This window comes from Lasioglossum baleicum, chromosome 1, assembly GCF_051020765.1.
Source record: "Lasioglossum baleicum chromosome 1, iyLasBale1, whole genome shotgun sequence".
Taxonomy (NCBI): domain Eukaryota; kingdom Metazoa; phylum Arthropoda; class Insecta; order Hymenoptera; family Halictidae; genus Lasioglossum; species Lasioglossum baleicum.
This window is the reverse complement of record NC_134929.1, coordinates 5,979,556-6,122,298: the sequence shown is the minus strand read 5'-3', so window position 1 is coordinate 6,122,298 and position 142,743 is coordinate 5,979,556. Positions and strand designations below refer to the sequence as shown.

The 142,743-nt window shown below is 41.6% G+C and overlaps 10 protein-coding genes and 4 long non-coding RNA genes across 35 annotated transcripts in view; 7 read left to right on the top strand and 7 right to left on the bottom strand.

Moving 5' to 3' along the window:
- Ubr3 (Ubr3 ubiquitin ligase) overlaps window positions 1–3,176 on the top strand; it is a 21,380-nt gene extending 18,204 nt beyond the window's left edge. The window contains exon 30 of the transcript XR_013009500.1: window positions 509–3,176. The gene's annotated coding sequence lies outside the window, so the exon portion shown is untranslated. The remainder of the gene's footprint in view (window positions 1–508) is intronic.
- LOC143211780 (small ubiquitin-related modifier) lies at window positions 2,374–7,598 on the bottom strand. 3 transcript variants are annotated; one of them, XM_076429746.1, is made up of 6 exons: window positions 4,754–4,783; window positions 4,577–4,688; window positions 4,388–4,456; window positions 4,207–4,284; window positions 3,559–3,630; window positions 2,374–3,435 (listed from the first exon to the last, which is right to left on the bottom strand). In XM_076429746.1, the coding sequence occupies exons 2-6, from the start codon at window positions 4,589–4,591 to the stop codon at window positions 3,373–3,375; spliced, it is 297 nt and encodes a 98-aa protein (XP_076285861.1). In that variant the 5' UTR covers window positions 4,592–4,688; window positions 4,754–4,783; the 3' UTR covers window positions 2,374–3,372. The 3 variants fall into 3 exon arrangements, with proteins under 3 accessions (XP_076285861.1, XP_076285869.1, XP_076285880.1); XM_076429754.1 differs by lacking the exon at window positions 4,754–4,783 and having other exon boundaries at window positions 4,577–4,705; XM_076429765.1 differs by lacking the exons at window positions 2,374–3,435; window positions 3,559–3,630; window positions 4,207–4,284; window positions 4,388–4,456 and adding an exon at window positions 7,394–7,598 and having other exon boundaries at window positions 4,602–4,688; window positions 4,754–4,803.
- A 62-nt stretch (window positions 7,599–7,660) lies between these two features.
- Window positions 7,661–23,078, top strand: Mettl14 (methyltransferase like 14). Its single transcript, XM_076429651.1, has 6 exons — window positions 7,661–7,803; window positions 7,934–8,110; window positions 8,356–8,673; window positions 8,755–9,137; window positions 9,218–9,538; window positions 9,640–23,078. The coding sequence occupies exons 1-5, from the start codon at window positions 7,747–7,749 to the stop codon at window positions 9,453–9,455; spliced, it is 1,173 nt and encodes a 390-aa protein (XP_076285766.1). The 5' UTR covers window positions 7,661–7,746; the 3' UTR covers window positions 9,456–9,538; window positions 9,640–23,078.
- Window positions 10,638–23,826, bottom strand: Pten (phosphatase and tensin-like protein). Of its 6 annotated transcripts, none has more exons than XM_076429626.1 (9): window positions 21,257–21,430; window positions 20,955–21,183; window positions 20,725–20,854; window positions 20,346–20,624; window positions 19,999–20,144; window positions 19,585–19,748; window positions 19,156–19,437; window positions 18,722–18,908; window positions 10,638–10,989 (listed from the first exon to the last, which is right to left on the bottom strand). In XM_076429626.1, exons 1-9 carry the CDS (start codon window positions 21,428–21,430, stop codon window positions 10,970–10,972), a joined length of 1,611 nt encoding a protein of 536 aa, XP_076285741.1. In that variant the 3' UTR covers window positions 10,638–10,969. The 6 variants fall into 6 exon arrangements, with proteins under 6 accessions (XP_076285741.1, XP_076285733.1, XP_076285729.1 ...); XM_076429618.1 differs by lacking the exon at window positions 10,638–10,989 and adding an exon at window positions 13,394–14,588; XM_076429614.1 differs by lacking the exon at window positions 10,638–10,989 and adding an exon at window positions 23,190–23,826 and having other exon boundaries at window positions 15,888–18,908; window positions 21,257–21,392.
- Window positions 23,827–25,211: 1,385 nt separating this feature from the next.
- On the bottom strand, window positions 25,212–28,116 carry LOC143211732 (outer mitochondrial transmembrane helix translocase). Its single transcript, XM_076429660.1, has 6 exons — window positions 27,773–28,116; window positions 27,369–27,611; window positions 27,008–27,209; window positions 26,724–26,920; window positions 26,416–26,594; window positions 25,212–26,306 (listed from the first exon to the last, which is right to left on the bottom strand). Exons 1-6 carry the CDS (start codon window positions 27,926–27,928, stop codon window positions 26,159–26,161), a joined length of 1,125 nt encoding a protein of 374 aa, XP_076285775.1. The 5' UTR covers window positions 27,929–28,116; the 3' UTR covers window positions 25,212–26,158.
- Window positions 28,117–28,483: 367 nt separating this feature from the next.
- Window positions 28,484–29,705, bottom strand: LOC143211765 (UPAR/Ly6 domain-containing protein crok). The gene is made up of 3 exons (XM_076429721.1): window positions 29,564–29,705; window positions 29,014–29,199; window positions 28,484–28,851 (listed from the first exon to the last, which is right to left on the bottom strand). The coding sequence occupies exons 1-3, from the start codon at window positions 29,619–29,621 to the stop codon at window positions 28,634–28,636; spliced, it is 462 nt and encodes a 153-aa protein (XP_076285836.1). The 5' UTR covers window positions 29,622–29,705; the 3' UTR covers window positions 28,484–28,633.
- A 20,092-nt stretch (window positions 29,706–49,797) lies between these two features.
- Window positions 49,798–69,277, top strand: LOC143211740 (uncharacterized). Of its 6 annotated transcripts, none has more exons than XM_076429682.1 (6): window positions 49,972–50,431; window positions 52,078–52,152; window positions 54,584–55,222; window positions 63,282–63,400; window positions 66,107–66,200; window positions 67,305–69,277. In XM_076429682.1, the coding sequence occupies exons 2-6, from the start codon at window positions 52,138–52,140 to the stop codon at window positions 67,470–67,472; spliced, it is 1,035 nt and encodes a 344-aa protein (XP_076285797.1). In that variant the 5' UTR covers window positions 49,972–50,431; window positions 52,078–52,137; the 3' UTR covers window positions 67,473–69,277. The 6 variants fall into 6 exon arrangements, 5 of the variants coding, with proteins under 5 accessions (XP_076285815.1, XP_076285797.1, XP_076285788.1 ...); XM_076429673.1 differs by having other exon boundaries at window positions 49,972–50,519; XR_013009526.1 differs by lacking the exon at window positions 49,972–50,431 and adding an exon at window positions 50,582–51,689 and having other exon boundaries at window positions 63,282–63,410; window positions 67,305–67,352.
- Window positions 69,278–69,427: 150 nt separating this feature from the next.
- On the top strand, window positions 69,428–87,165 carry LOC143211713 (synaptic vesicle glycoprotein 2B). Of its 2 annotated transcripts, none has more exons than XM_076429640.1 (10): window positions 69,428–81,585; window positions 81,887–82,246; window positions 82,344–82,412; window positions 82,653–82,814; window positions 82,931–83,093; window positions 83,311–83,432; window positions 83,509–83,747; window positions 84,073–84,245; window positions 84,356–84,530; window positions 84,644–87,165. In XM_076429640.1, the coding sequence occupies exons 2-10, from the start codon at window positions 82,195–82,197 to the stop codon at window positions 85,127–85,129; spliced, it is 1,641 nt and encodes a 546-aa protein (XP_076285755.1). In that variant the 5' UTR covers window positions 69,428–81,585; window positions 81,887–82,194; the 3' UTR covers window positions 85,130–87,165. The 2 variants fall into 2 exon arrangements, with proteins under 2 accessions (XP_076285755.1, XP_076285748.1); XM_076429633.1 differs by having other exon boundaries at window positions 83,275–83,432.
- Window positions 87,010–89,897, bottom strand: LOC143211791 (uncharacterized). Of its 7 annotated transcripts, none has more exons than XR_013009536.1 (5): window positions 89,397–89,895; window positions 89,100–89,292; window positions 88,580–88,979; window positions 88,305–88,397; window positions 87,010–87,165 (listed from the first exon to the last, which is right to left on the bottom strand). It is a non-coding gene; the product is annotated as an uncharacterized LOC143211791 (long non-coding RNA). The 7 variants fall into 7 exon arrangements; XR_013009543.1 differs by having other exon boundaries at window positions 88,580–88,948; XR_013009544.1 differs by having other exon boundaries at window positions 88,580–88,896.
- An 854-nt stretch (window positions 89,898–90,751) lies between these two features.
- Window positions 90,752–92,239, top strand: LOC143208825 (uncharacterized). Its single transcript, XR_013008987.1, has 3 exons — window positions 90,752–91,038; window positions 91,150–91,246; window positions 91,739–92,239. It is a non-coding gene; the product is annotated as an uncharacterized LOC143208825 (long non-coding RNA).
- A 5,538-nt stretch (window positions 92,240–97,777) lies between these two features.
- Window positions 97,778–99,771, top strand: LOC143208817 (uncharacterized). Its single transcript, XM_076423663.1, has 2 exons — window positions 97,778–98,732; window positions 98,792–99,771. Exons 1-2 carry the CDS (start codon window positions 98,703–98,705, stop codon window positions 99,164–99,166), a joined length of 405 nt encoding a protein of 134 aa, XP_076279778.1. The 5' UTR covers window positions 97,778–98,702; the 3' UTR covers window positions 99,167–99,771.
- LOC143208837 (uncharacterized) lies at window positions 99,569–102,015 on the bottom strand. The gene is made up of 3 exons (XR_013008990.1): window positions 101,670–102,015; window positions 100,952–101,042; window positions 99,569–100,877 (listed from the first exon to the last, which is right to left on the bottom strand). It is a non-coding gene; the product is annotated as an uncharacterized LOC143208837 (long non-coding RNA).
- An 11,360-nt stretch (window positions 102,016–113,375) lies between these two features.
- On the bottom strand, window positions 113,376–123,470 carry LOC143207521 (uncharacterized). Of its 2 annotated transcripts, none has more exons than XR_013008680.1 (3): window positions 123,326–123,470; window positions 116,506–116,568; window positions 113,376–116,387 (listed from the first exon to the last, which is right to left on the bottom strand). It is a non-coding gene; the product is annotated as an uncharacterized LOC143207521 (long non-coding RNA). The 2 variants fall into 2 exon arrangements; XR_013008681.1 differs by having other exon boundaries at window positions 113,376–116,361.
- Window positions 123,471–129,536: 6,066 nt separating this feature from the next.
- Window positions 129,537–131,883, top strand: LOC143207512 (uncharacterized). Of its 2 annotated transcripts, none has more exons than XM_076421080.1 (3): window positions 129,537–129,733; window positions 129,842–130,290; window positions 130,361–131,883. In XM_076421080.1, exons 1-3 carry the CDS (start codon window positions 129,671–129,673, stop codon window positions 131,208–131,210), a joined length of 1,362 nt encoding a protein of 453 aa, XP_076277195.1. In that variant the 5' UTR covers window positions 129,537–129,670; the 3' UTR covers window positions 131,211–131,883. The 2 variants fall into 2 exon arrangements, with proteins under 2 accessions (XP_076277195.1, XP_076277204.1); XM_076421089.1 differs by having other exon boundaries at window positions 129,950–130,290; window positions 130,361–131,882.
- The last annotated feature ends 10,860 nt before the right edge of the window (window positions 131,884–142,743 follow it).

Below are 142,743 nucleotides of genomic sequence, written 5' to 3'. Positions count from 1 at the left end.
CCGCTGTAATTTTTGTAAATGGAAAAAAGTGTATTGCGCTAAACTTGTATACACTATACACACGACGAAATCGAAGACTGGAGTCTTTCATATCGGAACATTCGGAACTTTGTTTCGGAGTTAAGTTCGCGATAATGTATCGAGCTTAATACCGAATCTGAAACCGATCGTTTATTAATGTAATTATATTAACGGTTAGTCGGTTACTAAAAAGATCGTTACTTACAATTAGTTACTTTGATGTTCGAGGTTTATTCGGATTATTCAGAAACAGAATTTACTGGACCGCTATAACTTTTGTAAATCGGAAGAAAAAGTATACCGTGCTAGATTTATAAAACATGACAAAACAAAAGACTGACGTGTCTTTACTATGGAAACTCTGTTTCTGAATCAAGTTTTTATAACGAGTTGAACTTGATACACACCGCGCGAATCTCCGTATTATTTATTCTTGTATCTCGTTGTATGATTCTGTTTTACTTTGATTGATTCTCGGAACGCTCAGGAGAAGCAAAACGGTTGAATGCAACGCGTGCACGGTTCTCCTTTAAACCCAAGGTGAAGGGAAATTTTTCTGTATGCGTTCAATCGGTGGGAAAGAAACGTTCTAACACGAAGCAATTCTGTATAGCGACACTTTAGCGAAGAAAACGACGTGGAAATTCTATTGCAGAATATGAAATTAACAACACTTTAATCTACAAAAGAGAATGACCAGAGTCTGTGGTATATATATATAGTGATAAGCGAATTTATTGTTATAATTATAAACACCTGATATATACGAGATTGTCAAATCTTCTCGCTCCCTGTAAAAAACAAAAACTTTCGTTCGCGCGATTCTCCCCCGCAAAGATTTGTAAGAAACTATATAACGAATCTGTCACGGATCAGCTGGATCCGTGATTCGGACAATATCCGATGCATTATTTTTCTGTATGCATACTACGAGCTGTGTATATTAAAACTATATAAATTCATGTTTTTTTTTTGTCGAACAAACTATTTATCTACTTGCTGACACTTCTTTTCGAACCAGTGCATAAAATAACGATTAAGCGATTCAACTGTGGCAAGTAAGTTTTTATTGCTTCAGAAGAAGCAATTTATGCGATGTGTACAATTCTCACGATTAAGAACAGTAGTAGGAACGCTCTAAAAGTTTTACGCTCTACACTCTACATAGGAAAAAAAATCCTCCTCTTGAAGATTTCGAGTTTTGTGATACTACAATTATCGAGGCAGAAAATTGCTTCTTCTAGAATGTAGTTTTTTGTAAATATGTAATAATGTTAGGACGCCACACATTAGGATTATTAGAGGACGCAAGATAATTTCTGTATAGCTAAAATATTTTTAGGCATACTCGTTTATAACATTTAAGGATTTTCGCGAGTATCACCGCGCGCGCGTCGTTGAAACGAAGTGCTAAAAAGTAAATAATTCATAGCAACTATCAACTCTGTTCAATGTATAAAGAAAAGCTATACTACTAAATAAAAAGCTTTCCTTTTGACGTATAGATTTCGTACCGTTTCATTTCTCCGCTGTCCGCTGTCTTTTATACGCACGTGTATAAATATGAAATAACCAGAAAAAAATGAAGGATTATTGTTATTTTGTTGTTGTAGGTAATTATTACAGGTATTTTATTACTATTGCCAGATGTAAACATGATTGTGACACTGATGAAATTTAATGATTATTACAATGCTGTTTATATCAAAATCATTATATCTGCTTTTCTTACGGAATTCAAAAATTTCTTCGCGCGAATGCAATTTTATCGTTCACGATAATATTTTACGAGAGAATACTATTAATGTGTTATCGTTATACTTTACTTACAATTTCTAACTATATAAACATGTTTACCACGTACAGTGGTTCTAGAAAGTTTGTGTACACCATTGTTTTCTATTCTTCAAAATAACTTCTCTAATAATAATAGTAATAATAATAATAATAATAATAAAAAATAGTTTTAGGATCCTTCTCTACGCAAGGAACGTAAAAAAAAAGTACGTGTTAATAACTGTAATTATTTCTATAATTTTGTAGTCTACATACCATTAATTATTCGTACGCTAAAGTAGTAAGCGATTGTAAGCGATAAAGCATTCGATCGAATTTTTATAATAAGAATCATATTAATCTATTTATATATCTTCTCTAATATCGTCGTCGCATCAAACAATAGAAAAGTTCGATCATATATGGTATAGAGAAACTTTTTGGAACCACAGTAAATTAATTTAATTTCAAAGAAAATTTATAGTATTGTTCGAAGAATAAAACTGCTTATAATAGTAGAGAACGAAATTCCGAACAACTTTTACACGTGTTAGTATAATAAAAACAAAAACTATATTACTTATTTGTACAAGAATAAATTTTATTACAATTTGTTGAAATTTTGTCCTGCTAAACTGCTAAACCATTGAGTAAGTGTTTTGTAATGAGGATGCCCATGGAACTTTGAATAGATTCTTGACGGAGAAAGAAATGAAGCGCCCAACGTTAACAGATCGACGAGTCTTTGGTCCAGCTTCTGCATCTCAAACTCCGATTCTCATTGTCAGAGTAACGAGAATCTATCAACAACGTACTCGTACTGTCCATTTCGATGGAACATAGTTATTCCGGATAAACCTGTTTGATGGCAACGAATTTGTAGGAAGCATCCGCATTACTTACATCGAATCAACTACTCCATGATTTTATCATAAGAAAAAGGAAAACAACCAATCCTTTGTATATTTTTATGTGTATATATATATATCGTTGACATCGAAATTTCAGAAATAAAAAATTGTTACTATTGCGATCGTTATTAAAAAGCAAAGGCAAAGGAGAAAATATTACAATTATTTCTTTTTTTTTTATTATCATATATAGATGCAACTTGAAAGCAACAATTTTTTAAAAATCATGTTCACATTGTATAGAATATTTATGTGCTTGAATAATGAGAAACTAACATTCTTTTCTTTTCTTCTTTTGAAACTTTTGTAATACTAAAACTAGCGAAAATTCAGAAATCTATGAAATACGAATACATTGCCGGATGCCAGATTTTAGTAAAGGACAAAACTTATGACATTAAGGCATGATTCTTGTGTTTCTTGTTGTTACTGTTTTGTTTTTGGTGGATGAGTGTGTATGTTGTATGAAATATGGCTATCGATGGTCCTTAATCTTGCTTCGTTACAGGAATGTAGAATAGCACATCAAAATATTACGTAAAAAAACCAAATTACATAATGCTTTTTAACATACATATACATACTGATGAACTTGTCCATTTCTTTACGATAGTCACTTTTTCACTTTAAAAGATATTAAAACTGAATAATAGGTTTAATTTCCTTAGTAGCGACCACCTGTTTGTTCTTGATACACCTCGATAACATCGTCATTTTCCATTTCCAGCTACAATAATAAATCGTTAAGTGCATCTCGCATTGTCGTATGGTAAATGAAATTCTTAACCGAAACTGATATTTTCGGAATTAATATTAACGGAGCAATGTTACACGGTTCTAATTTATTTACCTGTTTCGGTGTCTCGTCGTCGTTAATCCTTTTACCATCAAAAAGAAACCTGAGCGATGTCATAGGAACACCCTGCATCAAATTTGTTACGTTCAACGTACCATTACCGATGGAGTTGGAAACATATTCGAAAATGAGTTATATACGTATGACAAGTAATTTCCAAATACCTTAACACTTTACCTACCGGGAGCGTATATTAATAGGATTTTCAATCGCTTCTGCTGTACCAAAAGAAAGCATAGAAACTTTCTTTTACATTGCAATCTTACAATTAAATGAAACTATTAGATGACGTTAGGTAGTCGAGGCTGACATGTTTGTTCAAAATGAAAATTGCTGTTGCAGGTTTAAAGGTACCATTAAAAAGTGTTCAAAATTATGTGATAATCACTGGTACGCGGTAATCAGTTAACACTAGTATCGCATTGGTACTCCTAGTTACGACGTGACTAAAATCATTATAGGAAAGCAAGTGCTAAAGAATTTTGTTAATTACTGATCATACGGTTTCGAAATAATTAGAGACTTGCTCTACTAGAAAATTCGTTGGATCTTTCGAGTTGCACGAAATAGCGTATTTGTCATGGAAAACACTATCAGCATGATACAACTCGAGTCTGTTTAAACAACGGAGAAAAAACTAACCACACGATCGCTATATGACTTCTTGAGTTTACCCATTTGAGTAGTCATCTTTACCCTAAAGTGAATTTCATTGCTGTCCTAAAAAAAAAAGAAGAAAAAGAGTGAAACATTAAATGTGAACGGTAGGATATCGTCGATGGGTAATTGCGAGCGAGAGAAATAAATTTGTGTCATCTCTTACGTTTCCGACGACTTTGAGCTTGATGTATTCGGAATTCGCGTCACCTGGGCCGGCTTCGGGTTTTTGCTCCTAATACGCAAGGTTAGACCGATTAGACTCGACGTATGAACGAACATATCGATGTTACATTGTATTTATATCGTAAGATACTGCTACTAGCTGCCGGTTTATCGGAACTAGTCGACTCACCTGGTTATCAGACATGATAATTAATTAAATATAACAATTCTCGACCACGCGCCAGAACAGTAACCAAACACACGCACGCAATATGGCGCCGCGCTTTTGTCAGTTCAGTCTTCTAAAAATAAAAATTTTTAACGTTTACTAGAACGCTCGTTCAGAAACGCATCACCGTTCTACCACCTTCCGTCAGTTCCAGTCAGTTCTGTCTGGTTCGGTTCCGTTCGATTCCGCTGGAAATTGAAAATATATACTTATTCGCGCGATCTCGTTGCGACTATGTATTTACCGGTTCTAAATATTAAATATATGCGTATACATATATATATACATATAGTTTACTTTTGTAAATACGGAAATATGGATATGATATCGTTAGTTTACGATTTAGGATTTATATTAGCTGAAATTGTCATGTTCAATTTGATAAATATTATCATCTATATAAGAGATAATATTTAGATTATAAAAGATAATATTAGATTATATAAGAGATAATAGTTATAATATTTACATATTGCTTAAACATAATTATAACAACGAATTGTGTATTTTGACATAATTTTCTATGAAAAAAGCGATAATTATAATCCCAAGCACAAGACTCCCATTATTGAAAATAGGACTTCCGAAGACTCCCGATCTGTAAACACAGCGGTGTGCGGTGTTGCCACGTTGTTCAGCACGGACAGGCTAGTACACACAGGCTAGTACTAATGTGTAAGACAAGGAGAGGTTTAGTGCGGGAAAAGGACAGAGCGAGACTCATTCGTGCCACCTACTTTCAAGGCGCTGCTAATCTGCTAATCCCCTGATATTTACTCCTGATACAATGAAACTGTTGGAAAATTCATTAATAAGTCGCTTTCCGATAATAATTTATAACATTTTTGTTTTTTTAATTGGTTTATAATGAAACAGTTATTGACGATTCTTCGAACTTTTGTCCCGACATAACCTCAAATTATTCCGAACACTCCACAAATAATTAATTTTCCAATTCCAGCGACATCATTTATCTACGATCTCGTTAAACGAATCTAGAATGAAGTCTTAACAAAATTCCCGATCTAATTTTGTAAAGATTTGTTGCCTAATTATCGAGTTATTAGCGATTTATGAGCTGCCGGATATGACTGTCCTTGTCGCACACTACATGACTCTCCTTGCCTAACACATTACTCTATTACTCATTACAGACATAGGAGAAACAAGTACTCTGTGCAAAAATTGTTAATAACTAATTAAATACGAGCTCGATTTACAAAAAATTGCTACTGGATTATTGCTAGAGGTCTATTCTAAATTCTAGCTTCTTCGATCATACATCTTCACAAATTATGTGTCTGGAAAGTTAGAAAACAAATTATTTATAAGATGGTATCAATATTTTTCAGCTCACTTAAGTGGACAGAGGTTCGGAAAATTGTTAATAATTATTCAACATCTATCAAAATCGAATAAAAAACTATACGTGAAAGTAGCTGCGGAGGCCCGCCTCGTATTCTCCATTTATAAATTGTTGCTGTGAAGCGAGTAATTAATGAATCATCGTTTGTTTTGATGGATGAGTGAGATCGGCTATTGCTGCCGTTGTCGGATACCTCCTGATCTCCACCTTGCATATCATATACTCCTGGTAATATCAGGAGATTCGAAGCGCCGCAGAGGCGTTTTACACGGAAAATTATTTCACAATTTCGCCCCATAAATGGCGACACTGTCGCGCCACGGAGATAATGCTGACAAACGTCGATAATGTAAATTCTTATTGAAATATTGATTCATTGTAAATTTTGTAAAATAATTTATCAACTACGACGAAATCTAACCTCTATCTATCACAAAATGTCAACCTTACAGAGGTGCTTAGTCATAACCAGTCATAACACCTCTATATGTAATTCTATAATATACACCGTGATTGGATTGAGCTCAACTTTTCTCGCGCATGCGCGGCGATTTTAGCTTCGGTAACGTAAGCTTCTCGATAAAATGGGGTCCCTTGAGCACCCCGCAGAATTTAAAAAGATTTATATGATTTGATTCTAAAAAATGAATGTATAACAAGTGCATTTGTGTATATTTTGTAACTCGTAGTTACAATCATAGTTAGTCCGGTAAGATTATTTCGGTTCATTCCCGCCAATATAACTGCGCCTCAGGGCTTTGGCCGCTCTGCTACCATCTGCTACCATCTGCTACCATCTGCTACCAGAATAGTAGATACGTTACTGTTTTCTCGCGCCTGGGAGAATGGTTACGTGGATGGTTAAATATTCAATGAAATTGTTATTCAAGCGCTAAAAAAATTGGTGGGTGTGTACTGGAGAATCCTCTGTGTCTGTATTGTACAATAAAGATAATTTTTATTCATGCAAAATGGAAAATCTGGCGCTGTTACCGGCCTGACTTGCTCTGTCGGTAACATTTGGCTAACAGTTTGAGCGTTTTGCCGCTAGATGGCGCTGTAAGTACGTATACGAAGCGCAAATAATTCGTGCCGGAATTAACATTACGTCTTATGGGAAAAGCGGCACGAATCATTTGCTGCTGTAATGAATATCCAATATTTTTCATTTTGCATGAATAAATTATCTTTATTGTACAATACAGACACAGAGGATTCTCCAGTATACACCCACCAATTTTTTTAGCCCTTGAATAACAATTTCATTGAATATTTAACCATTTACGGTCCTGTGAGTGTAGCGCGCGAGCGCGTTGGAAAGGAACGTAGGGGCAATAGTAGGCTATGGTGGGGATATGGTTTTGTTTAGTACCACTTGTACTGAGTGACTGAGTTGTACCACTACCACGTACCTGCACGTACCACGTCTACCACTACCACTGCAGTGGTATTGGTTGGTATTGGTATTGTCTGCGCCGAAACCACAGGCCACAGGATCGATGACCGAGGCGAGGATGCAACCAGGTAAGTCCTTTGCCCTGCGTATGTTGTTGCCATTCCGATTGTTAGAGAAATAATCTTGTACTGGTAAAACTGTTGAAACAGAGGTTGGTGCATAACGAGGAACTTGCGAATTCAGAATACAGGACCGTGCTTATCCATCGATTCGAATCGCGAGTCGCGAGCTGCGTCTGGGTTATCCCAACAGCAATGAACCTGTTACGATAACTGAGATTCCGTCAGCTGTTCCTTCTATAGAAAGACTATGCTTCAGACTCTTCGCGAACGATCTCAGAAACGCAAGAAACTTCTGGCGCAAACGGTGAGAAAAGATTCGCTGCGACATTCTCGAGGTTATGGTTGGTGCTGCGATCCAAACGGAGCAACAGCATACGACATCAGGGCATACGGTATAAGTAAATTAGAAAATGATCGAACGTTTATCGTTGTAGCTTGGCGTTTCGAGCGTGGACGAGTTGCGACACATTTTGGGCACGGATGTTGACGATTCGCAACGAAAACGTGTGAAATCGGTGTCCGAGAGGTCTGTGAATGGCGCGAAAGATTCGAAGAATGACGCGGGCCCGACGGATGAGATCGTTTACAAAGACTCTTCAACGTTCCTCAAGGTACAGTGTACAGTGTATATGGCCACTAATTATTTCACAAACGAATATTAATTTTAAATAATTCATCGAATCCGTTCGGTATGTAATTCAATGTAATTTACTTACCTTTGTCGTTAAGACGAAACAGCTTCTTGTTTTATATGGCTGACAATGACAAAAAATTGTTTGATCAAAATAGTAAAATGACAAGTAAATTTACTTGGACTTGGATTTGATTGTAAAGAGATTGAAATGAAATTGTGTAGGGCACGCAATCGTCGAATCCTCACAACGATTATTGCCAGCACTTTATCGACACGGGTCAGCGACCTCAGAATTTCATCAGAGACGTGGGCCTCGCGGACAGGTTCGAGGAGTACCCGAAATTGCGAGAGCTAATCAAACTGAAGGATGACCTGATAGCAGAGACCGCGACTCCGCCAATGTACCTGAAAACGGATTTGCTCGCGTACAATTTAAAGGAGCTTAATTGCAAATTCGATGTAATACTAATCGAACCCCCGCTGGAGGAGTATCAGCGTACGTGCGGGGCGACCAACGTGCAACTGTGGAATTGGGATCAGGTAGAAATAGAAATAGAAATACAGCCTATGTTACTGGAAAAACAGTGGTGGCGCGGGGCACTAGTTAAAGTCGTTTTGTAGATAATGGAGCTGGATATCGGCGAAGTGGCAGCGAATAGAAGCTTCGTGTTCCTCTGGTGCGGCAGCAGCGACGGCCTCGACATGGGACGCTTCTGTCTTCGCAAATGGGGTTTCAGACGATGCGAAGATATCTGCTGGATCCGCACCAACATCGATAACCCGGGCCACAGCAAGAACTTGGACAGCAAAGCCGTGCTACAGAGGACCAAGGAGCATTGCCTGATGGGAATCAAGGGGACCGTCAGACGATCCACCGACGGGGACTTTATTCACGCGAACGTGGATATAGACTTGATCATATCGGAGGAGCCCGAGTACGGTTCCATAGAGAAACCCGTTGAAATCTTTCACATAATCGAGCACTTTTGCCTTGGCAGACGACGGTGAGCTTCTTATCGCGGGTTCTGGGGGCTCGAATTTTTCCACCGACCGACGAATTTCTAATGCGTACACCGTTGCCTAGGTTGCACCTGTTTGGCCGCGACACCACCATTCGGCCCGGCTGGCTTACCGTTGGACCCGAGTTGACCAACACGAACTTCAACGCTGATCTCTACACCAGCTACTTCGCAAACGGTCAGATCACAACAGGGTGCACCGAGCGGATCGAGGCTCTCAGACCGAAGTCTCCGCCGCCGAAGGGCAAGGTAACCGGTCGAGGAAGAGGAGGGTTCAGCAGAGGACGGGGCAGAGGAAGGTAAAACGGCGCCGCACATCGGTTATATGTATAATGTATACCGTACATCGCAGCCCGGGACACCGACTAGACCCTTTCTCGATCGAGGTGCGAAAAGAAACGGCTCTCCCGTTGCTTCTTGGTTCGATTCTACCGTAAAAAGAACTTGTACTTTTCTTGTATTGTACGATATATCTCTTACTTTACAGGTTGTGTAACGTCGCTTCCTTTTGAGGATACCGGTGCGCTCCATCGATTCCATTCGAGTATTCGAGGATACGGGATTGTCCGATACGCCGCGCCATCGCATCGAATATTCGTCGCCATTCGCAAACCGGGGAAAAAAGAAGCGAACGCAACGACGCAACGCAAGATCTTCCAACACCGCGGATTGCAATCCTCGTTCTCAGTGTATCGACAGGTCGACAGGTATACGATACGAGTCCGTACGTGTTTGTCCGTAATATTTTGTAACGCAAAAACCATACAAAGTGTTTCCAATAAACCAGTCGAAGAAACGAAGAATCCATTCTCGTCCCGGTGCGGTGCGGCGCGGCGCGGCGACGACCACTATCGAACGGGGCGTACCGCGGAACACCTCGTAAGCCCAACCGATCTCTCTCGACATCGATCGTACAAAACACATCTTAAATATACTTCTTCCTATACTCTTCTTATAAAAAAGGCAAACGCTTGAGATCCGTTCGTGCTGCTTTGTACTTTGTTCGTTGAGAAGATTGAAATTTCCATAAATAACAATGTCGAGAATCTTACACCGAATGACAAGCAGAGCGCGAGACAAACTTAAAAGAGAAACAAGCGGATTCGATTCCCGGTGGTCTCGGTGCGAAGTTTCTGGACGCGCGAAATATATCGCTTCGACGACCGAACGTTTTTTACCGACGTGTTAACAATCGGAATTATCGAAAGAAATCAGTGTCCCGTTAAAACGAATAAAACGATCGATTTCTCGACGCGAACACGGAACGAGCATCGAAAGCAGACGTTGTTGGATCGGAGTCGGTCGCGACGCGATCGCCGCGCCGTTCGTCGTATAAAATCGTCCAACGAATGTCGCGTATTCGGAGTCACGTTTAATTAAAATAAATCGACAACGCGCTCACGCGGTACATTGATCGTCGAGAGCGAAAAAGTTCGTTTGGAGGGGGGCCGATCGAAAATCGGCAAACCTATGTATAATCGAATCGGCGCGGTACATTTGATCATCGAGAGGTCGACAAGGTCGATCGAGGATGTTCAGTTCGGGGCCGGGGTGTGTTACAAACGATAAGCATAATTTGAAAAAGGAGATAAGATGGAGCGCAGCGCGAGAATGTTCGAAACTGTCCCGGCGATTAGCGGCAACGGCAACGGAGAGGGAAACGCAGCGGTTAAGAAGGTGCGTAGCGATGGACTGGCAGAGACGCAGGCTGAATTTGTTGGCTACCGATCAATATCGTGTGTATCACGTGCTGTCAGGTGGACGGTTTCTGAAAGGAGTTTAGCTCGGACCGGTCCCCGCCGGAGCTAGTTTCAAAGTCACAAATACGTCGACTCCCCTGTAAGCAGAGCCAGCGTGTCAGTAACTCGTGAAAATTCCATCCGCAATTAAATAGGTACAATAAGGAAGAGAGCTCGATTGCGAACGCGCAAACGATCGCGAGGGTGGGGAAGAGAGTGTGAGCGAGCGAGCGTGCGATATATGTATGTATATGTAGATGGGTAATTAGTCGATGGAAAGGTGCCCCCCCCCCTCTCCGCGCATTTCTCGCGTTCTCACCTTTCCTTCTCCCCTGTACGTTCGCGACGACGGAAACCAACAACAAATCCACAGCCGAAAGTTCTCCGATGCTCGACGTTCGAAAACAGAGACAAAAAACGGTAAACAGTCGGGTGAGGAACAAAAATCTGGAAGAGTTCTGCTCTCGCATACAATATCACAGAGAAAATAATGCATCTTATTTATATTTTTGAACATTCCGCATGAAACATATAAAAGTTAATCTTAAAAGGTGTTGTTGCTGTTGTTGTTGTCACTTATAAAACGGTATTCGTGAACTCTGTACGAGGAAAAAATACGTTCCAGGAGAGAGAGAGAGAGGGGGGGGGGAGAGGGATGCGTATAAATACATGTCGCGCCGGCACGCGCACGCATGCTATTATTCGTTTGACACGGGTGGGTGGGGTGAGTGGATTGAAAAGAAACGTGTATTAGTAAGTTTACCTTGCGTTTAAGTGTCACAGCAGATAAAAGAAGAACGAGGGAGGACCGCGACGCGATCGCTAGGCGGATCACGACGCTAATTCGATGAATAAAAAACTGTTTCAAACGAGGTAAATTTACTAATCCGTTCTCGGGTGATTCGCGATTCGCTGCCCCATCCTATATATATATACGCGAAACTTATCGCTCGCCTCGCGATCATTCTCCGTTTTCTCTACTTTCCCCTAAACCGAATCGAGCCCGGGGTTCGATACGATTCTTCGTCCCGTGTGTTCTTCCCCGTTGCTTTTCTCTTCGATGTTCGCCGATCTTGTTCGGCTTTTCTCCTTCGTCTCGATGATATATATGTACACATACATATACAGATATATCTCGTTGCGACAACAGAAAAATCGAACGTACGAATACTGAATACGATCACGTGGTTCATCCAACAGAACCTCGAATCTCGATGAGAATGCGTTCCTCGCGTCGAATCGTATCGTTGGCGCCTTTACGCGACGCAACGATCGTGTACTAACGTATTTATCGTACCGTGAAACTAATTCTAACGAAATTCATACAATTGCGCTGGGAAGATTACGCTTGTGAGCGACGAGGCACGCCCGGAAAAGTCGCTCGAGCGAACAAACACCGTTCGTCGTGAAGCGAATAACACGTTCGACTCGTTTCCGTTCTTCGTGGGAGGATGATCCTCTCTATATTTTTTGTCGGCAGAATTTAGTATTGCGGGGCAGAGCGAGGCGAGGCGAGGCAAAGCAAAGCGATAAAGCGATATAGGCGAAGCGAGCGGGACGGGACGGGATGGGACATGACGTGCTGGTAAAATACAGTTTCTTTGCAGTCATAGTCGGTTTTGCTGGACTATCCTGGCTAAACTTCTCGTTCGCGAAAACACTTTCTCCGATCGATCGCGCGATCGTTGATCGTTCGGGACGCGCGCGCGTGCGGATCCTTAGAAAAAATAAGCTTTCGCTCTATCCCTTGGTCGAAGATTACGTGAACTAGGAAGGCCGCATTCTCGCAGAGGAACGTTTCTCGCCGTCCTCTCGAAACGCGACTCGCGACTCGGCTTTGCTCGCTCGCTTCGCGATACATCCCGCGCGTCACGTTCATTTTACATACATATGTTACAACTCGCTCTCGCTTCGATATACATATACATATGTGTATACATAACACTGTATGTACATAACCACTCGCGCGTTCATATTTCATATTTTTAACTAGCTTAAGTAGCTTTTAAGTAGCTTACATATTTTTAAAATTTTCGATATGAAAAAAAAATTCTTCAACTAATTGTTTCAACTTGTGGAAAAATCCAAGTATGTAGTATGGTCATGGTCCGATGTTGAGAAAGTTATCGTCTTTTTAAGATTGTCCGAATATTGATGCGATACATACATACATACATGCATATTTATGTATATCGGTTCGACGAGCACTCTTCCCACAATCTCGCTCTCATTTTCGATCATTCTAGGAACTTTGCGCACTTTCGTACGCTTTCGAGTTGGCGTTCGCTATTCGACTTGCGGTCGAGTTTCGCGAAAACGGTCCAGAGGTGTTCCCGCCGTGCATCCTTCGAGACGCTTCGTCCCGATTCCACATCGGGAAAGATCGGCCGTTCTTCGAAAGGGTGCAAACGTTCCTGCGAAAATCAGACAAGCGCGTCCCGTCACAGCGAGACAATTTTTCTATTCGTTCGACGAACGGGGGGATACTTAAATTGTTTACAATGAGTACAGAATTTTCTAACAACAGATATTATCGTCGCCACCGTCGATTTACAATTTTCTTAACACGTAACCTACCGGCGGCTACTTAACCCTTTAGGTGGACTTCGGAGTTCGGAATGGCGCTACTCGATCACGAATACATTAGGTTCACCAGAAAATCTCGACTCTCGACGCGTGTTTTCGCATTTACAAGCTTGAACCGATCGATCCACTCGAAGGGTTAATCGTAGATTGTACAAATCCTCTCTATGATTCGCGATCTCTCTTGATCATGTTTCGTTATCGATCACAGACGCGCGAACCAACCAGTCACCCCCGGTAACGTGATCCATCAATTTCCAATTCCAAAAGATCTTTAAGTTACTTCCTCGATATACCTACACCTATATCGTAGCACAGTCACCGAGGAGGAACGTATAGCGTATATGTATACATATACAACGTATGTAATTGACAGGCCTCCGGTAGGTAAAGCGTTAACGTTACGAAAATACCTTTTCTTCTTCCGGAACATCGATAAAAACTGATTCCTCGTCGTCGCCAGAAAACAGAAGAAACGTTACATCGACAACGCGTCGACGGTACTCGAGTGATTTTCTCTTTCGAGGGAGAACCAGCGAGACCAATGGCGGATTTATCGATCGCCTATCACCGGGGGCCTGTGACGGCAAATATTCTAGAAATTGCTTCGGACCGAGTTTTCAGGTTTTCGAGCGCGAGTAGCTTCGAGAGCAACAAGAGTTTGCACGAGAATAGCAAAAATCCGCCACTGTCGGAGAAAGACGCGCGCGCGCGCGCGTGCGTGTGTGGGATTGCAGCTTTGCAGCGTGCCAGGGCTAGGGACGAAGGAGTAATGTAGGAGGAGTAGGAAACGGAAAGGAAAGGAAACGCGCGGCACGGGGTTACCGGGCCCGTGCATCGCATCGTTACAAAAAAAAAGAGTGTTCGAACCCCGAGACGATTGGTTGGTTCGTGGCAGGCCCCGTTGCTCTCCGGGACCGACGTTCTATTGTATGTATCGTTCAGCCGAACATACTCCGATCGAACGACGGGCTTGGAAAATGAAAATTCCCGCGGTACCAACGTAGAAAGGTGGTATTCCCATGAATGGATGACTGCCGATGAACTCACAAAACATCTATCGATCCTCCGTTCGAGAGAAGGCGGTACCGGCCGACTCGTTGGTCCATGTCCACTAGGGGTGAACAGACAGACACACAGACACAAAATTGGTCAGTTATCGGTACAGGTTTGTTTGGTCGGGTACTCGAGTGCGCTACGTCTACGGAGGTGTAACTTGTGTGTTTGCGGTGGAGGACGAAGCGAGGTTTCTGCGGACCTTCCTTTTCGTTTCCGATCTCCCGTATCTCTCCGTATCTCTCTCCTAGTTTGCGAATTCACGATTTTCTCTGTCCAGTTCTGTCTCGCGAGTTGCGCTAAAACGCCAATCCATTTCAACAACCGAACCGTTCAATTTTACCACTCCCGTTCTAGCTGACAAACGCACGTTTTCGTTTTCGACACAGGAATTACAAACTACGCGAACAGCACCCCTACCTCCACCGTGTATGTACTATGTACAGTCGACAAACGAGCATACATTGGCAGCCATATATATCCATACTCGCTTACACTTCCTATCTCTTAAGACTTACTTCGGAAAAGATTTCACAATACAATCAAATAAAACCGATTGATTTCTGTCTAACTATATAGTTTATGCATCGTCGAAGCGCGTCGCCAACAAAAGTTTCATTCTGCCGAGTTTACCTGCTACGGCCGCCACTGTACGTTCGCGTTGACGCGTGTCGGTTGCAGTTTACATTACGCCGATGCAGTCCCGCATGCAAGACGACAGGAAAAGAAGAATGCATACACCTCCACCCGGTCCGCGAAAGAATGTCGCGCGACTGTCCCGGATCGGAAAAGTCGACCGTAAGCTCCTGGAAAGCTGACGAACCGAGCAGAAACGTTTTCCTGGTGGTACTCTCGATTCCTCGGTTCGCGGTGTGTTTACTACAAAAGTTTCTTTGCTAAAATCGTCGACTCCAGAATGCCACGCGAGAGAAACTTATCCTTTACACTTTTACACTTTACAGAGAATCGAGACACGCGAATAGAATTATACCACGAATGTGCATCTTTACTGTCATAACGTGTATGTATTAAAATCTATGTTACAGGAATATGTTCATAACATAAAGCTACGTTTAGAAACCGCTAACATTTTATTAGCGAATAAGAATAATAATTATAGTAATAATAATAATAAGAATATGATAATAATAATAATAATAATAATAATAATGCAGATGATGACGATAATAATAATAATAATGATGCTGATGATGATGATGATGACGACGACAACGATAATACCGAAAATGTCTCTATAAGCGGTACTGTTGTTGCAACGACAGCAGCAGCGTTTGCAATAACGAACATGTCGACAGTAGCGGTAATAGTAATGGTGGTGGTGGTGGTGGTGTTGGTGTTGGTGGTAATAGTAATGTGATAATGGTAGTAGCGATAGTAGTAGCGCTAATAGTAATAATAATAATAATAATAATAATAATAACAACAACAATAATAATAATTAATAAGAATAAATGTATAACAACGGTACAATTAATAATGAGAAGTATAATAGTATCACAAAGTAATCATTACACAATACAAGATAGAGATGGTGTGCGTATCAATTTTACATATTTCAGACGTTATAAAAACTTGCAAAACTACGAGTATCAACTATTAACATGCAACGATACGAGTACTCAGAATAAAATGAAAAACATGTACAGGCGTTGAAATATCCGTTCGACGTACATTCCTAAGGGGGACGAAAAGTGAAAAGTTAACGACGGATACAGAGCGGTGTGTTCGAATTGTCTTTCTCATGGACCAGAACGCGTGCGCGTGCGGTGGGGTTATATGTATAATGTATAACATAGTACGCTTTGCGGTGTATCTCCATACTCATGCACCGTTCCGTTGTGGAAACGAGGATTGAAAATGATTACGCGTGTTCAAGCGCTGCGATCTAAAAAGGAGAGGGGTAAAAGATTCGAGAGAAGGAACTACAGACGCGCGACACAGTTTTCGGACGAGTACGCAAAAAAAAAAAGCGAGGCTAACGTTTCGAACACAGCCGCCCAAGAAACCTCGAAGCGTTTGTAATTCTTTCGCATCGTGTTCCCGGCGAGTTCGCTGCTTACCGCCGAAACCTCGAGAGACCGCGTCGTCGTTTCGACGGTTTCTGAAATCTCCTTTCTAGTCTCACATCAGCGGGAACACGCCGAAATTTTGAAAACGTTGCTGGAAAGTCGGACAAAGAAAAATTCAGATCAACGCGCGTCTTCTTAAATCGGGACGCGAGAAAACAATTCCGATTGCGATTTGACGAAAGATTTCCTACTCGACCGCGTGCCAATATATAATAAATACAAACCGAAAAACTCGTACTGTTTCGTTATACACGTTTTATAATAAGAATGATCAATTTCCACGGGTGCGTATAGACGACCGTTCCGATGATCGTTGTCATCCGCAAAATGTCAGTTTTAAGACCGCTTCTTTAAAACTGAATTTTACGGCGTCGATCGCGATCCGATTGTCTGCGTGGGCTGCAGTCCGTGAAAACGATCGACCAACGGAAAAAAGAACGTAGATGTCTATGCATGTTACGTTCGGTCGCGTGACTTCCGAATTTTCGATCATTTTACGCGACGCTACACGGTTTATTAGTCGAAACGGACCGTGCCTCGACGACGATACAAAAATCACAATCGAACAGACATTGAGGAATAAAAGGTTTCGACAATTGCACAGCCTGCTAATGTTTCGCGCGATTCCATTGAGAAGATGACATTTCGTTGCGCATTCGCGAACGCTATGTTACATGGTCCGACGACGACCGTCCGCACACATCAAACAACTATGGAAATCAGCTCCGGCGTTTTCCCAATCAACGGATAGACGAATCAACGAATGAACGAGTGAAAATGATCACGTGGAATACAGCGATCGGAACGTGTACTATAGTACAAACGATCGCGTCGGTTTCCGCAAACTGGTTTCTCCCCGCACAACTTCCAAACCGAATACTAGTTTCGTACATAGTACGTCATTATTGTATAAAATTGCGCGTACGTAAAAAACTCTCGCCTTCGATCACGACGGTGAATAACTTCCCTTATCTAAATATCGCGTGCGTGCGTGCGCGCGCGCGCGCATGTGTAAGTGTGTAACATTCGACTACACTGTCACGGACAGTAACGCTGAACGATCAACGATGCGAAATACTTGGAAGATTGTATGAGAGAAGTAGATGAACCATAAAAGTAAGATTACGTGTCTAAATGGGTTACCGTTATGAATAACTCCCGCTCGAAACTCGCAACCAGTCGAATTCTAGAGTACTTATCGTTTAGCAAAGAATAAATAATAGTTTCTGGCAAACACGCTACTAAAGAAACATGCAATGTCTCGGCTACCGGTCGTCTTTCGTTCAGAACATTGTATGGAATCTTTAATCGCGAGATATGACGCGTCAATACAAAAATGTGGACCGTGCGAGCCTTCGGGTCGACGCTCCAAACAAACAATCGACCGATGTCGACTGCGTATTCTGAAAATCTATTGAACAGAGAAATCTCTCTCTCTCTCTCTCTCACTCTCTTTCTCTCTCGCGCACTACAATATATACAATTTGAGAAATCTCGGAAGGTGTGAGTTTTCTCCGAAAGATTCGGTCCGATCGACGCGCAGCGACGACGTGTCACTGTAATTTTGTTTGAATTAAAAAAAGAGCTAGTTTCTGAAGCGACATAAGACTCCCTCGCATCGGATCCACGGGCTATAAACATTGCTTGGTGCCGAACGACAAAAAGTGTGAAACCAATGCGTCCTCGAGTGGTCGAATACTTGGGGCATTTCATGCTGGCAGAAACGAAAAGCTAATAGTAGTACAAAGTGGGTTGATCCATCCTTTGCCGTGAACTTGTAAAGCTTGAATGCCAGTTCAGAGAACTGTAAAGTAACTTTTAAGTACAAAGCTTTCAACGAAACGTGTGTGTGTATATACATACATACATACATACATAGTTGCTAGTCACTATGTGTCCAAGGTAGCTGAACGTACGAGTGCCGAAGAACATTTGACGTTACTACTGCTCTGTCGATGACTACTTCTACTCTTTTCCCCTCGCGGAAGTAAACCTTTTGCAGTTTCTCTGAGACTAGCTCTTTGGTGGGTACTAACGTGTGTACGGCTACTGCTATGTGTAAGGGGATGGTGATTCATCACCAGAGATGCAGAGGACTCACCAGATTCCCCATCTTCATCTCCGGTCGTATCTCCAGTCGTATCGCATTCGCTGCTGTCCGCTTCGCTCGACTCGCTGGGAGTTTCTTGTCCTCCCATCCCTATTTGAATTCCCTCCCCGGTTCTGTTTGCCGTGACTGGCACAGTTTGCGACATACTACCGCCCACTCGGTGCATAAATAAGCTAACCTGCAACAGATTCGAATCCCTCAAAGATAAAACCGTGATCGAATGATTAGCTACCCTCCGATTTCGATGATTCTGACAATGAGATACGTCGTGGAAATTACTATTTTCAAAGAAAAGTTTTGTCCGAATACTGAAACTTGCAACATATCTAAATATCATCGAAATTTCAAGGTAGTTGAAACCGCGTGTCCTGTAGGTGTTCGTCGTCGGGTCGCTTATTGTTAGTCGTGTCGACGACGACGCCTACCTTAAAGTCCGCACTGTACGCTTTGTGATGTTTGTCCTTGTGTGCATCGTCCAAGCCCCATTTGTCTATACTTAAGACCAACGTAGGTGGCATAGGTCCGAGGCTAGCCAACGATCCTGCCCTAGGCTTCATCTGTGACATCACCATCGGCAACTCCATAGTTGTACCGTCGCAACTCAATGCCCTTGTCGATCGATCGATCGGTAACTCTCCGTTATCGTATTCTGGCGTGAAGTAGTCCCGCACAAAGAACGTATTGAACCAGAAATGAAACAATTTCTCCTGCGGGTTGGACAATACGATTGGTCGATCGTGGATTTTCAATAGATAGATAGATAGATAGATAGATAGAGAGAGAGAGAGAGAGAGAGAGAGAGAGAGAGAGAGAGAGAACGCACGTAGTTCGACGAATAAAACTGTCGAGATTACCTTTCGCTTCATTTTTGGCCTATTAAAAAAATCTACTCGTATATCCCCGGTCAGCGCGACGCTATGCTTCAAGGGGATGCAGACGGTCGCTATTCCTTTTCGTACTTCTACTATATCGGAACTAAATATCCTCTTCTTCGACTCGGATATTACGCAATGCAAATCTGAAATACAAGGCTGTATATTATTATCCTGCATCATCTTGCGTCGTTCTTTTCGTTCACTGCTAAATAAACTGCGAATATTTTATGCATTTCGTTATGAATTTCTACCATACACAGACCATACATATACATACACATACCACACAAACAAATTTCGAGTTTTATCAAATGATTTATGATGAAATCAGGGAGTTTGCATAAAAATTTCGCAGCTTACTTATATAGGTAACCTTAGGCTGTCTTTGCTTACATCCTTGACCTCCGTGAAATATAGGCGCTGGATCCAGTTCTATTTTCCGCAACAACAATTTAACCGGTTGATAATTCAATCCCTCCTTAACAAGAGTTGCATAATAATCGACGTACCTTCTCTGAGAAGGTATCGTTACCCCCTTCCTGTACGAATAACGAGGAACAAACAACGAAATGAAACGATAGCCTACGTACTTATGGTCTATGTACTACATATGTAGCCGACAAAGGCAGAGCAGAGTTAACGATTCATGCGGTTATCGAGAGTCCGAATGCCCAATTCTGTCCAAGACAACGCTCGCAAAATATTGTTCATACTATAGGTAGAGTTAGTTAGTTAGTTACCTATCGTGCGTCCTTTCAGTTCCATAATAGTTAAGAGCTTCTGTGGCTGTGGGAAATTGTTTGGTGTGGAGAAGGTAACAACAAACCATCACGCCTGTTCGACCTTTGCCCGCTTTACAGTGAACTACAGCTACGTTTTCTTGGTGCTCGGAAAGCCATTGGTGCACATCTTCGCAGAACGGTTTTATTTGATCCAACATCGGCGGATTGTGATCGTCGAACGCATAAGTAGCTACCCGTTGTTTGAACTTCTTAAAGTCGTACGACCTCTCCGAACAGCTGAAAATTATTTTTCAATCGTTTTCAAGCGTTTCTTGTCAATACAGAGTAAAAAAAAACAGGCAAACGAACGAGCGCGTTCGCGTACACCGACACTTACAGATTGTAAATTTTATAATGATCTTTGTGTCTATACTCCAGCAATTTAACAACATCGTCGATGTGATTCCTATAGACTCCTTCCAGCTTTTCAGCGGGGAAACCCATCGCTATCAAGTTATCCCTGATATCTGTCGTCAATAGAAATTAATGGAATTAAGGAATACATAAACGAAACAGGTTATGCTACACGTTCGGTGTAGTCGACGATATTTGCCGATAAAAGGATACATGTGAGATCAAGATCAAAACCATCTTCCATAAACCGTTTACGACGTTTGCTCACCAGTCCCTTGAGGCGGTTGGTCACCTTCTGGTTCATCTTCATATTACTGATAGTATTGGCCATGCTCGAATGACTCTGTTTCAAATCTTCTGCCTCGAGTCTAAACAATTCTGTCTCCGCTTCTTCTTCGCTACACCTTTCCTGTGTTTTCTGCTTTTCAAAGAATTTCTTAGCCTGGAAAGCACAAGACTTGGTTCGCGTATCCAGTATTTTATGTTACACGTACAGGTGGAACGATCAAGTTTACCTGTGGCTTACGAGCCGAGGCGTCGCGAGAGCCCAGTTCTGGTCCTCTTTGTTCCTCCAGACAAACATGGAGGGGTGTTACCGGTGCTGAGATATGCTCTGAGATTTTATTATTTAGCCTGCTGCCTATAGGTCTCCTGCAGGAAAAGCATACACCCATCAATTCCCAGAGCATGCGTGCCTTATATCATCCATTTCATCCAGCCATTATTTTTTCTGTTCGATAGTTTCCCACTAGATTATAGTTTGGCATTACTATCACCATGGCAGTCACCAGTTCCACGTAACTACCGATGTGTACGGCGTGCACAAAAATCGACTGCAAAGGATCTGAACACACTACGCGTCGCAACGTACGAACCAATGTTATATATATATATTCTTGCGTTTAACGACGGATCGTTAGAATCTTTCGCAGAGATCGTAGAAACATTAGGCAAGGTATAACGTACCCCTATGTCGTTTAATTCGGTCGCTTGAAAAGACTGCGTTGATTACTAAATAGCAAAACTGCCTGTTACCTATGCTAAACTAAAACAAGAGGACAACCAATGGTGCTCCTGATAAAATGCTGATCATGAACAACGATAGACTCTATTTACATGCGTGTCTACAACGAAGGAATCGAAGTATCGTAGAGAGATACTGGCAGCAGGTGGCAAGAAAACGATGATCAAGGTGAAGGAGGAAAAAAAATGAAAATAAATCTATAAGATTTAGATCTCTGAACGTAAGCGACGAACGGCGACGCCGTTAAAAATGCGTTCGTGGAAATATCGCGAGGACGATCGGTTCTGTCGTTCATCGCCGAAATTCGACCGAGAAGAGTGCCAGTATCGCGTTCACTGTTTCACAAAAGGTGGCTCGGTGCTCTATCGTACTCGGGAGCTTTCGACACTGATAAAAAAACATGTATTACAGCGGTAAGAAAACGTTGCGGTAAACACGTGAGAGAGGAAAAACAGTGGGGAAAAGTGGACGACAAGTTTCCCCGTTCAGCGTTCTTTCGGTTACGAGCGTGTGTCTCGTCGAGAGAACGTTACTCGAGAGAAAACGCCGCGCCGTGTATGTACTTATTTATGTATGTATTTAGAAGCGTCGAAGTCGAAGGAGAAGTTAGGTTAAGCACCGTTAGCAGTACACCACAGAGGACACTTATTTAACACCACATTTTCATGCCAGTTCCACTGGTACACCGTCCACGGCCTTCCGAATCGCGGGCTCGTCTGACATCCTCGGTGAATTCCCACGAACCATTCAAACTCAAACCAATCGTTCAAGACACCATATTACATTCGTAACGTAAAGGAGCCACCGTTCCTTGCGTGTAATGTAAAATTCCGAGCAGCAGTTTCGGAGCATGTTCAACTTGTGCAGAGTTCGGCGGCACTCCCAGTTTTACAGTGAATTTCTACGAAACAATAATAATAACATCCAGAAGGAGAGGATAATCTCTTGTGAGAGTTCCGTCGAGTCGTTCGTTCATTCCGTTCAGCCCTGTGCCCTGTCTCTTGCTCGGCTCGTCGTCGTCGTCGTTGTCGTCGGCTAACTTTCAAACACTTTGGGTCGAGTGCCCGTGTAAACTCGACAGCGGACTGAGCGGACCTCCATTCACAGTACGATCACGTTCCCCGTGGTACAATCGTGTCATCGTGTCAAAGCAATAACTCGCGGCAGCTTGTCCCCGTGTTTCTATCGCGCGCGGCAAGCAAAAGAACAGTTTTTCACGTACGCGCTCAAACGAGAGGAGAGGAGAGGAGAGGAGAGGAAAAAAGAGAAGAGGAGAGAGAGAGAGAGAGAGAGAGAGAACAAAAAAAACAACAGTGATCCCTACGTTACTCCCTTGGTCTGATAACGTATAGGTATTTAGAAGCGTAGCACGCCAGGTATACATATAGGTAGGTGTATACGCGTACGCGGATACGCACACTCACCAACAATGCATGGAATCATGCACCGCAGGTGTTGCAGAGAACAGTCCACTCTGCGCGAACGAACGCCACGATGCTCTCTATGCAGGATTTTACGGATGATCGTACCGGAATCCGGCTGCTGCCGTCGTTCTTCTTTTCGTGTTTGCTCGCATTTCTTCGTCGGATAGCCGACACGGAACGAGCACCGATCGGTAAAATCGGTAAAAGCCGCACCGCGTTAGATCAACGGACGGTGGTACTCATTGTAACATTCATTTCAAGCACAATTTCCATCTGATACGAAATCGAAAGTGTTCCGCAGCCACCTTTATCACTAGGAGCGCCATTCACAATGACGCGTTCGTACCGCTCTGTTTCTCTCTCTCTCTCTTTCTCTCGTTCGTTCGTTCGTTCGTTCGTTAGCTCGCTCGCTCTCCTGATTGCGCTTCTGTTCTGTCCGTAGTCGTTCGGTCGACGACGTTCACCTCAGTTCACCTCCGCTACCCCGGAAAATATATTCTTCTGTTATTCCCTCGAACCGTTCACGGTGTGCCTCCGACTTTATGGCCGTAGCTCACCGGTGAAAAGAAGGAAGAGGGGAACCGACAGAGGCTCGCGGAGGCTTTGTCCTCTTAGAAGTTTCATTCCCGGAAACTTTCGTTGCTACTGATTGTGAGACGCTCCATCAGTATCCTCTTTGCGCATGCGTTCTCTCGTTTTCCCCCATATTTTTCCGCTGTTTCTTTTTCCTACTTACCGATTGTTCGCGCCGAATCGTAAGGAGTCCGAGTCAAAGTTTCGAAGGAGTTTCTGATCACTGGAGGAGTCCAAGTCCGAGTTGGAAGAAAATTCGCCGAATCCGACTGCATGTTAGTCGATTTTACGAAAATCGAAAATCTGCTGAAAATAATTGCAAGTTGTAATAAAGCTATCTATTTATTAAAAATAGTACATTCCTACAAGTAAGTACAAGTAATCATATCGAACTTGACTGTTTTCCTTTTCGTATTAGAGGAAGAAAACGAGTAGAAGTACTTCGTATTCGATCCATCTCGGGTAGGAGTAGGGTCAGGTAGGGTTGCCATTTTGCCATCCGTTAAGATATGCCTGTGCTGGTATACGCAAGATTGAATATTTCTTTATTAATCATTTGGAAACTGAAAATTTTTAGTTACGTCGTTATCGCAGTAAACGAGCGTCACGCGTTCGTGAAATCATTGTGAATCATTCCTTCCATATTTTATAAATTCAAAACCGTTTCCCGCTGTCTACATTTTGCCGCGAATCGAGCTAACATTTCAAAGTGTACATTACGAAAAGAACCGTTATTTTCTGTTAAATGATTATTTCAATCATCGATCCAATTAATTTCAACAGAATCTAGTAAATGAAATAACACTTACATATATATTTATTTTGTCATTTTGATAGGTTTGTCAAGCAACTTTCGCAGTGAATTTGACTAGCGTTGTCAACGGTTGCAGAATTTTGACTGGTGACACTGGTGACCACAGTTACGGTAAACGTACAGAGGTACAGGTACAGAGACTGTTTAGCACTGTTTAGTGAAACCGTAGTGTGATATATAATAAAAAAAAAAACAGTGAAATATTACTCACAGTCGATGCCACGTTCCTGCGACTACCGCCAAATTGAATTATACAGTCGAACACGAGCATGTTCCGCGATCCTGTCAGAAAATATAGTCTCATCAGGGACTCGGTAAGTTTCTTGCAAAACTATACCTTCGGTTTTTATTAACACGAGGATTGCATTTACTACTTCGTATCGTATGTACAAGATATTTATTATTTTTTTGTTATATTGAACAACAGTAAAATTTTTATAGTACTCGGAACTATACATTATTACATACATAGATCTTATACCTTGTGTGTAATACTTATGTATATACTTATATATATATATATATATATATATATCTTCTTTCCACGTTCCGCATTGACAGCTTACAAGTCGCGCCCGCGAGCGCATCGTTATAATTCTAATTACATAAGGTTATCAAAATTATTTACACAACCATCAGTTTCCAACGGTTACATATTGTAACAATTTAATTCCATTATTTCACAAACGAACATCTTGTTAATTTGTTGTACTACTCTCGTTTCGGTGTTAATTAGTTTAAGCGTTCGATTCGATTAGTTGTCCTGTGACGTTGCCGTCCCTGTAATTGCCAAGTTTAAATAAATCACATGGCAAATCTTCAAAATAAATAGTCTTCTATTATCCGTTCAATTTTGCTTATTCGATAGAAAGTTGCGAGGAAAATGCTGAACTGTTTTCTGTCTTATCAACATTCGAAACAACTACCCATTATTTATGAAATACGATTACGGTTTAATTCTGTACATACACAAACACGGATGCTTATAACACACCGATGTAACAATGGCATATGATAGAATTTAAACGATACTAAACAAGATGTATATCGATAATCTCCCGTTATTTCGAAGGACGTATTATACACACGCACATTGACTTGCGCACAAGTGTACTTGGAAAAAATTCGATTCGCACGTGACGTCTACTATTTCCAGCGTAAAAAATTTAATCTAAAATACAAATCCGCTAATTTAAAGTAGTAAAAATAATGCATCAAGTTACGATCACGAAATGAAACGAAATTCATGGAAGCGATCGTTTGATTCCAATCAAAACGAAAGATTTCATAAAAGTTTCTTAAAATTCTTTGTAGTCTGTGTAATATTATGACGAATCATCTTTGCCTATTCGACAAAATTTCCAATTATAATGAACGCATTTCGCTTGAACTGGCTTCGACTAAATTATTTCATTTGCATTGCTGGTATAACCGAAATATAATTTCACTTGATTCTGATTCGATAAAAATAAAGGTATAAACGCTGCATGCGGAGAATCTTATTACAAAATCATATTTTCCTAGTTCTTCCTTTAGAAAATGTAAAAGTTCAATGTGAACAGGTAAACGGTACTTTTGGTTTTTAATCTAACTCTAGTTTGACTGAGCCGAGGGCGCCCGTATGGAGTTTCGACGTTTTCATCTTTTTATACGACGCGGAAAGATCCTCCATTGTAATAGGTCGCACAGCGTCGTGATATTCCTCGTCATCGGTGCCGGTGCTTGTTTCTCTGAAATAAAAACAAGAAGAAAAAAAGGAATTAATCAAAACTGTCTGTCCAGCGAAGATTTATTACGATTGATAATTGATCGTAAATCGTAAAAAGAGCAAGTATTAACTGCTGATGAGCGCGCAGATAGTCTCGAACGCGGTACACGGATGCGTTCCTGCAAAGTTCTTGCAAATCAGATCCAGAGAAACCGTCTGTCCTTTTTGCCAACAGTGGAATATTCACGTTACTGTCTATCGGCTCGTGTTCCAATATCAATTCCATTACTTTCATTCGTTGCATTTCATTCTGAAAGACACGTATAATTATTGTTATAGAGCTACTACCACCTACCATCCTTGAATCTCATTGTTAGCAAAACGATAGTAGTTTATTATTTAATTAAGACGTAAATCGCGACGTATTCATTTGACTTACCGGTAAGGGAATATGGAAAGTAGCAGGCATACGCCTGAGTATCGCTCTGTCCAAATCTTGAGGTCTGTTGGTTGCACCCATTATTATTACGGTGCAAGACGGGTCTGTGATCAATCCGTCCCACAAAGACATAAACTGTGCCTTCATCATTGCGGTTGCTTCGTGATCTTGCGAATTACGTGCTCTTAAAAACGAGTCTGGTAAACAGAACAAGACAAACGTGACGAACCGTTGCCAGAAACGTACGCGTTGCAAGCGTTTAGTAGGATATCAATCGAACAAACCTATCTCGTCGATAAAGATGATGCACGGCTGAAGTTTCACAGCCAAAGAGAAAACTGCTGCGGTCAATTTTTGGCTCTCGCCGTACCATTTATCGGTTAGAATGCTTACATCTAAATTAATGAAGCATGTTCTTGTTTCTTTGGCGGTTGCTTTAGCTATCATTGTCTTGCCGCAACCAGGGGGTCCGTGTAACAATACTCCCTAGAAATACAATTGTTATTAGCCTTTTCACGGTTCATATCGATCCACTCACCACTCACGGTTTTGTACTAGCCAGACCACGCGCATTCGACGTAGGACCGCAAAGGGTCGAGCAAAAAACAGAGTCATTTTCTCCATAGAACATTACTAAACGTATACCTTTGGCGCTTGAGTTAATTGAGAGTTTTCAAACAATTCTTTCCGTTGTATAGGCAATATAACTGTCTCTTTAAGTTCTTGAATGACATGCTCGAGACCTGCGATATTTTTCCAGGAAACTCGAATATCCTCAGGATCCACTATGTGATTGGCAATCATCATTTCGTAATCTGTTAATTGATCCATGTCCACGGACCATAATAAATTGTCCGTTTTGGCCAACTTCCGCAACTGTTCGCGCGCCTAGAGAATGTCCAACATCGTGTGTTCGTTTAACGTTAACGGTTTCACGAATAAACGCAAAAAGTTAGGTTATCATTTTGCACCGTTTTCGTTTTCGGGAAAACGGTGCATAGGTTATGTAAGAAAAAACCTGGTAAAACAGAAATCAATGAACGCTTCACCTTTTTTCTGGCCTTCTTTTTCGCATTGTTCGTCGGATCGAGGTGATTCATTATCCATTTCATGCTAAAAAAGCCAACGGCAGCAACAAAAGATACCCTCGCCACAAGTACGAATACCTCTGTTCTCGAATAGCCGATTCCATCCGCAACATTCATCGTTCGATTCGGATGGATTTATTCTAGCGTTCAGTTAAAAGCGAACTCGCAACGATCTCGACAAACAGGGATTAATGTGTTTCGCGAATTTAACATGCCACTCAACACTTCCACTTCCTTCAAACTTTTAACATGATCGCTACCCCGAGCCCCGAACCCAATGGAACCGGAACCACACGGAACGGAACAGTCGCGGTCAGTTGCGGTAGATCAAGAGAGAAGGAAAATCAGGAGTTTGCGCAGTTTGCTCGCAATACGGAAGCCATAAACAATGGATTCCCCGCGATTATTCAAATCGAACAGGATCGAATTCTAATGAAAATCTAATGTCAATCTAGCCAATCTAGCCTAACAATTTCACGTGCTAAGATATAAACACATAGCGAAAAATATTTCAAGTAGGAGATCACGAATTCCTTACTTGATTCGTTTCTCATCAAAAGTCCAAAGATCAGTTGGTACATATACCGTGGTGGTGGAACCTCTTGAAAATACGATTTCTATTTACTATTTACTATACATACAAGGATACAGGTAAACGCAGAGAACTTGAAATTCTATATTGTATAAAAAATTATTTATTTACAGATAAAAAGAATATAAAATCGACGGAAATTTGTGGACGGATTTCGTTTTTTTCTCAAGGTTCTCTATACTCTATACTCGAATAAGCGCTATTCGAAATTCTTTGAACACGAACAACGGTTATGTTATAGAGAATTTATAGATCGAGACGCCGAGTAGCAGCGAAAATAAGATCGAGAGCGACGATAATGTGGTAGCTCCGTTGCAAGAATCTTCTGAACACGAACATTCTTCCCAGTACACGCCATTGTCGTAAACTCCCCAATTGCAAACGCCAGTGACTCCGGTACTGGCGACAGACGCGCATTTCCGGATCACTTGCCGCCATCTACCGTCCCCTTTGAAAATCACACAGTAAATACAATAATAATCGACCAAGTCCCACTTAGTCCCAGTGATACAGAATACAGAAACGAAATAACATAACCTATTTACGTTCGAGGTTAATAGAAAGGAAGAAGGAAACAGTCGTGGAGATATGTATTAACACGTCGACTTACAGATAAAGCCACGGGGACTCTGATGCGTTATTTTTACGCAGAACGTGCCGGGCATGTGAGACTCTTCGCTGTTGCATTCGATAGCAATGTTCTTTTCTTTGTCGAACTTTTCGTACGCTCCGCATAAATCTTCGCCCTTGGCGTCGGTGTCGCTGCTGCATTGATAGCAGCGGATTGCTCCGGTTCCTAAAAGCGAAAACGTTTATTCTCATAGTCGTGTCCATAACCTAAAACTGTATATATATATATATATATATATATATATATATATGTATGTAGAACAGCGTTGGAGCGGCTCGCGTTCGCTCCAACAGTTTGATCAAAGTACGATTGATCAGCCAAACTCTCTAATCGGATCGATAGTACGGTATCCGTTAGATGGGTCGTGGCCGAAGGATTTCAACATGCGCGATTTGTTTACAAGGCGGTGCTCTCTCTCTCTCTCTCTCTCTCTCTCTCTCTCTCTCTCTCTCTCTCTCTCTCTCTCTCTCTCTCTCTCTCTCTCATTCTCTTTACGTTCTATTCTACAGTTCGAAAAAAACTTGCTTACCTGTCACCGTAAACATAAACAGTAACGACAAAATAGTCACACTCGCGACCGCGTTCATGACTACTATATTAAATGAAATTCGAAACTGTTCGAAACGACACGATCACCGCGTTTATTCTGCTTCTGTCCGCCTGTTAGCGTTGCTTGGCGTAGCGCGTAACGTCATTCGTAGGGCGTTGGTGAAGTTGACTCGAAATTCCCCTACCTCTACCCGCTTCTATCTATATACTTGGTCCTTGTCCTCTTGTTCCTTCTTTTCTCGCGTTCTCGCGTGCTCTCTCCACAGGGCCGTACACGCGAATCGGGAAACCCGTGTTTCAAAGCGTTACGGTACGGTAAAATTTGTAAAGAAAATAGAATATTTTTTTTATCTGTTTCAATCTCGATTTGGAACCTTGAAGAAATAGAAAAAGTGTAACTGTTTTTTTTTAGGTTTTTCCGCGGCCGTATCTTTCAGAATTTTCAGTACTTTATTCGCATCATAAATCATAGGGTTTTGAGAATTTGTTTCGTTTTACCGATTAATCCAATGGCTTCTGAAATTTCTGAACGGTTATTATAAAATCTATGTATAATAAGCAGGTGTAGGATCCTTCTCGAAATTCAGTGTGGTGAATGTAACATTTGTAATTCGCTGAATTTTTCTATATGTTATGGTAAATATAATAAACTGTTGATTATGTATAATATTACAATATTACATATAATAACCGGCAATTGGCAATTATACATAATCACCGGATTAATCACCTTTACCGTAACATACATATACACAAAAATTCGGGAACGGAAAAAGGAACAGTGTTTCCTCTTCGTAAGAGCGCTCGATTTCTTCGGTAACGTGGGAGTTCGAGCCGGTGTAAAAGTCTACTACGTACTACATATTACGTTGGTTCGCGTAGGGCGCGTTCACGGCTTCAAAGTTCCACCATATTTTAGATCTTTTAAGAACAGAGCGGAACAAGGAGAAAGAAGACGAGTAAAAGGAAACGGGGCTCTGGCTTAGAGCCGCATCTTTAAACTTCGTTACTGGAAAGTCCCCGTAGACTACCGTCGCCGGTCCTTCTTTGTCGCGTCTTTCAAAGTATATGGTAAAGAGAGATCGCTAGAATAAATGAATCTAATAAACTTTGCTAGGTCCGATTCAATCTGCCTCTCGTACATGTATACGCGGTTTTAACATTCGAACGACGGATCCATATCGCGCGCCGCGACCCGTTAACATATTACAATACATATGTATATTATGTATACATAATACATACCTATATTATATTATTACCACGTTTTTATTAGCTCGCTTTCTTGTCTGTCTGTCTGTCTGTCCGTCCGTCTGTCCGTCTACTTGTCTGTCTGTTTGTTCGGTACAAATTTTGCAATTGATTTTAAACTAACTTCCCGTTGAGGTACAGACTTGAAATTTTAAACATAGCGCAGAACTGGATGACAATGCAATATTTAAAATTAAAAAAAAAAAAGTATTTTATATAATACTATAACTATTATATAGTATAACTATTAAAAATTTAACCGTTACACCTCCCCGCGCGACAATCGGTAGTACCCACTCGGGGTAAAACGAAAAACGTGGGGCGCATGCAATAGATAATTGATGCATGAATAGTTCACCTAAATCGCTAACAATTTGATTGCACCGCAAATGATATGAACTGTTGTGCGAGTTTTCTCAACGGCAGCTACTCTCTCTACACTCCTTACTATGTATTATCTTGCGTATGGTGTTTCGTGCTTCATAGTTGTTAACCACTTTGTTCTCGCTTGGACGTGTCATGTCGCGGCGGCGTCGATACTGTCTGTAAAGTATGTGGTATTGTATATGTATAAGGTCACGGATCAAGTATCTCGCGATGCAATGCCGCTTGCACCAGCCTGCACGATGCCACCGGACGTGTTATCCTTCGTGCGAACCGTATTGCAACGCGGGATAACTCGTCTGCGACCTTATACAAACAGTATCGGTGTCGCGACATAACACGTTCAGAAGAGAACAAAGTGGTTAAGACGTATTCGCGTAAATGTCAATCAATGTCCTGCTGTGGATCCGACGCGGGACGGAGGAACAGAAGATCCTGAAAAACTTCCAAGTACTTACACCTACCTATACTTTACATTAGTATTTTATAATACTAATAGGATTAGTGTACTTATGTGTAAACAATGGATATAAGGTTTTCCTTCGTATTTTGCAACTTAAAATTTGTGATTTGAATGGGCAGGGGGACGATGCGCGATGGCGCGGCGTGGTGGTACAGGACTAGCGACGAATATTCCTTTAGTCGGGACTAGTCGACTAGCCGACCAGCCGACTATACATATAGCCGACTAGCCGATTAAGATGGTCAAAACAGCCATTAAAGGTTTTTCAATTTCAAAGACCATTCGAAAGCTGACCCACGAGGGTAGTTATAGGGCAAATCAAATTTCGCTCCTTTTCCGCGCATTTTTCGGTCTCCGATGCGTTCTAAAATTCCGGAAAAAAATGTAACATATGTACTTGTATTTTGGGTCCTAAGGCGTAGTTTACAGAATTTTTTCAGATTTTTTTCTTGCAAACTGTGCTCGTAAAAAATTAGACTACATATCTACTAATCAAATCTAACTACCCTCGCGAGAAAGCAAGAGGGCTGAAATTTTACACGGAGGGGTTTCTATTGGTCAGCTTTCGAATGGTTCCATAGCCATTGAAAAACCTCTAAATAAGTGTAGTTTTGGCCATCTTAATCGGCTAGTCCCTTTCCCTTGTTTCGCGACACGCATACGATTAACTGCTGTTGTCTCATCGTCACGGTCAGGTGGACTGTTGAAGGTTGAAGAAAATACAAACTTTAACACTTGACCAAGAAAAATACTTTTCCCTTTCTAGTGCACGCACCGTTCAAGCACCGATTCCCTCGGAGAAAATAACTCACGGGGTTCGGAAAATTTGGGGAGTATCGCGCCAATATTTGAATAATTCCGTGAACGAGTTGTGTAAGTGGATTTCTGGTCGGGCCGGGCCGGGCCGGATCGGACCGGTAGAGATAGTCTGTGTAATAGCGTCGCGAATTCGAGGCAAGTTTCACGGTCGGCCGGGCGACTCATAAATATTCGTAGGCGAAGATCGGGTCGATAAATTCGCAAAGACTCTGTTGGTTGGCAGGGTTTTAATGGAAACGCGCGGACGAGGGGAGACGAGACGAGACGAGACGAAACGAGAAATCTCGCTATGGCTGCGGTATGGTATGCCAAGGCATAGCGGAGCGGAGCATGGCATCGCGTGGCATGGCAATGGCACGGCATTACAGAGCGTCGGCTTCAGTTTCGGAATCGACGTCGACGTCGACATCGGCATTGGTATCGGTATTGGTATCGGCATAGGCATCGACGTCGACATCGGTATCGATATCGGGATCGGAACACCAGGCGCGGAGCTGAGCCGAGCCGAGCCGAGCCGAGTCAGCAAGAAGGGCTTGGTTCGATGTCGAGACACGGGAACGCTTTCCCGGCGACACGTAAATAAGAGTCCGGAGGTAAAGCGGTTGGAAATAAAAGTACTGCCTCGACTCGTCAGAGAGAAAGAGAGAGAGAGAGAGAGGGAGAGGGTGAAAGAGAAAAGTCGATGTGTATCGGAGGAAACTGGTATGTACGCAAAAGGTTCCCGTGTCGAGATGCACTTCGCTTTTACACGGGCTTCATTCGTGTTTCCGGGCTGACAGAAAAGTATTCTTAGTTATCGAGCGCGCCTTACGACGCCTCCGACTTTTGGAAACAGCGATTCTCGTACGCGACTCGGAACTTACGGTGGACAAACGGGACGTTACACGTTACACGGTACTAGAACAAGAACAGAGACGATATACAGGCGACGATATCCGCGCGGACAATAAGAGAAAATGGGAAGCGACTATACAGGAGGGAGATAAAGAGAAAGACGAAGCCCGTCAGAGGTGGCGACGGTGGAGAGTCTCAAGAGGAAACCTAGCTTCTCTCTCGTCCCCGTACGAAACAGACCGAGCACGTATCTCGTTAGCGAATCATTAGCAACTCTTCTCGTACTGCGACTACTTTCGCAGCGAACGCTCGCCACTCATTTTATTCTTATCGTCGTTTCCCTCTGACTTTACTCGGCTTTGCTTCGCCCTAATCCTTCCGGCGCGGCGCGGCGCTAACATTAGACAGTAATTCTCGTAATTTCTGCTAATCGGGTTCCGAAGGGTTCTAGAGGTGCACGCTTAAACGTCTGCCCATGTCCTCACCCAATTCCACAAAAATCAGATCGGGTTCCGAGTTTTCATTGGGCCAATTCAAGCTGAATTTTTTGAAAATCAGAAACCAGAATAGCCCCTTAAGCGTGCACTATCGTAGTATAGCTCCGAAAACGGAACAGCTCGCGATCGCGAGGGGAATGACTTTTTCGGTGGATTTGGCTATGAAACGCGATAACTGACGATACATAGTATGTAGTATGTACACATATACCGATCGGTTATGATCGTTTTCAACGTCGCGTCGGGCATTCGGTAGTGAGCCGCCCCCTACCTGCGCCCGCGGGCAACGTTCAAACATTTTCGAATCTATTGACCCGGCCGAGTAGAATGCGGCGGTCCTTTGCGGCGAATAGAATTACAAAACTACAGGGAACCGCGTTCGCTTCGTTCGTGTTCTCGGTCGAAAACGCGGAGCCGGTCTTTACGATCTTGGCTTCGGTTCCGCAGGCTCGTTTGTCCTCCTCGAACGCCTCTGGCGAAAACCCGGGCTCTCCGCGTCGCGACGACTCCTCGGCAAACAACGAGACGATAACTCAGCGCTGACATTGGCACCGATACACGGAGCTGTTATCGCACGCGACCGCCGCAGGTGACGTCTATCCGCGAACTGCAGCAGGTCTCCTACCTGTATTCTTCGCACCTATTCAAGGCAAACGCGCGCACGATAATCGCGATCCCTTCCGTACGCTTTCTTCGCGATACACTCTTGCAACGCTGCGCATAAATTGCGGCATTCTTACAACCCCTTTTCGACACGTAGAAGAGTGTGAAAAAATTTCTAAATAAATCAAAATACATCTGAAATGTATAGTGTATGTATAGTGAAACAGCTAAAACGGAATTAAATTGTACATCGTGAACAGTTGATGAAGATTACGAGTGCACGAGGAACGGTTGTTAGTATTCCTTTGTGGACCGGCAAATTACTGTGTTTCAGGTGTGCTAAGGTTGCAGATCTTGAACCATTTATGTCATGTAGAAAATGTTGAAGAAGGAAACGCGTGCACGAACTTAGGAGGCAAATAATCCAAGAATTTCAATGAAGATCCACACAGTGCCCATTATTCTCTCTCCTCGAAATGCATCTTGAACTTTTCCATTTGCTTGAAAGTTACTTCAGTTGCTTCAGGTGCTGTTAAGGATAGAGCATCCTTGAGCAAGCCGAGCAGAGATGCCCACGATTCGATAAGGAACTGCAACGTGTTACTTCGCACGTGTGCATACGCAGTAACACGCAGACATCTCCAGCGAAAAGTCTCGCTTCACGAATAGTAGACGCGAAGACTTTGCAACTCGATGGACAGTTTAACCAGGGTGTTGGGTACCCCTTCGTCATTCGCGATACATATCTATATTCTACATATAGTAGCTCGTATATCGTATAGCAACAACAATTACTGCTTTAACCGTGCATTTTTCGTTCGGAGCTTACTAAAACGACAGACAAATTTACAGATAAACCGTTGAGTTTGAATTTGTAGCATTTTCGCATGTTCGCAGTCACTGCTGTATGCGCGAATGGAATATCCATACGTCTGTGCGTGGGTGTTGGTTCGAGACACGGCGCGTGCTTTCCATTTGGTCGACGACGTTGCATGGTGTCCCATTAGGAACGCGGGGGTGGAAAAGGCGAACCGAGAGAAGACGAGCTCCCCCGGCTGAAAGTCGGCTGAAAGAAATTCGAATTTATAGAGCCGACGATCAGCTTTCCGTAAATAGAATAAATTCCGAAAGTTTCGGCATCGGCCGAGTCGATTTTATTCGAGAAGACGCATAATACGATCGCGTCTCGGAGAACGGCAACGCGAAAGTTCGGAGGGTGGGTCGAACTGAATGAAATTTGAATAAAAATACCGTCTCTGTTCGGTTGGGTTCCCCGAGAGGGAAAATAAAGCTCGGCCTTAGCCTCCGTAGGGGTCAACCGACGTCGATCCTCGAGACCGATCTCCCTCCCTCCCTCCCTCTCCCTCTCTCTCCCCCTCTCTCTCTCTCTCTCTCTGACTAGACTAGATTCCCGGTTAGACGGGATCATGTTTTTATTTTTCATAAAATAACAAGTTTTATCCAGGGGGAGAAGGAACTGACGTTGAAATGATCGAAGCAAAGGGCCGGAAGACGAGCAGGAGAAGGTCTTCCTAGCCGAGTCTCCGCCTCCGTCGAACGAGACGGAAGGAGGAAATTGGTTTTGCATTACAAAGCCGGTGGCCCGTGATAATAGGGCGTCTCATAGGCGCAAGTACGGCCGCTTAGCTTCCACGAATCGTCCAATTATATTATTATCCGTAACGAGGTCCGGCCTAGCCGGCCTTAAAAGCCTAGACTCCTGCGGGGATCCCATAGGAGGGTGGGGCATATCTCATACAATTCCCGTATGCGCATCAAAAATTACTAAATATAATATTATACGATGTTGATTGGTCAAGTTCGCTATTCTCAGAGTCCTCGAGATGCTGGGTGTCGATTGCAGAACTAAAGATTTTTATGCAAGATAAAAATTAATTTTTTTTTTCCCTCGTAAATTGAATAGGTGTATATGTAATAAGATATGTATTGGATACCTGCAGATTTCTTTTGTAACCGCACCGCTGTCGATTGAAATATCTTGTCGTTTTATGATAAACGCGTTTTATCGAATTGAGATTTCCTGTAGTCTATGTGGTAGACTCGAAACTATCGCCGCAGCGAGAAAAAGAATTTTTAGTTATTTTGCAGTGGTGGAGCTGTAACCCTCAAAGGAAGGTGCATCGAGAAGCTTCCGATAGGATTTCTATCGGACCAGAAGCGATATCCCCTCTATTTTCGTTCTAGCCGAGAGGCCGATGTATCGCGAAATTCGAGAGAACGATTTACCTTTTTTCCCCCGAACGCGTTCGCCGATAAAGATTCGCGTTTCTCATAGGATTCGCGGTGGGTAGTTGATTTGTTGCAACGCGGACGGAACGAGGTTCGAAACGAAAATCCGCGGGGTTCCGTTCGATCTCTGTCTCGCGCGGGAAAAAGCGTCGTTACTCCTCGTTTCGCGCTAACAAGATTCATCCAAGACGAATCTTTTCACACCTTCTATGTACCGTGTCGTTCGAGAAACAGAACGAAGAGAAAAAATCTTCCAAGGACGCGAACTACTTTCGTACACGAGGAAAAATATTGTACTTTTGTACTTGGAAACGAGGAAGAAGGGGATGTCGAAGAGAAAAGCATGGGTAAGAGGAAAAAGAATTGGGACTTTTCAATATCGAGCAAAGCGGGGGCGCGTTCGCTGGACCGTGATAGACATTGTCGAAGGCATAATAGACCCTGGATAAGCGAAGAACAACGCCTTTGTTTAGCGGCGGATCGAAAGTTTTCGAGGTTTATACGGTTTTTCCCGTTCCTTCTGGGGATGGATACGGGAATCGCTAATGAAAAACACGTTTCGACCGTTTCGTACCAGACTTGAAAACTGCTATAATATCGATTTCGGTTATCGAAACAACCCGTCTATTCAGTTTTACTGTTGTGCACGTAGAATAGTTGGAATTTCATTTATATTCTCCTATTCTTCAATTCTTCTAGACTCTAGAATTTCATTTCTTCTCTTCTCTTCTCTTCTCTTCTCATCTCTTATATTCATCTGGAATTTCATTTCTACTGTTCCAGCCTTGATCCCCGTGGTTTTTCTTCAAAGAACATTTTCATCAAATGCCTCGCCGATAATCGGTTGCTAATCCTTGAAATCGTCCAATACCCATTCAAGCGTTACGTACTTCCGTGAACAGGGACCCGGTGGTATCGATGGTACACAGGGTGTATGAAAAGTAATGGTCATCCGTTGTTCTAGGGGTGAACAACTACACCTCTAGATCGGTGGACATTTGTGAGAGAAACTTGCCGCAAAATTCTTTATAACACAGAAAATAGTTTTGTTAAATTGTTATTTACACCAACACCTTCCACTCATCCAGAAGAGAAAAAGTTTGAAAGAAGCGAAACATGTCGCAATCTCTCTCCGCAAACAAATAGTTATTGAGATATAAGCTGTCGTTTGTCTCGAGGCGGGCACACTATCATGTTCTATCTGATCGACACGGGGTCGTCGTGTGGACTGTAGTACATACATATGACATTTTGCAAGAACGTCAACAGCTTATACATATATGTTGTATCTTAATAACTATTTCTCTTCTCGATGAGTAGAAGGTTGATTGATGTAATTGTAACGGTTACATCCTTCCTGGCGCGAAACTATCCCCACCAATACAGCACCGTCGGAACTCCGCGCCTACGAGCCGGCCGCGAGACCGCGACCGCGAGAGTTTCTCGCGAGTAAAGACGAACGCGTCCGCGGATAAATACCCCGGACAAACGTCAATTCAGGGTCGTCTTCGGTCCCCGGTTCCCGGTCCTCCGTCCACGACCGACCGACCATTCCCTCCACCTCAGTGGCGAAACGCCGAGCAGGAACCAACCCGGCCCCAGTGGCGAAATACCGACGGGAGTCCCTCCACCTCAGTGGCGAAACGCCGAGCAGGTACCAATCCAGCCCCAGTGGTGAAAGCCGAGTGGGAATCCGCCCCTACGCCGCGAACGCCGAGCTACACCGAGCGTCCGCTAAACCGAGCAAGCGCTATTACCGGCCGTAAACCGCGACGTAGGTCCACCTTAGCTCTTCGAGGTTCCGCGACCTTGGACAGCCGACTGACGCGGCAACACCTTCCAACGCACCGAGTAACCGTCACATAATAAAGAAACGTTAACAACAATTCTTTTTGTTATAAACAATTTTGCGGCAAGTGTCTCTTATAAACGGTCACCGATCCGGAGGCGTAGATTCACCCCTACTACGGATGACCATTACTTTTTTTACACCCTGTACGATCGTAGGGAGGGTGGATCTACATGAGAAATTATGTCGGAAATATAGAGAATAAATTTTTTTCTTTTCGACGCCTCGCTTTCGATATACAGGTGACAGGTATACATATACTATGTAATCGAGTTTTAAAATTCGGGCGCACACGCCTCCTATTGAATAGGAATCGTCCGATGCGCCTGTGCACGACCTACCCATTCTATTTCATAGAAATGCTGGCCACGCGGACTTGACGGATTATGGAAGTCGATTTTCTTGGGAACAAAGCCTCAAATGAAAAAAGTTTAATCCGTATTTTCGACTTATTTTCTCACGTAGAATCACCCCGTACACGGTTCTACCATCGATCCTGGGACAACTTGTATCGTTGATTGCGTAATACAAACACGTTCGCTACCACTGTGCCACAGATAGGCTTGACGACCACAATCTTACAAGTTTCTCTAAATATGTACGGTGAAATTAATTTTATACAGTTTCTTGTCCAAAGTCATAGTAGGGGAGACCGGGGCTAAAAGTTATTCCGATTTTCGAGAATATTCTCCTCTATTCCGATATACCGAAGAAAATTCTAATCTTAAAATTAAAATATTGGGCAGCGTGTTTAGCATAGTGACAACGCCTGCGGTGGGGGGTGTTCATTTTGCGCAAATGAACGGTTACCGAGATATTCGCAAAAAACTGTAATTATTTCAAAAGATTTACTCCTCTCCGATTGCGATGAAATTTAATTATATGTTATATAGCTACACATTTTGAACAACTTTTTCCCTTGTTTCAAGTGTTACGTAGGGACAAGAAAAGAATTTACAAAATGCTTTTTATTCCATTAAATGTATTGTTTAGTTTTATAGTTACCCATAGAGTACGCACTTACCCCACCGCACCGTGATAGTATGCACTTGCCCCGTGTAGTAATATTTACGGGGCAAGTGCATCTTGGTGCTTTTCTGAATAAATTTTTGAAAAATACAATAGAAACGGTTTGTTTAATGTAAACCTACATCAACATTTGTTGTACTTACCTAAAATAACAACACAGAATATATTAATAACTTGTAAACTATTGCACGTTCAGGGTAACCTCAAAGTTGCAAATTTAAGCGAGGAAAACACCTTTATTCTTGGGCGACATCTATGTCGAATAGTTTATACTAACTTATGTATACTACATTAATAAATTTCGAACATTAAGAAATTTCGTTGATATTATAATAAAAATAACCAATTAACGGACTTGCCCCGTTGACGTACTTACCCCACTCCGTCTTAATGTTGAAAATCTGTACTTGCCCGGTTGTTGCGTTAATTGCAAGATCCTAGAACGCTGGAAACGGGGGTTAATCAGGGTCTAGCGTGTCCTGTTGAATTCGTGGTCGATCTCGATGCGGAGCGTGTGTACCGAAAATTTCGAACCCGTCCCGGACGAGTCCCATTCGTCCATCATCGTTCCGACTGAACGTCGTCGATCGCTATCGAAGGGAGGCAGACCCCTGTCTATCCACATCCCTCTTATCCAGTATCGGCGCGAATAACGCTCGGCATCGTTTCGCTTCCCTTCTTTATCGTTCTCGGTCGCGTTCCATCCTCCTCCGCAGGGTACGTACACACGTAGAAATACGTACGCGTACACGTCTAACGACCCCGTTTCCGTATCCCGTTCCCGTTCCCGTTTAGGGACCGATCGCATCGACAACGTCAGCGAAACGAAATTGCTCGGCATCCGGCGCGGCGAGCAAAATATCTTCCGTTCGGTTGCCTCCGTATCGATGGGAATTACGTCTTATCGGCAATGCGACAAACGAGATCGAGGAACGACGGGGTCATCCTTTCGCCGAGACGTACTCTCCCGGTAAATGAAACTGGACAGAGTTGCACTCGGTCGCTTGAAACGGTCAGAAAGTTTCATTTCACTGCACTGTTGTGGCTGGACTGCAGATGCGACAAATGCACTTGTCACAGGAACGAGTAGGTGAAACACAGAATAGCCAGAAAGTATCAGAGAATTATGGTATTGTCCGTAACTCTTATTCAAATTATTATCTACGCGAACGCGCGCGAATTGCATCGTATTGTTGGTATGTCCGACAAGTTTTTCATATCATCTCCCGTGATTCGGTAATCAATGTTATTTCAGTCATGCTGTTTCCGCATCGAACTGCACGAATAAAGCAGCTTTCTTATATATTCATATATATATACGAATCATATACATAGCGTATGTATGCGAGCAGACTATATAAATAGCAAAACACCCTGTATAAAATATTAATATTTTATTTCCTGAATATTTGATTTCCATGGGAATCGTTCCAGCACGTATATTCGCACTAGATTATACTACTTTGGTTCCCGCGAAGGTGCCCACCAAAACATATCCGCCGATCGCGATGGTAGAAAACATGTATTTTTCTACGCAATTTATTAGAAACGAATTTCATGTTTAATGAAACTTTTACAGCGACAGTACGTAGAATACATATACATATTTACTATCCGCGCGACGATGGATAACGTTGCCTATTGTGTCATGAAACGTATATGTATTTGCTATTTAACGCTCCATAAAGTAGTTTATAAAAGTTTGATGAATTCATGCAGTGTAGCTACACGCGCGTATTAAAATTGATCGTTTTAACCCGTGCTGATCGATGCGAGTCTTTAATCATTTCTTATCATCCTCTGCGTATTCAATTATGTATTATATATTAGTAATTCTGAAAATTCTCCGAAAAGAATAATCTTACTATGAAAATGTTATTTTTCACAGAAATGATCTTTTATATGATCATGGGAGAAGAAAATATTAAAATGGCTACCTTAAGGGCTAAAAGATAATGTTGGCATGAAAATGTTGTTTGCAATTCCGCCACTGCAGCACTACTTGCGCAAATCTGTTTTCTATCTATCGCGAGCGGAGGAGATATATTAAAACAACTACGTTTAGTTGGACCACCCTGTACATATCGAATTGGAACGAGCACTCGTCTGCCTTGCTACGACCGTCTCGATTCCCTTCGGCTGACTGCCGCGCGCCGGCGAAAAAAAAAGAGTCGAGAAACATGCGGAACGAGAGGAGGAAAGGAATAGAACAGGATACGAACAGGAACCGTTAACGCGCACGGCGCGGCGCCCAGGAACGGTTCGTCCGATGCAGCGTCGAGTGTACTACTGGAAACGCGGTGGAAGCGAAAATTAGCTATGGTTTCGCCGCGATTCGCAGATTTCTAAAGGCCTGCCTTTAATCGCGGTGCATACGTAACTATACAAACAGCTCGGCAAAAGAAAAAAATTGAACAACTATTGAAAGTCCAGGCGGTAAGGAGGAATGGGAGAAATGGGATAAACGGGAAGAAGAAAAATTCCCTTTCTCTTTCTCTCTCTCTCTCTCTCTCCTCTCCGCGAGGCGGAAAGGGATAAATAAATAAAAGTAACGCCACATCGGGTCCGGAAACCGAAGAAACATTGCCGTTTACAGAACCGACCGATACATCGTATATCCCAACGTATCCAGGCTTTGGCAGAAACTCGTTCCGCGTGTAGGTTGATGCGATTTTCGAGCGTGGGAGAATGGAGTGTGTCCGGACCGATTTTGCGGCCCTCCGAGTCGTTATTGTCCACATCCGTTACCATTCCGGATGTAACGCGGGGCGAGATTAACGATTCGTCAATTAGCGAGACTAATGTATTTATGGGCTGTCGGCTCGTGTTCAGGCTCGTGATCTCCCCGGACCGCGTTTCTTTCGAAGAAAACCGACCGACGATCCATTCGCCTGACAATTGATTCGTTGCTTCCCAACCGGAAACTGCTTAGTACCGAGCTCATTTTAAAGCGTCTCGTCGACGATTAAATGTCGTTGAATTCGTTCTCGAGGCCGACGATGGAATCATCTCGAGAACATGCTCGGGGAGTTTGCAAGTGCAGAGTAGTCCTCCTTCGTTCTGCCGCCGCGCCGCGCCGCGCCGTTAACTTTGATCCAACATTCGAAATGCAACGAAAGGAGGCGATGGACGGAGGGTTTCTCGCGGGAACCGCCGCGAGCAAGGTCCAAGTTGGGCGCTGCGCCGGGCCACGCCGCCCGCGCCCGGGCCAGCCGATATTCCAAAGCCCAGTTTCCAGGCTTTTCAGATTCCATTACGGCCGCCAGCGGCGAGAATCAATATTTAAATTCGTAATGGGCACGGCTGGCTGCAATTATGGAACGTGGTCTGCCTCATAAAATCCTCGAATTTCCCACCGTTCTCTTTTGCCGCGGTTTTCATGGGTTTCGCCGGGCCGAGAGTTCGAGCTTCTTCGCCGTATATCGCCGGTGATCGCCGGTGATCGCTGGATACGAATTTGCTTCTCGATCCCATTTCCCCGAGGCTATAACGTTCCGACCACTTCCGGCAGAGGATTGTTTTAGAATATTGTTTTATAACGGAAACGCGGGAGAACAACGTTTACCGGATCAACTGGCGTTTAACGTTCAGCAGAGTCGTACATGATTTTCGTTTTAGTACGGCCACTTTATTTGCCGAGAAAATTAGCAAGTGTTGCGGTCTGAACGTGTGTAACGTACTCGTGATTATACGTATTATCTTGTTAGCACTTGTCGGACATTTTTATGTATTCATGACCAAAGCGAGCAGGTAGAGCTTGGAACGGTAAAACAAATCAAAGAATTTCAGAATTTTATTTATCGAAACTATCGAAACTATCGAAAGAGGAGAGACATTTTTGCAGCGAGAAAATTGTTGTTTCGCGTAAAGATCGTTTCGTAATTATTCTCGTTGCCCTTAGCGTCGACAAGCACAGTGAGAAATGAACAAACGAACCTGTAGTAGGTACTACTATTACCGCTTCGCTAACGCGAGTACTAAACTGTCGCGCGAGTCCTGAAAGACGAATTTCAGAAGTGGCTCTGCACAAGTGGAAGGGTCGCTGGAAGAAGGTTGCGCGAATGGGAGGGCATCGTTGTCGTAGACGAAAATTAACCCTTTCGCTTGCGGCGCGGCGGCAGAAAAAATGATAGTTGACGGGGGGACAGGGCTCGAGCGGCCGATAGGAGGATAGATGAAACGAGACTGGCGAACTATGATGGGGGAAGATGAAAATAGTGTTTAGCTGAGCGCCACTGTTCGAGCCGAGTTTGAGTTGGTCGTCGAGGTAGAATTGTGCGTGGATCAATAAATCGCGCGTGGAATGGAACGGTTCACGGACGGAGACACGGGCCAGGGAATAAAGGAAGCTTACGGAGCTTCGCTGCGGGAATTTCGGAGCGTGGTCGACCGATTGTAGGTGACTTCCCGAACTTTCGTTATCCGGAGTCCGGAGTCCGGAGCCCGTCGCATGGACGCGCGACGCTATCGGGACGCTGTTCGAAAGGATTCGTGCCGATTCGAAGCGCGCCTCGATCACCGCGACTTCGAAGTCGAACCGTCAAACGTCCCTTGGTTCTCAATTGAAGTCCGAGAAACGGGCCACAAAAACGTAGAATCGAGGTTCTGGCTGAATAGAGGAGAAAACCACGCGTATCCTTTATCCCGTGGCATTCGAGCGATCGATGAAACAAGGAAGACCTTCTTTTTGCGGATCGTGCTCGTGTCTCTCGACCGGATAATTCGAAACCGGAAGACCCGGTGACCGATCGAACCGGTGAAATTCGATTACTAGCAACACAGCTGAGCTTCACTGCGAGAAATAGGAGCTGTGCTCTGTTTGCCGCAAGAAGAAGCCTCTATACCGGGTGTTTCGCCTGTAAAAATACGTCGGAAATGTATTACAGAATACAATGTTTTTTGGTTTGAGCTTCTGGTGTCGACGAAATCAGGTTTCAAGATTCATCGAGTACAATACGAGCGCCATTGGATTCGAATAGGCTGGCGCGTCTGATCCTGATCCGCCGATTCTACTTGGTGCGAATACAGTAGACTTCCGTACGGAGTGTATACTGTATACTGTATACTATACATATATACTGTGTACCTACACTCTGGATCGGTGGACATTTGTACATGAAACATGCCGCAAGGTCTCGTTACAGAGATCTTTTATTCTTATAATTATTCTTATAATTATCAAATACATCACACATTCGAGAAACAGGAATCGCAGTACCCGAACAATCTTGTACGAGTTTTCCTCGAGAGATCGTATCGTTACCAGAGAATCAGAGGGAGGGAGATTGATTGATCGTTAAATTTCGTAGTTTATCATCAATAATTACGCCTAGATATGCTTGATCATTTCCACCCGTTCTGTTTCAGTTTTATCCAAGCATTTCAAAGCCATACTACATACTTTGTAACTCCTTTCTTATACTTCTAACTATCATATGTATATTTCGTTTTCCCTGCGTTCATCTTCAGTCTGTTAATATTCATCCATTCCTCCACTACATTAAAAAAAAGGGAGGGTGAGAGGGACGGAGAGAGGGGGCAAGAGGAAGAGAGATTAGCAGCAGCGAACGAGGACTGCCTCGGAGAGCCTATTTTATTAATCGGCATGGGCACGGGGCGCGGGTTACGTCCGGTCTATCGGGCAGCCAAATTGCTATCGCTGGAGCGCGATGTACGCGCTCCCTCTGCTAGAAATTGAAACAATGCTCGAAATTGCAGACACCATTATACCGTCCGTTTATCCATTAACGGCGGCCGGTTTTTCGCGCCGAGCCTACACCGCCAGACTGTTTACAAAAAAGCCGAGGGATAGAGTGGAAGGGAGAGAGTGAGAGAGAGAGAGAGAGAGAGAGAGAGAGAGAGATGCCGATGAAAGGTGCCGGAGATAAAGCGGTCTCGAAAGGCCAAGGAACAATGAGCGCGTTTCAATTATCCCGCGTGTAAAAAAATCCGCTTATGTCCTCGACGAACAGCCCGGTATCGACCCCGCGGCCCAGGCCAGAACTTGGACAAATAGCGTTCCGCGGGGATTTTAGGGAAATCTGGAACGGTGCCAATACCGTTCTCTACCAACGCCGGAGTAACATCGGCCCCTCAAGACTCCCTCTCGCTCGATCGCTCGCTCGCTCGCTCTCTCTCTCTCTCTCTCTCTCTCTCTCTCTCTCTCTCTCTCTCTCGCGGTGAGTTTATATTCGCAGTCGTTTTTCTCGACCAGAGTATTTTCAGGTTTATTCGGTCGCCAATGGGACGAGTTACGCGTGGACGCCAGGCGGCGTATCTCGTGCGCTTCCTTCCACTCCGAGCGACATTCCCCGGGTTTATCGTAGCTGGCGAAACTCAAGTTTCGCGTTCGGTCCGGTCCCGGGCCGCGAAAAAGCCCGACGAATCGCGAAATTGCTCAAAGCGGGTGAAAACCGTTCCTGATCACCGAAAACCGCGGTTGGTCCGACGATCCAAACTCCATTAGCTCAATATTAACGCGTAACACGTTCAGTGCCAAGCCAACAGACTAAAAAATTCCATACAATCACAGTAATTTATTAAATGAAATGAAAATTACTTACCGGCGATTATTTCATGATTTTCACGGTCCACGACTAAAAGACTCTTTAATGAATCCTTCAACAGCAATAGCAATTTCAATCACGATCCGTCATCTCCAGTGACGCGATCTAAGAATTTCGCGTTCCAGATTATAATGCAAGAGAAAATTTCTGAACTCCTTTTGGCATTCCTTCCACGAGACTTCTTGCGAGTCGACAACTTTTAGTATTTTCTCTGTAATTCTGACTAATTGAAATTTTTTTTACAAAATTTTTTTCGAATGTTGAAAAAGTAATCGTCCTTTTGTAATAGTATTCTCTAATAGCAATCATAGCGTTAAGCTTTCTCTGGGCGAGTTGTGCGTTTTTGTCGAGAATTGGCGGGACCGCCGCGCCGCACCGCGCCGCACCGGGTTCGCGAATATAAAAAAAAAGAAATAAAAATTGGGCGACTATTCGCGACCTTTCGGACAGCATGGAATCCCTGGATTCTCGCCGCGACAGCCAGACAGCCGAGGGGAAGTCAGTTTGCACAATGCCGCTCGTATTTCGTGCGCGCCAAAGGGTCAAAGGGTTCTGACTCACGCCGTCTATTCAAACCTCTGCAAGACCGTGCTACGAGGCGAGGGATTTAAAGTTGCATCGCGATCGAGATTGCCGATGAACGAACTTTCGCTTAGGGTTGCAGATTTCGTTTGACGTGGCGCGCTTACGCTCTCTCTCATTGTCAGTCAGTCCGCTCTCGTTTAATCATCGAACGGAAATGGTTCCGTTTAGGCGACGCGTTTTTGGCTGATTATATTGTAGATACACATGGACGCGCGAATATAGCGAATATGGATTGACTTGAGCGACGCGTTTCCGGCTGATTGTAGAAACACGAATCTACTCGCTGTTCTTCTTTCTCGATGGGAACGGGAGGAGTGTTCGTTGCCGCGGACGGTTAACCGCGAAAATCGCTGATTTTACTGGAGAATCGTAACTCGTTGCGAGCCAAAACGATCTCGCGTCCGTTGCGGTGAACCGATTGGCTAAATGCCTGCGTGCGGCAACAGGTAGATTTACAATGACGATTTAACGAACGAAACAATTTCGCTGGTTCCGGGGGAGTCGATCGATACGTGCGCGTCCGCGAATGCGGGCTATAGAAATAGAAACCGATCGTATTTCCAGCGAGGAAGCGACGGATTTCTATTCGAAGACACTGCCAGAGGACCAACGCGTGCAATGGGACCGTTGGTCGTTCGTCATCGGCGATGGATCGGTCTGTTGTATCGTGAAACTCGATCGACCTTCAACGCGGAGCGTGGTTCCATCGATTCTATCGCTCGGCAGCATCTTCGCGCTTCGTTAGCCATGCTAATAGTTTGAAACTCGATGGAGCTCGTCCGAAAGAGCTTCCCGTTGCGCTAACGTGTGTGTCGGGACTCCGCGACTCCGCGACTCCGCGACTCCGCGATTCGATTCGATTTCGTATTTACGTAGAATTCGAAACCGCCAAGGCTGCGGGAAGTTGTCGGGGACGAGCGATTTCGTGTTTTGAAGCGGCTTTGGCATCGAGTTGAACGAGCGGCACGAGTTTGCGAAAAAGTCGGCTGTAGCGGAGCACGGCTGCAGCTAGGTAATTAAAAGCTCGACTCGGGTTCGCGTCGGCCAGGCAAATTTCCATATAAACGACGTCGCGCGACACGCGTGTCTCCATCCTCGACAATCTAAAGATAGTGATCCAACGAAACGGGACGGGACGGGACGGGACGGGACGAGTTTGTGCAGACGAGCTCTCTCGTCGTTTTCTACGTGAATGTACTCTCGAAACAGCCAGCAAAACTCTGTCGAACAAGTCCGATACACTTTTTCTGAATTTGACGCCGCTCCTGCACAGTTTCTCATGAGAAAAATGAGTAGGAGGTATTTCAAACGGTAGAAAGGTTACAGAATTGGAGGCTATCGATATTTCTTCGAGTCATTTTCAAATCCGCTGAGGAATGTATTCCTTAATGTATTCATCGATTTCAAACCAAGTTGACATTTTCACGATTTCGGACTTCCGTCTGTGTTTCACGAGTCGAAGCGAGAGAACACGAACGCGGTCGAGTTTTCAGTTTCGATCTAGGGATATTCGCGAGCACGGCAATTGGCTTTTACTGAAAACGAATAAAGGCGGAACGGCGACAATGGAATCCATCGTCGTCGTCGCGGGGGCACAGACGGGCCTGGAGAAGGAACGAACGAGCGACGGATAGATATCGAACAAAAGACTTCTCATTGCCGGCTACGGAGGCGGAATCCTTTCTCTGCAAAAGCGAACGGGGAAAGAGGGAACCGGGAACAAGAGGAAGAACGGAGAACGGAAGGAATCGAGACGAGAGAGGAGGGCCACTCGTTTTCCTGTCTCCGGTTCGAGATTTTGCGTCCCGTCCCGTCGCGTCGCGTCGCGTATTTTCATGTCCCCCGCAAGAAAAATTTAGCGAATCGGGAACACAGAAAGAGCTACCGCGCCGCGCCACCTTCGGCTTTCTATTCGAAGAGAATCGCCTACATTGCTCGCTCCATTGAAATGGACCTCGTAATGAATCGTATGTCTGTATAGTATGTATTTGATTGGCTTGCGAAGCGTTGCAGGTCGAAGGAACAACCTAAAAGAAAGACCGAAGGAAGCTGAATCTTCGGGTACGACAAATTCGCGTGGCACACTTTCGACTAGACTCTCGCAGTTCGCGAAACGTGGAGAGATTTAGTATCGTGCGGGACGCGTGCGCTCCTGCGACCGCGAACGGAACCATCCTCTCGTGTTTTGCGGCTTACCGTCTCGCAAAAGCGTTCTTCCGTGTCCCCACGTTCGAGAGCGTCGCACACTGGCTTAATATGCGATTCCACGCGGGTAATATCAATTTTATTTCCACTTACATGTACGTCGGTATTCGCTTCTTCTTGCGTAGCTATCAGCGAGAACGAAGAGAATTACACTTGCAATTTTTCGTCAACTACTCTCCCAGGAATGTTTTCATAATATTTCTGACAACTATATTGTTTTCTGCTATACTCGAATCGATCCTTGCAATTAAAGCGTAGCTAAGGCTGTATCGTATACTGTTTTGTTGTGATCGTTGTACCGTTGTACCGTTGTACCGGACGTGTCGTTGGGTTCGTTGGAGCAAATTCCTCCTGCACTCGATCCAACGAGACGAATCAAGGCAGATAAACAAAGCAGCAATCTCCTTTGTTAGCTATCTGAGAAACGTAACCCTAACGCACTCGAGTAGCCACCAGGTGTACGCATTACGTTTGCCGACTCGTTGCCTGGGATGCAGCATCTTTGGCAGCAAATTACCGCGTTTACAAATTCCTTATTTCCTGCTGCACCTCATCCGGGAGTGCATTTCAAACCGATCCGCGTCCCGCTGGGGGAGACCGCGCTGCCTCACCGAGAGTAAAGGGTGCGGGCCGGAGTAGGAAGAGGGGGTCGCGGGAGCAGTAGAAAGAAGCGTGAGCGCGGGCGAGCTCGAATCGAGAGAAATCGAGCGGTCGCTGCTAATTCAAGAGGGTCTCTCGAACGGAGCGCGAGACGGAGGAACGTGTCATGTCGGCGAGATAGAATGCCAGAGCGCAGAGCGGAAGGAAAGCGCGCGTGCTACTCGCTGGTGGAGCGGCGCGGCGCGGCGTGGCGAAGAGAGGGAGAGAGAGAGAGATGGGGAGGAAGGAGGAGAAATGGGAAGGGAAAGCTCGGAGAGTGGGCGGGGGGTTGAGCGCTCGGAGCTCGAAGCTCGAAGCTGGGGGCTGAGAGTTGGTGGCTCGGGGGTGTTGGATCGGGGGGTCGGGGCACCAGGTTCGGCGGTCGACGGGTCGACGTCGAGCTCTCAGTCTGTCCTGCGCCGTCGAAACGAGGGTAGCGTCGTTCGACGTCGACGCGACGTCGAGCGCGACGAGTCGACGAGCCGACGAGCCGACGAGTCGTGCGCCTCAGTTCGCGTTCGCTCGCCGTCTCGAGCGCGACATTTTTTCGCTTGGAGTCGCGCGATCGCGCGTGCCTTGCCTTTCTCGCTTCTTTACTCTTTGCTCTTCTCCTATCATCCTCCCTCTGCTTCTCTTCCAGCTTTTCACCTACCTTTCTCTTCTCTTTTCTTCTCTTCTCTCCGCTTCGCTTCGTTGTCCTGTCGCGTTCGCATCGAGTTTCCGCGTGATCTTCCGAATTTCGAGTTCGCTCTCGCTGATCCTGGTTATCATATCGTGCTGGTTTCGTTTAACTGGCGGCGCGTCATCCAAAGGATCAGACGTCAGCTTCCGCTCACGGATTTAGAAGCTGCGTGGTCGTCGGGAACCGATCAAGGTACGTCCTTTCTTCTCACTGTCAGCAAGTGCAACATCCCGAGAAAACAGACAGGACAGATCCTTCCGCCCCGGACAGAAACGAGGAGGTGCGTAGAGTGATCTGTGCAAATTATCTCGCTCTCTCTCTCTCTCTCTCTCTCTCTCTCTCTCTCTCTCTCTCTCTCTCTCTCTCTCTCTCTCTCTCCTGTAGCGAATCGTGACGGCAGATGCTGCTCCGTAATCGGTTTAATTAACGGGGACATTGTTCCGTGCAGCGGCGGGCGTAGTGTCGCCCTTGGGCTGGATGGCTCCAGTCGTGATTCTCCGTTCGCGCGATTAATCCGTCTCTTCGATGCATCGTTGACGCCGAGAGGGAAGTCCGAGTGACCTTAATTCGTCGCGAGATACACAGATCGTACCAGAGCGTAAAGAAAAATGGTGCCACCGTATGCCACGCGAGTACAAGGTCCGCTGGATCACGCGCGCCAATCCTCGCCGCGATTCAACGTTTTCGCGAACAGTGACGTCATCGGCTTCTCGCCGATCCACGGACACATATCGATTTCCAGACTTCGCGCTTCGATCGATCGAGAAAGTTCCTCGCGCGCTGCTCTAACAACGTGGGACCCGTTGACAGCTCGGGTCGCGAGATAAGGACGGTTTGACATTGCGAGGCAACTCCGCGAGGTAGCTTCCCGAAGTTGGCCCGTAGCTTTAAAGCTACGGTTAAATTGATGACTGTGCTGTGCTGGGTTCTCGATAGATCAGAGGTGCCCGTGCAGGAACACCGCCGTTAGCATAAAGTACCACGATTAGATTGCGGATCTTTAGGCAAATTATTCATTTGATGGCGTATTTTATAATAAACCAGGAACATGTTGAACTTGTCGACTAGAAAAGAGCATATAGCATAGCATATGTGGTAGTTTACGCTGCCTCGCATACTCGTCACGCAAATACGTCTCGCAGCGTCTGGATGCCGTTTCGAAATCGTGATTGATCGATCGAAACAGTTCCGCGGACGGTTCCGTGTCCCCAAAGTGTTGACCAACGCGGAAGTTATTTCCTTGGGTGCATCCATGTGTGCGGAGAGTTTTTGCGAGTTCCCGGCACTTTGGGACTCGAGTTTGTAGAACTTGGCGTCTCAACGTGCGACGGTTCAGTTATTGAGTTCGGGAACGAATTTACGGAGCCGTGTGCTCGTTCGATGTTTCGTAACAGGAGTGTACAGTAGAGCACCGATCTTAGGACAGACTGCGAAGAAGCTTGCGAAAACCGTAATTTATTTCGCGTGAATGAAACCTCGCTGTCTGTGTTTCTCTTCAGGGAAATGAATAGTTGATTTGCGTATGGAGAATCGCGGTTGATGGATCTCTTACTGTTTTAGAGTGGCACAATTTTCTAGCCTATTTCCATGGAACTTGATACGAAAAATATCAAAGTTGCAGGCGAGCTTTCTTAATCATTTTGATAGGTCTGAAATAACGACGCGGTATTTCTAAATTCCTGGAATGTCTCTAGAATTTTCTATTTCGCTTATTCATTCATATTAGAAATTACAAATGCATGAAATCCGCTGTCACGCTGTGTTACGCGATGCACGGTACTCCAGAAGGTGTATGACATTTATTAGATAATATTATATTTCTTCCCATATTTTACAAGGTGATGTACGCTGCATCTAATAAAAAGTTATGATTATGGAGACTGCTATCGGGACAAACTATGATTGCGAAAGTGGTAAGTGGACGACAAATTCTCTTTGGATAGGATATGATATTTTCAAGGTAGAATTACTATTTGAAAAAATAATTCGTTCATCTTCCATCCCAGGCTTTACGAACGTAAAACGAAAGATAGAATAGTACTACATACATACATATATACACCCGGTCCCACGAGATCTCGATTTCGAGATCTGGATCTCGATTTCGTTGTTCTGCAGGCCGGAGATTGGAAACTGTAGAGTGTAGAGTGTAGAGGATGGGGTCAAGAATGTCGAACGATGGACATTGCGGGTGGTTGGCGCGCATTTACGTCGGTAATCCGAGCCAGGTCGCCGCGCTGCGCCGCGCCGCACCGGCAAAATTTAAAGGGGCAGTCTCATGTAAACGCTGCAAAATTTCACTATTTTCAGGAATTTTTACAAAATTCTACACGTCTCACGCGGTGTCACGCTATAATTTTCTTTTGTGTTTGATTTAGCTACTACATAAATTGTACTGTTTTTGGTGTCGAGTATATCAGTGTGATCCTCTACTAATTCAATTACAAAATTTGTTTACTTTTCATTATTTCTTTATGGGATTTTCACCAACTTGTTTATAGCATTTTTCTGATTCAAATGTTCTTTGCAATTTTTTCAAAATTTCTTTCTCCCGTCATATACATATGTGTGTACGTGTGTACGTGTGTGCGTGTGCGTGTGCGTGTGTGTAGTAAATTAATCGTTCTAGCTTCTCAAAAAATTCAAGTCGTATGCTCTGATATTGAAAATGTTATCGTCCTTTTAAGAGTGTTCGAACTGTGGTTACTGTGGTTCACTGTATGTATTTAAAGAGAAACCAGAATATCCGTTTTAAGGGGTAGGCCGGGCCTACGGGTCTCATCTATCCGCGAACCCCGCGTTGCACCGGATGCAGGATGCTCTCCGGTCCATCGTCGAATAAAACCGCACAGCTCGATAGCAGTTTGCCGTTTCTGGCAGAGTCCGGTGCATACAGGTCGATTAGAAACAAGGACATCCGTCTGATTTTCCGAGAGTTCGTCGAACCTGCGGTTTCCATTAGCCGCATCCATCGTGTTCCCTGTACGTCCCTTCGACGCATCGTCGAACGAGATCGTTCCCCGTCGACGACGACGGGAGGCGGTTTTCAATAGCCCTGAAAAATCCCCTCGGCAGTTTTCCGCGTCTAACCGTTCGAGTTGTCGTCGAATAACACCGTCGCGTCGCACCGCGCCGCTTTTTGTTTCGAAAGCGCGCGTTCGCTCGCGCCGCGTCGATGGAACTCCATCGATCGAATATGGAAATCGATTTCCAATTCGCGAAATGCAAAGTCGTCTTTTCGGTCTCGTTCTCGCCCTCGCCCTTGCCGTTCGATTAACCATTGACAATCCAAGGCGCCACTAAAAACTGCCATACTATTATACATATAACCCTCCAACTGCAACCTGGGGTCGTTTATACCCAGAGCGAAATTTCTTGAATTGCTCTCTCTCTCTCTCTCTCTCTCTCTCTCTCTCTCTCTCTCTCTCTCTCCAATGTTAATTTCATCGATCAAAATAAGTTTGCAGACGAACGGTTAAAACAATTTTCACATCGCTATGTTTGTATCTAAAAAATTGATAGTGTTGAAACTACGAGCAATAGTAATAAAAGATCATCTTTCTCTCTCTCTCTCTCTCCCTCTCTCTCCCTCTCTCTCTCTCGTTCCCGCGATCTCGTTATCTCGCGGACCAAACTGTTTGTTGTGCAGTTCTTTGACCGATGTCGTTTCTTCCTTGATTCTTCTCGTATCGTTTAATTTCATTGCACCCTCGATGCCGGAAACGATCCAGGCTTCGCGAAAACATCGAGGAATAGAAAGTTCGCGGGGTGTCGTAGGTGATATAGTACTCGTAAAGTCGGTAAAGACTATCGCTGGAAATAACTCGTTGTCTACTGGCGCTTAAGTTGCTTTAGATATTGAAAGTTACTTGGAGTGAATCTCGGTGTTTAAGCTTTTTAGCAGCGAATGAAAATTGACCGAAGTTTAGCTTGAAGTTAACTATGTCAAGATAATCGTTGGACTGCGGATCTTTGTGCAAAATGAACTTGCAAGAAACACCGTCGAGTACTTGATCGAGGCAAACCTTCATCGTAATCCATGTCCTCGATAAGGTGTTGTTAGCAAAGAATAATGAACTCACAAGATAAACGGATCGAATGGGTTCGCTTCGTCAAAGTCCTGAAATAGATTAAATAGATGTATAGCGCTGAATAGGTGATATAATAGTAAACTTGCAATAGAGTATAAATTTCAACAGCTAGATAATAATGTTCGTTGAGTGGGCAGCTGTTGCTCGATTGGGCAGGTGACACTACTTAATCGAACCGGTCGGTCGGTCGCTTCGATCGTAATCGAGATTTGCGAATGATCCTAACACGCCTCGCACCGTTGACTTTTTCCAGATCTCGTCGGCGCAATTCCTCGTCGATAATTACGGAGAGACGTCGCAAAGGCGACGAGAACCACAACGAGAACGAGAACGAGAACGAGAACGACAACGACAAGAACGACGTACCGTCGCGTCGTCGGAGCCATCGGGAGCCGATCATCGTGCGGCTCGATCAATCAACTCGGTGCCAAAGTATCTGCCGAGGGCGAACCGGTGCGAAATTTCGCGAGTTTCTACGAGCAAGCAGACGCGGAGCAGAGGAAACCTGGGAAAGCGCGAAGCGATAAGAACGATAAGAAAGACACGAGCTCGACGCTTGAGAAGAGCGAACGATGAGAAGGCCTGTTCCGGCGACGAGGAAGAAGCGATCGTGGTAGGCGCCCGAACAGGGTGCACGGACGTGGATCTTCCTGGATCCGTGTCGATCGTTGTGATGGTCTCGGGGTGGTGTCCGTGCGTGCCACTCGGCCGCCCGGAATCACCGGTCCAGCAACAATCGGCCTCGACATCGAGGTGTTTGGGCAACGACGGTGCAGCTCCGTTCACCGTCAGCGCCGCGACGGACCACGCAGAAATGGTCCAGATGTTCTACTACGAGAACCGCGGGAAATGCTGCAAGAAACTGCTCCGATACGACGGTTACCCGAACAAGGTAAGCGCATATCCTCTATTCGCTCCCGAGGGACCGATTCGAGATACATACAACGGAATCGCAGGGTAGAGTCAGGTTATATTATCGATAGATTGCGGATCTTGCGCGTTTCTCACAAAATTGTCCGAAATCTCCGCGGAGGCCTTGGATCTGGGAATGCCGCTATTCGCTATAACGTTTTCGATGGGCTAACCCCACGCGTTGTTTCTCTGCAAGTCTATTTTTTCTTATTTCTTTTCTATTCTTGGTCCCCCGGTTTTTTGTTTCACTTACTCGTTTTTTTCGAATGGTTTTCGGAAGGAGCGACGCGTTTAACTTTGGGTAGGGAGAAGAAAGCTCCCGCGATCGTCGGCCTTCGGCGCGCGGCGCGCGGCGCGTCGCAGCCTCGGCAGAAGCAGAATTTTCCCCTTGGTCTTTTCTTCCCCGAATCCCGCGAGACGTTTTCCTTTCGGCGTGGTGGTCGGCACGATTTCGCGAAGAAAGAGAAAGCCACCGCGAAAGAAGCGAAACCCTTTCAGAGGCTGATATCTTTAATCGCGCCGACGCGGGTCGACGCGACGCATCGCGACGTTAAAGAGCCGTCTACGACACTGAAAGTCGGAGGGGTCGAGCTTCCTAGACCATTCAAGGAGCTAAACAATGCTGCTTTTTATCGAAACTACCAACGCCTCGGGGAGCACAACAGACGACGACGACGACGACCCGACGCGACGGCCGTTCCTCTATATCTTTCGTCTCCTTCCTTCTCTCGTTCGCTCTTTTCCAAACGTGAAAATGCAACGCGAAAATCCGGCGAATTCTAAAACACCCTCGGACGGATCGGGAACGGAGGAACCGAGTTCACGAGCCAGCGGTTTTGCAAGGAGAAACGAATTGTAGATCGGAAGTAGGCGGAAGTAATACGGGATCGGCAACGTGAGCGTATTTTTACAAGATCCGCGCAATACGCGCAATATTTTACGGCCGATCGGGAATCGCTCCGGAGTAAAAACCTCCGGATAGTTCTCGCGGATAAACTCGGCCGGTCCGCGGGAGGCAGCCTGCGCGCCTATCGTTGCTCTACAAAGGAAAAGTTTCGATCCTCTGTAGCAAAGTCGCAAACCGAGGCCAGGAGATCCGAGGAAGAGAAGGGGCCTGTTCGCGTGGAAGGCCAGTGAATGGCCGGATGAATAATAACTCGGTTATTGAAAGAAAACTCCGGTCGATGCGAGTTTCGAAACTACGAACCGTTAGCCCAGTTGCCCAGGATAAAGCCACCCATCGACTTTCTTCCTCTTTCTCTCTCTCTCTCTCTCTCTCTCTCTCTCTCTCTCTCTCTCTCTCTCTCTCTCTCTCTCTATCTATCTATCTATCTATCTATCTATCTATCTCTCCCTATCTCTATCTTCGTCTCTTTCTTTCTCTTCCACCGCGGGCTGGCAACCCTCTCCCTTGTCTTTCTCCCGATTTTCGTCTCGAACGTCCCAATCCACCGGCTTCTCGTCCTCTCCTCGCTCTGCCTCCGAGCCACGTCCGCATAATGGCTATTCGGATAGCGAATCGATTTATTTCCCCGGGGGCTTCCGGAAACTTGGAACTTCTCGAGCCGTGAACTTGGAACGGCTCTCCGGGTCTTCTCGCATTCCTTCGTTCCAAGCCAACATCCTAAGCGCGTTGACGAGACCTCGGCCGAAAAACGAGGACACGACGAGGTATCGAGTTCGGCCGAGAAGTTGGTTCGCTTCGTCCTGGAAAACGGTTTCCGACCGATGCGATGGAATATCTACTGCAGAACAGGATTCGGCTTCGCAGTTTCTCTATCCGACGAATATTTGCGCGACAGCGACAGACTCCCAGGCAATTCCTCGATAGTCATCGTTGACATAACGCCAACAACCCCCGAGGATTTCGGCGGCGGCGGCGGTTTGCTACGACGCAACGCACGGGAGGACCGTACTCGGCCTGACCACCCGTTCTCGCATTCGATCAATCCTAATCGCTAGACTGCGGATCCGATGCATTTATGTCGGAAATCGATAGGTTAAATAGTGGTGGAAAGGTTAAAAGAATATCTACATATACAATTGTATCTGTCAATTGCTGACCTAATCAGAGACTGAGCCAAAATGGCCACTGTTTTGCAATTAATGCAGACAATTTTGATGTAAAGATCCGTAGTCCACCGCCAGCTTTCGAAACGAATCTTTCGCAATTTGTTCCGAACCGAACTTTCAACCTCGTTACACCCTTACGCCTTACGCCTTACTTAATCGATCGCGATCTAGACGATCCACAAATATAATCAAGAATCTCAACGGAAAAGTCGTATCCTTGGGATGCAGAGACTTGCACCGCGACCTCGACCCTATTACCCGTCGGAAATCTCTCCGCGTCGATAATCGATCGGTGTCCCGCGATTCAGCGTGACACGTTTACACGCGTTCGAAACTCGAGATTGCTCCTGAAGAATCTCACCGGACATGTCCGATAATAAGCGGCGGCGGCGATGAGACCTTGCGTAGAAGGGCTTCCGACCTAAAAACCGGTCTCGGTACCGGAAACGCGTCCGGTTTTACCTGAAATCGAGTGGAATTCCCGGGGACTGTGATCTCCGTAGCGATCGAGCAATCTTTCTCTCGATAATCGCTCATCGTACGGACGCCGCGTCGCGCCGGACTCGTTTTTCCTCATCCGGAATGCATGTCGTTGGCCCATGATTGATCGTTACGGCGCGGCGTGGCGCGGGGCAGCGCGACAATACGCGCGAGAGCGAGCGAACGGAATCTTTCGTAGCTGCGAATAAATAAAACGCGGCCGAATGGCGCGATTAGTCGGAGGTAACGGAGAGGCGCCGGAAACGAGAGCTCTTTCGAGAGAGAAAGGATCGAGGTTGGACGAGAGAAAGACAGAAGAGAGAGGAGAGGGAGAAGAGGGAGAAGAGGGAGAAATCGGAGTCAGAATCAGAGTCGTTTCGCTCGCGAACCCGACAGAGACGTGTCAAGGAAGGAGCAGGAGCAAGGTAGGATTCGAACGAGAGACGGCAGAGGTAGGAATGGAGCGTCAATTGGAACGAGAGAGACGTGGGATCGGCCAGGAGAAGGAGTGGGAGAGAGAGAGAGAGAGAGAGAGAGAAAGAGAGAGAGAGAGAGAAAGAGGGAGTGACGCCGAGGTAGGGGTAACCGGGAGAATCGCGGAAAAGAGGCAAGAGGGTGGATATTCCAGGCTGCACCCCGTGGCTGTCCCAGCGCATTGCCATGGCAACCGACCCTGAAACACCCTGCGGCCGTCGCACCATCGGAGCTTTGCTTTCCGATGATAGTAATAATGTATCCTCGCGCTCTCGTTGATGTAGGTCGCAGGACGTTACCGCCGCAGCTGCGGAAATGACGAATTTTTCCTCGGGATTCCGCTGACCCGACGGACCGGAACCGCCAACTACGCCCTCCGGTTCCCTTCTCGATCAGCGATCTCCTCTCACCGTACGAGTTTTTTCGCGGTGTCATTCGAAGATCTGAAGATGACACAGACATACCGAAACGTGGAAAGCCCTCCTGTGTCCCCCAACTTCTCCTAATTTCCTCCACAAACTTCCAACGAATGATCCCGCAAGGAACTTTGAAAAATTATGAAAGTTTGGGGATAGTAGCGCGTATACATATACTAGCTATGTATTATGCGATTTTTCTTTGCTGTCCAAATTCTGTATCCGATTTATTTTCTAATTATAGATATGAACAATTGATAAATGTTTTACCAGATGATCGATCTCGTTACAGAAGAACAACTTTTGTCTGAAAACTTGTTTCGAAACTTGCGATTTCATCTCGTTAAAGTGAATTTCGGCAGGAAAAAAAATCGTAATGCAGTTTGATAATTTTCTGAATTTCAAGGTTCGGGGTGTTCGCTGTCTTTAACGCTCGGTGCTCGATGCGTGTGACAATGAAAGCGGCATTCTTCATATCCGATGAAGACGCGCGTACCGCGTTGACCACGAACGAAAGACGCGAGCGAGCTCGTGGATATTTCAGCGGTATTATCAATATTTATTGATATCCGTACCGATATCAGCGTCTCTGTTTGGGCCGAATCCACAGGCGGCTGTGCCTATTTCCGAGCTGCGAGCGATATTTTGTACCTACAGGGGGACCAAGGGGGACTGAATGATCGTCGATCGTCGAAAGCGGAACGATGGGGAAAAACGCGTCCCGTCGCGCGTAGTCTAGAGTCTAGAGTCTACGTCTACGTCGACGTTGCGTCGGCGTTGGCGTCACGTCGCGTCGCATCGCGTCGCGTCGGTCGTCGCGTGTTTGTCGATGCATCCGAGCGAGTGGCGTCGGCGTTTTTAATCGGCGCCACTTGTTTCTAACGACCCACCTTTGTTCAAGTCTCTAGACCGGCGGCGCGCTCCAACCCGTACGCGGGTATTTCTGGTCTCCGTATGCGTTTTTCGCGTTATCCGAGGGATCTGCGCCCTCTCCTTCCCCTTCTGTCACTCGTCAACCGTAACCCGCTTCCGTTTAACCACTCGTGGTGGATCCCGTGGATCTCGCGAATCTCGCGTATAGCGGAACGGAGAGGAGAGGAGAGGAGAGGAGAGGAGAGGAGAGAAGAGGAGAGAGAGAGAGGATCCCAGCCGATGATTACACGCGTGATCGAGTTACGTTCAAGCCGTTTGCTCTCGTCTCGATCTCCACAGTAACGGATCGACGAAGCACCGCATAATTGCGCCCCGTTAGGTCACGTTTATGTTGCCCGTGCTGCGATAAACCCTGCCAGAGCGCCGAAAACGGCTGCGAACATTTCTTTGTTCCCCGCGATCACTGCGTAGTCATATTTTTACGATATTTCTTTCCACTTTCCTTGGGGTCTCCGAAAATGGGTCACGAACTTCTGTAATCATCCAATGCATTGACACCCTCTAGGATAATTTCTGGGCACTGCTGCCCTCGAATCAAACTTGACAAAGGACGTTCCAAGCAACAGTGGGATATCGACCCCACATACGCCATACGGCTAGGAATACTGCTGAGAAACGTTGAAAACGAAAGAAAGCGTCCTTGATCGAAAGTTGTCCAATCAAGTGACGATCGATGGATCCACGGGTGTAGACCGCCCGAGTTCACAGTCATCTTGGACCGGTGCCACTCGAGAGAGAGAGTAGATCGGAACTTGGGAGAAAATCGGTTGGAAAGAAACCGTTTCGGTTCGGAGATAGTTGCGCGGCAACGTGCCTCAAAGCGATCCGTCGAAATTGGACCGCGGCGCGAGCACTCCGCGGATGCAGTCCTCCTCGGAAGAGCTGTTCCAGAGGGGATTGACTCTCGCTCGAGGCAAGAATCGTTCGAGTCCGAGGAGCCGACCGCGGAGTTTATTAAATCCAAGAGGGTAACAAAAGAAAAGAAAAGAAGAAGAGGTAAAGGATTCGTCTATCCCGTTTGGATTCGGGGGAACTCTGAAGCGTTTCTCGGTTAAACCCATCGAATACGGTCCGTAGTTTTAAGCTTGACGACACGCGACGATGCAACGTACTCCTCGAATAGGGAAAACCGAAATTCCTACAACCGTAGTCGGTGCAATCGCGATTGGCCGGCGAAATAGGAAATATTCTGGTCCACGGAGTACGACGAGAGAGAGACACAACGCGACTTCCGTTTTACAAAATTAAAGATAAGCTTGGAATTTTCGAAAAATCTACCACGCAAATCGTTACAATGTACCGTGTTCCGTACTATGATCTGACAATGAAACATTTTGCACTAAAATTATTATTTATTAGAACGTGGTGGTTCCGACTCGTGCTCCACTCCGTATAAATCCGTAGTCGTTACTTGACACCAGGGGGACCGAGAGCACATCGATCGATCCGATAACGAAGTCGAAGCTGAAGAAATACGGTGAACCCAAAAACGATCTTCGGAAAATGAAAACGACGACGGCCCGGTGCTTGCGCCGGAGTATCGATCGAGTCTTGGTCCCTCGTCCGCGTGAACGTCCGAGAGAGGAGAGATCGCAGGCGACCCGTTTTGTTCCGCGATCCCATTACGCGCGCAAGATTAAGCCCGTCGCGTCTAATTAGGTCTGCAGTGTGGCAGGTGTAAAGTATTGCTGACCGTCGTCGGCGTCGCTCGAGATCCACGACAATCTACGACGCGTCGTCGCACGGATCGTTGCGCGCGCTCCGCGATTTCGTAGAAAGCCGGATTTAATCTAGGCAAGCCCCCCCCCCCCGTGTACTTAGGCGCGCCTGTATTTCGCTGCATACAACTTGGGCAGACGGCCGCCGTACACGCGCACGTATTTATCGGCCGTAACGGCGCGGCGCGGCGGCTGCCTCCTCAACTAACCCAGAAAATATCCGGTGCACTTTGTTCGAAGGAACACGACCTTACACGAATGTACGACCCTGCGCGACCTTCTCGATCGAAAGCCATGGCTGCTGCGACGGTCCCGGTACTCTCGAACATGATGCCAGATCCCAAAGGAATGAAAATTTCGTCGAGACCACCGGGTAGTTTGACCAAACATTTTTTCGGATCGCGATGTCTAGAGCTGGTCCAGGCACGCGTCGCACAATCAGGTAAATGGCCCTGACTGGCCAGAAAAGTCGGAAAAAAGTTGATTTCAAAATTTTGCGTGAGTCGCGAAGAACACAAAAGGGTTCAGCAAACGCTGATAAGGATCGCGATCGAAACAAGGCCGAGGCCTGCTCGCAGGAGTCTCTCCGTGCAAAATTCCTTGATCGATATTCTCTGGGAAAAAGGGGAGATGAAGGATTGTTCCGGGGGCTGAATGGCCGACCTCTCGAACGGCTCGCGAATTCGATGAAAGTTTTCCCTGTTTGTAGCCGCGTAACAACGGAAGGACGAATACGGAGTCGAGGCCGAGGGCGCATGCTCTCGGAAAATTCGCAGGAAACACAATTTGGAGGTACAACGCGATCCTGTTCGCGTTACGACTAAATTCTCTCTACTTTCGCTGTTTCGGCTTTCGTGCTCTCTCTCTCTCTCTCTCTCTCTTTCTCTCTCGGACGATGCTCGCGAAAAACGGGGCGTCGTTTTTTTGCAGCTTTTGATTTTTTGCGTTTTTTTGATTCCAGTAGCTTGCAATTAATCGAGAAATTCGCAGAATTACGAATACTTCTCTGAAAATGAAAAATCCTTCGTATAGTTTACACAGTCTTCCAGCTTCTGTACCGCGAGTTAAGACAAGGATCCTGAACGCGGAAAGCGGCGATTAATCTTTGGAGCGCGACAGACGGAATCCGGAGCGCGTTGTCGTCGAGCGATACGAAGCGGAAGGGAGAGGGTGTTAACGAGGAGCTGCTATCCATCGTGGAGCATCGTAGTCGCGCTCGATAACCGCCGCGCCGCACGCGACGATGGACGACGTATGGACGACGTATGGACCTTGCGCCAACGTCGCGCGTCGCGTCGCCTCTCGTCGAAACGACTGCTGCCGACTCGTGTGTCGCGTCCTGTCGCGCTTTGTTCAGTCACCCCGAGAAACGATTTTCAATGTACCGTGCTGCTCCCGGCTGATGCTGGGAAACGAAACATAGGCGTCGCGCGTCGTTATCGTTCGGTCATCAAGCATTCTCGTCTCTCTCGAGCCGTCGGTAAAGCGCGCGCGCGATCTTTCATACGGTTGCTGGCTGAACGAAATTCAAATTGATGTTGCGAACAAGCGTGTGTCAATGATTATGATTATACATATACTGTTGTTCTGTTCCTACCATCACAATACGTATATGTATATATGTAGAGGGTTTTCGCTTCGTTATTGTCCAGCCTCTTTCTCGACATTGTGATACGTATACGGTATACAGTATACAGTATACAGTATACATACTATACTATACCGAGGGAGTTGAAACCACCGATATTATTAGATCACGGATCTCTTACTACTTATGCAGACATTGGCTGGGTCAGATATATGTATGTATATTGTAGAATAAAACAGAAAAAATTGGAAGAATTTCAGAATATCGGTATTGTAGGATTTTGAAATAATTGAATTTGAAAGATTTGAACAGATAGAAATGTGAGTATACATAAATGCGATTGATCGTTTGTCGCAGGTGCTCCTCTTCCCGGAGGAGGGCTGGGCGAGAAGCGCTAGCAGTTCCTACTGGACGTTGTCGTTGTTCTGGTGGAGTCGGAGTCGGTGCAAGGTCGTCGAAGTCGCTGGGACCAGGAGGTAAGTGGTGGTAAGTGGTAAGTCGCAAGTCGTACATCGCGAGTCCGTGTCGAGTTGGCCAGTCTCCGCGGCTTCGGAACTTTTATTACCTAGATTTCCCTTCGCTGGAACAGCCACGAAAAACAGCTTCGAACAACGTGTCGAGTAACGATGTTTAGAGGCGTTAGCGTAGATCCCCTATTCCACTGAATTTTCCACACGAAACTTTCAACCTATTCAATGTTCTATGTTCACATCGAAGTAACATGGAGCAACTTTTATTCTCTCTTGTTCATATCTACAGATATCAATTACCGAATAAAAGAAGAAGGCGATAAGAGTTGGAATTTCCAAGACCTTTCTAGTTTCTAGTTTCTACACACTTTCTACCACAGATGTATTTGGCATTTGAATAGGAACATAGGAATCGGCCGCTGTGTCCGACCATCACCCACCGACTCTACTTATGTACTCCGAACGCTATGCCGCGCGCGAATCCGGATCTTGAAACTGATTTTTTCCGATTTCCGAAAACGCGGGGCGCCAAAGAAAAAACTGTTATTTCATCTTTTCGACTTGTTTTTGTCCAAGAAAAGAGGCGTTACGTTGCACTGTCCTCCCACTGTGTAATCGTATTCTCGGCGCGGCCGAAATTCGAGCTTTTGCCGTGGTATACGTGGCCGGAATTGTCTATTCCTCGTTGCAGCCGCTATAACTGCCGTACCGTACGCCACGCCGCGCCGCGCCGTACGTATAGTCGTCAGTCGAGAATTACAGGGACAACGCGCGTCCGAAACTTCACTGTCCTCTTGTTTTCCTTTCGCAGCTACGGATTAGCTCAGGTTATTCGCGCGAGTTCTCGCGTCACGCTCGACGCGTTTCGAACGACCATTTCTATTCGTTTCCCATTACTTTTCGATCCACCGATCCTCTCTCCCACAGCGAAACAATCCAGAGAGAGAGAGAGAGAGAGAGAGAGAGAGAGAGAGAGAGAGTCAATTTCCTTTCGTTTCCCATTATTTTTTCATCTACCGATTCTAGGTCCTCTCTCCTACATTGAAACAGTCGGGACAGTCGAATATCGTCGTCGCGTTCAACCCTTAAAATCAGCCTTGATTAGATTGCGATTCAGAATCGTGCATAGATAATGTTGCATTTATCACATCATCATATCTAATCGAATAACGAATAGTCGAGATAAAAAACTGTAAAAATATTTTTCTACGCTAGAATTTCTGCAGCTGATGTACATATTTACTATTTACACGTACATACTATACTATTATATTATATAATACAATAATATGTATGTATACATATCGTTCGAGGAAACAGATTAAACGAATTTCCTTGAATTCAATTCATTTCTGCGGAAGAACGAAACTCTCGAACAGTTAACACATTGACTGCCGAACAATTATCTCGGAAAAATCCCACGAAATCAAAGCGATTTGGTGAAGGCAACGAAGGCAACGAAGAGAACGATGTTAGCGAACGTGTTACACGTTCGTAGGTGACCATGCGCGAATCATGACCGTGTCCGGCGTGTCTCAGCTCTTTCAACATCGAGGGATCGATGATCGTACGTAACCAGCGTCTTGAACCAGCCCTGATCGAGCATCGGAAGGGTGCTCCGCCAGGCAGTTTCCTTTGTGAAGCGAATCGAGGACCGGAGGAAAAGTCAAAGCACCAGCCATAGTGGATTTTAAACCGAGTGTTGGATCCGCCGCACTTGAATCAAGGGCGTTTAAACTTTTAATGATCGTCGCCGACTGAACCGCTCGCCGGAATAAGCCCCTCGAGCCACCAGGGAAGCTTCTCCCCCTCTCGTTTCCTCTCCTCGCCACTCTTCTCCTCTCCTCTCCTCTGAACTGTGCTGCTCTGCCCTCTCACGATCTCTCACGCTCTTCCACGGTCTAATTTATAGTCTCTTATTCTCTCACAGTGCTCGCCCATATCCTACGCGCATCTTCTCCACCCACGCTTTCCGAATATTTCGGGAACCGAAGACCGGCGCGGCGCGGCGCTACGCACGAAGCAAAAAGTTATTTGAAATGTCGAGGTTTTTTTAGATATCGAAAAATCATCGAAATCAGAGATATCTGTTTCAGACATCGCAACTGTTTTTTACTTTCGTTATTATCTGAACGGTTCCGAGCCGAATCTGAACCCAGACGCTGCGCTGTTTGTTCCGGTCTCGCGATAATTACCGGCGCGTGCAACTCCGCTCTTCCTGTTCAAGAGCAGGCCTCCTCGGAGGAACTAACGCTTCCATCCAGACAGAAAGGGCGTGAAATATCGGTCTGGAAAAAAATAAAAGCGGAACAAGCTAGCCGCTCTCACGGCTAGTGGGACTTGAATCGTGTCGCGCCCCGGCAACGCTAATCGCATTACCCGATTTACGAGACGATAAAACGCTTACGAGGTCCGAGCGAACGCGCGTTCGTTCGTCGGAAGCGACCTGTCGCGGATGTCGCCGACAGCTGGAACATTTTCGACCGTATCGCGAAAATACCTGCCCCTGAAACTCGCCTATTCCGTATACTTGTTTGTACATATGTACAGGTATATTCCTGTTCGACGCGAAGCCGACGCGACGGTCGCGATTTCGACGCGTAATTATAATACTCGATCATCGGGAATGTCCCGGCGCGGCGGCGATAGGGAGTATGCGTGTGCGCGTCTATGTTCACTGAATCGAGCGATCCTGTGTCCTGTGTGTTCCAGGTATAGCACCGAGGCGAAAATGGTGGACTCTGGGACAGGCACGCTTTACATTATCGGTTCCTTCAAGCGAATGTCTACCGATCCCGATTTCAAGGTACACCATCATCTTCTATCAGGCCTTTTGCGTTTCTCATGCTTCCCGTCCGCGTACGTACCAAGTGTGCCGTTTAGCGCGAAACTGGTGCAAGTCAAAATATTTAAGTACAATCGGCTCTCGTATAACGCGATCAGAAAATTCTTTAAAACGTACTCTGTATACGTATACATAGTGTGTATCTTTTGTATCGGTAAATGTACAATCTTTTTAAACAGTGTTTTGATCGCGTTATACGGCAGTTTACCGTAATAGTTGTGTGGGCCGGTACTCGACATTTCGGGTTCGAGTCGTGTTACACTTGGGTAATAAGGTAATAACCCTTGTTAGTTGTTCATTATCCAATAATTAACTGTTTCGACTTGCAACATTTTCTCATCCGAACGGCTCAATTCTCGCGTGGTGCTGTCACAGAGAAATCCATCTTCCAATTGCACGTGAAGATGTTAATGCTCGAGCCTCCGTTCAATTGTTGTCAAATTGCCCGCGTCAAGACGTTCGCAGCTCAATGAAATTCGGCAGACAGATAGACAAGGGTATAATAGGGAACCGACGACGTCGCAAGACCATTAAATCTTGTCTGATATCGACGCGGAGAAACGGATGGACTTTCTTTCCGAGATAGCACCGCGTAGACGGTGTAGACTCTGGAGAACGTAGGGACGAAGAGGACGAGGGGAGAAGAAACGCGAAGCTTGGCAAGGCAAGGCGAGGCGAGGCGAGGCGAAGAGAAGAGAAGCCAGCGAAACCTGGGCTTTTCCGAATGACCCAAATCCTAAAGTGGCTTCTATTGTGCGGCGAAGGTGTAACGTGTGTATGGACGACATAGAAATTTATGACGCTAAAGCGCGACCGTCAGCAGCACACGTAGAACGGCACGAATGCGTACCCCAACGTCTACTCCCTTCTGCGTGCATAGTCGCGTTATATCGTGGACGCGGTTTTGGTAAAACGACGCGATCGGGATACTCGATCTCGTCCGGATATTCGACCGTCTTGTCTCAAGCGCTTCGATTAATAAATCCTGAATACAATGTCGAGCCGGTAAGTTGAATGGTTAGTTCGGGGTCTGATCGAGCCTGGTTTTGTTTTTTCTGTCGGCAGTTGTACCTGACGTCGAACGTCTCTTCGAGCGACTTCAACATGGGTTACAGTATGACGGGCACGTTGGAGCGTGGTTGTAAAAAGACCAACACCTTCCAAATGACTCACTTCGCGGTGATTCGCCGGCGGGACTACGAAAAGGCCTACGAGTATGCGAATACCTCCTAGTGTCCGTCCACGCCCACGCTGTCCGAGCGTGGGGATTGCGAGCACTACGCGTGAAAGGGGAGAAAGGGAAAAGGAAAAGGAAAAGGGAAAAGGGGGAAAGGAAACGCTGTCCGCGCGATCCGAGCTTACAACGAGCGAGAGTGTAGAGTAGCGGGGGCCAAAACAACAACGAGAGCACCCGCGAACAAAAAGCAAATGTCAAACGTCCAAAGGTAGTGTTTACGAAGTTAGGTTGAATAAAAATATAATAGTTTGTAATTTAGCGAAGAAAAACGATACCTAAAATCGTGTATACAGAAAAAGTGATCTCGAGGATACCAAAAGAGAAACGATTTTCCAAAGTATTAGCATGTAAGGTCGTTACCGAAAGAGACAGGGCGACGAGAGAGCAACGACGTGCGTCGCGTCGCGCCGCGTCGCCACGGATTCCTAGGCAGCTCCCTTCGGCGACGCGCGATGCTTCTCGTCCACCGTTCAAGCGAAACCTCGATGTTACAATAACGTTAACGTCGCCATCGACATCGGTACTCTGCTCGAGCCGCATAGCCGACGATTCGAACGATGATTCGTTCGGCGTTGTGCTCGCAGCGTAGCCGGTTTTCGCGCGAGGTGTTTTCGGGCTTGGTGCGCTTTGCGTTTATGCGAGCTTGTCGCGTTAGCACCGCTCAAACCAACGAACCGCTGCACAATGGCCTGTGGAAACCTGTTCTTTTTCTGGCCATACTTATTTTAACGTTATCTCAAGATTTAAAGTTATGTCTTTAGAAGAAACACAAAACTGCGAGAACATTCATTGAATTTCAAGAACATCGTCATACCATTTTGTTAATCGTTATCATCGTTATACCGTTTTGAAGTTGTTAAATGAGAACAGGTATATGTATCGTAGTATATTCTCATCTCAAAACTTTTATTTTGCATTAAATACCCGCCATCTAGTAATTCTCGAAAATTGCTAACATTTTGTATTTCGAAGCTGGGTTCTTAGTCAATGTTTATGCAACAATTTCATCGAAAATGTAAAACTTGAAAAACATAATTTTGCCCAGGAGAAACGGGTTTCCAGGGCACTGCGTGTTCGCTACGGTAGCCGCTAGAACGAAACGAAGCGAAACATGCGTGCGTGTGTGTGCGTGTGTGCATGTGTAATGTGTATAGGAACACACACTCTCCGAGTGACAAGGGATCGTGTCGTGAATCGGTGCCATAGTTCGCGCGATACTTATTTTTGTTAACGAGTAGAAAGTTGGCCGCGTCACGACGCGTCCCGGAAATCGGGAACCGCGGTAACACGATCGAAACCACTCGGCGATCGATCGTTCGATCTTGTGCCGCGTATCGGTGGATCAGAAACGACCGATCGGGTCCGATCGCAACAAACCGAACGAGACCGAGAGACTCACTCGTCTCTCGCGATCGATCGGCCGCAATTTTCGAAGATTTTTGTACTTTCGGCTTTGCTCAACGGCGCGTAGATCGCCGAAACCACACGGATGACATAGCTGTAAGACGCGCGCGACCCTAGATCGTAAATGTCTGCTCCCGGCGATCGACGGGATGCGCGACTCCTACAAATGGCCGCCGATCGATCGTACCTCCGTCCGTGGCTGCGCGCATTCCGCTGGTCGCTCGGGGCAACGGTATCTTTCGCTAGTTGAAACGATAACGAACAGCGCTTCTCGTCTGTTTCTCGATCTGTCCTCTCTTTTCGTTGTTCCGCATTCTCTCTCTCTCTCTCTCTCTCTCTCTCTCTCTCTCTCTCTCTCTCTCTCTCTCTCTCTCTCTCTCTCTCTCTCTCTCTCTCTCTTCAACTATCCCTTCTATTGACTCGATCTTTGTCCACGCGCGTGTGTTCATCCATTCATCCATCCATCTATCCATCCGTTCGCGTTCCTCCTGCGTGTTCAGCCGCCTTCTTCGTAGATCGGCTGCATGATTCCGCGCGCCATTTAGTCGTTACACGTTACAGGGTTTATCGGTTTTTCGCGATTCGCCGGGAACGGGGCGAGCGATCGTCGCGCTGCGCGTTCCATTCTGTCCGCGATGCCTACATGGCCTACTTACTACGAGACACAGACTCTCTTGTCTCTTCTGCTCGAAAGTGTACGAAAAACGATGATGCGTTTACGGTTTGTACGCGGAGACTGGAATTGTAGACTGTCAGGACGAATAGGACGTCACGACGAACGCAAATTGCTCCAATCACGCTTCGTCTATGGTCGTTCGGATTTTCGTGGCACGCAACACTAGAACGTACATCAGAGACATAGACACACTTCCTATTCCTACTATTGTGTTACTCGGAAGTATCTATAGAAAACAATGATGCATTTGTGTCATAATAAACGCCAATCGTGACTATGATGCCTCGTGAACGGTCATTCATTGATTTACATTATTTTCTACGGTAAAACATACTGCAAACGACATTTCATTAGAGACACAAGTGTACCTACCATTTGAGACGCGTGGACACCTGTTCTTCCTAGTTGCTGTCCGATTGCGAGGCATCGTGGACAGAAGGCACTCTTCCTTCGGTCAGAGTTCGCGCTTCGCTATTTCCGCCGTGTTCTCGTCGCTCGTATTCTCCAGAGAACCGTTCCCACCATGTTTCAATTCTTCTCGCTCGTTCCCCCGTCCCGCGAACGCCGCGCCGCGTAGAAAGTCTAGAAGAAAAATGCATCTAGAAGCAGCTTACAATTAGACGTTGATCTCTAAAGGCGGCCTTAGGCACACAGTTCTGAAAAAAGAAACACGCTCGATGTCGTATACACCTATACGTATAAGTGTAGATGTGCTCTCGTAGATAAGGCTGTCTAGACGGCCGTAGACGTTCGGCGTAGAGACGCAACGCTTTGTTCGACGCATCAGTAGCGGTGTAGCTGGTTTAGCAGCAGGTAGTATACAGTAGCGCACACTCAAGTGTTCGCGTACGGTCCGAACCGCAGCTACGAACTTGTCGTACCACTATAATGTCGCGTCGCGTCGGTTCAAAATGAAGCGTGAATTCACCTGAAGCGTGCGAGTCGCCCGGATACTCGAAGCTCGTTCCGGCCTCCTATTCAGAAAAGTTTCGCTTTCGTATGCAACAACTGGCGACTTTTCGCGAGCTTGTTGCTCCTGTATCAGAGAAATCGTTCGGGGACTTTCGTAGGGCTTGCACTTTGTCCAACAAGTCGAGACAGCAAACGTAAACAAACCAGTGTTGACTCGAGTGCGACAGAGAGATCCACAGTTACATTTCTCAGATATAATTACCAAAGAACGCGCATGCTGGTTGCTAAGCTGACTCGTCTCGTTGGATACAGTATCGATTATACTTGCGTAGCTTGCTCGCGAATAGCGCTAGACAAATAGGTAGGTAGGTAGGTAGGCAGATAGATAGATAGATAGATAGATAGATAGATAGATAGATAGATAGATAGATAGATAGAGTATAGATACTAGATACAGTAGAGCTCGGTTAAATTTACACGAATTCGGTTGCCAGCTGTTAAATTCTCACGAGCTAGACATTTATCCTTGTCTACCGAAGTACTGTAAACGACTCACAAAAAGTCCCGTCAGAGTATTTTAATGCGGTTACACAGTAGCGTGCGAAGACGTCAATGCTTAAACATTGAGACTACGGGTGCGCGAACGGTGAGGATAGGTGCAGCTAGCGGGGGTCCGCCACCTTTGCCCATACGCCGTTCCGCGAGACTTGTTGCGAGACTCGAACAGTAGGCAGTGATGTGATCAGACCCACCGTAACTCGCGCATGCGCGGCCAAGACAGTAGCGTATCTACAATGACGCGGTCAGGGCCCTGACGCCTTGAGGCAGTTATTCTGGCAGGAATGTACCAGTGTTATTGGCGGGACGACTGATGGACGAGAGACGATTATGTATTCTTTTGCGTAGTTATTGCAGTGCTCTTTCCCTATCCCATCCTCAAAATAAAGAATAAGTTTCAATTATAAAAGTCTGCGGGGTGCTCAAGCTACACGATTTCATCGAAATAGTTACGCTACTGAGACTGAAATTGCCGCGCATGCGCGAGTTACGGTGGGTCTGATCACATCACTGACAGTAGGTTTCCGAGCTCGACGCGCCGACAAGCGAAAGAAGCATGAAAGAAGAGTGGGCCGGCTCGAGTAATTTAACCGAGCACCACCGTGGATAGAAGCTCGTCCTCGCTTGTTGTCGACACAGTTTCGGTGTGTTTGTCTCTTTTCGGGTAGAGCCGGCGGTGTCCTACTAGGTAGCTAGCGGTTTAAGTGAACGTACACGTCCGATATCACGGTCCCTCCTGACTACTTAGCCATAGCTTGGACCCGGGACTGCACGGCTGCACGCTTCCTTCGAGAATCCAAATGGGGGAAACAAAGCCTATCTTCGCCGCGCCGGCCGTGCAACGGGTCTCTAGTCTGTTCGAACCTGTTCGCAAACCGACGAGCTGCCGTCTGAACATCCGATTCTGCGATCAACGAATGTCCATCGTGTCGGATGTTCAGACGGAAGATCGGCGGCAACAGGAGTCTCTATCATCCTCCGAGTATAGCGAAATTGTAACCGTAGGTTGTATCGTAGCGGTCGTAGGAAAATTAGTGTGTGGTCGGTATCGTTATCGTTAGTGTTCTAGTTATTATTGTCGTAGTCATCATCGTCGTAGTCATCGTCGTCGTCGTCGTTTATATGTATTATCCCACCCGCACACTCGATCGACGCCGTTCGACGACGAGAATCGTTCCGGTTTTCGGACCGTATCACCATTGATCAAGATGGTAAATTTTATTTTTTATAGACGGCACCGATAGCAAACGACTCGCCGCCGCGCCGTCGTCGCGACGGAACGATCTCGAGTTTACGTAAGAGCGCCTCGATTATTGTCGCAAGGCGCCACGCGACTGGGAACAATTTCTCACAAGTTGTTCTGCGCGAATTTTTCTGGAAAATTAATATTTATCAAGGTACTGGAACCTGGAGAAAATTTGTCACTAGTTTATCACTAGGTTAAGTAGCGAACATGTCAAGAGTCTTTTCTAATTTCGCGATAAATAATCGCGGATTTCGCGATGAATCGTTTAGTAACAGCGATTTTAATTTCTCGATCAGCCATCTCGAGCGGTACCGTATCGTCGCGAGACGTCAGTGTTAACGCTGACTTTGTCAGTTATCGCGTTATTATTAATAATTAGAAAAATGATCGTATTCGATAGTCGAGGATTTAAGGTTCCACCAAAGTGGACGTTCTTCTCTGAATTTGTCTGGAACAGACCACGCGACAGTGACCGAGGCGCTCCAGCACATATATGATACCGATAACCGTAGCCAAAGATAATCGATTCGTTCGATGTAGTAGACGCGTCCGATGCGTTCTAGCTTGTTAGGCGACGAGTGGTCGGTTTCGGGATCACCGAATGACGATGGTACGTCTTTGGACCGATCCCGGGACCGTCCACTCGCTCTATCGCACCGTAGGAAAATGTAGTCGTTAGTCCGTAGATTATAGATGATCGAAACCGCGATAATTGCTTCGACTTGAACAAGCATGCCGAGTACGAATATAATCTAGAACGCGCGTAGCCCGCTTTCGATTCTTAGTTTCGACTAGATCCAAAAGTAAATTCTTGTTCCGCAAAACAACCAGCAAACAAACGATACGAATATTCTTTCGATTCTCGTTCAATGTCTCGTACCACTGTTTCACTCGTATCTCGTTGTAATCGTTGTTACGTAGCCACTAGAACAGAACCACAATGTAAGGATAAAATAGCGTTAAGAACGCGGACGCGTGTTTTTAATCCTTTGCCGTTCACGTCCGAAGTACAGACACACACGTATTATCCACATTTATATATATATATATATATGTATATTAACGTGTAATCGTATTCGGTCTTAAACACAATACGAACTGAACATTCGTATTTAAAGCTATGGCTGTGATCCTAATTAATCGTGGAACGGTTCGTAAGAAATATATATATATATATACGTATACAATTATATTAAATTATATTGTATTATATTATACATTTATATATATATATATATATATGTATATATATATACACCTATACATATATAATTATGTATGTATATATGTATATATAAATCGTACACAAACACGGATATACATAACAATAAATCGATTACGATCGCGACGCGATGCGCGGATATTTTGCCAAAGATGGTTGCGTTTCGCGAGACTTTTCCGTTTCTGTTCCCATCGAGATTGGTTCGCAGACTGACGGTCTCCGCTGTTTTTAGTCGAGACAGAAGAACTCGTCTCGTTTTCACCTGTCCGGTGCTATGATCATAGGATAAATCTGTCGCATGCACCTTCCTCCACCTCCCACACCGGGGTTCGACGGATTTCAAAATCAAAAAAGGGCGCAAGAGTAGTTTTCGCGGCAGCTTGGAAAATCAAAGATCGCCGTCTCAGGTCCATGGCGACTTGCAGTCGACGCCGCGCCGCGCCGCGTCATGCCGGTGACAGTGGAGAAGAAGAAAAAGACTTTCGTCCGTCCTCCGGAGATTCGAGGCGTGTTCACCGACATCCAGTTCTCTTAAGACTTTCGGGCGTTAAATACCGCGCGATATATGTATCAGCGTATTTGTCGTCCTTCGGCGACATTTTCGTTTCCCTATAGACCAGACATTTCGAATTTCCATTAACCGTTGAACCATGACATTTCGAATTTCCATTAAGACCCGCGCGGACTATGAGATTCGAATATAATCGGTGTTTGACGATGCTGGATGCGCAGGTGAACGAAACGGTAGCTCTCCTGTCGTTGGATATCGTCGTCGTTCCGACGCGTAGCAGGCAATCGCGGCGATCGAACTCGCAAAACCGGAATCAAACGAAGCAATTCGAGAGTGTACGGAAACTGGTGCAACAGACGCATTAGTGTATTTTCACTACTACGGTCCTCTGTCTACAGTCAATTCATTTTGTATCTACACCTAATCTATGTATCTATCGTCATAATTTATGCCGAAATAAATGTTACATTTACGCACAACGGTATAATACGGTGTTTGAGATCAGTTACTCTACATATATACTACCTGTTAGCACTAAGTTAACGCTAAGCTTACAGGACTCGTCAAAATGGCGGGTCCTAATATTTTTTATTGAATTTTTCTAGTGAAAACTTGTTTAGGCGGGCCGCGTCGCGCCGCATACACAATTGCTGGTCAGTGAACGAGTTTATTCGGATAAACTCGGCTCCCTAGAGTAATTATCCGAGCAAGCGAGAGACCGAGAAACAGACAGGTGTGCAATCGCCATACAAGTTTTCACTATGGTCGTGCGGTCTTGTTAATTATTTCTTCGCTTGCTATCGTATACTATAAAGAATGGTTCATTTGAATAGATACATTATATTATGTTACATATTTTTCTAATGTACATATACAGAGTATAATACATGTAATATGTAGTCAGTTTTTCAGTGCTCCGTAAGCGTTTTAATTATATAAATATCTTCTGGTTAAGAATAAGGCATTTGGAAGGAGTGAGTGTGGATCTGATTGCCTGTGTTAGGTAGACAGAATTTTCCTATTTGTCGAAACAACTGTCCAATCACACACACAATCGTGCGTATTTTCTAAAAACTGGTGATCGCGGTTTTTTTCATTTCTGAATTGTACACGGAAGCCGCCTTTAGTAGTAGTAGGGATCGTGAGGTCACTGCATAGTCACCCTGTCTATGTACCATATATACTATTGGTACGTTAGTGGGACAGTTCTCAGATTGAAAATGAACGCACACGAGTTTCCGTGAGTGACCGCGTCATCCGTGTGATTTGTTATCGGGAATCGGGAATCGGGATGCAGAAAGTGTACAAGTGTACGACGCTCTGCGGTCACAGTTAATCGAGTATAAAATTTTGTCTGCGTGCTAACAATGCTTAGAATAGGTGTTTTTAAACGGTAACGTTGGGTGTTGACAGCACCAACGACCATGACTTTGACTTTGAAGCGCTCTCTCGAGTGCTCGTGATTCCATCGGCGGACTCTGCACGTCGTGTTACGCAATTATCGGGCGTTCGCGAACGACTATCTAATTAACGCGCGCGCGCGTCGATCGCGTTTAAGCGCTGCACCCCTGCACAGTCGATCAGAGGGGGTAGAGGGTCGCGCTATCATCGACGCCTCCGAAATTTCGCCACTTCGTATGCGCCGACTCTACTCGGCCTCTATATTCTGTCTCGACAATAACTTGGTTTCAATAGCGGTTAATTCAATTGTTTCGAGATAATATCGTTCACCGCGCCGCGCCGCGCCGCGCGTTGAATATCAAACGAAGAGTTCCCTCCTTCCTTTCCTCTCTCTGTTCCTGTTCGCTCCTCGTGGAAGCCTAGCGATTTTGTTTCGGCGTAATCCGTTGGAAAAGCGGCGCGCCGGAAGACATTGTTCCTCACGGTTATCTACCGGAATCCTTGCCGAGCCGGACCCGCTCCGGAACGAGCCTGCTTTTCGTCTTATAGCTTTCTCTTTCTCTTTCTCTGTCTCTGTGTATCTGTCTCTCGGAAGAAATAAACGTCTGGTAACGTCGTCGGAAGGAAGCGCGACGGTTTAACCGGTTCCGGCTTATCTCCGAGTTGCCTCGTATTTAATTAGGAGAACAGGGGGCCCGGCCAGGACGATAGGGTCATTAACAGCAAAGTTAGCTAAGAAGAGCACAATGTAGCTGCTGCGCTACACTTTCCACCCGCTAAACGCTATTCGCGGACTTCTGGCACCCTTATCGGCGTTGTTTTAATAACGCTTTGCGCGGTCCCTCTCCTTTACTCTAGAACTTGCTACAAGATGATACAGTTCAAATATATTCCCAGTGGTAGCTCTGTTAACTTATATTTATAGCTGATACGGAACACCAGAATTTTCCTTTTATTTTTTACATTTATCGCGTATCGTATCGTATTGTAAATCGTAACCCAATCCAATCCAATTCTTTATCAAATTGAATCGATCGATACACGTGGCGGCGTGTCCACTGCTTTAAATTGTACGGCACCCATTTTTGTCTGCATGATAAATGCATAAAATCCGCAGTCAAATAAAATACATATGTATGTGTATTGTACAGGGTGAGTCACCTAACAACGTTGACACCTCAAATATCTTTGTTGTATTCAAAGATACGTCAAATATCCGAAGAACAAAGTTGAATGGTAAAATGTTACTCGTCCGATACAAAAAAATTTTTGTTTGTATGTCATTTTTTTTACAGATACGAAGGTCACCTTCATTTATAACTTCCCGATTTTATAGGGAAGTTATTGTAATGACCCCGAAAATCGAAAATCGATTTTTTAGCAGATCTTCACGTTTCATGGTCATTGCAGTCATTTTAGACTATTTTCAGCAAAATGTTCGTATGTGTGTGTGTGTGTGTGTGTGTGCGCGCGCGCGTGCGTATGGCCGTTTCTATGTAATCAAATTTTTCGTTAACGTTTTCAGAAAAAGTAACAACGCGATCAGGATGATGAATGATGCAATCGATGTGTCCCGCTGTAACTTAGAGCTGATTAGATTTTGGTCCATTTTGGTCAAGTAGTTTTTTAGTTTTTTTAGTTTTTTCGAAAGAAGTTCATTCAACAATGCAATTTATACGAGAGAACGGAAAGTTTCCACCGAAGAAACAAACGTAATTACATAAAAAAAATTTTTTTCGATTTTTTTTAAATTTAAAAAATGCAAGAGTGAGTTAATCATCTCTACTCCCGAGAATACATTTTCAAAGAATATCGATGAAAGTACAAAAAAAAATTTATATTACAATCTTTAAAAAAACAATCAATTCAAAACGAATTATTAACTGAGATTAAATTGAAAATTAATATAAACTATATGATAATTATTAATAACATTGATGTTGAAAACGGATTGGTTAATGGAGCACACACACACATGCGGAATATTAAAATTTATTACTTTTCAAGAAAATACTAAAATTCCGTCTATATTGTGGTTAGATTTTCAATTGGCCAGAGTAGGAGTGAAAGTAAGAACTCGTTATCGTGATTATATGGAAAATGCCAATATTGATCAAAATTTTACACCAATAATAAAAATATCGAATCAAGTAAATATGTCGAGTGAGGAAAAATATCAAATCACACGTAGTCAATTTCCAGTGTTTCCTGCTGAAGCGATTACGATTCATAAAAGTCAGGGACAAACATACGAGAAAGTATGTTTGGATTTTAAAAAATCAGAAAGGCGAACTTTACAAATGTTGTTTGTAGCACTGATCAGAGTTTCAAAATTGAGCGCGGTTTATATATTTTGGGACAATTTAAATTAACAGTATCGAAGAAAACCAAGATCAATACTGCAAACCCTGATAATGAGGAGTTGTATCGTTTGCGAAAAACTAATTAAGACAATTTATTTTGCAACATTAGTATGCTATAACAAGGAACCAAGCGAGCAACGAGCATACGATGTTGGTTTAATGCGACGCCATATAGCAAACATTTTGATAAGTAGAAAACTATTGAATTTCCCTGAAAACGTATAATCTTCTTAAAACGTACACTTAATAATGATAATACTATACTGCAACTAACGAATCGGGAAGTTCTTTGTGTGGCTCGTGGAGAGTCACACACCAAATAAAAAAAAAACATTAATAGCTATAGGTAGTACTAGCCATGCGTACCACTAACCCTTTCGCAAGAGCAGTCCTATCCGCGAGCTCGCAAAGCGAGCGAGCAAAAACAACCCTACTCGCGAGCGAGCGAAGCGAGCGAGCAACAATAACCCTCTAGTTTTAAATGGAATGTAGTATTTTTCATGCCATGGACCTATATATGAGTTTGAAGTAGTAATATTTTTCGCGGCGCTACGGTTCGATCAATTTCTACAAAGAATATAGCTATGGTTGTAAGACATCAAACGTTATCGATTCGTATTGAATGAGTAGTCACGATGCCATGTGGTATTTTGGAGGGAAACAAAGGTGGTGTGTTTCGTTCTAGACCTATTGTATACGAGTATCAGATTCCGAGTATAAAAGTGTTAACCTCCATATGTATTATCCAAAGAAGAAAGAAAATTGCTTTGATAATATAATATCTCGTTAACTATTATTAGGTTTAGGACATACGAAGGTCAACACTTTTATACTCGGTATTTGATGTGATACTCTATCGATTTATGGTATAAAAAATAGGAAATTCCATTTTAAAAAATGAAGGTGACCTATTCATATCTCTAAAAAAAATTATATACAAACAAAAATTTGTTTGGTATCGTATGAGCCCCATTTTCGGACATTTGACGTATCTGTAAAAACAACAAAGATATTTGTGGTGGCAACGTTAGGTGACTCACCCTGTATACATAGACGCAATAATGAAATAACTATGACGCTGAAAACTGGCGAGAATACCCAAGAGAGAAAAATAGGTTACTTGCCATGCCTATATCTTCGTACATTTTTTTTTTTTTAAATCGGACTTTGGCCATTATACATTCACTATTCGATAATAGAAAAATAATCTTTTGTTCTTTTAAATCGAAAATTGATAAAATCGATTTACAATACAAACGGCCGAACCCGTTAGGGTAACGAAATGTAAGAATTTTTCAGGGCCTTGTTTTTGCTCTTTTACCTCTCCTCTCGATGTAACTCGAATCTGCTCGAATGTATTAGACCCTCCACGCGCGAGGTTGCACCCTGGAGAATTTTAACTTTGTAAAAAGAACTTGATTGTATCTTGTTTTTGTCGCAAGATCTTGCTTTTCACAATACATACACCGAGGACTCGAGCAATCGAACTTGCAATTAATCTAACGACGTCGGACTTTGTGGAAAAGTGACAGTCAAGTGTGAACTCGTTGGTTTGCGGATTATTCACGTTTGAATTGTGTATAAAACAAAGACGGGGGGCGCGGCTCTCTATGTCTACTTACGTTTGACGTTACTTATTGTTAGATATTGAACGACGTAGCTGGAGAACACTATAGTTCGACGTGCATGCCTTTCACAGATCGGAACGGTTGAGTGTGTGTAAGGGTGCGCGGAGAATTCGGTGATTTACGAGCAACGGGAAACCGCACGCTCGGTCTTTCCTCGAAGCCGACGAATCGGGGAAAGACGCGATTTCACGGCCGAGAACGATTGATACCATCCCGAAACCGCGCGCGTTCCCTGTAAATTAATCCCGGTTTCGGGGTTGGCGGAGGGCTGTCTTTGTGTCATTAAATTTTGACGCGGCGCGCGGCGCGCGTTCCGCCTTTGAAAAACGAATCGATACAGGCTCTCTTGACTCTTTGCGCTCCAAATTATGTAATCCTTTTGTAGATGATAGTCGACATTTTTTCATTCCAAATTCACTCTTTTGCAAATCAAATTCACACCCGTTTCACTGACTAGTAGTCGAAATAAAGGGGACGGCCGCCAATTGATACACCGATTAAAATATTTTTGTTTGCCAAGTTCCGCAAAATTTCAATGTTCTAGATTCTAGGTAAAATTCTAGGGGGGGGGGTAAAGCAATAAAACTATAAAACCCTAAACTACCATAAATCTACGCTTAGCAAGGTTTCAACGAATAATTACGGCCGATACTACATATTTTTTATGTCAATTTATATTATTTTATACTTAAGTATTACATAAAAATAACAAGGTGAATTTTTAGGGAGGCGCTCAGTTGCCCACAATACGATTGCCCACATGCACATTGCGCACATATCTTTTGGACACAGCATGATTGGGCAATCATATTGTGCGCAACTGAAGGCCTCTCGAATTTTTATCCCGCGTAAGGGTGAGTTTAATTTACGGAAGAGTGAGAATAAGGCCTGCAACAATTTGGAGTGAAAGAAGGTGAATATGATCTACAAAAGGATTAATTTCAAGTGCAAAACCTGTAGTAAGAGCTCGAGCTCAAGAGAGAGAGAGAGAGAGAGAGAGAGAGAGAGAGAGAGAGAGAGAGAGAGAGAGAGAGAGAGAGAGAGAGAGAGAGAGAGAGAGAGAGAGAGAAGCAAACGCGTTCTTGTGGGAGGTCGGCTCACGGTCACCACACCGGTAGCGAACGGTAGCCGATCCTAGGTCGACCGGTGGGAAACGAGGCGCAGCGCAGACTCGTCAAAATTGCAAATAGACCGATTTTTTTCCCCTTGATCGTCTCGTTCGACAGATTCCACGCTGCGACCGTTCGCTACGCTACGCCGCGCCGCGCCGCGCCTCACACTACACGAAACAAGTTGACAGGAAAAAAATGAAAAATCTATATAGAATATTTCCATGATTATGTGTTTTATTTTCTGCCTTCCTATTCCACGAGTGCGCGACACAGATTCTTAACTAAACGGAGTTTAACGGAGTACTTAAAATAGAGTTTATTAGAAAAACCGATTTTCGGTCGCCGTCAGATCGCTTTGTGCCACTGTCCGCCGTTTCTCGGCGCGTGGGTTAACAGTAGAGATCGCGGCGGAATTATGTATAGCACGAAAATAGTTGGAAATTAGGAGCATCCGCAGCATCCTCTTCGAGGTTCACGTGGCCGCCGCCGAAAAACCGAGTAAACTAATTTGAGTAGAGCTGCCGTAGCTACCGTTCACAGATGTACATACTATAATACATAGTTCGTCTACCGAGATAAGATCGATGCGTTATCGTTCGAGCTATTATATTTCGTCTTTCTTAAGTGTGATTCAGTGCCTCGATATACTAGTACACGTACACGTATACGTGTATATCGATCACGCTCGGTTATTGCGGTGTCGCACGCGCGCGCTCTCGCGTTCTCTTCGTCCGATTGTCATTTGGAATGGTAATCGCGATGGATCAGAATTCCGATAGATCACCGATCGAACTTGTTTTCGAGCGCGACGAGTCGCGACGTCAAGTCGGGATCCTCTCTGTCTATTCGAAGAGTGGGATTCAGATTAGAACGACTCTCTGAATATTAGATCTGGACTGATCGCGACGCAGCAGTTCTGTTTCCGTTCGGCGAAACGCAGCTAACGATAGAGCGATTGGCGGCGGCGGCGAGACCGGATCTCTGTTCTTGACGCTCGTCCTCTTATCTTATCACGCGGAAATCTGTTCGGGAGTCTTCCGTGGATCGTCGAGGACCGGCGGAAAGGTGATATATCAGTACGTATTACGTCGGGGTGGATGATTGGCGTTGTTTGCCATTTGACCAGGGAATATCGTGGTTGGTCGGCGATCGATATTCGAGTCGGTAGTGTCGGTGCACCGGTTCGGTTCGCGTCCATCGTTGACATCTCGTGAGTCTCGGGACAACGATTGCTCTACAATCGCGGGCCGCGACAATTGAATGGTTTGACCCGTTTTTATTGGCACAAGTCGCGACACCCGCGAATGGGAAGCCAGCCAGCCAGCGAGTCGAGGAGAGGTAACCCCGTAGTAATAGTCTCGTGACTGGTTTCGAAAGATGAAGCAGAGGGAAGATCGCTCGATACCCGGAATCTGTCGCGCGCACGCGCGGTAACACATCGCCCGTCACACCGATTGGGAATCGGGAATCGTTGTCCGGGGGAGCAACAGGTTCGCGTTCGTGCGAATCCGCGAAGGGGATCGAGCGCGCAGACGGATCGATACGATCCTCGCGGTAGCAGCCGCGACGAGACGTGCCGTTGTTGATACATTTGTATTTACACGCGGGAAACGCTGACGGGTGTACTCGCTCGCCATTTCCGCAGCCGAGGGTGATCGATCGATCGGTCGAGATCCCGGGGTACGATGACCAAGGGAAGGAAGACCGATAACAACACCGTTGTTGCCACGATTGACGGTGAGATTGACCGAGAGAATTTTGAACGGTTTGCGTAACCGATTGCGTAACCACCGCGAGTCCTCGTTTCGTCAAGCTCAACGTTATTATTTTACAGTAAAACACGAGGACGGCTTCTCCGGCGTTAACGGTGCGGCCGAGCTCGAGAGGGCGATATCTGAAACAGGTTAGATTGGTTAGGTCAGATGATGCTACCGGGGTCGCGCGCGACCGTTGAAACGACAGACGCGTCACGAGTGGTCACGAGTGTCACGACTACGCGTCGAGGACCACAGCTGCAGCTGCGGCGAACGTGAACGCACTTGGAGATGCGTCAAAATCGGCGCGTGTCGTTTGAACGGTGACGCGGCCCGTGCGACGAAATTATCGATGCGACTCTCGTCCCGTGAACGTCTCTCGTTCGCAGGTTACGGCTTGTTCAACGTGTTGCTCCTTGTGGCGGCTCTGCCAGCCGCTTGGAGCGGAATCTTCGACACGACCACCACCGCCTTCGTTCTGATCTCTGCCGAGTGCGATCTTGGGCTGACCACCGTTCGCAAAGGGGTGTTGGCAGCGATCCCGTTTCTAGGTAGAGTATCAACAACGACGTCGCGTCGGCGCCGCGCGCCGCGCCGACCGGCCGTCACCTGTTTCACCGATTACGCGATATCACGCGATCACGCGCACCCTTACCATCGCACGCAGGCATCATTCTGGCGAGTCTAGTTTGGGATCGCGTCACCCCCTACGTCGCCACCAGGAACCTCTTGATCGTCGGGCTTCTGGCGGACACCGCTCTCAACGTGCTCGGCAGCGCCCTCGATTCCTACTATGCGTTCCTGACCGTGAAACTACTCACCGGTGTTCTGTGAGTACCTCTGCCGATTCTAGAAAATCTACCGAAACACGAAACGAAACAAGCTAAGGGGTATCGCGTCGTAAAAGTTCGGACAGATTTTCTTTGTAGCTATAAAATTTCATAGGATCGGAATTATATCCCTTAACGCTAATGCTAAACCTATCACGCGCGACGAATGCAAAATTCGTAGTACCGTACATCTGCGGTATGTTCGCTCCGTTTCCAGCGTCGGCGGCCCTTTCTCCATGGTAACCAGCTACCTGTCCGAGTTCCACTCCTCCGCGCACAAGGCCGGCTTCGCCAGATGGGCTGGTCTGATTATGAACGCGGGGATCATCATCCCGGCAGGTAACAATATCTGATTTCGATTCCTCCGGTTCCGACCGAATATTGTATACAAGAGCAGCGTCGCGTCGTCCAACAGCGCTAGGTTACTCGATCGTACCGCTGCCATTGGACATTGACATCTTCTACCGACGATACACCGCTTGGAGGATCTACTTGCTGATCTGCTCGATGGTCCCGCTGGTCGGCATCCTGACAGCCTGCGCGTTGCCGTACACGCCTAAGCAGCTCCTCGAAACCGGTCGACACGACGAAGCTTTGAATCTCCTCCGGAGAATGTACGCCCTCAACTGGCGGAAGCCCGCAGACTCGTTTCCGGTAAGTCCGAACGATAATCTAATCATCGACGATTCTCGGCTCGATGCTCGATGCTCGATGCTCGATGCTCGATGCCCGATGCTCGACGTTCAAGCTACGGTGAACAGAGAACACGATGATCAAAGCGAAGCGTCCGTATCGAAACAGCGAGTAGAGCAACGCCAACCAGAGGCTACTCTGCTAGACTACTACTCGATAAGCAGATTTTCGTACCAAACGTACGACGTTCGGGACGACGCGCGACGCGATGCGGTTTTCTATAGAGACGCTCTTGACACGAAAAGTACGTGTCACATTGTATTCGCTCGCAACGTTTCCGTTCTAGATCAGAAGGCTCCTCCTCGGATCCCAGAAGGTGCAGCCGTCGCGCGACTTGTTCTTCGAGGAGAATTCGGAGAAGATGCGAGTGGCTTGGTACAACGCGAAGCTGTTGTGTTCCCGGCCGTACCTGCGCGCGTTTTCCCAGCTCGGTTTCCTGCAATTCGGCAGCTCGCTGTTGTAAGAGATATACACATCCCCAGAAGATTATATGTATATCCCCATTGAATTCGAGCATAGAGAACCCTAATCCGTCGTGTTCGATCTCTCATCGACGCTCGTTCGCGCAGGTTCAACACGATGAGGCTCTGGGTGCCGCACACCTTCATGATCATCAGTAATTTCGATGCCAGCGAGTGGACGAAGGACCGATCGCCGATCTTAGCGGATCTGCTGCATCGTCGGTATTCCGTCACCTTGAAACAGTATTACGATTGCCCGAACTTGTACGACATTTGCGTGACGGTGAGCAGTCTCGAGACGACGGAAGCGATGCTCTTCTCTCCCCTTTGACAGCCGCGCCGCGACGCGACGATTAGAATTATCGGTGTACGTTTGTGTTTTTTTTGTGGTTTCAGTGGAACATTACTAGCTCGGTCTACCTCAAGTCCACGATCATCGCGGTTTCGACCGTGGGGTTCGCGTTCCTAGCTGGACTGATCAGCGGATCTGATTTCCGGAGGAAGACGGTGATGCTTGCTGGTTTTTTGATATCGACGGGTAGCGGCCTCGGGATGAGCTGGGTACCGGATCCTCCGAACATCCTAACGTTGGCAGCGGCCATCATCGTCACCGGGAAAATCGCGAGCAACGCCGTGGCTGCCGTCAGCGTCCTAGTCATTCCCGTCCCGTTAAGGGGGACCAGCGTTACCATATTTACGAATCTCGGCAATCTCGGAGCTATTCTCGGGAATGTCTACCTATCGGCCATAATAGACGCAGAGCCTGCCGCGGCATTCGTCGGGCTGGGTGTTCTATCGCTTGTCTGCTTCTTTCTGTCGCTGCTGCTGCCGGGGCCCGTGAAAGCGTCGCCGAAGCCTGTGATCGGAAGCGACAACGCGTGAAGCAGGAACGAAGCGCAGCTTTCTTCCTCTTCGTCCAAGCTGCCGCCGCGACTCAAACGAGTTTCCCAACAGTGTCGAATCGCGTACGCTTCTCGCTGAAATTGCAAACTTTTCGATTTATTAGAGATACATACACTTATACATATATATGTTCATGTTGTATATGTGTTTATCCAAGTACGGCGGCGCGGCGGAGTGATCCCTGCGCCAGCTGCACGGCTGTCTAGATCGTGGAACATCTTGTTCGCGCGCGGTAACCGTAACCAAACATTCGAAGGCAATTCCTCTTTTTTGTCGAAACCTCGATAATACAAAATACAAACTGCCTATATGCTCACCGAACGAACGTCGCGACGTGTCGAAAGAAAGTCCAAGTTGCGAAAGCTCGGCCGAGCCGATTCGCGGAGTGTTAATAGTTTAATAGCACGGTTATACCGATCGAAGAAACGCGCTGCATGCCGTCCAACTACTCGTTGCGTAACTGGGAATATCGTAGCTGATCGCGTAGCATAGAAACCGAAGGTTAAATTCGAGCGACGTTCGCGATTAACTCGAACGAACGAATTTATTGGCCGATATCGCGATCGATATCTGTTTTCTGTTCAACTCGTGCTGTCCGAGATTCGACCGATACGTATAGAACAACTTGATCAGTCAGCGGAAATTACTCACGGCGCGGCACAATATGGAAATCGGAAGCGATTACTTTGACTTGAATCAAGATCGCCCATCTGTTTTTTCTTCCGAATACATATACATATTGCGAAACTACGTGTTTATTCTGCTGCCATTATCGATATTGACACAAGAGTGTATAACGAAGAGGAGATTAGTTGAGGAAATTTCTAATATAAATGTAAAACTTTGTCTTCTCGTTCAACTTTTATTTCTTCTTATGTGTGTAGATAACATATTTTTTAGCCTATTTTCTACCTGCCTGAGCTCGGCGGGAGCGCTCAGTCGGTCGGTCGGTCAGTCGGACTGAAAGGAGACATCGCGCGCGCGACCTTCTGGTCACACTAATCGTGTTGAAACTTGGCACACTTGTAGATTTCGTTCTCCTGCTTACGAATATACATATGTATACCATTATAGGGGGCAGACGCTCAATACTTTTTCAAATATTGACGATTGAACTTTTATTGCTTCCCCAATCGGTAAAAATGCTAGATTCTGGCCCTGCCGCGAAAGATCGCGTGAGCTCGTATTCTTGACTCTCGACACCATCCCGGCACAATCCTGGCCGCTCGCGCTCGGTCCATTTTAGAAGAGCCCACGCGATCTTTTGTGGCATGGCCAGAATCTAATAGCCATCGTGTGCTTCGAGCAGCTTCGAGCGACGATCGGCCAGTATAATGCCCGTTATGTGGCCTTCGCACGCTAGGTTCGAGATGTGGTGGCCTGGACAGGCCTGGTTCACTGGGCCACCACCGACGAGATACTATTAAAGACTGCCAGCCCCTGTGTTATTCAGGGGGACGGATAACCGGGCGCGACGATCACGGACCTGACGATAACGTGAAAGTTACACAGTGATCTGATATACCACATCGCTAAAAATTCGAAATAGTGCCACAATAATGCCAAAACATCGTCTGAAATATGGCGGAGAATGTAACATTTAATAATAATCGATATGGTTTCGTGATAATTCGCATTCTCACCGATACATCGCGCGCGACGAGAATCTCCTCAATGGTCTTCTTCACCGACAAAATGCCGTCGATGGCCTTCTGTTTCTCTGGATGGAGCCAGAATATATCCTAGAGGGCGTAAGAAATACCGACATATTCGAGAAAGACAACAACTCCCATAAGGCTGGCAGTCTTTCTGATAGTACAATCTCGTCGGTGCCGCTGGGCCCATCAAATACAATATGCTTTCTAGGCCACAGCAAGATGATTTATTTATTTTTATTTTTTACACTGGAGGATTTCTATCTATCGGCGCCTACTCGCCGCCTCGACGGGTAGTTTATCTATAATTCAGACGTGTCATTGGACTATCCATGTGGATTCTTCGACTGTGTACGGCATCTGAAACATATGGAAATGTTTTTGATTGTAGTTAGCAGTGTTCGAAATAGCTATTCTTTATAACAAATTATTTCACGGAATACACATACGAACACAATGGTCGGGTGCATTACTTATCGAGAATCAGCCGGTAAGGGGGAAATCACTCTCAAACGTTGAAATAGGAATACAACGGTTGACTAGACTAGACGAACCAACACTTGTAAGCTACGGGCCGTACCGAACCCACCTAACATTTCTGTACTTTCCCAAATCCCGGCTGATGCTCGGAGTAGTGGTGGTCCAGCGGCGGTCGCTATAACGTGATCACCGATGTACCGAGTCGCGCGGGGGAGCGCAGCACGTTGCTCCGCACTTCCGCAGAGTACAAAGACGTGGCGGTCACCAACAAACGGCGAGAAGGGACCCCTGGTCATTCCAAGATACGAAAATAGCCCACATTCACGACTGAAATAGGTGCATGGGTTCGCTCGCTCGCGTGCGCGGTCGTATGCACGGAATCGGTCAAGAAACTTGTAGACAGGATTAAGTACCTATAAGACCCCGGAGGCGCGCGGGATTACGGTCACATTGACACTAGAATCTATGTATACACGCGAAGGACATACACTTCCGTATCGCCTATATATATATGTATACATATATACATAAAATTACAAGATTGCACATAAAAAAAAGAATCTTCACCTCAAACACTCTCGACAAATCACAAGTATACACTAACAACAATTTACTCAAATAATTAAATTCAAACAATGGTGATAGGAGCCAAATAAGACTCAGATTTGCACAAGACTCATCTTGAAAATTAAAAAAAAAAAAGAAAAAAAGAAGTCCTCACAATAAGTCAGATATGAAAGTTGTAAGAATGAATAAACCATTGACATTACACGCTCCATACATCTATTAACATAGTAATCAATCTAAATTGAGAACAACAATTGATTGACCAGGACTCTGTATCCGTAAATAATGCTACAACAAGGACGGACCCTGCTCCCCGGAACAGGTGCTTCACGACATGCCGAGCAATATGAAATAAGATACAAACCCTAACAATTAGTGTAACAATACAATAGGATAGGCCACACTGATCATGAACAATTACACTGAAAATACTAGCCACATGATACACATACCTAGGGTAGAAACCACATCGGATACAACTGGATCAGGACTGACATTAACCACACGCAACGCAGAATAGTCACAGCTGCCACGGGTAATGATACCTAAAAATATATATCATAATAAATGAAGAAATACAAGGAAACGCGTAGACAGGCCTACAGCCAACTAGATCAGACATACCAAGACAAATTAAAGTCACGGGCAAATTAGGAAACACTATAGGAGCACAAGAGACCCTAATCAGGGAAACCCAGAAGAATGAAACAGAAAAGAATACACTCACCAATTAACACAAACAATCAAATGTACATCGGACATCCGATAATCGAGAAGCATCCTCTTGCAACCCAGATCATGATATATTCAGTAGACAATGAACAGCACACCGGATCAGCTCGACTAGAGCTGACAATAACCTAGAATCATACACATACAATTAGAATCAAAAAATATACATTAAAAAGCCTAGAGAACATTGATAGGAATACATACCTTATCGATACTAGAATGTGAACAATATAATTAAAAGTAATAACGGTATATCACGACTAAAGGAAATATCAACTCACCGAATATTAAAAATGACCACAGTCACGGAAACTGGGGTATCCGGATGTACAAACAGAAGGGACAACCCGCACGGACATGAACCCTTGGAGTATGCCCGGATGGATGAGACCGTGCTCAGGATCATAAGTATGTCCATCAGACGGAGGCCCAATGAAAAAAGAAAATGTAATTACACATATAAGTTGTTAGACTCATCGATAAAACAGGGGCAATAATTACAGAAACAAACATACCAGAATCATCTCATCGGTAGGTAGAATCCCTCATAACGATAAGTAGAAAGAAGCACACAGAATCGATCAGCAACTCGAAGCCAGTAGTATGCATCACGGTTCCTATAGCGGATATTGTATACGGGTCGCACCAGCTCGCACTGTAAAACTCACCTCCTTAAGAGATCAGGGAAAAACATAATACCTCAATGACCTGCAATATTACCAAAATTAATAGGTATTCAGACACACTTACACACAATATACTAGTTAAATACATAAAATAACGCTTCGCACACATTTTACAATAACACATACCATACACAGAAACAGGAACCGAAGTGGTAAAATGCAAACAAGCATCTCCCACAACCCAGAAACAGAAGCACAGCATTAATACACATTCTAAGTACATAAACATCTCGTTACATCAAAATAAAATACCAAAAAGACATGCATAAAAAGCAACAGGTTCCACATGTCAGTACCAGCAGACTGAGTCACACAATAACCTCAATAATCTAATTCGAAAATGGAATTGAAAAAAAGAAAAAAAAACAAACATAAAATCATAAGAATCTCTCGAAATGCTCTGACATAAGGAACTCGTTATCGTCACACCAGTGACATGTAACCTCAAACTCCCAATCATCAAAATCTATTTAGTCCAAGGTGACGAGCTTGTCTCTGTCCATAAATTGCTTCTATAACAATAACTGATATGAGAAGGTGTATTTTCACCAGACCATCGCTTTTTGTCTTTATAGTACTGTCTGCTGAACTCCAACCGGGGCTAGTCTACCCTCGATTTGTAACTAGAAAATTACTAGAATCTTACTAGATTTTGGGTCGAAAATATGGGTCTCGTACTAAACGTTGTTTGACCTTATTAGAACAAATTGTGGGCTGTGTGAGGGCTCATTCGAAAGAGGAAGGTTAGACGCAGCGCGCTTTTCTCACGAGGTTAACGAGATTATGTTAATAACTAATAATATGATGGCCCAAAGTCGAGAAAAAATCCCGCAGATTTCAATGCATTTTCTGTCTCTAATAGACTTTTTTGACTTATGAGATGAGAAAAGCGCGCTGCGTTGAACATTCCTCTTTCGAATGAGCCCTCACACAGCTCAAAATATGCTCGTATAAGGTCAAACAACGTTTAGTTCCGAACCCATTTTTTCGACCCAAAATCTAGTAAGATTCTAGTAAATAGCAAATATCTAGCAAATAACTAGAATCTTACTAGAAAGAATGGGTTCGGAACTAAACGTTGTTTGACCTTATACGAGCATATTTTGAGCTGGGTGAGGGCTCATTCTAAAGAGGAAGGTTCAACGCAGCGCGCTTTTCTCATCTCATAAGTCAAAAAAGTCTTTTAGAGACAGAAAATGCATTGAAATCTGCGGATTTTTTTCCTAGATTTTTTCTCTACTTTGGGCCCTCATATTATTAATTATTAACATAATCTCGTTAACCTCGTGAGAAAAGCGCGCTGCGTCTAACCTTCCTCTTTCGAATGAGCCCTCACACAGCCCACAATTTGTTCTAATAAGGTCAAACAACGTTTAGTACGAAACCCATATTTTCGACCCAAAATCTAGTAAGATTCTAGTAATTTTCTAGTTACAATGAGCTGTCTTGCGATCTATAGTCTTTGTGGCTGCCCCTTTTCTGATCCAGGTTTTCACACTAGAATTCATATCAATATCAGGATGCCCAAAACTAGTGATGGGCACTATCGAGTAAATTCAACTATCGACTAGTTACTATTTAGTCGCTACATACTATCGACTATTTAGTCGATAGTTTTTAGTGGTTTTCAGTCGACTGAATTGCTTTACTAGTTATGTTCTCCATGTTCGATGAAGTTGATGAAACTCAGCTTTATTATTGAAATATTTAATGTTATTATATATTTTACATTTGTCGTAGTAGAGATTAGTAATAAAATTAAATTAAGGTAAAAATTCCAAAATTATAATTAACCTAACCTTAAATTATTATGGTCTATACTATTGAAATTCATCCAAATTTACTAAATGTTAACATTTAAAAACATTAATTGGTCTAGGTTTTTTGCTGAAAGTCGGTTCCTTCTTTCAGACATAATCTGTCCAGCCTTTGAAAATATTCTTTCTGATGGGACAGAAGTTGCTGGGAATACAGAGGTATTTACATATTTTTCTGCTATTTTGAAAAGCTGTGGCATTGTGTAATTGTGTTTATTCCAAAATGCGACTTCAGTAAATCTATATACATATTGACGAATTATGGTTGTTGCATATTCTATAGGTGTGGATTAGTTTGTCAACTGCGATACTTTTGTTACAAGAAGATTCTAAAATTCATTGTTTTCTTCAGATGATTCTTGATTTTCTGCTGCAGCTCTATTTGTATTAGTTTCATGACTATTGCGTGTTATGCACAAGGAACTTATTTCATCTCTAACATATTCTGCGCTGTCTGTGCAATCCTATCGACTTCAAATACAGCTGTTTTGAATCTTGGACCTAATAGTGTGGCTATTAGAGTAGTATTATTTTGTTCAATGTAGTCAAATCGTATCTCAATATTATTTAAAATGTTATTTTGTAAATGTAGTCCTGCTATGGTTTTTGGTATAATGATGTTTATGGCATTTTGAATTCCTCTTATTACAGGAATAATTTTGGATGCTGTGGGATATTTTTCTGCTGATAATTCAACTGTAACATACTCTAGTGGTTTCAACAACGGTATACCTCCCTGTGTTCAGCTATAAGTGATGTGGGACTTGTGGCTAATGAAACTGTGACAGCAGACAAAGGCACTTTTATTTCAAACAGTCTTTCCAGCGTCATGAAAGAAATGTTTAATTTTAAGTTAATGTATAATTTTCTCTATAGCGATGCTATGTTGCTGCAATTGTTTTTTTATTTTTATTTGATTTAATTTTATGTATGCATATTGGGTTTTACCTGTATAATAAATAAATAAATAAATAATCCTTTTGGTGTTATCGATATTACATAATATTATAGGATAGGATAAATATAATAATAATATATCAATTTTGTACTGAATGTAATAAATATTTTATTAACATAAATGAAATGCATAAATCATTCATATTTTCGGAGAATATTTGTAATAATTAATATTTAGTAGTAGAACAATTGAATTCCCTCCCTCGTGTCAATCTGACAGTTTTCTCGAAATATCGAATTGTTTGTAAGAAACACATAACCGAAAAACTTAAGATGTAAATTTTAACTCATCAATTTGACTAAAAAAACATCGAAAAATAATTAATCACCTGCTTGTTATTTTATCGTTTTTTTTACTACTGTGTCAATTTGACACCGAGGGACGGATTCAGTTCATGAAATGAGGGTTATGAATTAATTAATTTGATAGCGCTAATGAAATAGATAGTAGGATAGTAAAGAGATAGTAAATGTCATGATTGAATCTGATCGATTCAGTTGATATATAGCTCTACCCGCTCCATAAATCAGTCGATAATTCAGTCAGAGAGGTAACCTCTGATTTAGTAAAGCATTCGACTGAAAATAGTAACCCCTACCACTGCGAAATTCAGTCGTTCAGTAAAACAGTCGACTGAAAATAGTAACCCCCACCACTGCGAAATTCAGTCGTTCTACTAAAACTAGTCGACTGAAAATAGTAACCCCCACCACTGCGAAATTCAGTCGTTTTACTAAAACTAGTCGACTGAAAATAGTAACCCCCACCACTGCGAAATTCAGTCGATAGTTTAGTAAAACTAGTCGACTGAAAATAGTAACAGCTACTATCGACTAAATCGATAGTTTTTAGTCGATTGCGCCCATCACTACCCAAAACACTTCCACAGACCTGAGAGCTCTAAAGAGAGCATGGCTTGAGTACTAGTGCAGATCTTCTTTGTAAGCAACTGGTAGAATTTAGTATATTTGAATTTGTTCTCACTGGTTATTGTGTTATAAAATTCAGGTCTTAATTCTGTGTCTCTAAGGATGCTTGAGATAACCAAGGATGGCCACAACTTGAAAAGATTGTAGGCTTCTATACCCCAATTGATCACCAACTCCACTCCGGCAAAGATGGTTTGTTCAACCTCATCATAAAAATTATGTCCAGGGTATTTGTCGTTATAGGCTTTACTATAAAGAAGCACACTAAACCAAGAATTTACACAGTCCCTGAAGGCTACCAAATGTAAATGAGTGATTATCATGATTCCTCCTTGAAAATAGACAAGGTGTAAATTCCCATAAGCACTGTCACGACGGTTATTTCCCTGCGAACAGAGAGATAACCGACTTCGAGAAATTATGGCCTTGCGACCGGGCCACGCTCGGTCGCGCGACACGTGGTCCTCTCGAGACAAAAGATCCCTCGCAGATTCGAACTGAACGACGAAATTATACGCGAATTGAACGGGCGCCAGGTACGATACCGTACCACGCGAAACTCTCTAACAATTCGTTCAGTCTTCAGAATGACGTCGAATCTGCGGGTATCGTTTGGCCGGTGACGGCCACGAACGGGTCCAAGGTACCACGTGAGGAAAGGAACGGGGCATTCCCCGCGACGGGAACGTTTCTCACGAGAAATGAAATCACTCGATAGTTCTTAGGCAAAGTTACGTCGTTTATTAAAACGAGATGGTCATACAATCCGCCGGCCGATGCCGGCGGCAGTCAATAGATTTGCCGGCGCGAACACGAAAGTGACGGCGGTTGTTCGGCCGATCACGCGGAATAATTTCGATCGCGTCGAGCTCGGTCGTCACAGGACTTCGCGTGAATTTACAAGCCACGAGGGCACGAATTCGACCGAGCTCCGGTAACGTACGCGTTCCTAATTCGAGACTGGGCGAAACGTGCGAACGGTGAACGATACGAAACGAATACGGCGCGTTATCCTCTCGAAGAACGGTCCGAGGGCAGCCCAAATGAGCCCAAAGAATTACCGGACGAATATCGTGGGTCCCGAATAGCTCGTGCACGAGGATTCGGCGACACATGATCTGTGTTGCTAGATGGTACGGGAAAACTCGCGCATGTGCGGCGAATCCAGGAACGTATCTGCGTTCTACAGTCCGTAGCTTGTGGGGCAAGTTTTCTTTAGAGTGGTCTTAAACTTTTGTCCGTTACTGTATATATACAATTAGAATATATTTATATATTACATGTACATACACATCAAATTTTAATATAACATACGCATGTTAAACGTTATGTTTGAAAATCGAGAAGAAAAGATTGTGCGAAGCTATGCGGGGCAACCAAGGTGCCCGATTTCGTACTTCAGTGACGCTGGAATCATCGCGCATGCGCGAGTTTTCCCGTACCATCTAGCAACACTGCACACGATCCGTGGCCTCGCGAACCTCTCAGGAGCAGTGATGCCAGAATCGGGGACGCGAGGACGCTTCCCCTCCAGCACAGGTTCCCCCTCTCTGACGGACCGTCCTCGCCGTAGCTTCTGCTGCGCACGCGCTACACACGAACGTACTTCTACTCTGCCCGTGTGAGTGCATGCTCGATTGCACGCGCGCTACACACAAGCGTACCTCTACCATGTCCGTGTGACTACCTGCTCGACCGAACGCGTCGGCGACGCGTTCCTTCGATTTTCACCAATTTTCATGTTGCCGAAGTTTCGGAAGCACGAGTCGGAAAGTCGGGATCTGGAGACGGCGCGGCTCGGCGCGGTGCACATTTTGCTATAACTTTTGATCTAAAAAAGATATCGAAGCGAAATTTGGACTAAATTTTTTTTAAAAAACCGGGTTTAATGGTTCATCCTAAAATATGTTTTGTATTTCTTAAAAAATTTTTCTCGTTGATCTTTAAAGTTAAGGTAGTCCAGAAGGCCCCCAACACAAATTGATTTTTAGTCGAACCATGCTCAATAAACAATTACGAAAAAATTTATAAATATTCCACTTAATAGCACACATGATTGAGATTTTTTTCAGATTTTTCAGATTATGCAGACATGTTTAAAAAAATTGAAAATCTCGAAACATTCGAAGAAAATGCATATTTCGTATTGAACTTTTCGAGATACCAGTTTTATAAAAATTCGTTAGTCCGATATTATTGAAACAATTGTCCTTAATTTTTCTCAGAATTTTTTATAAATTGTATCGTTGTTAAAAAATCAAAATCAATTTTTTCGATACTTCTTTGTTGATGTATTATGTAATACTGAATATTTTTATAATCAGAAAAATAATGTACAGACTTGATAATGCAATATAAAATATTTTATTTACGTTATATTTCAATATACATATGTGCATCACTCCTAACAATTTTGGTAATCACATAATTATTGTAACGACATTTTATATATATCAGGTCGTTAAGTATGAAACTAGACAAATAAAACACAAATTTCAAACACATTTGTCGATGACAGACATTTATCCCTTATGTCGGGAAAGCATTTATATGAAAATTCATCGCCCTCGCAAAGTTATAATCAATTAACTTTGCACTCGTTTTCGAACTAGTGAGGTCGTGTTTTCTTCGTTAATCGTTCGATAGTTTAGTTCATATAGTAAACAGCCTCCAGTATGGATGAAGAGAGTGGAAGAGATGAGAGAAAGGATGACCAGCGGAACCGGGGGTCCAGAGTGTGTGAATGAGTGAAGAAGAATGTGTGAGGAATGAGTGAACGGTGTGCTCTCTCTCTCTCTCTCGTGTTTAAGTGTAAATTTAAGTTAAGAATGAAGCGATAAGGAAGGTGAAGTTTGTAAGCGGAGCGGAGGTCCGCGTTTGTACCCCGAAATGGGAAATAAAATACTATTATTATTATTATTATTATTATTATTATAGTAAACAGCCTCCAGTTTCTTTGTCGCGTTTTTAATACTTTTTAATGGGTTTTTAACATTTTTTTATCTTATTAGGAATTTATTTTAGTGAGTGACCATATTCATCGATGAAAAAAGATAAGTATACGTTACTATTTATATTGAGTCCTACAAGATTGCAATTAGAATTACGATTTTAATTAGGTCTACTTTTTCTTTGAATATAGCAACGCGTGGGTGTCAGCGGTAATGAAATAGCAGATTCAAGAATGACTTCAAAGAAAAGCGAAGTGTATCGTTACATTAATATTTCATTCTGTAAGTACTTTGTACTTATAACTTTAACTATGTGTCTTTTTTATGTTGTAGAAAGACAGAGGACCATTTAAAATCGCGGTAACGTAAAATCAATATTAGCAGATTCAAGAATGACTTGAAAGAAAAAAGATAAGTATATGATTACATTAATATTTCATTCTGTACTTTGTATAATTATAACTTTAACTATGTGTTTTTTATGCTATAGAAAGGCAGAGGCCCATTCAAAATCGCGTGTGTGTCAGCTGGAGTGGACTTTCTGGACAACGTAAAATCAATATTAGCAGATTCAAGTGAATGACTTCAAAGAAAAGATAAGTATAAACTATACTATAAAGTTATACATTAATATTTTATTCTATACTTTGCAATCATGACTTTAACTAATTATTTTTTTTTTTTGTTATGTTACAGAAAGGCAGGGACCATTTAAAATCGATTTTCGTAACCGGAGATGTATGAAACTTGACAAATGTGTTTGAAATTTGTGTTTTATTTGTCTAGTTTCATACTTAACGACCTGATATATGTAAAATGTCGTTACAATAATTATGTGATTACCAAAATTGTTGGGAGTGATGCACATATGTATATTGAAATATAACGTAAATAAAATATTTTATATTGCATTATCAAGTCTGTACATTATTTTTCTGATTATAAAAATATTCAGTATTACATAATACATCAACAAAGAAATATCGAAAAAATTGATTTTGATTTTTTAACAACGATACAATTTATAAAAAATTCTGAGAAAAATTAAGGACAATTGTTTCAATAATATCGGACTAATGAATTTTTATAAAACTGGTATCTCGGAAAGTTCAATACGAAATATGCATTTTCTTCGAATGTTTCGAGATTTCCAATTTTTTTAAACATGTCTGCATAATTTATAATATTTTAATTTTTATTTAATTTTAATTAATATTTATAAATTTTTTCGTAATTGTTTATTGAGCATGGTTCGACTAAAAATCAATTTGTGTTGGGGGCCTTCTGGACTACCTTAACTGTAAAAATCAACGAGAAAAATTTTTTAAGAAATACAAAACATATTTTAGGATTAACCATTAAACCCGGTTTTTAAAAAAAAAATTTAGTCCAAATTTCGCTTCGATATCTTTTTTAGATCAAAAGTTATAGCAAAATGTGCACCGCGCCGCGCCGCGCCGTCCCGGGATTCAAATGTGCGCCGTCTCCAGATCCCGACTTTCCGACTCGTGCTTCCGAAACTTCGGCAACATGAAAATTGGTGAAAATCGAAGGAACGCGTCGCCGACGCGTTCGGTCGAGCAGGTAGTCACACGGACATGGTAGAGGTACGCTTGTGTGTAGCGCGCGTGCAATCGAGCATGCACTCACACGGGCAGAGTAGAAGTACGTTCGTGTGTAGCGCGTGCGCAGCAGAAGCTACGGCGAGGACGGTCCGTCAGAGAGGGGGAACCTGTGCTGGAGGGGAAGCGTCCTCGCGTCCCCGATTCTGGCATCACTGCTCAGGAGCAGTGTCGCCAGATGAGGGGAGTCACGGCAGTCACGGTGAAATGATGTACCCCCTCTCTGATGACCAGGGTAATATGTGACACGTTGCGCGTGCGCGACAGGGATTTAGTGGGGCGAATGGAAGACACGTTGCGCATGCGCGATGGGGACGCAACAATGACATGACATTTCGCAGGTTTTAGGTTATTGCCGCGTAAAATTCACCCATTTACTTATTTCACATACTATGTAATTATTGATCCCTTTATGTCTATGTTGTGAGTTGTATTTCTTTAAAATGTAACGTTACAAATAAAACATAATTTGTCAATTTATGGTGTAGAAGAAAAATGAGTGAATTTATTATCCCAGTCTCTTTTATGCAACTATTTTTGAGGAGCGTATGAGGGTTAACAGTGTTAAAATATATTATGATTTATTGATTTTACTGAAATGTAACTCAGTACTACATACATACAGATTTCAAGATTTTTTCAATTGTACATATAGTAAGCATTCATACTTCGCTTCACGACTGAAACTCCCACATGTTACAATTAATTTTATTTATAATAAAGAATATTTACAGTCTCTATTTAGAACGACCCACATGATTCATATGTACATAATAGGTACGATACGATACGCGGCAATAACCTAAAACCTGCGAAATGTCAGTCGTTGTTGCTTCTCCATCGCGCACGCGCAACGTATTACATATTACATATCTCTGATATTACTCTGGTCATCAGAGAGGGGGTACCTTGTATTCCCCTCGAGTGACGGTTCGGTCACTTTCTGGCGACACTGCTCAGGAGCAGTGATGCCAGAATCGGGGACGCGAGGATGCTTCCCCTCCAGCGCATGTGGTACGATTTTTGTAACGAGAACGACTGGGAGTGTTCCGATATCGTCCAAGATTTTTCGTGAAAGGAAAAAAGAGAGAGAAAAAGAAAAAAAAAGAGAAAAGGCTTCAACGAACGAATAAATGCGTCACTGGAAATAATCAAATGACTCAAGATTTGAAGAAGGAGAAAAAGGTAAATTTAATAGTTTACAGAAAAAGACATGACCTATATTTAATACCTTTTGGAAAAAGGCGTCAAAACCGTCCCGCCACCTGGCGGACGAACCAATTAATGACCAGGACATGGAGATAATACAAGATCCAGAAAAAAATGGAAATTTACATATGAATGAAAATTGCAATTCAGAAGATAAGATGTTTACACAAGAAAAATTAGTCACAAAACAAAGCGGAAATGGAGATAGTAAAGACAACAACATAGCCAACGAAGAAAATGAAATACACAGCATAGCCTATAATAGAGACCAGAATGATATATACGAAACAGAGACGGTTAGCGGTAACTATACCGTCTCTATCGCCCTAAAAAACAATGTAATGTCCAAATCCAAAAAACCCCAGACAACCAAGCGGGCCGAAGCCACAAATGCGCGTGAGGGCTCGTAGTGTTCCCTGGACACAATCTTGGCACATGATGTCGTTGCCACAATCCGGGATATCGTGCCCAGATTAACGATCGGGCCGTTGTAAGATGACAGCACATAGCCACACTAACTCTTCCTTTTTACTTATTTTGTACGCATTCGAGGGGGGAAAATTAAATGATAGATTTTATTTATTGTAGTATTTGTAGTAGTTTTCCTAGACTGCGGATCTTTATGCAAAATAAAAATTGTCTGCATCGATTGCAAGAGATAGAAACTAAATTGAATGTTACTTCTTCCCCCTTAACGGGTCTTTATGCAAAAAAATTCTCGTCGTATAAGGGAAAAGAAAATTGATATTTTTTTATTTTTTAATACGCCGCAGGGGGAGTTGGTGAAGACATAGGGACTGTGATAGGGACAATGACACACAAGGAATAATAAATATTATAATTTTTTATTATTACTATGCTTTATTATTGGAAATTACAAAAATTTACAACCTTTACATGGACCTAAATCTACAGAGTGAGTCACCTAACGTTTGCACCTCAAATATCTTTGTTGTTTCGAAAGATACGTAAAATATGGTAAAGACAAAGTTGAATGGTACAATGGGGCTGACACGATGCTAAAAAATTTTTGTTTTTATGTCATTTTTTTAGAGATATCAAGATCATCTTGACTTTTCTAAATGGAATGAGGTATTTTTTAATACATCAATCGATGCAGCTGGACATTCGTTATAAAAGAGTACTAACCTATGTACAGTCAGCGGCAATAATAAGTGGACACCCTTAAAAATCGCACAACTTTTTAGAAATTGGTCCAAAGGACTTGAATTCTTTTAAGATGTTAGACCGATTAGTTCGCTAGAGAATAAGTAAACAAAAATTTATTATGATTGCAATTGGTAGTAATTATACAAAATATTAAAAAATGATGTTTTGACAACTTTTTTATCTGGGCCTGTAACGATAATTTAAAAAAATGCGTTTTATAGATTTCGGTAACTTATATGCATACTGAAAATTTCATCGAAATCGGTCAACATTGCAATGAGCTACATACGTTTAAAGATGAGAGCTTAAGGGTGAAAGTCGCAGATTTTCAGCCTTGCCAGGGCATTTCGCCCTTACGTGATCATCTTTAAACGTTTGTAGCTCATTGCAATGTTGACCGATTTCAATGAAATTTTCAGTATGCATATAAGTTACCGAAATCTATAAAACGCATTTTTTAAATTATCGTTACATGCCCAGATAAAAAAGTTGACAAAACATCATTTTTTAATATTTTGTAAACGTTACACAAGTATGTAAACGCTAACGTCTTAGTACGACAGTAATGGTGTTTTAGAGTTATTTAAATTGAAATATCTCGTGAACTACTAACTTTTCGACATACATAGGTTAGTACTTTTTTTTTACAACAAATGTCCAGCTGGATCGATTGATGTATTAAAAAATACCTCATACCATTTAAAAAAGTCAAGATGACCTTGATATCTCTAAAAAAATGACATAAAACAAAATTTTTTTTGGCATCGTGTCAGCCCCATTGTACCATTCAACTTTGTCCTTACCGTATTTTACGTATCTTTAGAAACAACAAAGATATTTGAGGTACAAACGTTAGGTGACTCATCCTGTATATATTGTGATTATTACACGTTGTTGCCTCTGCTTCCCCAAACTTGTGGCCCGTAGTACGTTCTGGCATAGGCGGGATACCTCAAAAATACAAAGAAAATCAGTAATGTACAATATATGTATGTGCGTTGAAGGGCATAATTAGATATACGTACCACGCGAAAAATTAGAGGTCTTCCTCTTCCCCGGTTGCCGCAGCTTCCTTCTCCTCCTTCCTTGGATAGCACATTATATTTTTCCTCCGTTCTGTAAATTAGATTTTCAATTACACAGTGAGTAAATGTGAGTATTTAATCTTCTTCGCTTATTTCTCATCTCAACGAATTTTCTAATTTCTGGTGCTACAATTACAAAAGGTCTTCTGATGTTTTTCATCAACTAATATATCTAACTGATTCAAATATTGCAATTATATTAATAAAAAATCGATTAAAGTTGAACGACAAACAAAAGAATGTACTACCAGAAATGAAAAAATTCCATGATGAGAAGCAAGTGAAGAAGATTAAATACTTGCCTTACTGAATTGGTTTTAGCCATCATTTTGCCGATTTAGAATATTGTTAAGCTAATTCTAATCTGAATGGGTCAAAGCTGAATTGTGTTGGATTTGTCTAAAGTGATAAATGATAATAATGATAATGAAAAGAGAGTGATAAAGTGATAAAAAAAAGTGATAAAGAAATAAACAATTTACTATTTTGGACTCTACATTGAAGTGAACATACTCGCCCCGTAGCACCTCATACGTGATGGCACATGGCACTGTCGCGTGGTGTGCCGACAAGCGTTCTCACGCTTTTTCACGCGAAGATTTTGGGAGACATTTGAGCAAAATGAAACCGATTAACCAATATAAATATGTACACATACCTTCCTTCCACGTAGTGCACGTAATCCAAGTAATCCACGTAATCACATAATCCAAGCAAGTCAATCTAATAGTCAAATAGTCAAATGCCGCAACGCAGACCGCACTCGCGAGTGTAACGTGTAACCACAAAAAATTTCAGTTTATGCATTTATTGAATTTATAGTGTAGGATTAGGTATTTACCAGAAAAAACGTGATGAAAATAAATTCAAAAGGCTCGAAAAAATAATACAATTTAAACAATGTCCTTGTCAAACCATTAGTGATCAAAACATTAAACGACAATATGTATCTCGAAAGTGAAAGTGTGTGACATGCGGCGTCCTCCTGCTACAACCACAGATATTACGACCAGTGATGCCAGAATCGGGGACGCGAGGACGCTTCCCCTCCAGCACAGGTTCCCCCTCTCTGACGGACCGTCCTCGCCGTAGCTTCTGCTGCGCACGCGCTACACACGAACGTACTTCTACTCTGCCCGTGTGAGTGCATGCTCGATTGCACGCGCGCTACACACAAGCGTACCTCTACCATGTCCGTGTGACTACCTGCTCGACCGAACGCGTCGGCGACGCGTTCCTTCGATTTTCACCAATTTTCATGTTGCCGAAGTTTCGGAAGCACGAGTCGGAAAGTCGGGATCTGGAGACGGCGCACATTTGAATCCCGGGACGGCGCGGCGCGGCGCGGTGCACATTTTGCTATAACTTTTGATCTAAAAAAGATATCGAAGCGAAATTTGGACTAAATTTTTTTTTTAAAAACCGGGTTTAATGGTTAATCCTAAAATATGTTTTGTATTTCTTAAAAAATTTTTCTCGTTGATTTTTACAGTTAAGGTAGTCCAGAAGGCCCCCAACACAAATTGATTTTTAGTCGAACCATGCTCAATAAACAATTACGAAAAAATTTATAAATATTAATTAAAATTAAATAAAAATTAAAATATTATAAATTATGCAGACATGTTTAAAAAAATTGAAAATCTCGAAACATTCGAAGAAAATGCATATTTCGTATTGAACTTTCCGAGATACCAGTTTTATAAAAATTCATTAGTCCGATATTATTGAAACAATTGTCCTTAATTTTTCTCAGAATTTTTTATAAATTGTATCGTTGTTAAAAAATCAAAATCAATTTTTTCGATATTTCTTTGTTGATGTATTATGTAATACTGAATATTTTTATAATCAGAAAAATAATGTACAGACTTGATAATGCAATATAAAATATTTTATTTACGTTATATTTCAATATACATATGTGCATCACTCCCAACAATTTTGGTAATCACATAATTATTGTAACGACATTTTACATATATCAGGTCGTTAAGTATGAAACTAGACAAATAAAACACAAATTTCAAACACATTTGTCAAGTTTCATACATCTCCGGTTACGAAAATCGATTTGAAATGGTCCCTGCCTTTCTGTAACATAACAAAAAAAAAAATAATTAGTTAAAGTCATGATTGCAAAGTATAGAATAAAATATTAATGTATAACTTTATAGTATAGTTTATACTTATCTTTTCTTTGAAGTCATTCACTTGAATCTGCTAATATTGATTTTACGTTGTCCAGAAAGTCCACTCCAGCTGACACACACGCGATTTTGAATGGGCCTCTGCCTTTCTATAGCATAAAAAACACATAGTTAAAGTTATAATTATACAAAGTACAGAATGAAATATTAATGTAATCATATACTTATCTTTTTTCTTTCAAGTCATTCTTGAATCTGCTAATATTGATTTTACGTTACCGCGATTTTAAATGGTCCTCTGTCTTTCTATAACATAAAAAAAACACATAGTTAAAGTTATAAGTACAAAGTACTTACAGAATGAAATATTAATGTAACGATACACTTCGCTTTTCTTTGAAGTCATTCTTGAATCTGCTATTTCATTACCGCTGACACCCACGCGTTGCTATATTCAAAGAAAAAGTAGACCTAATTAAAATCGTAATTCTAATTGCAATCTTGTAGGACTCAATATAAATAGTAACGTATACTTATCTTTTTTCATCGATGAATATGGTCACTCACTAAAATAAATTCCTAATAAGATAAAAAAATGTTAAAAACCCATTAAAAAGTATTAAAAACGTGACAAAGAAACTGGAGGCTGTTTACTATAATAATAATAATAATAATAATAATAGTATTTTATTTCCCATTTCGGGGTACAAACGCGGACCTCCGCTCCGCTTACAAACTTCACCTTCCTTATCGCTTCATTCTTAACTTAAATTTACACTTAAACACGAGAGAGAGAGAGAGAGAGAGCACACCGTTCACTCATTCCTCACACATTCTTCTTCACTCATTCACACACTCTGGACCCCCGGTTCCGCTGGTCATCCTTTCTCTCATCTCTTCCACTCTCTTCATCCATACTGGAGGCTGTTTACTATATGAACTAAACTATCGAACGATTAACGAAGAAAACACGACCTCACTAGTTCGAAAACGAGTGCAAAGTTAATTGATTATAACTTTGCGAGGGCGATGAATTTTCATATAAATGCTTTCCCGACATAAGGGATAAATGTCTGTCATCGACAAATGTGTTTGAAATTTGTGTTTTATTTGTCTAGTTTCATACTTAACGACCTTATATATGTAAAATGTCGTTACAATAATTATGTGATTACCAAAATTGTTAGGAGTGATGCACATATGTATATTGAAATATAACGTAAATAAAATATTTTATATTGCATTATCAAGTCTGTACATTATTTTTCTGATTATAAAAATATTCAGTATTACATAATACATCAACAAAGAAGTATCGAAAAAATTGATTTTGATTTTTTAACGATACAATTTATAAAAAATTCTGAGAAAAATTAAGGACAATTGTTTCAATAATATCGGACTAATGAATTTTTATAAAACTGGTATCTCGAAAAGTTCAATACGAAATATGCATTTTCTTCGAATGTTTCGAGATTTTCAATTTTTTTAAACATGTCTGCATAATCTGAAAAATCTGAAAAAAATCTCAATCATGTGTGCTATTAAGTGGAATATTTATAAATTTTTTCGTATTTGTTTATTGAGCATGGTTCGACTAAAAATCAATTTGTGTTGGGGGTCTTCTGGACTACCTTAACTTTAAAGATCAACGAGAAAAATTTTTTAAGAAATACAAAACATATTTTAGGATGAACCATTAAACCCGGTTTTTTAAAAAAAAATTTAGTCCAAATTTCGCTTCGATATCTTTTTTAGATCAAAAGTTATAGCAAAATGTGCACCGCGCCGCGCCGCGCCGTCCCGGGATTCAAATGCGCGCCGTCTCCAGATCCCGACTTTCCGACTCGTGCTTCCGAAACTTCGGCAACATGAAAATTGGTGAAAATCGAAGGAACACGTCGCCGACGCGTTCGGTCGAGCAGGTAGTCACACGGACATGGTAGAGGTACGCTTGTGTGTAGCGCGCGTGGAATCGAGCATGCACTCACACGGGCAGAGTAGAAGTACGTTCGTGTGTAGCGCGTGCGCAGCAGAAGCTACGGCGAGGACGGTCCGTCAGAGAGGGGGAACCTATGCTGGAGGGGAAGCGTCCTCGCGTCCCCGATTCTGGCATCACTGATTACGACATTTACGACCGAGCTAAGCGAACGAGAACTTGAGAGACTTGAGAACTGTTGAGAGAACAACTGAAAACTGCTGAAAACTGAACGTGATCAGTGATGCCGAAATCGTGGTACTGTGGTACTAAGCCGTGGTACGAGACCCCCCCACTATGACCTACCGTTGCCCCTACTGGCCTTCTCCAACTCGCTCGCGCGCTACACTCACCAACGTACCTCTCCTAGGATATGAGAGGTACGTTGGTGAGTGTAGCGCGCGAGCGAGTTGGAGAAGGCCAGTAGGGGCAACGGTAGGTCATAGTGGGGGGGTCTCGTACCACGGCTTAGTACCACAGTACCACGATTTCGGCATCACTGAACGTGATGCCAGAATCGGGGACGCGAGGACGCTTCCCCTCCAGCACAGGTTCCCCCTCTCTGACGGACCGTCCTCGCCGTAGCTTCTGCTGCGCACGCGCTACACACGAACGTACTTCTACTCTGCCCGTGTGAGTACATGCTCGATTGCACGCGCGCTACACGCAAGCGTACCTCTACCATGTCCGTGTGACTACCTGCTCGATTGCACGCGTCGGCGACGCGTTCCTTCGATTTTCACCAATTTTCATGTTGCCGAAGTTTCGGAAGCACGAGTCGGAAAGTCGAGATCTGGAGACGGCGCGCATTTGATTCCCGGGACGGTGCGGCGCGGCGCGGTGCACATTTTGCTATAACTTTTGATCTAAAAAAGATATCGAAGCGAAATTTGGACTAAATTTTTTTTTAAAAAACCGGGTTTAATGGTTCATCCTAAAATATGTTTTGTATTTCTTAAAAAATTTTTCTCGTTGATCTTTAAAGTTAAGGTAGTCCAGAAGGCCCCCAACACAAATTGATTTTTAGTCGAACCATGCTCAATAAACAATTACGAAAAAATTTATAAATATTCCACTTAATAGCACACATGATTGAGATTTTTTTCAGATTTTTCAGATTATGCAGACATGTTTAAAAAAATTGAAAATCTCGAAACATTCGAAGAAAATGCATATTTCGTATTGAACTTATCGAGATACCAGTTTTATAAAAATTCATTAGTCCGATATTATTGAAACAATTGTCCTTAATTTTTCTCAGAATTTTTTATAAATTGTATCGTTAAAAAATCAAAATCAATTTTTTCGATACTTCTTTGTTGATGTATTATGTAATACTGAATATTTTTATAATCAGAAAAATAATGTACAGACTTGATAATGCAATATAAAATATTTTATTTACGTTATATTTCAATATACATATGTGCATCACTCCTAACAATTTTGGTAATCACATAATTATTGTAACGACATTTTACATATATCAGGTCGTTAAGTATGAAACTAGACAAATAAAACACAAATTTCAAACACATTTGTCAAGTTTCATACATCTCCGGTTACGAAAATCGATTTTAAATGGTCCCTGCCTTTCTGTAACATAACAAAAAAAAAAAATTAGTTAAAGTCATGATTGCAAAGTATAGAATAAAATATTAATGTATAACTTTATAGTATAGTTTATACTTATCTTTTCTTTGAAGTCATTCTCTTGAATCTGCTAATATTGATTTTACGTTGTCCAGAAAGTCCACTCCAGCTGACACACACGCGATTTTGAATGGGCCTCTGCCTTTCTATAGCATAAAAAACACATAGTTATAGTTATAATTATACAAAGTACAGAATGAAATATTAATGTAATCATACACTTATCTTTTTTCTTTCAAGTCATTCTTGAATCTGCTAATATTGATTTTACGTTACCGCGATTTTAAATGGTCCTCTGCCTTTCTACAACATAAAAAAACACATAGTCAAAGGTATAATTACAAAGTACTTACAGAATGAAATATTAATGTAACGATACACTTCTCTTTTCTTTGAAGTCATTCTTGAATCTGCTAATATTGATTTTACGTTATCGCGATTTTAAATGGTCCTCTGCCTTTCTACAACATAAAAAAACACATAGTTAAAGTTATAATTACAAAGTACTTACAGAATGAAATATTAATGTAACGATACACTTCTCTTTTCTTTGAAGTCATTCTTGAATCTGCTAATATTGATTTTACGTTACCGCGATTTTAAATGGTCCTCTGTCTTTCTACAACATAAAAAAAACACATAGTTAAAGTTATAAGTACAAAGTACTTACAGAATGAAATATTAATGTAACGATACACTTCGCTTTTCTTTGAAGTCATTCTTGAATCTGCTATTTCATTACCGCTGACACCCACGCGTTGCTATATTCAAAGAAAAAGTAGACATAATTAAAATCGTAATTCTAATTGCAATCTTGTAGGACTCAATATAAATAGTAACGTATACTTATCCTTTTTTATCGATGAATATGGTCACTCACTAAAATAAATTCCTAATAAGATAAAAAAATGTTAAAAACCCATTAAAAAGTATTAAAAACGCGACAAAGAAACTGTGGGCTGTTTACTATAATAATAATAATAATAATAATAATAATAGTATTTAATTTCCCATTTCGGGGTACAAACACGGACCTCCGCTCGGCTTACAAACTTCACCTTCCTTATCGCTTCATTCTTAACTTAAATTTACACTTAAACACGAGAGAGAGAGAGAGCACATCGTTCACTCATTCCTCACACATTCTTCTTCACTCATTCACACACTCTGGACCCCCGGTTCCGCTGCTCATCCTTTCTCTCATCTCTTCCACTCTCTTCATCCATACTGTTGGCTGTTTACTATATGAACTAAGCTATCGAACGATTAACGAAGAAAACACGACCTCACTAGTTCGAAAACGAGTGCAAAGTTAATTGATTATAACTTTGCGAGGGCGATGAATTTTCATATAAATGCTTTCCCAACATAAGGGATAAATGTCTGTCATCGACAAATGTGTTTGAAATTTGTGTTTTATTTGTCTAGTTTCATACTTAACGACCTGATATATGTAAAATGTCGTTACAATAATTATGTGATTACCAAAATTGTTAGGAGTGATGCACATATGTATATTGAAATATAACGTAAATAAAATATTTTATATTGCATTATCAAGTCTGTACATTATTTTTCTGATTATAAAAATATTCAGTATTACATAATACATCAACAAAGAAGTATCGAAAAAATTGATTTTGATTTTTTAACGATACAATTTATAAAAAATTCTGAGAAAAATTAAGGACAATTGTTTCAATAATATCGGACTAATGAATTTTTATAAAACTGGTATCTCGAAAAGTTCAATACGAAATATGCATTTTCTTCGAATGTTTCGAGATTTTCAATTTTTTTAAACATGTCTGCATAATCTGAAAAATCTGAAAAAAATCTCAATCATGTGTGCTATTAAGTGGAATATTTATAAATTTTTTCGTAATTGTTTATTGAGCATGGTTCGACTAAAAATCAATTTGTGTTGGGGGCCTTCTGGACTACCTTAACTTTAAAGATCAACGAGAAAAATTTTTTAAGAAATACAAAACATATTTTAGGATGAACCATTAAACCCGGTTTTTTAAAAAAAATTTAGTCCAAATTTCGCTTCGATATCTTTTTTAGATCAAAAGTTATAGCAAAATGTGCACCGCGCCGCGCCGTCCCGGGATTCAAATGCGCGCCGTCTCCAGATCCCGACTTTCCGACTCGTGCTTCCGAAACTTCGGCAACATGAAAATTGGTGAAAATCGAAGGAACACGTCGTCGACGCGTTCGTTCGAGCAGGTAGTCACACGGACATGGTAGAGGTACGCTTGTCGTGTAGCGCGCGTGCAATCGAGCATGCACTCACACGGGCAGAGTAGAAGTACGTTCGTGTGTAGCGCGTGCGCAGCAGAAGCTACGGCGAGGACGGTCCGTCAGAGAGGGGGAACCTGTGCTGGAGGGGAAGCGTCCTCGCGTCCCCGATTCTGGCATCACTGAACTGAACGGCAGTTTCCCCTTCCCTGACGTATCGTCGTATCCGTGAGCGGCCGGTGAGGTGTCGACCTGTGCTGTGTCGACCGCGCCTGCCCGTGTTGGTGCCTGTTCGATTGCACGCGCGCTACACACAAGCGTACCTCTACTCTGTCCGTGTGAACTACCTGCTCGACTGATCTACGCCGACGCGTTCCTCCGGTTTTCACGTTACCGAAATTTCGACAGCATGAGGCGAAAAGTCGGAATCTGGAGACGGCAAGCATTTGAATCTCGGGCACAGCACGAGGCACGCACATTTTGCTATAACTTTCGATCTAAAAGAGATATCGACGAGAAATTAGGCCTAATTTTTTTTGAAAAATCGGTTTTAACGATGTAAACAGAAAAAGATATATTTTGTATTTTTTAAATAATGTTTTCGTTGATTCTTAAGGTATAGCCGGAAAAGATGTTCAGAAGTATCCAACCAAATTTGTTTTTAGTCACGTCATGTTCAACAGAAAATTATGAAAAAATTCATGAATATTCTACCGAATAGCATACACTACTGAGATTTTTTTCAAAATTTTTGGTTGCAAAAACGATTTTTAAACAAATCGGAAAACATAAAATTGCCATATTATTACATATTATTATTGCCATATAAACATATTATCACATTAGTTGTGTCTCATCCTAATTATTAATGTGTATTTTTTCAGATTTTTCGGATTATGGAAACATGTTTTAAAAAATTGAAAACCTCCTAACAAACTTAGTTTCAGTACTTACAATTAGATACAATTCAGTACTTAGATATTATTGAAGCAATTGTTCTTAATTTTTTCATAATTTTTTAGAGATTGAATCTTCGGGCCCCGAATCGAATCCCGCTGTTAATCGTTTCTTTCAGTAAATACTTGTTGGTTCGGGTTTTAATGAATAGTTTAATCAAAAACATTTTTTAATTGTCTACATTTATTTTAAGATTTGCAGCCACATAGTTGTTTTGTTAACGACTAATCTCTAAAAAATTAAGAACAGTTCCTTCAATAATATCCAAGTACTGAATTTTTATAAAACTGGAGTCTCTAACACTTCAATACAAAATATGCATTTTCTTCGAATGTTTGGAGGTTTTCAATTTTTATAAAACATGTTTCCATAATCAAAAAAACCTGAAGAAATACACATTAATAATCAGGATTAGACATAACTAACGTAATAATACAAAATAAATGTGGTCAACTGAAGACCAATATAAAATCGGCAGTTTTATGTTTTCCGATTCGTTTAAAAATAGATTATGCAACCGAAATTTTGAAAAAATCTCAGTCGTGTATGCTATTCGATAGAATATTCATGAATTTTTTAATAATTTTCTGTTGAACATGACGTGACTAAAAACAAATTTGGTTGGATACTTCTGACCATCTTTTCCGGCTATACCTTAAGAATCAACGAAAACATTATTTTAAAAATGCAAAATATATTTCCGTTTACATCATTAGGCCTAAAAAAAATTTAGGCCTAATTTCTCTTCGATATCTCTTTTAGATCAAAAGTTATAGCACAGTGCGCCGCGCGCTGTGCCGAGAGTCACATGAGCGCCGCACAGTGGGGCCTTTCGTCCAAATCGGAGACAAAATCAAAGAAATTTCGATAGAAATGAGGCAGAGCGATGAAATTTTTTAAAAATTAAAGCTGAAACATTACAGAATATGGGAAAAATAGGGAGATTATGGTAAGAATGTTTTTTAACGTTGCGAAAATTCGTTAAACTTGCACAATTTCGAGAAAATTGTGGTTTTTCCAATACCACGCGCGGAAAAAATTTTTTTTAATTTTTACCATATATCATTTCCCGTAGATTTTGTCACGCTGATTTCAAATCTGGTCTCGAAATTTGTCTACGACCTCAGGATATTGCAAAATCGATTCCTTGAAATTCTACATGTTTAACGAATTTTCTCAAGGTTAAAAAACGTTCTTACCATAATCTCCCTATTTTTCCCATATTCTGTAATGTTTCAGCTTTAATTTTAAAAAAATTTCATCGCTCTGCCTCATTTCTATCGAAAGTTCTTCGATTTTGTCTCCGATTTGGACGAAAGGTCCCACTGTGCGCTGTCTCCAGATTCTGACTTTTCGCCTTGGCCTCATGCTTTCGAAACTTTGGTACATAACGTGAAAACTCTGCCCGTCTGAGTGCCTGTTCGATTGTTTGCGCGCTACACACAAGCGTACCTCCACTCTGTCTGTGTGAACTACCTGCTCGACTGATCGACGCCGACGCGTTCCTTCGATTTTTACGTTGCCGAAGTTTCGGAAGCATGAGTCGGAAAGTCGGAATCTGGAGACGGCGCGCATTTGAATCCCGGCACAGCGAGCGGCGCGGCGATAACAGAACATACGGACAATACATAGAACGTCCGTATATTAGGATATTCGGATAATGGTGGTACGGATACGGGAGTCTCTACTGTATTTAAAGAACAAGTAGACATAATTGAAATCGTAATTCTAATTGCAATTTTATAGCACTCAATATATGTAAATAGTACCGTATACTCATCTTTTTTTTATCGATGAATATGATCACTAACTAAAATAAATTCCTAATAAGATAAAAAAATGTTAACAACCCATTCAACCCATTAAAAAGTGTTAAACACGCGACTGAACATGTTGGTGAAAGTCTCATTTGGGGGTGAACGGAACAAAATTTAAGCTAGTGCTTGGTGTTTTCCAGCCATCTGGAAACCAGAAACGGTGTAGCTTCGAATAATTTTCTGTCAGGGCGGCGAAGGCTTCGGTCGCCATGGCCAAGTGGTGCAATAAATACGGCCAGGTAACACGACGCGCCACGGCCAACCAGGCATATCGGCATGAAACCACTAACAAGTAAATTGCAGACATTGTTTATTTTTCGTAATTGTTTCATGTAAATGACGCTAGCTGCTTCGTGTGGCGTTCTTCCGATTAAAAAAAGACTAAACTCGAGATAGAATTTGGACTGTGGATAGTGGATTTATTAAAAGTCTTCGAATAACGGCACAATCAATTTTCTACCGAAACCGAAATAATACCGGTATTTTTTCGGTTTTTCCAATGCTTAGGTTGCTCCAAATGAAAAAGGAACTACATAAAACATTCAGCTAAAGACCTTCCAGATGTACCTCCCAACAAAGTGATTTTTAGCCAGCCGAAAGAAGCACAGCCGATGTAGCCAGATGTATTCTTTATAACCGTAGCTACCTGCAACCGAACATACTCCTTGGTTTCAAACCCTTGCTTTAGTTTATTAAAACGGAGTAGACTCGTTTTCAGGATTGCAAGGGTGCGGGATTCGTCTCTTCTCATCTCTCGATAATAATACAAACACGGGGTTTTTCACTAGTCAAAAACGCTAGAAAAAAGATCGATCTAGGACATTATCTGCCTCAAAAGTCCTATTTTTTCGTTTAGGAGGCGTAATTGGCATTATTCGGCAGCATGTATATGAAAATAGCTTGTATGCTTCCGAATAATTTTTAATTTTTCGCCCCGTAAACGGAAAATAGGTCTTTTGAGGGAGATGGGGCCCTAGAACGATCTTTTATCTAGCGTTTTTGACTAGTGAGAAATCCCGTGTTTGTATTATTATTGTGGGGTTCGAATAAATTAACATTAGGTCTAAGAGCGTCTAGTATTTTGTATCCTGACCATTTGGGACACAGATGGTTTGCAGGCGAGCGGCGATGGCCTGCAGAACCGTGTCCCAAGTCCCAAATGGTCCCAAACCTTCGCGGAAAAAACCGTTACGTTTATTACTCAGGTATAGATCGTGGGGGAGAAGTAAAAGAACGACTGGCGACGAGAGCCCTTGACGAAGGGAAAATAGGCATAGTGGCAGTGATGCCAGAATCGGGGACGCGAGGACGCTTCCCCTCCAGCACAGGTTCCCCCTCTCTGACGGACCGTCCTCGCCGTAGCTTCTGCTGCGCACGCGCTACACACGAACGTACTTCTACTCTGCCCGTGTGAGTGCATGCTCGATTGCACGCGCGCTACACACAAGCGTACCTCTACCATGTCCGTGTGACTACCTGCTCGACCGAACGCGTCGGCGACGCGTTCCTTCGATTTTCACCAATTTTCATGTTGCCGAAGTTTCGGAAGCACGAGTCGGAAAGTCGGGATCTGGAGACGGCGCACATTTGAATCCCGGGACGGCGCGGCGCGGCGCGGTGCACATTTTGCTATAACTTTTGATCTAAAAAAGATATCGAAGCGAAATTTGGACTAAATTTTTTTTTTAAAAACCGGGTTTAATGGTTAATCCTAAAATATGTTTTGTATTTCTTAAAAAATTTTTCTCGTTGATTTTTACAGTTAAGGTAGTCCAGAAGGCCCCCAACACAAATTGATTTTTAGTCGAACCATGCTCAATAAACAATTACGAAAAAATTTATAAATATTAATTAAAATTAAATAAAAATTAAAATATTATAAATTATGCAGACATGTTTAAAAAAATTGAAAATCTCGAAACATTCGAAGAAAATGCATATTTCGTATTGAACTTTCCGAGATACCAGTTTTATAAAAATTCATTAGTCCGATATTATTGAAACAATTGTCCTTAATTTTTCTCAGAATTTTTTATAAATTGTATCGTTGTTAAAAAATCAAAATCAATTTTTTCGATATTTCTTTGTTGATGTATTATGTAATACTGAATATTTTTATAATCAGAAAAATAATGTACAGACTTGATAATGCAATATAAAATATTTTATTTACGTTATATTTCAATATACATATGTGCATCACTCCCAACAATTTTGGTAATCACATAATTATTGTAACGACATTTTACATATATCAGGTCGTTAAGTATGAAACTAGACAAATAAAACACAAATTTCAAACACATTTGTCAAGTTTCATACATCTCCGGTTACGAAAATCGATTTGAAATGGTCCCTGCCTTTCTGTAACATAACAAAAAAAAAAATAATTAGTTAAAGTCATGATTGCAAAGTATAGAATAAAATATTAATGTATAACTTTATAGTATAGTTTATACTTATCTTTTCTTTGAAGTCATTCACTTGAATCTGCTAATATTGATTTTACGTTGTCCAGAAAGTCCACTCCAGCTGACACACACGCGATTTTGAATGGGCCTCTGCCTTTCTATAGCATAAAAAACACATAGTTAAAGTTATAATTATACAAAGTACAGAATGAAATATTAATGTAATCATATACTTATCTTTTTTCTTTCAAGTCATTCTTGAATCTGCTAATATTGATTTTACGTTACCGCGATTTTAAATGGTCCTCTGTCTTTCTATAACATAAAAAAAACACATAGTTAAAGTTATAAGTACAAAGTACTTACAGAATGAAATATTAATGTAACGATACACTTCGCTTTTCTTTGAAGTCATTCTTGAATCTGCTATTTCATTACCGCTGACACCCACGCGTTGCTATATTCAAAGAAAAAGTAGACCTAATTAAAATCGTAATTCTAATTGCAATCTTGTAGGACTCAATATAAATAGTAACGTATACTTATCTTTTTTCATCGATGAATATGGTCACTCACTAAAATAAATTCCTAATAAGATAAAAAAATGTTAAAAACCCATTAAAAAGTATTAAAAACGTGACAAAGAAACTGGAGGCTGTTTACTATAATAATAATAATAATAATAATAATAGTATTTTATTTCCCATTTCGGGGTACAAACGCGGACCTCCGCTCCGCTTACAAACTTCACCTTCCTTATCGCTTCATTCTTAACTTAAATTTACACTTAAACACGAGAGAGAGAGAGAGAGAGAGCACACCGTTCACTCATTCCTCACACATTCTTCTTCACTCATTCACACACTCTGGACCCCCGGTTCCGCTGGTCATCCTTTCTCTCATCTCTTCCACTCTCTTCATCCATACTGGAGGCTGTTTACTATATGAACTAAACTATCGAACGATTAACGAAGAAAACACGACCTCACTAGTTCGAAAACGAGTGCAAAGTTAATTGATTATAACTTTGCGAGGGCGATGAATTTTCATATAAATGCTTTCCCGACATAAGGGATAAATGTCTGTCATCGACAAATGTGTTTGAAATTTGTGTTTTATTTGTCTAGTTTCATACTTAACGACCTTATATATGTAAAATGTCGTTACAATAATTATGTGATTACCAAAATTGTTAGGAGTGATGCACATATGTATATTGAAATATAACGTAAATAAAATATTTTATATTGCATTATCAAGTCTGTACATTATTTTTCTGATTATAAAAATATTCAGTATTACATAATACATCAACAAAGAAGTATCGAAAAAATTGATTTTGATTTTTTAACGATACAATTTATAAAAAATTCTGAGAAAAATTAAGGACAATTGTTTCAATAATATCGGACTAATGAATTTTTATAAAACTGGTATCTCGAAAAGTTCAATACGAAATATGCATTTTCTTCGAATGTTTCGAGATTTTCAATTTTTTTAAACATGTCTGCATAATCTGAAAAATCTGAAAAAAATCTCAATCATGTGTGCTATTAAGTGGAATATTTATAAATTTTTTCGTATTTGTTTATTGAGCATGGTTCGACTAAAAATCAATTTGTGTTGGGGGTCTTCTGGACTACCTTAACTTTAAAGATCAACGAGAAAAATTTTTTAAGAAATACAAAACATATTTTAGGATGAACCATTAAACCCGGTTTTTTAAAAAAAAATTTAGTCCAAATTTCGCTTCGATATCTTTTTTAGATCAAAAGTTATAGCAAAATGTGCACCGCGCCGCGCCGCGCCGTCCCGGGATTCAAATGCGCGCCGTCTCCAGATCCCGACTTTCCGACTCGTGCTTCCGAAACTTCGGCAACATGAAAATTGGTGAAAATCGAAGGAACACGTCGCCGACGCGTTCGGTCGAGCAGGTAGTCACACGGACATGGTAGAGGTACGCTTGTGTGTAGCGCGCGTGGAATCGAGCATGCACTCACACGGGCAGAGTAGAAGTACGTTCGTGTGTAGCGCGTGCGCAGCAGAAGCTACGGCGAGGACGGTCCGTCAGAGAGGGGGAACCTATGCTGGAGGGGAAGCGTCCTCGCGTCCCCGATTCTGGCATCACTGCTGCATAGTGGCTCTGGAAGTCAATGCGAGCAGATCGAACTGCACAGTGTAGAACAGCTTAGTACCGAGTGGACTTTTCTTTTCGATATAGTTAGTTTAGGTTAGCTTAGTATCGTTAGATCTTAAATAAAGTATATTTTCTTTTACGTTATCTTACCCTTGCAATCCTGGAAAAAGGAGATACTGGAATTGCAGTTACTCGAATTAATATTCGGACGTTCTAAAACAGACGAGAACTTTTTTAATATTGTACTAAACGATTTGAACTTTTTGGGGAGCTAGAGCAATTAGTTTACTACAGGATGTGAAAAGAAATTTTTTCAAAAATTGCAATTGATCGGAATTGTATGGAAAAATACTAAGAGTTGCATTTTACAACTTTTTTATGTGGGCCCATATTGAAAAATTGAAAAATACGCTTCGTAGATCTGTGTCGACTAAACATATTTTGAAAATTTCGTCAAAATCGGTTAACGTTGCAATGAGCTACGTTTAAAACGTTTAAAAATGGTAAAAATCGCAGATTTTCAGCCTATATCGAAGAATTCTTACATCTTTCAAGGCCTGTCGTGTTTTTCCCGCATCAACCGATTTCGATGAAACTTTCACAGTGCATATTATTTACGCAGGCCTAGAAAACGTACTTTTTAAATTTTCAATATAGGCCCGCACGAAAAAGTTGTAAAATGTAAGATTTAGTATTTTCTCTGCAATTCCGACCAAATGCAATTTTTGAAAAAATTTCTTTTCACATGATGTAGTAAACTAATTGCTCTAGCTCCCCAAAAAAGTTCGAATCGTATAGTACAATATTAAAAAAGTTATCATCTTTTTTAGATCGTCCGAATATTAATTCGTGTAACTGTACGTATTAGGGGATAATCAATGTATTACTAGTTTATTGATTTATGTGTAGGTTTACTCTTAATGTAACTGTAAAGAAAATGGAACGGCAAGGGGGGAAGAAGTAACATAAGGAAGAGATAACAAAAAGGAAGAGAGTGCCCTGTATAACCCACGGCATTCGGCGCATTAGTGCGACTGTGCTGTGCTAACAAATAAGATTGTCACGCCTTCCTTTTTAAATGAAATAAAATTTGATTCGTTTCTAATGAATATTTATATGAGCATTATAAAATAAATGTAGCTTTTATATGACGAGAATTTTTTTTTGCATAAAAAAGTAACACTCAATTTAGTTTCTATCTCTTGCAATCGATGCAGACAATTTTTATTTTGCATAAAGATCCGCAGTCTAGGAAAACTACTACAAATACTACAATACATAAAATCTATCATTTAATTTTCCCGCCTCGAATGCGTACAAAATAAGTAAAAAGGAAGAGTTAGTGCGGCTATGTGCTGCCATCTTACAACGGCCCGATCGTTAATCTGGGCACGATATCCCGGATTGTGGCAACGACATCATGTGCCAAGATTGTGTCCAGGGAACACTACGAGCCCTCACGCGCATTTGTGGCCTGGACACAATCAAGGATTTTGGCTGTCTGGGATACAATCTTATTAAAATTTACAGATTTATCACGAGTGAAGGGATAAACCCTGTTTCAATTAAAATGACAGGGTTTTCCAGAGCAGAAATGACCACTAGAAACAGGAAAGATGCCAACAACTTGCTAAAAAAAGGAACCTTAGAAGAAAGCTGTATGTACACTTCTATCCCATACAGGATAAAATACAGAAAAGGAGTAATCACAGAATGGGAGGGCACAATAGAAGAATTAAGAGAACAGCTTTCACCCAACCAATGTCTCTTTTCCTTGGAAAGACTTAAAAAAAGAAAAAAGAAGGATAACGAAATCATATGGGAAGAAAGTAAGTCTATATTGATCAAATTTCAAGGGGACTCACTTCCTACCAAACTATTGATAGGATATGGACATGTGTGGGTCAGAGTTGAACCATTTGTAGAATCTGTAAAGCAGTGCTATAAATGCCTGAGATTTGGACACACACAAACTAAATGCAAAAACCAAAAAAAAAGGTGCTTCGTGTGCTCAGAGGAGTACCACGGGACATGCAACGAACAACCAAAGTGCTACAACTGCGGTGAGGAGCACACCAGCGTATCTAGGGAATGTAAGATAAATCAGAGAGAAAGATTTATTAAAAAAATCATGGTGTATAAAAACGTACCATATAAAGTGGCCAAAGAAAGGGCCTCTTATGGACCTCTATTTGACTCAAACGAGAACATACATTCACAATACGATAATACACATGGAAGGAGAGAAGACAAGGAACATGAAATTGATCAACAAACATATAATATTCAAAACCGACACATCCCAAAATTCCCACCACTCAATAAAAAAGACAGGGTGGAATACTGGGAAACAATTACTGGTCCTATAGAAACGGATATCATCAAACATACTAACCAAAGAGTAGGTCCAAGAATTATCAAAGACAGCTGGGCCGAGGTGGTCTCCAAAAGAGCACCAGAAAAACCATACCAAGTCGGGAATATTAATACACATAATAGACACCATACTGATACAATTAGAAAATACTCTACCAAAAGAAACACAGATGAAAGACGTTGGTCGAATGGGTCATCCAATAGGTTCGAAACATTATGTAAGGAAAACAGGGAAATAACAAACTCACAAGGAGTCAAAGAACAGACAAATATAAGAAAGAGACAAGGTTTCACCAATACGAGGACGAACTACTTAAACAACCAACAAGAAGATAAAACACAACGATATGTAGACTATACACAAGACATAAAAAGAAATAAAAGGTTGGATAAAGAAATAACAGAATCAATGAAGAAAAAGACAGACGATGAATTATTAGACCAATTAATTCTCCTTATCCAGGAACGTAATCTCGAAGGAAAAATTGAAGAGAGGATGAAACTAAAAAGACATCCTAAGAAAAATAAAGATGATGATATGGACTTAAGCGGAAGAGATAACCAAGAACATAAGACAATAGCCCATGAGAAAGTAAAGAGGAAATATGACAGGGAGAAAGAAATAGAAAAGATTAGGAAAAAAGTTAGAGACAATTATTATAAAGGAAACGTAAAAAATGATCTGCATGAAGAAGAGATGGACAGTCAACCCTCCACATCCACTGATATACGAGACTTTTATAAAAGCTTCACAGTGGAAGAAGAAGAAAAAGATGAAGAATTAACTCTCAATAGTTCCTCACAAAGTAATGAAATAATGAAGGAAGGCAAAGAAGATAACAACACACATAAACCACACTCAAAACATATATGTCAGACAACCTTATCAGAATAGGACTATGGAACGCGAGAAGTATAAAAAATAAGATCAATGAAGTAAAAATCTTAACAGAGGAGTTTGACATTTTATGCATCACCGAAACATGGTTATCGAACAAACACAATGGATTCAATATCAAAGGTTATAACTTGTACAGAAATGATAGACAGGAAAGCATCCAAGGCGGGGGCGTCTGTATATTAATCAAAAATAACATTAAACACAGAGTAAATACTATAAGGGAACAGGAAATGAAGGAAACAGATACCGTCTCAATCACAATATATAACTCTGAAAAAGAAATTGACATAGTTGTATCATACAGGAAACCTGATCTAAATTGGAACAAACAAAATTGGAAAAACCTCTTCAATAGCAAGAGAAAGAACGTTGACACCATATTCATTGGTGACTATAATGCGAAAAGTCCATTATGGAACTGTGTTAATACAAATGGGGATGGTCGCATTCTGGAGGATGTTCTAATGGAATCTGACCTTTTTATAGGAAACTTTGACACAATCTCACGGATAGGAGATGGAAGGACAAATCCATCGAACATAGACCTGTTTATAACAACGATGAATACAATAGGTAAAAGCCAATATAGGAACACTGGCGAGCAATGGGGATCTGATCACTTTATCCTTGAGATGAAACTCTTTGACAATATTATACACTGCAATAAGAAGAAAGGGAATAAGAAGCCATATAATGATGTTACGATGAACTGGCCTAAATTCAGAGAAATAATTGAGTCGAAACTAAATTATATAATAGATGAAACGGGGAATAGAGAAGAAAAGCACGAGCAAACAATTCAAGACAGATACAATACACTCGAAATGATAATAAAAGAAGCTATTATCAAAACCCAAGAAAAGGATTACAACAAATTAAATCCCAACTCAGAATCCTACAACAATCGAATCATTAGAAACAACGATATTAGTCAACATCAAAGGAATACAAGAGGAGAAACCCCTAGGAACATGCCTGGTTGTCTGGGTAGATATCAATAAAAGAAGTCCTCCATGGTGGGATAAAGAATGCTGGGAAAAGAGGAAAAACCTTAAAAAAACTGCATCCAAGTTTCATAAAAATCCTACCTTAGATAGCTGGGAGGATTTAAAAAAAGAAGAAAGAGAAATAAAGGTACTTATCAAACAAAAAAAAAACAAAACTTGGTTAGATTTTTCAGAATCTATAAATAATAATACTCCAACGGGAGAAATTTGGAACAAGATTAAAAGACTACAATGCGGTTTTGTAAAACAGAGAGGGAACAAACAGACTCCAGAAATTAGGAATAAACTAGAAGAAAAGGTAATAAATGATATTACCAAAATTCCAGGAAATGAGAAGACTCAATCCCCTTTGAGAGATGTTCACACAATAGATGAAGTAAGAACAGAACTTTTACAGAGAATATACGATGACAATACCCTCCAGGAAAATGAAATATGGAACAAAGTTATCACACAAGATGAACTTCAACACAGCATTCTAAAAGCCAATTTAAAATCGGCCCCTGGTCTAGACAACCTGGACAATAGGATAATTAGGAACCTACCCAACTCCGCCAAATATGAAATACTGGATATCTTCCAGAACATATGGTCCGGCGAGGAAGATCTACCTAAACAATGGAAAGAATCAAAGGTCGTATTCATAGACAAAATAGGAAAAAACTCTGTCAGACCAATATCTATGACTAGCTGTCTGGGTAAAATATGCGAGAGAGTTGTCGTAGACAGACTTACCAACTGGATTGAAAGAAAGTCACTAATACACGAATCACAAAATGGTTTTAGGAAAGGTAGAGGTACCATGGATAACCTAGCATCGATGAACTCGATAATAAGGCGTAACAGTAGATCACATAAGGAAACTGTGATAATGTTGGTGGACGTAAAAGCTGCATACGATAATGTAGACCATAATATCCTTCTAAACATCTTAAAAAAGATAAAATGCCCAGAACGAATCTATAACTACATCAAGAGATGGCTAAATCAGAGGAAAAACACTTTCATTAGAGAGTTCGAACCAGATAGAGTAGAGGATAGTTTTATTGGACTACCTCAGGGATCTATACTTAGCCCTATCTTATACAATATCTACACATTGGAATTAGGCCACAGAATGGAAGAAGAGAATTATGAAATCTTACAATACGCAGATAATATCGCAATAGTAATCACATGTAATAATATGAAGGATGCTGAATACAATACAACAAAAGCTATGCAAACTCTTACTGAAAAGCTTAAGGAAATTCAACTGGAAATCTCTGAAAGCAAAACTCAAATTCTATACTACACAAAACATACCCGCAGGAGAAATAAATTGAAAATAAAGAGGGGAGAAATTATAATAGAAGAGTCAGAAAGAGCTAAATTTTTAGGCATAACACTGGACAACAAATTGAAGTTCAACCATCAGGTAGAAGAAACGGAAAAAAAAGCAAAAAAAAGACTAAATATGCTAAGATATATTGCACATATAAAAAATGGTGCATCCCCAAACATCATGATCCATCTTTATAAAAGCCTCGTAAGATCAGTTCTGGAATATGCCATACCAGTTTATTACAGCCCAACAAACAAGTCTAAGGAAAGGTACCAGAAAATCCAAAACGAAGGAATAAGAATAGCTATGGGCTATAGGAACTCCACACCGACAAATGTCATGGCAGTGGAAGCTGGAATAATGAACTTTGAAGAAAGAGTAAACCTACTTTCGGAGAAGTTCATATTGAAGTTGAGATCCAAAAAGAATAACAAAACCTTGATGCATATTAATAGTCAAATAGTTAACTACGATGGAATGGTCATACCAGTTAATAAAGATACTACTTTAAATAAAGCATGGAGGGAAACAAAAGATATGGAAGACATTATATGGAAAACAGACTTTTGGGAAGACGAAAAAGACCTAAAGGAACTGAAGAAAATCGACTGGAAGAACCTGATAGATGTAGAAACTGGGTTCGTAAGGCAGTGTCACAAATTCAATGATGAAACTCTTATTAACATGATCAAGGAAAAATTTGGGATCACAGAAGAATACCCGATTTTAATATTCACAGACGGATCAAAAAAAAAAGACAGTTCCTCAAACGGAGCAGGCATCGTTACCAGGAAGGATAGCACATGGGAAGAAGAGGGCCTCAGTATTAACAAAGTTGCAACCATATTTACCACTGAATGTATAGCTATCAGCAAAGCAATTTGCATGGTAGAAGAAAAATATATAAATGACAATGTCAAAATAATTATCTTAACAGATTCAGAGAGTGCTCTGAGTGGACTGCAAAACATCTCACCAGACAAGAACATAAACCCATAGATCATAAAAATCGCAAAACAAGTTAACAAGATCAACATAAATGGAAATAACAGAATATTCTTTGCATGGATACCAGCTCATGCGGGAATTGAAGGGAATGAGAGAGCAGATACAATAGCGAAGGAAAGAACAAATTATGAACAGGATGAGGACATTAAAATACCAGCAAACGATGTAATTAATCATATCATAGACAGTAGGTGGCAAAAATCAGATCAGAAACACAAAAGTGAAGGATTATATAAGGGGACAAGATACTTTGAAACCTCTGACAACAATATTGGCAAAAGAAAACCATGGTTCGAAGCCATAAAAAACATAGGAAGACGCTCCATAAACATGCTAAGTAGAATTAGATCTAACCACTACAATTTAGCAGCATCACTTTATAGAAAAAATTATATCAATTACACACAATGCGAATGCGGTCACGAAATGGAGGATATAGACACCGACGAGATATAAGGATAGACCTATCATCTTATGGGACTTCATGTCCACGCTATGAATTACCGACTGTGCAAAAAAACCAGAGGTTTTCGTATGCCCTCTACAATTTAGAGTGGTGAGTTTAGAAATCACGTATAATTTCAGATATCGATTGCGTAGTTGTCAAAACACATTCGAAAATATTCGTCGCATAGTTGCCAATTTACTGTTACTGCCGTGTAATGCACAGCGCGTATTTTTGCTATTTTCCACGTTACAGCATCGACGAATATATATATATATATACAGTCCAATTCTGAAAAAGTAAACGAAACGAGTCGAGTCAGTCAATACATGATTAATTCAATCTCAATATTTCATCTCTGTTTAAATATAATGCTTCCTGTTTCTATAATCATTTTAAAGCTGAATAAATGTTTTTTCGATTTAAATAAATAAACTGTTATTTATTGATAGCAAACAAAATAATAATTGTTGTTGAAAATTGAGTTTCCTATTAAACGCTATTTTTATCTTGAAATTTATTAATATAAAGTGTTAATTGTTGGTTTCTTTAAACCTTCTGCTATAAAATACAATTTTTCAAAGGACGGAAAAATATTCAGAAGATCGCAGTTAACAAAAAATTTTAAGGACAATATATTAAGTTGTTATGCGAGGTTTCGTTACAATAAGTTGCGTCGTGTCGGTTATTATATATGCGTTATTATTAAATATACAATTATTATTTCTTTTTCAAAATATTCTCTATATTATTGATCTGACTTGTCATTATATCGCAAAAGCATACAGGAGTTTAGATATATATAGTTGATCTTTTACCATTATTTTTATCAGTTTTAAAACAATAATCACTGTATTATTTTGTGAAATTATTAATTATATTTTTATTAGTTGTCTGCAATTAACAGACCACTACCTAATATATGAAACAGGGGATGAAATAAATAGTACACAATTTTATTTAATTGTATTACATGCACACTCACACTCATTGTCAGTCATATGACATGCACACTTACATCATTCATACAATATACAAATACATGTAGTATTTAGAAAGTAGAGACAGAAGTTAAAGTTGGCGGAAGAGACGTCATAAAGGCCAGAGTCTCCAAGTAGGTTTCTTCCGTCTCCTCGAATTCGTCATCGGAGAAGTACGGGATCGTCGCTCGGGCTTCTCGTGGGATGGTCGAATAGATTGTTCATGTTGTCGAAATTACGCCATAGGTCCCGCAGGTGGGCGATTCTGATTCGCAGCGTCCATTCGGTCCAGTTCTCCTAACCCAGCTTCCGCAGATTGGGAAGACTGCGGTCAATGGCGCGTTTCGTGTTAATTTGAGCCACGATTGAATCCGCCATGGTCACAGAACTCTCCGTTATGGATGTGGATACACTTTCTCGCGATCCATCTCGAAGGACCAATGAGTAAGAAACGTAGAAGTTACAGTGGTGATTGTTACTGTTTAAACATTCTGTAGATGCGATAATCTTGAATTTTTTGTCATGCGTGAACCTGAAAGTCTCAATTGTTGCCCGAGCCATACTGTATCTTTATGAATTTTGACTGTTAATGTAAAATATACCATGCTTTTTCGATGTTCAGCACATTCATCGTGGTTAAACCATTCTGGATATTTCTGATCCAAAAAGTGGGAAATAATCGAAAACAATTTATCCAGGATGAAAGTTTCGCTTCGTAATTTCGGATAATGAGTATCAAAACTGTCATTAATAATTTTAAATATATTTGAAAACTCTACACTTGGAACATAGAGATATCCAAAATCTGGGCTATCATTAACAACATATGCCCGGAAAAATAGCAGTATTTGCTCGTTGCGACAAAAGGTACTGTTTTTAGAAACAAATAAGTCGTAACATGTAGGACATCCCGTTCTTTCAATGCTTTTTTTAGCAATATACCCTGCAAAATATTCGACGGCGCAAGCTTCTAAAGAACTTACTGGCGTTGACAGTTCATTAATATTATTATTCCCTTCAACATGCGTATCGATACTGTCATCATTATTAAATTCTTCGCCAAAAAATGGATGACCGGAAGACGACGCAGTTGGTTCACATAATTGTGGTACATCGTCTCGCGGTATATCATCCCCCAGTACTAACGGTGTGTCGTCATCGGGCATGCAATTTCCATTATCTGAACTACCACTACATAAGTGCAATTGAATATATTTCCTCATAGCAAGACGCACCGCTTTTACCGAAGGATTATGATTATAAGTGCCACCGTGCATCCGCAGAATTGAGAAGTAATTTTCTAGCGCATCTGTATTAAGACGCGAAGTCATCAAAAATGTAACCCCTTCTTCTCGTAGGTCATACCACAGTTGCAGGGTGGCACTTATAGATTGTTGCAACCCCAACAAACAAGGGGGCACTTTTAATCCTTTCGGAGTAACAACGAACCAATTTTGCATCGCATGTAATTGCAGTTTCAAATTATCTTCAACGTGACTATAATAACGCGAAAGCGCACATTTGTTTGGGTTGGGGTCGCGGGCGCATCTACTATTTAAATTGTCAAACAAATCATTTAAGGTTTCAAAGAAACTGGCCGTGTGTTGAACAGTCGTTGTTTTTATGCAACCAGTCAACGAAGCGGTGAACAACGCAGACGATACCCTCTTACTGAAAACTTGAAGAGCAAGCTTACATTTCATCTTATCGAATGCATTTGGCCTTACATGCTTTTCTGATAATTTGTAAGCTGCTCGTGTACCCTTAGTCCTTTCTAAATTCCAAAGTGAAACGACATCGTTCCACGAAACTAAGGATCCATTGATCGAAAAATTATGCTTCATTAAATTATTTCTAATACTCTTAAACAAATGTAAATAATCGTAAAGAAAATAAATTTTTTGGCCATTCCTTGAAAAATAAGGTTTGTTGATTGATGTGCGTTCGTCTGCTATGCTCTGATTACTGCTTCCCTGATCGGAAACAACCGCTCTAACTTTCAAACCGGTCTTATGCAACTCATCTAAAATTTTGTCTAAAATTATGGATAAATTATCCCTCTTTATTCCCGAACTTGTAACAAAAAAAGCTATTGGTTGTTTCCAATTATTGAACAGCCCCCGTAAAATAAAAACAAGGACTTGAGAACCCACGGCTGCACGACGACCTAAAAATCCCAAGTCTTCGAAACCTTCAATGATCTGATTCGTTGGGTGGAACGTTAAACATTTCTTAATCGCCATTTCATCAAACAAAAGTACGCAATTACGATCTGCGACTTCCATCTGCGCAGCTTTTATTTTTAATCCGTAAAATATATTTTGGCAAATACCAGGCCAAATATCACTTTTCCCGAACCAACGAACAAGTGTAATTGGACTCGGCAAATGAAAATTGAAAACAGTGCGCATTTTGTTATACAAAGACGGCGATGTATAATGCATTGTCATGCATAACTGTTGTTCATCGCGCGTAAAAGCACTCCTAAAAGGTTTAAATAATAACATTATTATGAAAGTGAAAACAATGCCAGAAACTCTTTTCGCTATTGCCATCTTCAAACATTTATCATCAATACAACCTGAAGAAAGCTTATTTTTAATTCTATTTAATGCTTTAGACTTCGCTTGTAATTGCGTGCGAAGAATCTTACATTTATTTTTTTCTTTGCTTAAATGTTGTTCAATTTCCATCAACCGATTTCCCTCTATGGTGCATTCTTGCGAAGATGAAATGGCTGTAATATTACAATTTTCTATAACACCGTCAATAACACTATCACGGTCACTGTCACCATCGTAATCACCACCGGCGAGATTCTCGTCTGCGCTATCGCTATCACTGTCTTCCAAAACAAGCACTCTAGGCACGGCATTTCTACGCAAAACACCCGACGGATGAAAACTACTTCTTAAAAAATGCCGACTACATAGATATTTATTTCGCAATCCTGACTTAGTCATTTCTACCCAATCGTCTAAACCGCTATTAACCAGCCACGTTATACACCTGTCATCGTCATTAACTGGAAAACGATGAAAAGTAGAACTGTCCGTTGAATTGCGGGATGTTAAACTGCACTTCAAATACGCACACTTTTTATAATGTGGTCGAGATTTAACATTTTTATATTCCATTTTTTGTTAATTAATATAGCTAACTAAGCAAACTAAATATGTAAAATATATATAGGAGGGGTTTGACACCGGAAAGGTCAGGATTTAGCAATTGACTCGTAACGCGAACCAAGATTGATTTAAGAAATGTACTCTTCTTCCGCTATTTTGAGCTAACTGCTCGAACACGATGCGTTGCGATCAAAACGTCAAAACGAGCTCGTGGGATAGAGTTTAGGTAACGGGAAGTGGGGTAAGAAGCACAGCCCTGTAATAAACCTATAATAAACATGTAACCTATAATTAACTTATAATAAAATATGCCACCACCCGTACCTGGTACCTGATTCCCTTTCGTATTTCGTTCGACACTTCACAAAAAAATCAATTTTATCTGTTTACGCTTGGTAAAAGAATAATTAATGCATTTTTTAATAATCCAATTGTCAATATGTATTTAACGTAAACGACAGCGGAGCTCGAAAGGCCTCGATTCCCGAGAATTGTAAACAAAATACGGTTTTTTCTTTTTTTAATTAATTTTTCATTTTTTTTTCAATTGAATTAATTGAAATACAATGCCTCATCTGATCGAGCTACGATCTAGCCATGCCTGAAGCACATATACAGTGACTCCGACTAATATTCGGACACTCTTAAAAAGACCATTACTTTTTTAATATCGTATACTATACGATTTGAACTTTCTTAGAAAGGTAGAGCAACTAGTTTACTACAGGATGTAAAAAGAAATTTTTAACAAAATTGAAATTGACCGGAATTGTATAAAAAAAATAAAAGTTGCATTTTACAAATTTTTTATGTGAGCCTATACTGAAAATTTCGTCGGCATCTAACTGTAATGAATCTAAGGATTTTTACATGTTTCAATGCCTGTCGTTTTTTCCCGCATCAACCGAGTTTTATAAAGTGTATTTTTTAATTTCTCATGTAATTCTTATCAATTGCAATTTTACATGATGTTTTAACGGGTGCAGTTGCTATATATAATGCACATAGGATTTAATTAACGATACATTTATTTTATTCATTTTATTTTATTTATTTTATTCAAGTATACATTACATATATAAAATACGTATTAATATTTGGCTGTTTGCAACATTTCGGATTTTGCAGTTAAATATATACATATTCTTTATTATTGTACGTATAGTAATCATTCGTTTATTATTTATTCCAAATACAGAGAGGAAATTAACTAATCAAAACAACATTCTATGTATTCGCGAGACTGCAGTGGCTATAGCTATTTTTTAATTTTAATTCCTCTACCACCACCGACGAGATGTAACCTCGTCTGTGCTACCACTAATTGTAAGAAAGCTGTCAGCACAAATGGGATATAGGAATATGATTCCTATATCCCATTCGTGCTGTCAGCCTATTTTAGCTGTCAGCAGTCCCGTCGAGATCCTGCCTGGGGCTCCAAAACCGAGTTGGTAATACAGGAAATGACAAGAAAAAGAGGCCATGTGGCCTCAGCAAAGATGGCCACCAAAATACATTGGGTGATAGGTCTATCCTTATATCTCGTCGGTGATATAGATCACATCATTTGGAATTGTCCAATTTACGAAAGGAAAAGAGGAAAACTATTAAGACTTTTCGCTAGAAAAGATATAGATCTAGAAGAGGAAGTATCCAAAATATTGGGTAAAAAAGATGTTACCATCCTGAGGTCAATAGCAGCCTTCTTGTTACAAATTGATAAATCTATTTAAACATATCACAACCAAATAAAAGGTGCAATTAGAAGGTGCTCTTCGAAATATAAAGTACAAATTAAATTTAAGACGAAAGGATTAAATATTAAGTACCAAGTTTTAGATTCTAAGTCTCTTTACACATAAGACTGATCTAAACTTGATCCAACGAGAGAGCAGTACCGCGTGAAGACCAGTTTTCGTCTGTCGCTGCGCATCTTCGTCCTAATTGGTAATACTCCCACTCCATGCGTTCCCTTCCCAATGCACAGCGCATGCGCGCAGCGGCACCGAAGTGACGCCACGTGCTGCAGCGCTGCAAACCGTTTTGTTCGCAGCTATACCGGGTGTGGTTTGCTTTTCAAAGTGTGTTTTTGGCGGTTAAATTTTAAAGAGTTACAAGTGATTTCAGGATTTTCAGGGCATTTAAAATGGAAGAGGAGGTTCCTGGTCCATCCCATATGTCACCACCAAAGAAAAATCCGCCAGGGAAGGTAAGTTCGTATTATAAATATTTATTATGCATGCTCATGCATGGCTTTTGGTTGTTTTATTTATTATGCATGATTGGTGTTTGGCTTTGTGTTTCTTTTTCTATTTAGTTTGTGCTACCTGCTCAAAAGCAGATGCTGGTAAATCTGTATAAGCATGTCAATACAGTGAACCCAGGCATGACATACAAGTCTATCGTCCAATCCCTTTCTAAACAGACAGGAATTGGACGGGATACTGTATGCAAAACTCTGGCGGAGTACAAAACAACAGGAAACGTGACATCGCCAAATAAGAAGAAGCGAAGATTGAGCATATTGGAGAAGACATCGGAAGAAGACCTCATAGCCATAAGGAGGAAGGTGCACAGCTTTTGGTTGAATCGGGAGATTCCAACGTTGGACAAGATTCTAGATGCTATTAACAACGATGAAGAACTTCCTTCGTTCAAGAAGACAACACTCCACACGCTTCTAAAATGTATGGAGTTTGAATACATTGTGAGGAAGCGCAACAGCGCTCTAATTGATGAACCCCGTATTGTATATTGGCGGCAACAGTAAGTAACAATCAACATACATTCAAAAATGTTTTTTATACTATTGTACACTATACAATTTACATTGTAGGTACATCGAAAGAATAAGGACCCTACGTGAAGAAGGACGCCCCATCTACTACCTCGATGAAACGTGGATCAACGCCGGGGACTGCAAGAGGAGATTGTGGGTGGATGCAAGTGTCAGCTGCCCAAGGAACGCCGAAGAAAGGGGCTTATCGATAGGCATACCTGCTCCCACCGGAAGAGGTAAGCGTCTAATTATTTTACACGTCGGGTCAGCAGACGGATTTGTACCTGGGGCCCTCCTTTGTTTCGAGTCGAAGAAAGACTCTGCTGATTATCATCATGAGATGAACGGGGACACATTTTTTGAGTGGTTCTGCAAACTTTTGCCCATGCTGCGAGATGGGGCAGTTATTGTTATGGACAATGCGCCATACCACAGCGTGAGGAAGGATAAGTATCCAACGAAGAGTTGGACACGGGATCGAATAATCACGTGGCTCGAGGGTAAGGGGGAACAGGTGAATCCACGGAACGTCAAAGTTCAGTTATTAGCTTTAGTTGATAAATATCGGCAGCCTAACATCTTTGTCATCGATGAATATGCCACAGAACATGGATGTACCGTGGTACGCCTTCCCCCTTACCACTGCGAGCTAAACCCCATTGAGCTCGCATGGGCAAAAGTTAAGGAGTTTATCCGAGCGCGGAATACGACATACAAGTTAGCAGATGTCCGCGAACTTGTACACGAAGCCATCGAAAATGTGTCCACCGACAATTGGCAAAATTTCATTCGCCACGCAATAAAGGAGGAAGACAGGCTCCACGAACTCGACCATATTACTGATTCCGTGTTGGAAGAAAATGGCGAGTTGTTGGAGACGTCTGATGACTCGGACATCGACGTGTAAATTTTTTATAAATAATTTGTAAATATGTATATTTAATTTCTAATTTAATGTAATTTAATGTAATTTAATGTAATTTAATGTAATTTAATTTAAGTTAATGTAATTTAATTTAAGTTAATGTAATTTAATGTAATTTAATTTAAGTTAATGTAATTTAATTTATAACATTTATAAATCGCATTCTTGGCGGACGGCTTCACCGTCAATAGTTGTTATTATTTGAATGCCCACACCAGTCATCCTTTTCCATTTATTTTCCTACATAGTTGTAAGTTATAATTAGTAAATAGTTTGTAAATAGTTGTAAATTATAATTTGTAAATAGTTGTAAGTTATAATTTGTAAATGGTCTGTAAATTGTAATTTGTACATGTTTTGTAAATATTAATATATGAATGTAAATAATAACATATATGAAAATAATGTACAAATTATGTTTTAATTTAAATAAAATATATTAATTCATTATATTTGCAAATAGTCGCGATTTTCTATTCCCTATAATGGCCTATAATTTCATCCTAATTCATTTCATTTCTGGACACCGCGTATATGAAACTTTCAGTCGAGACAGTGGGGAGTGCGTAGTGGAGTGGGAGTTGGGAGGCTCGCAGCAAGGCGCTGCGATCAGTCGAGCTGCGCGAAACGGTACTGCCTCTCTCGTTGGATCAAGCAGAGAGTATATGAGAGTGCTCACGCCCGGGTTTTGGCCGTGCCCATATAGTGCTGCCCCCTAGTCTAGTACTTAGCCTGGATCAGCTCCTACATCATCTTTAGCATGGACAAGATCCTACATCATCTTTAGCATGGACAAGATCCTACATCATCTTTAGCCTAGAACAGATCCTACATCATCTTTAGCCTGGATCAGATCCTACATCATCTTTAGCCTGGATCAGATCCTACATCATCTTTAGCCTAGAACAGATCCTACATCATCTTTAGCCTGGATCAGATCCTACATCATCTTTAGACTGGATCAGATCGTACATCATCATTGGCCAGGATTAGGACATACAGTCACCGACGAGATACTATTAAAGACTGCCAGCCTTATGGGCGTTCGTGTCCCTCGAAAATGTCGGTATTTCTTACGCCCTCTATGATATATTCTGGCTCCATCCAGAGAAACAGATGGCCATCGACGGCATTTTGTCGGTAAAGAAGACCATTGAGGAGATTCTTGTCGCGATGTATCGGTGAGAATGCGAATTATCACGAAACCATATCGATTATTATTAAACGTTACATTCTCCGTCATATTTCAGACGATGTTTTGGCACTATTTTGGGACTATTTAGAACTTTTAGCGATGTGGTATATCAGATCACTGTAACTTTCACGTTATCCCCGCGCCCACTCGCGCCCACTTAATGGTCCCGCGGAATAACACAGGGGCTGGCAGCACCGACGAGATACTGTTAAAGACTGCCAGCCTTACGGGAGTTGGCGGGACTCGAATTTTTCGGTGTTCTCTTACGCCCTCTAGGATATATTCTGACTGGAGTGAGAAACAGGAGGCCAACGACGGCATTTCGTCGGTGCAGAAGACACTGTATTGGTATCGTGTTAGCAACGCGCCCGCGCGCTACACTCACCACCGTACCTTTACTATATCCGTGTGCGCTGCTTGTGCGAGCCACAATCTATTTTTAGAACTTGCCATGTTGCCATGCTTTACGGCTTACGGAAACGAAACTGAAATTCGACTGTCGAGCCGTCGAGCGTATGAATCGCAATCTGGAGCTAGCCTTCGGGTCCCCGTGCAGCGAGGATTTTTTTTTTATTTTTATTTTTCATTACTTTTTTAATTACATTTTTTAACCTTCCAAAAAATTAAAAATGTTAAAACTATGTTCAAAATATGTATTCATTTTAAATAGAAACGTTTTGTTACTGTCATAATTGCATTAATAAAAATTGGTATATGAGAACACGTTGATGGTATTTATTTGGACTGATTGGAGAATACGAAAATGCAGGAAGTATTTTTTAGTTTATGAAACAATTTGTAGATTTATTAGTTGTCAAACAAATAATAAAATAAATTGTATAATATATATAAATTGATTTTATACTAGCATACACAAGTTTATTTGATCTTCTGTCTTCCTATAATAAAAAAACAGTCATAACTATAATTATAATAGAATTTCATAAAATATTGAGGTTATTGCAAACTCATCTTTTTTCGCGATGATGCTCTAATTTTATTGCTTCTCTCGAATGTCCATTTCCTTCCGAGACAGTGCGTTTCTAAGTGTAAATAAAAAATGTTGATATAAAATGTATCATAATTAAACTACAATTATTCTAATAACGTAGAATGTAGTACATATTAAGTTTTAATTACCAGGATTTTCTTCTTCGACGTTAAGCACCCTTTACTGCTTCTCGTAATTTACGTATATGGACATTAGGGTGGACCTTATTTTTCGACCATGAAATTTTTTTGTCCCGTAAACCAGAATTGTAACAAATGTTGAGAAAATGATCTGGAAAAATTTTGGGGCCGATTGGATCATGGGAAAATGAGGCGCAGCAAATTTGAAAATTTTGAATTTTTTAAATCTTTACATAAATAGACGTTATGATATATCGTTGAATTTGTCTTTTTTCTCTTTAAGAATCAGTATGTAGCATAAACAGTTGTTGATAGAAAAAACATCCGTGACTTTGAAAACTTGAAATAATTACTTTGAAAAAAAATTTTTTCTCTGATACTATATCCACCTCCTTATATACTACAACTTTTGTTTGAAGAGTTTTTTTATATATACATAACTGACAGAGATATTAAGGGGCGTAATTTGCATTATTCGGAAGCATACAACTGCGCATATAGCTATTTTCATAGCTACATGCTGCCGAATAATGAAAATTACGCCTCGTAATCGAAAAAATAGGACTTTTGAGGCAGATAGCGCCCTAGATCGATGTTTTATCTAGCGTTTTTGACTAGTGAAAAACCCCGTGTTTGTATTATCGAGAAATGAGTAAATGAATATCTTGCAATCCTGGAAGTCTCTCTACTACCTTAACTAAATTCATTAATACGCTCCAATCTACAAAAGAAAAACAGTTAAAATATCGGAAAAAGAAGTTATTATGAATAATAAGTAGACTGACTGAAACATAGACTGAAGGTGGTCAATGATACCGCTGAACGGGGCGTTAAACTAATGGAGGATCATATTAAAATTTTATATAGAAACAAAGTGGAGAAATAATATATACTATACAAACTGTGATGGAATATCGACAGCAGTATCCTGACGCCACAAAACAGATTTGTCAAAGGATTTTTAAATATTTTTTAATATAGAGAGAGAAACACCTGATCAATCCCTACATGCGATTAATTGCATTTTTAAGAGGCATTGAAGACAGCTTATTAACTGAGAGTTATTAAAGTTTTCATTTTTCTCAGAGTCAGTAAGTTCTTTATTTTTCTCGGAGTCATTAAGTTTTCCATTTTTCTTGGAGTTATTCAATTTTTCATTTTCCTCAGTGTCGTCAAGTTTTTTCATATAGTCCAGTCGGCAGGTCGAAAAAAGGCGTCTACCTGGAAAGTATTCCGAACTTAATGAAATTTTGACACGTCATTTAGGGGTACTCTGGGGTGTCGAATCTCAGTTTTCGACCTCGAGGACCCTGTGCTAACTTGGGGAGGGGGAAAAACCCACTACTTTTATTACCTTGTTTTGGTTTTTCGCCTATCGGGCTCGAGTCGGGTACGCGATACATCAGACACATCGGGAAGCTTATGACTAGACTGCGGATTTTATGCATGTATGACAAAAATGTACACGTTCAATTTAAAGCAGTGGACATGTTAAAAATATTTAAGGACATCAACGTATTAGTTTCAGCTTAATAGGATAATTAAAAGAAGAATACAATTTATATTTGGCTCATGTGCCGTGCAATCAATGCAAACATTTTTTATTTTGCATAAAGATCCGCAGTGTACTCATGACTCACCTTTGTCGGGCGGCTTCTAAAACAATAGAACAAGATCGCGCGAACGAGTTATCGCGATACCCGAGAATCAACTGTGCGTTCTTATGAAATAGATAATAATAATAATGGTACGTATTTCTTTCATAACTTGTCCATAATGTGATTTTTATATAAGTACATTAGGTATATTCGGCAGACATGTGCATGATCGTTATTTGTATTAAAATTTGAAATAATGCACGTTTCACGTGAAAAAATTATAAGAAAATATTTACAACGTGGTATGTAATAAGTTATGATAACTTTTCAGTGGGTGATGTTTTTATTAACTGTTAAGTAACCTACTTAACTATCATTAATCTTACACAAATTCTTAAAAGATAATATATAGTATACAATATAAAATAAAATAGAAATTAACTTAAAATAAAATCATATAAAATAAAAAACTAGAGGGTTATTGTTGCTCGCTCGCTTCGCTCGCTCGCGAGTAGGGTTGTTTTTGCTCGCTCGCTTTGCTCGCTCGCGGATAGGACTGCTCTTGCGAAAGGGTTAGTGGTACGCATGGCTAGTAGTACCTATAGCTATTAATGTTTTTTTTTTATTTGGTGTGTGACTCTCCACGAGCCACACAAAGAACTTCCCGATTCGTTAGTTGCAGTATATTATTATCATTATTAAGTGTACGTTTTAAGAAGATTATACGTTTTCAGGGAAATCCAATAGTTTTCTACTTATCAAAATGTTTGCTATATGGCGTCACATTAAACCAACATCGTATGCTCGTTGCTCGCTTGATTCCTTGTTATAGCATACTAATGTTGCAAAATAAATTGTCTTAATTAGTTTTTCGCAAACGATACAATTCCTCATTATCCGGGTTTGCAGTATTGATCTTGGTTTTCTGCGATACTGTTAATTTAAATTGTCCCAAAATATATAAACCGCGCTTAATTTTCAAACTCTGCTCAGTGCTACATACAACATTTGTAAAGTTCGTTTTTCTGATGTTTTAAAATTCAAACATACTTTTCTCGTATGTTTGTCCCTGATTTTTATGAATCGTAATCGCTTCAGCAGGAACCACTGGAAATTGACTACGTGTGATTTGATATTTTTCCTCACTCGACATATTTACTTGATTCGATATTTTTATTATTGGTGTAAAATTTTGATCAATATTTGTGCATTTTTCATATAATCACGATAACGAGTTCTTACTTTCACTCCTACTCTGGCCAATTGAAAATCTAACCACAATATAGACGGAATTTTAGTATTTTCTTGAAAAGTAATAAATTTTAATATTCCGCATGTGTGCTCCATTAATCAATCCGTTTTCAACATCAATGTTATTAATAATTATCATATAGTTTATATTAATTTTCAATTTAATCTCAGTTAATAATTCGTTTTGAACTGATTGTTTTTTTAAAGATTGTAATATAAATTTTTTTTTGTACTTTCATCGATATTCTTTGAAAATGTATTCTCGCGAGTAGAGATGATTAACTCACTCTTGCATTGGGATAATTTTCGATTATTGTAAGCGGAAACATCATCGTAAGGTACAAAAAAAAATTTTTAAAAAATTTTTTTTTTTTAATTTTAAAGAAATCGAAAAAAATTTTTTTGTGTAATTACGTTTGTTTCTTCGGTGGAAACTTTCCGTTCTCTCGTATAAATTGCATTGTTGAATGAACTTCTTTCGAAAAAACTAAAAAAACTAAAAAACTACTTGACCAAAATGGACCAAAATCTAATCAGCTCTAAGTTACAGCGGGGCATATCGATTGCATCATTCATCATCCTGATCGCGTTGTTACTTTTTCTGAAAACGTTAACGAAAAATTTGATTACATAGAAACGGCCATACGCGCGCACACACACACACACACACACATATACGAACATTTTGCTGAAAATAGTCTAAAATGACTGCAATGACCATGAAACGTGAAAATCTGCTAAAAAATCGATTTTCGATTTTCGGGGTCATTACAATAACTTCCCTATAAAATCGGAAAGTTAATTATATAGAGCCTATAGATAATACAGAATAAAATATAAACACGAAATATAATACGTATAATGTTTATATTTATATTTCGTTTTTAATTATTGCCATACTTTACCATATTGTAATCTTCTAGGTGTATTGTATAACTTCCGTAAAGACATTTTAATGATATTATCGATACATATCTAAGTTCATTCGGAGAAAATTCGTTAAAAAGCTAGAAATAATGTCTTTTAAGTTTTTCACATGAAACGTGCATTATTCAAGCTTTAATACAAATAAAGAGCAGGCACGCGTTTGGCGAATATACCTAATGTAGTTATAAAAAAACCAAGTATATTAAAAATCACGTTATAAGTAAAGAAAGAAAACCATTATTACCATTATCTATGTCATAAGAACGCAGAGTATTTGAATCTCGGATAACGCAATAACTCGTCTGCCCGAACTTGTTCGATTCTTTTCGTACCCGCCCGACGAATTCGAAGTCGAATCGAAGGGCCGCCGCCGGACTTTCTGCGACCCGACCCGACTCGAACCCGAACATCGAGCGGCCCGCACATCCCTAAATTATTTATAATTATAAATATATTATATTAAATGACCTATATTATAATAACCTATATTAGGTAATTATTATCACACTTTAAATAAGTAAATATGGCTCAAATTATGCCGTATTTAGGCTCATTTTAATTAGAAGGATCTCACAAATACGTTGGTAATTCCGTAAAAAAGATTGAAAAATAAAAAACTTTCCTATGTGCATTGATGTAATCGGTACGCAGCCTTTTGAACTGTGTCGGCTGCCTCGTACCTCAGTCCCTCTTTGTCGTTTACGAGCTGTCGTAAGAAAAGTTCTGGTACATATGTTGATAGTCTAAAAATATGATCAATGCTATTTTTCAATTTCTCTAAAAAACCTGCATTTGTCGAATTTTTGCGTGTTTTTCACTTTGTGTAATTAACATTTTGAACCAAAAAATCGGGAAAAAATCTCAAATATCAATTTCAATTAAATGCAATTATATGATTAAATTAATGCAAGTAAATGGGGAAAATGGACCGAAAATTGAATGGCACAACGGCTGTTTAAATAATTCGAAGGACTATCTCGTCCGGCTAGGCCCTTCATTCCAAATTGTAATATTCCAATATTCCAATATCATTTTAAATATATTCAAGTACTATTTAAAACTATTAATGAGTTTTAACAACAAAATATTTTAAATAGAAAACTAAATTTTGACATATAAGATAAGATTATAGCAAGCTTGCTATAAATGTCGAAAACTCGAGTCTGGCCAGAGACATTCAATTTTCAGGAAACACTATTCTATGATGACGAACGGAGAAAAGGGAAGTGAAGCTCGGGGGCTTCGGTCGCCGTGGAGTGGAGTGAAACATTGTAACATGATACGGGTCGGGTCGGGTATATCGGTGTGAGACTACTAATCAAACAACAAAGCTTAATTATTTATCATTATTTTTTTATGGGATTTTCCTTAACATATTTGGTAAATTTTGTTTCTTTTTATGAAAATGATACCAAAATTATATAATTCCGATGATATTTGCTTATGCAATGAGCGACGCAAGTTTCGGACACAAAGAAGGACAGCGTCGGGAAAAAAAGAGACGCGGAGAGTCCTTATTCTTTTAAGATTTCGACTTCGACTTCGTCTGCTAGCTCTTCGTCTCGTCGCACAATGTACTCATAAATGAATCATGTTTCAGGAAGTGGTTCAGTTCAGAATGAAATAAAATAATGTTACACGCACTTTTTAAATAGCGTCATATATGGTGCAAGAAATATTCGTATAGAGTCAAATAGAATTATTTTTTTAGATATCTTCGTACGAAATACTGCCTCTAAATAACATTGTATGGATAGGAGCCGTCGAAAATTAGTTTAATTAGTTAATACTTTTATCTTGTTACTACCTCTACTTTAATAATTGCAGTCAATAATGCTGTCGAGCATTACAAGTATGGGATAAATAAGTAAAAAAATTAATTTTCTGTTTCCTACTAAGGATCTTAATAAGAACAATTGAATTTTGTCATTACACAACATAACAAAATATTTTTTAAGAATCATTATTTTATATATAACGCAATAATGTTCAAATTACTTTTAAATTCCAATACATTTGTAGAATATTACGTAGTAATTACTTCCATTTTTCCTACATCTATAAACTATCGATTATATTGTAAACAATTATTACAATGGTGATAATAAGGAAAATAAGAATGCAATAAGTGAATTATATATAGTATTATAAGGCAATTACAGAATAGGTAATGTCAGCATTCTACTATATCATTCTTCTTCAACTTGACGAATATCTCGTCGATTGTGGAACTTTTACCGCTGTGGTATATCAGATCACTGTAACTTTCCCGTTATCCCCGCGCCCACTCGCGCCCACTTACTGGTCCCGCGGAATAACACAGGGGCTGGCAGTCTTTAATAGTATCTCGTCGGTGGCTGGCAGTCTTTAATAGTATCTCGTCGGTGATACAGTTTATATTGTTTTATATCAAATATGTAACTAATATACAAATCTCTAATAATATAAATTATATTCATAGAAGTATTTTAATTTTTCCCGAGCCTTTGTTGCAAACTCTAGTTTTAAAAAATAGAAAAGCCGGAAGATTTCGAAGAAACACAGATTTTATATCGAAGTTTAAAAGCCACCATCTTGGAAATTAATTTAATGATGAAATACTTACTGTCATCAATACTGTCTCCAATTTTTTTCATATTTTTAGGCACAGTTATTATTAATTAAACCAAATTGAAAACCAATTTTTTCTACGAAAATTTAGAAGAATAACTTTATTTAGGGTTACCCTGAAATTTTCAGAATATGTTTAATTGACACAAATCTATAAAACGTATTTTTTAAATTTTAAGTATACAGGCCCGGGTGATTCACGCAATTGTTACAAGTCATAACTCGGTTATTATTGCATTTACAAAAAAATGCAAAAGGAGAAAGATAAATGGTTCGAAGAAAACTACATCTGTAGGTCTCTAACTTTTTTTGGATGCAGCAGTGCATGTGCAATTAACAATTGCATCATTTCTTTATATAGAAATGCATATTGTTTTTTACACAGATCGATTCTTCTGTTCATTCTACGTAAAAAATGATTGGGGTACACATGGCAAAAAATTATTAGATCTCGAGATATTTTCAAAAAATGTCTTTATTGAAGAAGATGCTCAAACGCTTCTCCATTACATTCTAATATTCTATATTAGTTATTTTGTTTTCTGGTTCGAAAAAAACGTCGACGTTACAAACTTGAAAGGGTGGTTTCTCAAGATAAAAGTCTGCTCTATCGCGTGGTATAGTTCGATTTTCCGCTGGACCCTAATTTTTTGAGATAAATTGAAAAATATCCTCAAAAATTGGTGCAAAAGTAGTGTCTCTCCGTCTTTAATCATTGTTTAAACATGTTTAAACAATCATAATGTATTAATATGGATATCACTGTATTCGGGAAAGTCTACAGAATCTTTTGCTGTAAAGAACAATTCAATATCTTTTATAATAACCACAATATTTGTTTAAAGTTGAAAAATATGTTTTTTTTCAAAGCCATGTTTTTCAAAAACTGTGCGTATAGGAGAAAAATTAAGGACAGATTCGGAATCAGCGCAAAAAACTCTATAAGAAGGACCCAACAGTATATTGAAAACAAATTTGGTGTTGGACAGTGTAATCGGTTCTCCAGAACCGTTAGGCCTGTTGCACAGTCGAGCGCAATTTTCCGGTCTCAAATACGTTCTAAAATTCTAAAAAAAATGTTACATATTTTGGATCCTAAGACGCATTTTATAGAATTTTTTCAGATTTTTTGGTTGCAAACTGTAGTCGTAAACAATGAAAAACCCCCAAAAATCGGAAAAATGCAGATTTCTAGAAAATATGAAAACATGCTATTCTACTGTTTGGTTCCTTGATAAAGTACTACAGCAGGCAGTGTCGTCAAGTTTTTTCAGATTTTTTTTATTGTGGGACATCATTGTCAAAATTTTTTCGACGTTTCTGCTGTGAGGAGGAAAGTTATACTTATTGATTTTACCGCGGGTGTATATTAAGTAATTTTTAACGTTATTACATTTTACATTATTATTACATGTTATTATACATTACAAAACGCAATTGTTTGACCTAAGAAATGCGATTTAATAGAAAGAAGAATTGTGTTCTGTGCGATATATGTACATACTGTGACTCGCAAAAATTTTCGGACGCTCTAAAAATGATAACTTCTTTAATATTGTACTTTTTGGGAAGCTAGAACAATTAGTTTAGTACAGGAGGTGAAAATAATTTTTTCAAAAATAGCAACTGATCGGAATTGTAGAAAAAATGAGAGACACTTGGGGAAACTAAAACACCTGGCAGAAGACTGTGAAGGGGTAGAAAAAATTAACATAAGTATAGAAAAGATAGTACAGGAGAAAAGAGTGGGAGAAATTGTAGAATGGGTTAGGAGTATAGAGAAAAAAGGAAAGAATTAATCACAAGAGATAATCAAGAGAGAGGCGGGATTAGCGGGGAGACATTGGGATTGGGATAGATCAACATAGACAATAAGGTATTTGATGTGGCATGCGATATGGATGGATGGGTGGAGGAACGGATGAATGGATAAATAGAGGGATGAATGGCTTCGAGAATTATAATCCAAGTCCAATTTCTGGGCCACGAGGCTGAAATAAATAAATAAATACGTATTTACTTACTTACTAAAAGTTGCATTTTACAACATCTTTATATGGGCCTACATTGAAAATTTAAAAAATACGTTTTATAGATATGTGTCAATTAAACATATTCTGAAAATTTCGTCAAAATCAGTCAACGTTGCAATAAGCTACAAACGTTTTAATATAAAATAATAATTCTTAAAAAATATTGTGTTATTTTACATCGATATACCCGACCCGACCCGTATCATGTTACAATGTTTCACTCCATTCCGCGGCAACCGAAGCCCTCGAGCTTCACTTCCCTTTTTTCCGTTCGTCATCATAGAATAGTGTTTCCTGAAAATAATGTCTCTGGCCAGACTCGAGTTTTCGACATTTATACCAAGCTTGCTATAATCGTATTTTATTTGTCAAAATTTAGTTTTCCATTTAAAATATTTTGTTGTTAAAACTCATTAATAGTTTTAAATAGTACTTGAAATATTTAAAATGATACCGAAATATTGGAATATTACAATTTGGAATGAAGGGTCTAGCCGGACGAGGTAGTCCTTCGAATTATTAAAACAGCCGTTGCGCCATTCAATTTTCGGTCAATTTTTCCCATTTACTTGCATTAATTTAATCATATAACTGCATTTAAGTGAAATTGATATTTGAGATTTTTTCCCGATTTTTTGGTTCAAAATGTTAATTACACAAACTGAAAAACACGCAAAAATTAGACAAATGCAGATTTTTTAGAGAAACTGAAAAATAGCATTGATCATATTTTTAGACTAGCAACATACCAGAACTTTTTTAACGACAGC

Excerpts from the sequence above, each read along its gene's own strand:
- LOC143211780 (XM_076429746.1), bottom strand. Across the intron at positions 4,285-4,387 it reads AGCTCAAAGTCGTCGGAAAC|GACAGCAATGAAATTCACTT; the intron begins GTAAGAGATGAC and ends TTTTTTTTTTAG. Across the intron at positions 3,631-4,206 it reads AGTCATATAGCGATCGTGTG|GGTGTTCCTATGACATCGCT; the intron begins GTTAGTTTTTTC and ends AATTTGATGCAG.
- Mettl14 (XM_076429651.1), top strand. The coding sequence starts at position 7,747 with ATGCTTCAGACTCTTCGCGAACGATCTCAGAAACGCAAGAAACTTCTG. Across the intron at positions 7,804-7,933 it reads AGAAACTTCTGGCGCAAACG|CTTGGCGTTTCGAGCGTGGA; the intron begins GTGAGAAAAGAT and ends TTATCGTTGTAG. Across the intron at positions 8,111-8,355 it reads ACTCTTCAACGTTCCTCAAG|GGCACGCAATCGTCGAATCC; the intron begins GTACAGTGTACA and ends GAAATTGTGTAG.
- Pten (XM_076429588.1), bottom strand. The coding sequence starts at position 21,430 with ATGCTCTGGGAATTGATGGGTGTATGCTTTTCCTGCAGGAGACCTATA. Across the intron at positions 20,625-20,724 it reads CATTATAAAATTTACAATCT|CTGTTCGGAGAGGTCGTACG; the intron begins GTAAGTGTCGGT and ends AATAATTTTCAG. Across the intron at positions 20,145-20,345 it reads ACTGAAAGGACGCACGATAG|GAAGGGGGTAACGATACCTT; the intron begins GTAACTAACTAA and ends TTATTCGTACAG.
- LOC143211732 (XM_076429660.1), bottom strand. The coding sequence starts at position 27,928 with ATGAATGTTGCGGATGGAATCGGCTATTCGAGAACAGAGGTATTCGTA. Across the intron at positions 27,612-27,772 it reads AAAAGAAGGCCAGAAAAAAG|GCGCGCGAACAGTTGCGGAA; the intron begins GTGAAGCGTTCA and ends GACATTCTCTAG. Across the intron at positions 26,921-27,007 it reads CATCTTTATCGACGAGATAG|ACTCGTTTTTAAGAGCACGT; the intron begins GTTTGTTCGATT and ends TCTGTTTACCAG.
- LOC143211765 (XM_076429721.1), bottom strand. The coding sequence starts at position 29,621 with ATGAACGCGGTCGCGAGTGTGACTATTTTGTCGTTACTGTTTATGTTT. Across the intron at positions 29,200-29,563 it reads GTTTATGTTTACGGTGACAG|GAACCGGAGCAATCCGCTGC; the intron begins GTAAGCAAGTTT and ends TTTCGCTTTTAG. Across the intron at positions 28,852-29,013 it reads GAGTCCCCGTGGCTTTATCT|GGGACGGTAGATGGCGGCAA; the intron begins GTAAGTCGACGT and ends TGATTTTCAAAG.
- LOC143211740 (XM_076429682.1), top strand. Across the intron at positions 55,223-63,281 it reads ACGACGGTTACCCGAACAAG|GTGCTCCTCTTCCCGGAGGA; the intron begins GTAAGCGCATAT and ends CGTTTGTCGCAG. Across the intron at positions 63,401-66,106 it reads GAAGTCGCTGGGACCAGGAG|GTATAGCACCGAGGCGAAAA; the intron begins GTAAGTGGTGGT and ends TGTGTGTTCCAG.
- LOC143211713 (XM_076429633.1), top strand. The coding sequence starts at position 82,195 with ATGACCAAGGGAAGGAAGACCGATAACAACACCGTTGTTGCCACGATT. Across the intron at positions 83,433-83,508 it reads GGGGATCATCATCCCGGCAG|CGCTAGGTTACTCGATCGTA; the intron begins GTAACAATATCT and ends GTCGTCCAACAG. Across the intron at positions 84,246-84,355 it reads CAATTCGGCAGCTCGCTGTT|GTTCAACACGATGAGGCTCT; the intron begins GTAAGAGATATA and ends TCGTTCGCGCAG.
- LOC143208817 (XM_076423663.1), top strand. The coding sequence starts at position 98,703 with ATGACTCAAGATTTGAAGAAGGAGAAAAAG. Across the intron at positions 98,733-98,791 it reads ATTTGAAGAAGGAGAAAAAG|GCGTCAAAACCGTCCCGCCA; the intron begins GTAAATTTAATA and ends TTTTGGAAAAAG.
- LOC143207512 (XM_076421080.1), top strand. The coding sequence starts at position 129,671 with ATGGAAGAGGAGGTTCCTGGTCCATCCCATATGTCACCACCAAAGAAA. Across the intron at positions 129,734-129,841 it reads AGAAAAATCCGCCAGGGAAG|TTTGTGCTACCTGCTCAAAA; the intron begins GTAAGTTCGTAT and ends TTTTCTATTTAG. Across the intron at positions 130,291-130,360 it reads ATTGTATATTGGCGGCAACA|GTACATCGAAAGAATAAGGA; the intron begins GTAAGTAACAAT and ends TTTACATTGTAG.